The sequence below is a fragment of the Microcebus murinus genome, chromosome 5 (assembly GCF_040939455.1).
Source record: "Microcebus murinus isolate Inina chromosome 5, M.murinus_Inina_mat1.0, whole genome shotgun sequence".
Lineage (NCBI taxonomy): Eukaryota > Metazoa > Chordata > Mammalia > Primates > Cheirogaleidae > Microcebus > Microcebus murinus.
This window is the reverse complement of record NC_134108.1, coordinates 91,215,397-91,359,575: the sequence shown is the minus strand read 5'-3', so window position 1 is coordinate 91,359,575 and position 144,179 is coordinate 91,215,397. Positions and strand designations below refer to the sequence as shown.

Below are 144,179 nucleotides of genomic sequence, written 5' to 3'. Positions count from 1 at the left end.
ATATTTTTACCTATTTTCTTTGTCCTGCTTTATAGAGTTCTTATGTGAAATTATGTAATTGTGTCATTAACATGAATGTAGATACTTTTATTAAAGACAAGGAGTAAAAGCGGCTGAGGTGAGATGAAAGAAGTTGGGAAGACAAGGAAGGAGCTGAAGAGGGTGCCACCTGTGCCTTTTGGTTTGGATAACTAGATGGATAGTGATGTTACTAAGAGAAAGAAAAAAATCCTAGGAGAAAGAGCAGATTTGGGGTGGAGTGGTGTGGAAAGATAGAAAAACAGCCAGTGCAGCATGTCCACTGAGATATAGTATGGTGTGATGGCTAAGACACAGGCACTGGAGCCTTATTGTTTTCATGGAAATCTTGGCTCCCACCTTTTCTATTTGTGTGCTGTAGAAGACACTATTAAGTACCTCTGTGCTGCAGCTGTGTCTCCTATAACCTGGAAATAGTAATTGTACCTATTGGAGCTGTTGTCAGAAATAAATAACTGAATTCATTTAGAGTGATTAAGAAGAATACTGGGGAAGACCAAGCACTTAAGAACAGCAGTGGACCCTGAAAATCTTCTCTAAATTTGGGTTTAGAAGTAAAGAGAAAGTGAACATGGAAAATATAAGCAAAAACTGCAGCATTGCAGGCAGTAAAATTGCCTGAGGAGAGAGTGTCCCTCAGGACAAGATTTTGCTTCAAATGACACTTTCAGGAGTTACTTTATATTTTAATCTTAAATGCTTTTTAAATCAGATTGAACGGCTACACAGGAAGGGATGGAAAGAGGTCACATAACATTTATAAAAGCAGAAGAAAAAGCAGTTAGAAACTTTCTGGAGAATGTGGAAAATCATTTGGTTTTATCCTTCAGGACAGTAAGCAGAGCCCACTGCATTGACAATGGTAACGGCAATTTCTTCCCACTACAACAGTGAAGGAACCCAGAGTTGAGCAGAGAAAAAAAATGAACAGTCTATGAGACTCTTATAATGGAATTGATGCCTGTGACACAAAAATAGCTGCAGAAGGTTTGATACCAGGTGCTGCTACAAGTCACTAGAGCATTACAAAAATCCATGAAGTCAAGGAGAAATTATTCTATTCAAATTTTGGAGCAGAAAACAGATTCAATTAAATATGCAGAATTTTCCACTTTCAGATTGGCTACATCCTTCTTGAGCCTCAAATATCATTTGGATATTAAGCACTTGCATTAAGCCTTGAAGATTTAAATAATTTCTCTCATAGAAACAGAGAGTAGAATGATGGTTACCAGAGGCTGGGAAGTGTAGTGAGGATGTGGGAAAATAGTGAGGATGGGTAAATGGTGTAAAGATATAGTTAGATAGATAGAATGGACAATATTTGATAGCACAACAAAGTGACTATGGTCAATAATAAGTTATATTTTTAAATAACCTAAAAAGTGGAATTAGGATTCTCCTAAAATTGAATTGTTCTTTTCCTGGATTTTGCATATTAAAGATAATTAATACATGTTGGAAAAATTATACTTCTCTTACCCAGATCCTAGAAATAGCCTCCAATTACTCTCTCTGCCTCCAATTTTTTCCTTTCTTTATACAACTGCTAGTTATTTTTCTACAATATGAATATGATCTTGCCACTTATCTGTGTAACAATCAACTACCACATTCCATTCCTGGGCTCTAGAAGGGTTATGAAACTCCCTGAAATTTTGTGTCAAATTGTGTGAAGTTATGCATTTTTTTTCTGGGTCTCTAGCTTCATTGAATTCCTTAGCAGAGCAAATATGTGCTTTTATACTCTGCTCCAATTTATGTTTCTAGACTTATCTATGATGTATACCACACACAATATACTACACATCTTATAAATCAGAGCTTTTCAAACTTTAATGTGCTTATAAATCACCTGGTTGGGGTCAGAGAGAGTGGGGATCTTGTTAAAAATGACAATTCTGATTCAGTAGGTCTGGGGTGTGCATGTTTCACAATGTCCCAAGGGATAATGATGATTTTGGTCCCAGAGGTCCAAGGATCATATGTTGAGAAGCAAAACTATATAGTTACTCATGCCTCAAACACAAAGATACAACCACATATAACACACATACACACACACAAATGTTCTTATTCCTAAGAAATTATCACCTATGCAAAGCACATAATCCATCCATGTTCTTGTAACTTTACGCAAGCTATTTCCTTTTGTCCTCTGGGCTAATAACCTTTCTCTTCCTTGTCAACTGATAGATTCCTGCCCCAACATACTTTGTGCTAGTTCATTTGAATAATAAACACTGAATCATAATAGACTCTGAAGCAGGGGTGGGGACTTTTTATTTTTATTCTCATTGCCTAAGCACTTTTGTTTAATGAATATAAGATGAGATGCTGCCCCAGGGGGCTCCCATCTATGTAGAAAGACAAGGTTAATTGTCATACTATACAGTGACAATAAGAAACAGTATTGTAGGAACCCTTAAAATTTTATGCTTAAGGTAATAGTTTTACATGCATAAAATTAAATACACAGAATTCAATGGTTCTATGTTCATAGACTCCAAGTTAAAAACCCAAATGTCTTGTCAAGAAAGAATAGAAAGTAATGGGGGGCAATATAGTCCAAACATATTCCCATGAAATTCAGAATGGTAGTGGTGAAAGGACAGAGAGGACTCTTCTTAAGCACAGTAAAAGAGGGCAGAGAGAGCATGAGCAATAGACTAAAGACAATAATGGACATTGGCCACCACTCATCTATGTATGTGAAATGAGGAATGAAGAATAAAAGGAGAATGGCCTGACCAAAATGGAGGCACGGTGTTGGAGATACCAGCTGGAAAAGTTGGATGGGCCTCAAAATGATGGATCCACAGTGCAATGTTTTTTTTTGAGGAGAAAGCAAGATATTTTCTGAGCAAGAGAAGTGCTCAAGAAGAATTCATATTAATAAAACAAAGTTTAATAGCATAGCGCATGAATCAGATTTCAGTGTGGCATGGTCTGCTCACAAAAATCATTACTTCAATATATGTCATGAAATATTTGAATAAAAGGTGTGACATTTTGGTTTACCTTTCCTATTATGATAGTAAGTGACCCAGCCACATTTATTCAAAATTCATGATTATAAAAAAAACAAAATTAGATCTTTATTATTTCTTTCATGTGTAAAACTAGTTCCTAATTTCAAAATGCTTCAGGGAAGGGAGTGGATTGTAGTACATTTAGGATACTGAAGCAAGTCCAGACTCTGTACTTGAGGAGTCACAGATTTTTTTAAAAAGTACACAAAATAAGAAGGGTTTTAACTAGAAGATAATAAAACAGTTCCAGGATGATTTATAATTATTCATTCTCATTCTTCATATATTTAACATACAAAGGGGATATGATACCATTCCCATTGGGTAAAAATACTATAATGTGAGATCAATGTCCATAAAAAGAGCAATATATGTTACCTATAGTACTCTTATGTTTATGTCTTTAAAATATGTTTGTAGAGTACATTTAACAGTCACACTGAAACAAGAAGTCATCAAAGAAATCAAATAAGGAAAAACAGAACTGAAAAATAGTTTACGTTTTATTCAATGATTCACCTTTATTTTAGTTTAAACACTTCCTCCTGATTAGGTGCCCCAAGTTCCTTTTATATGAATGTTGGTTCCCATCAATTTGGAGCCAGAAAACTAAGTAACAAGAAATGAAAGACATTTTAAGCCTGGGCGTAGTGGCTCACACCTGTAATCCCAGCACTTTGGGATGCTGAGGCAGGAGGATTGCTTAAGCCCAGGAATTTGAGACCAGCCTAGGTAACACAGTGAGACCCTGTTTCTACAAAAATTTTTAAAAATTATCTGGGTGTGGTGGAATGCAACTGTAGTCTGAGCTACTCCGGAGGCTAAGGCAGGAGGATTGCTTGAGACCAGGAGTTGAGGTTACAGTGAGCTGTGATCATGCCACTGCAATCTAATCTGGGCAACAAAGCAAGACCCTGTTTCAAAAAAAATACCATTTAATATAAGAAATTAGATTATGTTGGGCCTACTATTTACATTTTATTTAGCTTTGGCTTAAAATCTCACACATTTCTGCCTGCCATATACAATTATAAATTCTTTCACCAGTATTAATTTAATCAATATTAATCTTCAAAATATGCTTATTATGGTATTAAATGTAGTGTGAGCATACAGAATATTTTTAGTTCTTAAATTATACCCCAGTTTATTTCATATTATTAACTTGGAGGCAGTATGTAAATAGAGTAATTTGACTGAATTCAAACCTCATTATCACTAAAAATGCAGTAGTATTTATATCTTCCATAATATTGAACAGCCAACTCTTAAACTGAAAAATTTATGTAAGAAAACTCTCTTCCTTCTCTAAGTAAAGCTGGGAAATAAATATATTTACTTCAAGGTTTTCCAAATCTTTACATAGCAAATGGTATCGAATATGAATTCTTCCTGAGCATATAACCCTTTTTATTTATGCCATATAATACACTTACTAGTTATGCAAGGGTCAATGACATGAGCTATGATAAAAGCATAAAAAGTATTGTTTCTTGTGGATACTATGTCTTTATTTTGATTTATATGAAAAATAGGTATTATTATTTCAGTGTAGACTAAGAATATAAATGATTTAAATTAAATGGTTTAAATATCTTTGAACACATAATGGCAGATATCAAAATGTTATTAAGTATTTACTTGTTATCTTGGTTTAAAAATTGACCCTCAAACTGCTAACAAGTTAGATTGAGCAAGTATATGTTGATTTAATGCAAAAGCAGTCAACAACAGAGTTTAAAAACTAAGTCTTATCATGGCACCATTACTTGCTAGCTGGGTGTACTTGGTCAAGTTCCATAACCTCTTTAAACCATAGCTTCCTCAATTCTAAAACATTCTTACAAAAAATAATCATCTAAGATTACTAAAATTCATATGGAACCACAAAGAACTCTGAATAGCCAAGGTAATCTTGAGCAAAAAACACAAAACTGGAACTATTATACTACCTGATTTCAAAATATACCTCATAGCTATATAATCAAAACTACATGGTACTGGCATAAAAACAAACACATAGACCAATGGAATAGATAGCAAGCCCAGAAATAAACCCTAATTTTTGTGGTCAAATGATTTTTCAACAAAGATGCTAAGAACATACAATGGGGAAAGGCAGTCACGTCAATAAATGGTGTTGGAAAAACTAAATGTTCACATGAAGAAGAACAAAATGGGACCCTTATATCACACCAGGTACAAAAAATCAACTCAACATAGATTAAAGACTTAAATGTAAGGCCTGACACTATAAAACTGCTAGAAGAAAACATAAGAAGATAGCTCTATCAATTTGGACAATAATTTTTTTTAATATGACACAGAAAGCACAGGCAACAAAAGCAAAAATAGACAAATAGCTTTACCTCAAACTAAAAATCTTCTTCACAGCAAAGGAAACAATCAATGGAGTAAAAAAACAACCTACAGAAGGGGAGAAAGTACTTGCTAACCACACATCTCAAATGGGGTTAATATCCAAAATACATAAGAAACTCAAGCAACTCAATAGCAAGAAAACAAATAGCTCAAATTTAAAAAATGGGCAAAGGACTTGAAGTGATATTTCTTAAAAGAAGACATACAAATGGCCAACACGTATATGAAAAGTTTTTCAACATCACTATTTATCAGGGAAATGCAAATTAAAATCCCAAGGAGGTATTACCTTGTACCTCTTAGAATGGATATTACCAGAAAGACAAAAGATAGGTGTTGACAAAGATATGGAGAAAAGAGAATTCTTGTATAGTTGGTAGTAATGTAAATTAGTACGGCTATCATAGAGAATAGTATTGAGTTTTAAAAAGTCCACAATGAAATATTATTCAGCCTTAAAAAAGAAGGAAATCCTGTCATTTGCCACAACATGGGTCAACTTGGAGGATCTTATAACAATTGAAATAAGCCATGCACAGAAAGACAAATACTGCTGATCTCACTTACATGTGGAAATTTGATCACTGAGAAGCAGAAAGTAGAATGGCGATTACCAGGGGCTTGCTAGGAGCAAGAAGTACGTGAGGCTGGTCAAATAATCCAAATTTTCAGTTAGATAGGATTACTAAGTTTGAGAGCCCTGTTGTACAACATGGTGACTATGATTAATATCAATATATTGTAAAATCATCAAAAGTAGATTTTGTTCTCACCACAAAATATAAGTATGTGAAGTAGTGCATTTGTTGGTTAGCCAGACTTAGCCATTCCACAATATATACATCTTTTAAAGTATACATCTTTTAAAATATCATGTTCTATAGGACAAATACAAAAAAGTTTTGTCAATTTTAAAACAATTTTTAGTATGTATGCTATTGAAGCAAGCACAAAAAACTTAATTAATTTAAAAAAGTATAATTACAAAAAAAGTATTAATGACATGGAGGAAATGGTTATGGTTATGCTAAAATAAGTGAAAAAAAACACTATATGTAATACGGTCTATATTAGTAAAACTGTTTCTAAAATCTAAAAATATACAACATACACTGCAATTAAAATCATACTGTAAATTTGCATGGTTGAAAATAGAGTGGGCAGAGCAAGATGGCTGAAAAGAAACCTTCAGCAATCTTCCCTCTGCACGAGCACCAAATTCAACAACTATCCATGCAAGGAAGCATCTTCAAAAGAACCAAAAATCAGATGAGTAATCACAGTACCTTGTTGCAACAATATGTCAAAGAAAGAGGCACTGAAGTGGGCAGAAAAGAGTTTGCATTGCCTATGCTTCTCATCCCCCATATCCTGGGAGTGCCATGCCAATACATCACAAACAGTGCAGCCCTCTAGCAAGTCTTGTGGCTGTGCTGGCTGTGAACCAGTGTACTTGGGGTGCCTGTGACCCAGTGAGACACCAGTGGTGGTGGCCAAGCCAGTAACTGTATCATCTCTTTCCTAAACCCAGGCATTGCATATCAAGGGAGAGTTTTGCTTGGAGAAAGGAAAGGGAAGAGTTCAGAGGACTTTGTTTTGCAACTTGGATACTAGCTAAGCTACAGTTAAATAAAGTACCAAGCAGAATCCTGAAGCCCCTGATTCCAAGCCTTAGTTCCAGGCATTTGTAGACTCACCCTGGGCCAGAAAGGAACTCACTGCCCTGAAAGGAAGGACCCAGTCCTGGTAGAATTAACTACTTGAAGACTAAAGAGCCCTTTGGCTTTGAATAACCATCAGAAGAAGCCAGAAAACAGTCACCATGGGCCTTGAGTGAGACTGCACTTGCTTAAGATGTGACTTGACAAAGTCCCAGGTGTGGTGGCCATGAGGGAGTGCTCACATCACTCCTCACCCAATTCCAACAGCACAGCACAGAGAGTGAGGGAAGAGAGTAACAAATTTTGCCTGGTAATCCAAGGAATTTTCCCATTTCTTCCTAAGTCCACCAAGGCAATACCATCAAGAGTCTGCAAGAATCACAGCATTACTGGGCTTGGGATGCCTCCAGTGCTGATATGGCTGTAGTCACCAAAGACTTAGATCACAACAGTTAATTCTCTTTGAATACCTGAAAAACCTTCTCAAGAATTATGGTGTCAAACAAATCCAAACTGTGAAGACTAGAAAAAATACCTAACTCTTCAATGCCCAGATACTGACAAATATCATCATGCACCAGAAACATTCAGGAAAACATGACCTCACAAAATGAAGCAAATAAGGTATGAGTGACCAATCTTGAAGTGATGGAAATATGTAAACTTTCAGACAAAGAATTCAAAATAGCTGTTTTGATGAAGCTCAGTAAACTTTAATACAACACAGAGAAGGAGTTCAAAAGCTTATCAGAGAAATTTAACAAAGAGATTGAAATAATTAAAAAGTCAAGCAGAAATTCTGGAGCTGAAAAATTCACTTGACAAACTGACAAATATCTGAGTCTTTTAACAACAGAATCAATCAAGGAAAAGAAGAAATTAGTGAGCATAAAGATAGGCTATTTGAAAATACACAGTCAGAAAAGAACAAAGAAAAACAAATATAAAAGAATTAAGCATACCTATAAAATCTAGTAAATAGACTCAAATAGGCAAATCTAAGAATTATTGTCCTTAAAGAGAAGGCAGAAAGAGGGTATGCCACACAGAGACTGAAAATAAAATGCTGGAAAAAGATATTCCATGCAAATAGAAATCAAAAAAGAGGAATAGCTATACTTCTATCAGATAAAATAGATGTCAAGACAAAAACTGTAAGAAGAGAAAAAGGATTTCATTATGTAATGATAAAGTAGTCAAATCAGCAAGGCTATAACAATTCTAAATATGTATACACCCAACATCGGAGTGCCTAGATATATAAAGCAGATATTATCAGAGCTAAAGAGAGAGATAGACCCTAATATGATAATAGTTGGAGACCTCAACACATTGCCTTCAGCATTGGACAGATCATCCAGACAGAAAATCAAGAAACATAGAATTGAATCTGCACTATAGACCAAATGAATCTAATAGATATTTACAGAATGTTTCATCCAACAATTGCAGAATACACATTCTTCCCTTCAGCTCATGGATCATTCTCAAGGATAGACCGTATGTTAGGCCACAAAACAAATCCTAAAAACTTAAAAAGGGAAAGGAAATAATATCAAGTATTTTCTCTGACCACAATGGAATAAAAGCAGTAATCAATAATAAGAGGAACATTGGAAACTATACAAACATATAAAAAGTAACCAATATGTTCCCGAATGACTAGTGGGTCTGAAGAGATTAACAAGGAAATTAAAAAATTTCTTGATACAAATGAAAATAAAAGCACAACATATGGAAAACCTATGAAACACAGTAAAAGCAGTACTAACAGGAAAATTTAGTACTACAAGAAGTGTCTGCATCAAAAAAGTAGAAAAGTTTCAAATAAACAACCTAATGGATGCATCTCAAAGAGCTTGGAAACAAAGAGAACAGAGCAAACTCAAAATTGGTGGAAGAAAAGAAATAATAAAGATCAGAACAGAAATATATAAATTTAAAACCAAGTAGAAAACATACAAAAGATCAACAAAACAAAAAGTTGGTTTTTGAAAAGATAAAAAATTTACACACCTTTAGCCAGGCTAAGGAAAAAAGAGAAAATCCAAATAAATAAAATCAGAGATGAAAAAGGAGACATTACATCTGATAACTGTAGAAATTCAACAGATAATTAGAGACTACTATAAATAACTATATGCCAATAAATTGGAATATCTATAATAAATGAATAAATTCCTATACACATACAATGTACCATGATCGAACCAGAAAGAAATCCAAAACCTGAATAAATCAATAAGAAGTAACACGACAGAAGCAATAATAAAAAGTCTCCCATCAACAAAAAGCCCAGGACCCAATGGCTTTACTGCTGAAGTCTACTAAACATTCAAAGAATAATACCAATCCTACTTAAACTATTCCAGAAAGTCAAGGAGGAAGGAATACGCCCAAACTTATTCTACAAGGCCTGTATCACCCTGATACAAAAACCAAACAGAGACATAACAAAAATATCAATATTATAGGCTGATATCTCTTATGAACATAAATGCAAAAATCCTCAACAAAATACTAGCAAACCAAATTCAACAGCACATTAAAGAGATACTTCATCATGATCCAGGGATGCAAGGATGGTTCTACATATGCAAATGAAAATCAATTTGATGCATCATATCAAAAGAACAAAGGACACAAAACTATATGATCACTTCAATTGATGCTGAAAACAATTAGATAAAATTCAACATCCCTTCATAATAAAACCTCTCAAAAACTTGGTATAGAAGGAACCTACCTCAACATGATAAAAGCCATATATGACAGAACAAGGCTAATATCATACTGAATGGGGAGCAACTGAAAGTCTTTCCTTTAAGGAAAGGTATGCCCTTTAAGGAAAATATGCCCACTTTCACCACTGTTATTCTACATAATACTAGAAGTTCTAGCTAGTGTAATCAGACAAGGGAAAGAAATAAAAGGCATTCGGATTAGGAAGTGAGAAGTCAGATTATCTTTGTTTGCAGATGATATGATCTTGTACATAGAGAAACCTAAAGAGTCCACTGAAAAACTGTTAGAACTGATGAACAAATTCAGCAAAGTTGCAGGATACAAAATAAACATACAAAACAAAAACAGCATTTCTATATGTCAGCAGTAAACAGTCTGAAAAAGAAACCAGGAGATTAATGTCATAAAAACTACAAAATATTGAAGAAAGAGATTAACGAAGACACACGAAAAAATGGAAAGCTATTCCATGCTCATAAGTTAGAAGAATCAATATTGTTTAAATGCCTATACTATCCATAGAAACCTACAGATTCAATGCAGTCTCCATCAAAATACCAGAGCAAAAAGAATAAATCTGGAGGAATCGCATTACCTCACTTTAAATTATACTACAGAGCTGTAGTATCTCTGTGATATACATTGTACTGGCATAAAAACAGATAGATAGACCAATGGAACAGAATAGAGAACGCAGAACTAAATCCACACATCTACAGTGAACTTTTCTTCAGTAAAGGCACCAAGAACATGCAGTAGGGAAATGTCAGTTCTTCAATAAATTGTGCTTGGAAAATTGGATATCCATATGCAGAAGAATGAAACCAGACCCTTATCTCTTGCTATGTACAAAAATTAATTCAAAATGGATTGAAGATTTAAATCTAAGACCTGAAGGTATGAAGTTTCTGAAAGAAAACATGGGAAACACTTCAGAATATTTGTCTGGGCAAAGACTTCTTGAGTCATAGCCCCAAAACACAGGCAACCAAAGCAAAATTGGACACCTGAGATCACATCAAGCTAAAAATCTTCTGTACAGCAAAGGAAACCATCAACAAAGTGAAGAGACAACCCACAGAATGGGAGAAAATATTTGCAAACTATCCATCTGACAGGGGGCTAATAACTAGAATGTAGAAGGAGCTCAAACAACTCCATAGGAAAAAAATCAAATAATTTGATATAAAAATGGGAAAATATCTGAAGACACACCTCTCAAAAGAAGACATACAATCCTTTGGGAATGTAATAGTTTTTTTAAAAAGGACATATAAATGGCCACCAGGTATGTTTAAAAATGATGAACATCATTATTCATCAGAGAAATGCAAATATAAACTACAATGAGATATCATCTCACCCCAGTTAAAATAGCTTTTATGAAAAAGACAGTCGATAATGAATCCTGGCCAGGATGTGGAAAAAGGGGAACTCTCATACACTGTAAAACTCTGCTTAATGTCTATGCCTAAATGTAATTTCATTTGTCAGATCAGTGTTTTGTACAAACCTTAAGTTTAACAATTATTTCACTGTATTCATTTATTTACTTGACACTGTTGATGAGAATGTAGATTAGTGTCACCACTACGGGGAATAGTATGGAGGTTCCTCAAAAAACTAAAAATAGAATTACCATATGCCCCAGGAATCCCACTGCTAGGGATATATCCAAAAGAAAGGGAATCAAGTATATTCAAAAGATACCTGAACTTCCATGTTTATGGCAATACTATTCATAATAGCTATTTGGAATCAATCTAAGTGTCCCTCAGTGGATCAATGGATAAAGCAAATGTCGTACATATACACAATGGAATACTATTCAGCCATAAAAAGGAATGAAATCTTGTCATTTGCAATAACATACATGGAATTGGAGAACATTATGTTAAGTAAAATAAGCCAAGCACAGAAAGACAAATCTCATATGTTCTCACTCATATGGGGGAATCAAACATTAAACAATTTATCTCATGGAGACGGAATAGAATGATGGTTACTACAGGATGGGAAGGATAGCAGAGGGGCGGATAAAGTGGGGATGTTTAATGGGTGCAAAAATATGGATAGATAGAATGAATAATATTTGATAGCACAACAAAGTGACTATAGTCAACAATAAGTTATAGTGTACTTTAACTAAAAAAGTGGAATTGGAATGTTCCTAACACAATGCTTGAAGTGATGAATACCCCAATTACTCTGATTTGTTAATATGCATTGTATACCTATATCCAAACATCACATGTACCCTATAAAATATATAACAATTATGTACCCATAATAATTAAAAATAAAAAAGATAGAAAATTAAAAAAGAAAATAACTGAAGTACTAGGAAACACCTATTGGTTAATAGATTAAATGTTGCATAATATTTTAATTTAAAATTGCCCCTTTGTGTTTTGTGGTGATACAGTAATAAATAAATTCTGGGTAGCTGAAAATAAGAGTGAGAAATTGGCCCTCTCCAAAAGAATAACTATCATATACTTCATATATTTATTTAAAGAAAATAATTAATGTGTAATAATACAGTCATTAATTAATGATGCAGTAAAATATATTTCAATTGAGAAAGAGTAGCAGTCCTATCACTACCAATTCAAAATTATTTTCAGTGAATCTCCATCATACACAGCAGTTCCCTACAGTTTACACATCATAAAACCCTTAGAAAATTATATTTTGTGCCACATAAGAGTAAGTGGAGAATTACAGCCTTAGACAACCAGCCATTCTCCTCCAAAAACCCTAATTCCCTCCCACCCACCTCAAGGGCTGAAGAGATCAATATCTTAACACACTTGTGATTTTGCATAGCCCTTGAAAAGTTCTGATACAGGGTGAAGTGAAAACTCATTATTTTCTTCCTGGTTGGGAAGCTCTCTAGGATCTGTTGTCTTCCTACAAGTCTAGCTGTGCCTCCTTCCATTTTATGCTTCACACTGGCAGCTTCAATAATAAGAATTTCAGGCAGTTCTCCAAACACACCAAGCCTGTTGAGTTCTCTCTATTTCCACACTTATTAATTCCTCTGCCTGGAAGGCTCCCCACACCTAGTCCATCTAGCACATGCCTTTCATCCCTGTGCTAATGGGATGATTAAAAGAGTAAAAGTCTGCTTAATGTCGATGCCTAAAAGTAATTTCATTCCTCAGATCAGTGTTTTGTACAAACCTCAAGTTTAACAATTATTTCACTGTATTGCTTTATTTACTTGACAGCATCCTGACTGGACTGCAACATCCTTGGATTCAAGATATACATAATTTTAATCTTTTTTATTTTTAGAGTTAGTAAGGTACAATAGAGTAAGTAGCATCTTTATTACATTTTTTTGTGTAATATGTAGAATTCTTCATTACTGAATGAGAGTTATAAATAGCCTCCCCATAAAAAATCATTATAATTAAAAATTTTCACACAATAACTTTATTCACACATTCTTCTTTTTACCATGTAAGGACCACCTGCTGTCTAAGACTATGGACTGTACACAGGAGTCCAAGATCTCCTAAAATGGAAGCTGATTTTCATTCTGTTGAGCAAACTACTAGTATTATTTAATATTTACAGGTATTTTTATCATGCACTCATACTAGACAGAATGTACTAAACAAAAAAAACTGTCAGAATTTAGTGTTTATTTTGCACTTAACATGTGAAGATAACATTGAACAAAATTATGTACTATGTGCTAAGAAAAAAGTCAATAAATATTTAATAAAGGTATTTCATATTCTGAAATAACCCAAGATATATTTTGAATGTGCAAACAATCAAAATATTATGTCAAGGTTACTTCTTATGTCTTAGACTGATTTTGACTCATTCTTAATGTTCCAAATATTTTATTTTCAATATACTGAAAAAAAGATAGTATACAATTATTATTCATTTTAGTAATGACATATGTCATGAGCCGAATATAAAAAGACATTTTAAGAATTACTAGAAAATATTACAAAAGTAATTTGAACATCATTCAAATTTATTTCTACTTTTCAAAATGTCAAAGGCCCAATTGTAACTATCTCATTATCTCTTAATATTTACGGGGCAATTGTGAATAAATTCCAATTCTCCACCTATAGTAGTAAGAAACTTCAGATAAAGATTTTCTTTTTCTGAATAGTTATTTGTTAGATTTTTTTATTAGTAGATTTTATCTTTAGAGTAGTTTTAGGTTTGCAGAATAATTTAATGGAAGTACGGAGCATCCATACGCCCTGCTCCCGCCAGCTTTCCCTTCTTGCATGGTTTCCCCTATTACTAACAATTTGTATTAATGTGCTACATTTGGTATAATTGATGATCCAATGTTGATAGATAGTTATTAACTAAAATCTGTAGTTTATATTAGGGTTTATTGCTTATTCATGGGTTTTAACAAATGTATGGCAGGTATTCACCATTACAGTATTATACAGAATAGTTTCACTGCCCTAGAAACCCTTTATGCTTCACCTATTAATCCCCTCTTTCCTTCCACCCGAGGCCCTAGCATCCACTGATCTTTTTACTGTTTCCATAGTTTTGCCTTTCCATAATGTCATATAGTTGTGATCATATAGTATGTAGCCTTTTTGAATTGACTTCTTTAAATTAGTAATATGATTTTATGGTTTCTACATGTCTTTTCATGGCTTAATGGCTCATTTATATCCACTGCTGAATAATATTTCATTGTATGGATGTACCATAGTTTGTTATCCATTCACCTATTGAAGGACAATTTGGTTTAGCAATTACAAATAAAGCTACTACAAACATGCATGTACAGATATTCATATAAACATATGTTTTCATTCAACTCCATTGAATAAATATCAAGGAACATGATTGCTGGATTGTATGGTAAAAGTATGTTCAGTTTGGTAAGAAACTGCCAAACTGTCTTCCCAGTGACTACACCATTTTGCATTACCCCAGCAATAAGTGAGAGTTCTTGTTGCTCCACATCCTGGTCAGTATTTGCTGTTACCAGTGTTTTGGATTTTTGCTATTGTGATAGGTGTGTAGTGGTATCTCATTAGTGTTTTACTTTGTAATTCCTTGATGACATATGATGTAGAACATCTTTTCACATGCTTATTTCCTATCTCTATATATTCTTTGGTGAGGTATCTGTGAATATCTTTGGCACATTTTTTAATTGGGGTGTTTGTTTTTGAACTCATTACTGAGTTCTTTGTACATTTTGAATCATAGTCCTTTTCAGATGTATTTTGCAAATATTATCTCCCAATCTATGACTTGCCTTTTTCATTCGCTTGACAGTATCTTTCACAGAGCACAAGTTTGAAATTTTCATAAATTTCATCTTTTAATTTGTCTTTCATTGATAGTGCATTCATTTAGTGTTGTGTCTAAAAAGTCATTGCTAAATGCAAAAATATCTGTATGTTCTCCTATATTATTGTCTAAGAGTTTTATGGATTTGCATTTTACTTTTAGGTCCATGAACCATTTTGAGTTAATTTTTGTGAAAAAGTATAGGGTGTGTGTCTAGATTTATTCTTTTGCATGTGGTTATCCAGTTGTTCCAGAGTCATTTATTGAAAATATTTTCTACTGAATTATCAGTGCTCCTTTGTCAAGGATCAGTTGACTATATTTTTGTGGGACTATGTCTGGGCTTTCTCTTCTACTCTATAGGTCTATTTGTCTATTATTTCACCCATACCACATTCTTTTGATTTTTCTCGCTTTATAATAAGTCTTGAAGTCTGGCAGTGTTAGCCCTCTGACTTTGTTCTTCTCCTTCAATGTTGTGTTAGTTGTTCTGGGTCTTCTGTCTTTCCCTATAAACTGCAGAATCAGTTTGGTGGTATCCACAAAATAACTTGCTGTGATTTGTTCATTAGATTTTTGGTATATTTTGATCCCTTGGATTTTATTCTATTTTTAAAAATGTCTTCAATTTGAAGCTATCAGTATCAAAAGTCCAAATTATTTTCTCCAATACAGGATTAATCTTAAACCTTTAAGTAGTTCATTGTATGTATTGAGGCGACAACATGTTTTAAATATTAATTAAATATACTGTATAATAATTTATCCTCTATTACCTGCAGCCCAAATAAAAAATGAAGTTTGTGTGTGTGTGTGTGTGTGTGTGTGTGTGTGTTTTAGGAGTTTCAGTATTGAAAGAGGACCTGACTTGAAAAATAGGATTCTCTCTCTCCCCCTCTTTCTCTCACACACATAAACACACATACAAACAACAAAACACCTCACAGCAGAAAACAGGAAAATAGCAGAGATGAAAGCAGACATTTAAAAATCCTTGCAGTTCTTAAGATTTATTTGAATTTAATTTATTTTAGTAGACACCGATTAATTTATATACAAATGTTAAAACATTTTATTAATTAGAACATAAAACCTAGATTATAAAATGAAACTAGTAGCATTCATATTATCATTTCGGTTAATTAGGTACTTATCCACCATGGTGTCAGATTAATTATGGGAAGGTCTACAAAAATATTTTACAGGGTTGTGAAAAATTTATACAAACTAATAAACTTAATATAACTATAAATTTTTGGCTTAGATATGCTGTTTAAGACTAATGAAGGAAAAATTTATCATGTGTATGTTTTGTGTGTGGGTTAGTATCAATCTTAGATCAGTTTTGCAATAAAAGTCACCTTTTAAAAATCTGTTTCAAGTCATTTATTCCAAGCAATATTTGATCAGCAAACTTCTAATATTTTTATAGCCTTTGGATTGCTTCGGGAATTCATATGCAGAACATTTTACCTGTACTGGAGCACTAGAAATCACTTTACTTCAGTCAACTCACTTCTTTTTTTTTTGAAACAGAGTCTCACTCTGTCGCCAGTCTAGAGTGCAGTGGCGTCAGCCTAATTCACAGCAACCTCAAAACTCCTGGGCTCAAGCAATCCAACTGCCTCAGCCTCCCAAGTAGCTGGGATTACAGGCATGCACCACCATGTCCGGCTAACTTTTTATATATATGTTTAGTTGTCCAGCTAAATTCTTTCTATTGTTTTAGTAGAGACTGGGTCTCATGCTTGCTCAGGCTGGTCTCGAACTCCTGAGCTCAAAAGATCCACCGGCCTGCCTTGGCCTCCCAGAGTGCTAGGATTACAGGCATGAGCCTCCACTCACAGCCCGCTCACTTCTAAAATACATACTTACTATCTTTTTTCTGAGGTTGATAATAACAATAATATACAATGACAGTAGGCTCAGTACCCTTTCCTTCCATTACCTTATTTAATTCTCCCAACATTCACATGTAGTCGGTGGTGCGAATGGTGTCATGCCTACTTCACACATGAAGAAATGAAAGAGTAGCAACCTTAAATAACTTGCCGAAGTTTAGACTAGACAGTAGTTACCAGAGTCAAATCCAACTAAATGTGATTTCAAGTAGAATATTTTTCCATGATACTATCTCCAGAGATGAAAGACCAATGAAAACTCTGCAGGCTAAATTTGAAAGCAGGCTTCTCACAATTTTTATTTATCTATAAATCAGAAAATTTCTAGCATATATCTGACAATGTATTTACTATGATTACTCTTCATTTATACACCAATGCATAAACATTTAAATAGACTACAAATAGTATCAGGAACTAATTAATACTCTTCTTTTCTCAGCTGTGTGGAAATTCAAAAAGGTAATATTCTGCTTTGGTGGTAGCCAGATATATCTTTGTGGATATTTATTTATTCTAGAGACATTCTCTATAGAGGATTTGCTACTGTCATATGATCAGCTGGACATTCATTTTCAAGTGCAATGTCTGGTAGATAGATGCCATTGGAAAAGATCAATTTGTTTTTGAGAAACATGCTCCAATGTCATACGAATATGTCAACACCTTTTGTGACAAATTCCCACATTATTAAGAAGATGCCATTATATACACATAAAATCTTCTGAAAAGTCAAACTTGTTGAATCTAACTTACCCCCTTTCATGTCAAAGATACCACTTCATTGTGTGCCTAATTCAGAACGAAATTTCAAACCCCTAAATTTTTCATGTAATCAATCAGCTGTTCTCTGGATTGAGTACCTTAAAGAGCTATGTTCTTTAGGAGCTACATGGTGTTCTGTCAGTGTTGGTACCTGTCTATTCTCATCCCATAAAGTATAGGATACATTTCTTCCATATGCTACAATTCTGCAAGGGTTCTGCAAGATCATTTTACTTTTCTTGTGATTCTTATATATAAAAGATATTAATAACATACTGCTAAGAGTTTAAATGAAAGCAGAATGAACCCCTGATAAACCTGAGCTTATTATGCTCAGGAGAGAATAGATTAGTCTTTTCTTTTTAATCTTCTGATAGGATAGAGAGAAAATTCTAATGGTGGTTATTGATTAGCCTTACTAATAAACAAGGAGCAGCCGCGTTCCCACTGGACTCACTGCCCAGTGGCAGCAGTCTACAAGCAGCCCTCAAAACTGCCCTTCCCACATTCTCTCCCTTCATGTCTATCCCGCCAGTCACAGACCTGGATCATCCCAACTTTGTTTCCTCCACTTCTACCCTGGCCCTTGAACAGCATTAGACCAAATGCAGAAATGACTGGCTTCCCCCAGACAAATCGTGTAGCTATTTGGTGATGGGTTCTTCTTCCGGGTGGAAGAAAGGACTTCTGCTCCATGTATGAATAAGATTCTAAGCAAATAATACAGAGGTGACTGAAAGATGGCATTACAGTGAACCAATAAAGCTACATATGTGTTTAAGTCTTTAATTATAAAATTGCAATCCAATAAATATCATAACATTGTTTTATTAGCCTTTTGCTTATCATTTGCTGATAGCATTTAGAACACAGAATTAAAAAAATGATTTATGAGCACTCAATGTACATCTGACAAAGACAAAAATACATAAAAAAATTAAGAAATAATATTTGCATGCTGCCGGGGATCAGAGAGTTTATCATCGGAGTCAATAAGTCTCTTTATCTTTAGGAACAGAACTAGTATAATATTCAGGTTCACAGATAGATGCAATATATATAATAGATTATCCAAAGTGAGAAACTTTTGTGGGTAAAAGTGACAAAAGGTGTAAACAGAACTTGTCCTGTAAAAATTGCCACATAGCTTAGAGCATTTGTCCTATAAAATGAAGTGAACTGGGCAGGCTCTCCAAACGTTGGACCCTGTTGATATTTTCATCACCTCCAACTAAAAATTTAAAAATAAAATATTCATGCATACAAATAATATTGGTAACTAAGTTCTAATACTTACTAGTCAGTTTCTAGCATGTAGTAAACCATAGAGACCTTAATAGTTGAAAAACTTGGAATGGACAACTTTCCTTTTCTGCCAACATGGGCCTTGTTAGTGAGGCTATTCACAGTTACGAAGAATATATTTTTCTGCCAAGTGTATATTTTAAAATATTTGCTGTATGGCAGACATTGAGCTATACCCTAGAGATACAGTCAAATAAGATTTACAATGGAGATGATTATGAGACAGGACATTCTGTTTCAGACTTAAGCACTAATATATAAATTTACATTTAGAAAACCATCTTACATTTAGAAAACCATCTCTAAATTTACATTTAGAAAACGTTTCAGATTATTCATATCATCATTTCTCACCACTGGTGCAGAAAATTGAGCAAAGAGATTGAGAAAGGAAGAAAGATGTAAAGCCAGATTTTATTAGATACTACTTAAAATTATTAAAATATTAATTCATTCATCATTTAAAATATCTGTCTTTTCAGAAAATCCAGTCTTGTACTGTAAACAAAGGAATTGACTCAACCTGTCAGTTGATTGCACTCAACTGAATGAGAACATATGGCAAATGCATCACCATGCACATCAATCAATTAACCAACTGAAAAGTATTTGTGGAATATATATAATGTGGGCAAAATATTGACACTCTTTTTCCATTGGCGTCACTGGAGGTATTTGAATTTTCCAAATGGAAAGTTATTAATATATAACTTTTTGTTGGAATGTGTCATCTGTCATAAACCAAAAACAGTGTAAGGGATAGAAAGACCATACCACGATTTACCATAATTTTCATATCTTGAAGGTAAAATGATAGTTTCTTCAGCATTGAATTATTACCTTACATGACTTACGCTGAGCAGATTCAAATCATCAATAACATATTTCATATGCCCCCAGACTTTTGATGAAAGCCTATTACCACTGATGCCAAATCCACTCTACCTGGAAAACATTAATCATGAAATTAAGAGTTTAAGCAGTTACGTCTGCCAGCATTGTCATGTGATATCATGATGTCACATACCTGTAACTGAGCTTTGTTACTTATGACTCACATTAGCAATTCATAATGAATCAGGCAGGCAGGGCTATTTGTGAGTCATTTAGTCAAAAGAGTTCTTTCTTCCTTGTTGAATGTTCCTGAAGAATATGCATCTCATATATACTGTGCATAGTTCACATTAATAAGTTCACCGTTTTAAAACCTGTGTTGTTAAGAGGAATCTGATATTAATCAATGGTTGGTTGGACTTGAGGGACTGTTTTTTTTTCCTTTTAAATATATACAATAAATGAAAGCAATAATATTAGTCCCAGGAAAATTGTTATCCCTCCCTTCAAATTGTGGATAACAATTGAAGTAAACCTGGATTATAAGAAGATGTAAAGGTAAATCTAAACTAGAATGTGTCAATTATATTCTGGGAATATATTATTCTGGAAGATAAAGTCAATGAATCATTATAGCAACCTATAATAGCCAAATTAATACTTGGCAATACTACTTCATTCAAGCACTTCTTTGACCTCACATGAATGAGGTAAATTCTCTTTTAAGTATAACTCACCCCGGTTTAGTGATAGATTTAGATCTATTATTTATTCAAAGAAAACTTCATAGCTACAATGATTACATCTAATTACTCTAATTCTACTGTTCTCTATGGTCTTTCTGTAGGAGTAAAGGATAAGTCAACAAAGTCTCTCTTTGGTAAAATGAGGTTAATAATATGGCACTGCCTAATAGAAATGGTTGGGGATTAGCTAATTACTTGCCTTAAAATGAATATAATATTTTACATAGAAAAAGGCTACCACCTTAGTATAATTTAGAAACTATAGCAAAAGTACCAGGCACATATATATATTATTTATATATAAAATTAACATCACTACCTTTTACCGTGTCCTACTTGACAAGGGTAAAGGGAGAAGAAAAATTTGATCCCAACATACAATTAGCATGGTATTAGATTGAGAAAATTCTAACACTTGAGCCAACTCTATCCTTGGCGCTATTTTACTGCTTTCTTCACATATTGGAGTACCGCTGAGATATGCTCTTTTCTTTCTGTGTTTACTTTCAAAAGCCATGAGTCTGAGCCATTGCAGTAGGACCCTTGGTAGGGGCTGAATATGTTGTTTGAAAAGTCCTGCTGTCAGAAATACCTTTACAGGGCCAGAAATGCCAGCATCCAGGTCACCCCTTTGAATTAAGCACTCTCTCCAACTGCCTTCTAGTAAATGCATGCAAGTTGCCATGGTGAAAATGAGGGGCCTGGGGGGAAAAAAGCTCTTGTCAGCACACACCTTAATCACATCTTTGAAAAAAGAGCAGAGCCCTTGCTGCACATAACACGGGAGAGCTACAGTTGAATGGCCTGTACTTAGAGCACTACCTGGGGAAGGCAGGACAGATGGCACAGTGGAATTTCGCCATGGGCAAGCATGAAGGTAGCCTGGAGACCACAGCGAAGAGTAGGAGCCAAGCCATTCAGAAGGCCCCGAGGAAGAACTCCTTAGGAAGTTGCCTGGACAATTGTGGCCACACATACCTCACATCTATGTCAAGTTTTCACCTTCCAAAGGGTGTAGAGCTCACCTGGTGCAATCCCTTAATTAGAATGTATGTAATTAAATGCCGACAAAGGGAGACACCAGTTGACTAGGAATAGGTGTGAATTGACTTTAGGTAGCAAATGTCACAGCATCCTTAGGATTCTTTCAGGCTTTAAAAAATAGTCTTGGCCGGGCACAGTGGCTCACGCCTGTAATCCTAGCACTCTGGGAGGCCGAGGTGGGGGGATTGCTCGAGGTCAGGAGTTCAAAACCAGCCTGGGCAAGAGCGAGAGACCCTGTCTCTACTATAAATAGAAAGAAATTAATTGGCTAACTAATATATACAGAAAAAATTAGCCAGGTATAGTGGCACATGCCTGTAGTGCCAGCTTCTCGGGAGGCTGAGGCAGGAGGATCGCTTGATTCCAGGAGTTTGAGGTTGCTGTGAGCGAGGCTGACGCCACGGCCCTCACTCTAGCCTGGGCAACAAAGCGAGACTCTGTCTCAAAAAAGAAAAAAATAATCTTGAGTTTTATATAGTTAAATTAATATATAAATATTAAGATAAAGCAAATTTGGTGTACATTAAAAGTAAACTACATCAAACATAGAAAAATTAAATAGTGACAGAAGTGGATGAATTCAGGACCGAATAGGTCATAGAAATTAAGGTAGAGAGAAGATGGCCTGGTACTACAGAGTCAGGCAGACTAGAAATAGAATCCTAGCTTTATTTCTCACTAGCTTTGGCATATTGGGCAAGTAGCTGAGCCTATTTGAATCTTAGTCTCCTCATCTGGAACACAGGTAAAATAAGATCTACCCCAGAGTTAAAGACATATGTGAATTGGTCATCAGGGTGCTCATTAAAATAGTAACCATTATTAGACAATTATTATTATTGTTGTTGCTGTCACTGCTACCACATAGACAATGAAGGCAACAGGTATACAAAGAAAGTATAAGGTTCGGTGAACTTTAGTACTCTGGGGAAGTCTCATGGAAGAGACAGCACTTGTGCTGGTGTTTGAATTGAATGTTGAGTAGATTAGATAAGCAAAGAGGATTCTACCAGTGAGAGGAGACTTCATTCTGCAAAAGAGGAAATGGTATAGGAGGTGTGCAGGCAGAAATATTCCTGACATGATTTAAAGAGACAGTAAATATACTGATCTAATAAGAAGTCAATTTTAGGGAGACACAGCTAATAAAGGAGAAAAGGTAGATGATTGTGAATATCTGCCAGCCCTTAGGCTTTTCTCTGTGGATAATTGATAATGGGTTGTACTGTGATTTATAGACCAGTGTTAAGCAGAAGAGAGCCGTGTGGTCATAGTTTGCTGGGCTGTTCTCAACGCTGACATTTTAAATATATTATCAAAGACTTGGCCTACATAAATAGTCAGAGACTCTCTCCAGAGCCAGAGAACTGAGCGTCAGTCCCATTCTAGTCTTCGCTGAGCAGACCACACTTGAAGTAAGAAACGTGTCCACAAAAAAACTGAACATGATAATTAGGAAACTAGAAACCTTGTCATCGAAAAGTCAGTGGGAAGGGCTGGATATTGTCAAAGAAAAGGCTCATGGACATTTTTTGATAGCTGACTGAAGAGTTTTTTTTTTCCACTTATGATCATATAGAAAATTGCAACAGAATTCAGATTTCAGAATAACCAGTAAAATAACCCAAAATAAAGAGAGGAGTATTTACAGCCTTTATACTATAAAATACAGCATAAGTCTTATATCTTGCATTTACTATAACTTTATAGTAGAGTATATCATAGTACTTCTACTCTGTATTTATACTTAATGATTTAAAGTAAAAAATTCCAATTGGAATGCATTTCAGTCATTTTGATCTAGGCCAGGCTTTTCTGTGTTTGATAAGAAGAAAAAGGAATTTTCTGGTTTGTAGCATGCTCCCAAGTTATCAGAGTTTGTTTGTAAACCTTGTCGTCCAGGAATGTAAGGCATTTAACGATGTAAGTCCTTCCAAGTTGTGGAATGTGACAGGTTCAGTGTCCAACCAGGCATTGGCTAAAATGATAGCAAAACATCCTTTTTTCTTTCTTTCCTTCCTTCCTTTCTTTCTTTCTTTCTTTCTTTCTTTCTTTCTTTCTTTCTTTCTTTCTGTCTGTCTGTCTGTCTGTCTGTCTGTCTTTCTTTCTTTCTTTCTTTTCTTTCTTTCTTTCTTTCTCTTTTCTTTCTTCTTTTCTTTTCTTTTTTTTCTTTTTCTCTTTCTTTCTTTTTTTAATTCTATATGTTTACCTTGCAGAGTGAATGCTCAGGAGGCCCATGATAGCAAATGTTCAAGTAATCAACAGACTTTCATGTGGAAAAGGATAGACATGTTCTTTGTAGTGTTACAGGATAGAACTAATTCTGTGGGTAAAAGACACAGAAAGGCCAATTTTAGTTTTGCATAAGAACATATTTTGTATACTTGGCTGAAGACAGTTTAGCCTGCTGCACGAAGATAGAAATATTAAAGCTGAATGCACATGATCAGTTGTTTGTGAGACATTTAACTTATTCAGTAATTTTCATGCTGTTTGCATAGTAGCATCACCTGAGAGTTTTTTAAAGCTACACTGACACCAGGGTCCTAACTCAAATCAATTCGGCAGAACCTCGGGTGGTAAAGTCAATAGGCATTGAAGTTGTTATTAAGCGGCAGAGTTGTGAATCAAGACGTTGGCTACAGTCCCACAGCATCTACCTTATCTATAACATTAAGCAGGAGAATACCACAAAGAATTGCAGTTACAGCTCAATCATAAAATGCTATGCAGAATGGATTGGGAGTAACTGTGTTTAAAGACAACTGAGACCAGGCAGGTGGCTGCTGTGAGTCTGGCTCCCAGATAATGAAGACTTTTATAATGAATATTAATTGCTTTGTAACCCAAAAAATAAGTTATTTTAAATTACCAGTAAATATTAAGAAAAATAAAATGAACATTTGAGAGTATTCTAGCTTCATCTTCCGTACCACTCCTGTTCTCCCCACACGCACTTATGTTCTGGTTACAATTGCTGCATCAAGATTCTGGGAACATTTTAAAATGTGTCACACCTCTGTGATTTCAGTCATTAAAATCAGTCTCCTAAGGGTAATTTTCCTGCCTTCTCTGCCAGCTGAAATCATATTTATCTCTAAGGTTTTGTTCAACCATCACCTACTCTGAAGTTTTCTTTGATTTATTCAGGAAAAAAAAATAATCATTTACTTTATTTTCATAATGCTCCAAACATACTCCAAGAATTGTATTTACCACATCATATTTTAGTCACTTTGATTCATGGTTGTCTCCCTAGATTTTCTGTTAGCTCCTCTGAGTAGCAAGGTAGAGGGAGAAATCAAAGAAAACACAGGTTTTCTTTGGAGGATTATAAAATCACTGATGGGATCACAGAAGTTATTAATAATAACTAATAATTTAAGTTTGAGGTGATGATTGGACACTCATTTGAACATGTCCTATAAATGTTTGGAAACCCATTTCTGAATCTTTTGAGAGAGATCAGGGCCAGAGACCTAGTTTCAAGATTTATGCACATAGATAAAACATAGTTCATTCATTTATTCACGCGACAGTTTTATCTAGTGTTTACTATGTGCAAAGGCACAGTGCTAGGTGACTTTGGACAAATATGACTAGATATTTCTCTCTAATTGGAACTTACATTCTAGTGGGTGAAAGGGTGAAAATGAATTCTCTGAGGCAGAGTGTGTATAGAGAAAATAGCAGATGGCTAATATATGAACACTAGGAAATGCTCAATTTAAAAGTAGAAGGAGGAAAAATAATTTGTTTACAAGATAGAGGAAGAATTAAAGATGTTAAAAAGTAATACTGGAAACCATTAGAAAAATTTTAAAATACCATAGTTTGAAAGTAGTTATTTTAGACTAGGGACTGATAGAAATACTGCAGATTTTTCAAAGTAGGAATTCTTCTATGTAATTTAGTTGTAATTACCATTTCTCTCTCAACTTCTTCCTTCAAATTTCTTCATTTCTCCACAATCAAATTTTCTTTGTTCTATTTTTGGGTCTATAGTAATTCCCTGAACCCACTTCCACATGTGTTTGCAAAGGCCCTCAATTCAGATATTTAAGCTCGCAACTTTTCCATGAACATGGAAATTCTTTCTAAAGATTCCTTAGCTATGGATGCATTTGGTACTTTACTTAACCAGTAACTTAAAAGAGCTGCAATCCAAGACTCCTACACTGAATTCACTGCCACTAGATAGAAGACTGGCTATATAATTTGTGGGTCTCAAAATGCAAAAGTTGATCCTCTTGTTCAAAACTGATTAAGAATTTCAAGATGGTGACAGCAAGACATTTAACAAGTTTAGGCCCTTGCATGACTATACAGATCACACATCATGATTAAAAGTTCACCAAAAACTCAGTCTGAAGCAATAATTTTTATCGAGGCTGCTGTGAAGGCCATTCAGTCCATAACTCATTCCTTCAACATTCTAGTATTTTTCTCTGGATTAAACCTGGCCAATTGAGAACTTTGTGCCAAGTGTGGTTGCTAGACAAAATATTGCAAGCCCAGTTAATTCAAACTTCAGATAAACATAATTAATTTTTTTTAGTATAACTATATCCCATGCAATATTTGGAACATACTTATATTAAAAATCATTTGTTTTTTTATCTGAAATTCAAATTTAACTAGAAATCCTATATTTTTATTTGCTAAATTTGCCAACTATCATTCCAATACCACATCATTTGATTCTTTGTGAAGTATGTGTAGTACATTTTTCTTTATAATACCCCCCCTATATTGAGGTACTGAGCAAGAAAAAGTCCTAGTAAATTTGATGCAGTAATGTTTATAAGGTTGTTGTTAAACACATTGTTCCCTCCACTAAAAAATGTTATCTTAAAAAGAATCCATACGAGAAAATTCTCTCAGGTCTCATTTCTACATATACTTATGTCTTACCAGTATATTTGAATCTTTTAGACATCATCATATATCTGATGCTATCTTTCTCTTTGCATTGGCATCTTGGAAACTTGGATAAAATTGTGCAATGCATTGCCTGCAAGATTATATATAAAACCATTTGGGCAACTTTCTTCCTGGTTTTTATTATCTCTCCTAGGTTCATTTTACCTGCTTCCTAATATTCTCATATATATGGTTTTTTTTTTACTTTATCCCATCATTTTAACTTTTGTGAGCAATCTTTTTTTATTTTTTTGCAAAGCAGGTAGTAATTAAAAAATTAAATACTGAATAAATAAATGAAGAAATTTCCTGGAAGATTTACATACTGTTGGTAATGTTAAATTTCTTACTAACTCTAATGTTACATGAATATTTCATAACTTAAATATATGCCTGTTAGAAGTAAACTTACAAAACCTGTTGTTGACTCATCAAATTGCAATTAAAAAAATACTTAAAACAAGATGTTAGGTGAACTTTATAAAAGCATTCACCACAAACAGTTTCAATGAATGGGAAAATCAAGCTCAGCAATATTGTTTAAAAGAGGATGTTAATTTGAAGCCTAGATATCAGAATGGTATTTTAAACTCATAAAAAATTGTACTTTTATATGTTTACTATTCAGCAAATATTTATTATTGATTTTATTTTAAAAGCTTGAAGTTGATAAGACTATCAAATACATTATGTAATTAAGAGAAAGGCATTCTCTAATATAACTATTTTTTATCATATTTTTGTCTAAACATAAAAGCATTGGCTCATTTGCTCCTTTAGAAGTAAAAATAGCTGTTTGGGCCAAATGATTTATTCCCTTGCTCTAATAAGATTAGTTCAAATTATTAACTTTTTAATGGAGCCTTTCCTTTATTTGACTCTTTATCCAAGTCAAATATTGGTAAGTCATATATATTGGCCCCTTATTCACTGAATAACATTCAGTGAATTTTTATTCATCAGGCAGATTTCTGCCACAGTTTTCAATACACAATTTTTGTTAATTTTATTACTAAAGAATCTTATCTGAGAGAAAAATGGTTGTAGTCCTTCAACTATAAGACTAAATCTCCTACTTGAATTCATAAAGACGGGAAGATAGATGAATTTCTGTAAACTTGTAATATAAAAATCTCGATATAATACTATTAATTATATGAATGCACACGATCTTTACCTATTAATATTTATTACATTCACATGTGCTAAAGGTATTCTTTTTTTAGGAGAGAGCAGTACACACGAGCGATACTTTGTTAAAATGCAGATGTTTTTGTACATTCGGCCCTATATTTCAATAAGCCCAAATCACTTGGCTTACAGTCATTCTCTTTGTGACTGTCAGATTACCTTTGAGATACAAAGCTTTATAATATGAACTATGTCTGTAAAACATCTTCAGTATAGAAGTCAGTATGTGAAAGCAATTTAATTAGGAAACGTTGATAATCCTTTTTAAATAAGATGTTTTTTTTTACCAACTACAGTATATTTATAATATTCTTAAAGATAATTTTAATAGAGGTAAAATATATTTACAATTTTTGGTAATGTCCAATTTCTTACATTATTCTGCAGCAATATGTTTTTTTGTTTGTTTGTTTTTGTTCCTTTCCACCCTAATTAGGGTAGGGGTCATACTTACAATTTATGGTAACAAATAAACTTTTATAACTCAGATAAAAATCCAGAAAGATAGAAAGGCTACTTTATGATAAAGTAATTGGGTGAGAGGCTTCACTCTCACTGAGATAAAAGGTCTGATTATCTTGATGCTTCACTGTAAGGGCTACTTTAAATTGTACTGACTGACAGTCACCTGATACATCACACTCCTTCTGCCTCCAGGGGGTAAAATTTGAAAAAAATGAGTGGTTGACAATCCAAGTGAAAGGTCTGAACTGAAGGCAGAAAACGGCATGTGTGCGGAAGCAAACAGGGTCATTTATGTGAAGAGAGAAGAGGTGACATTACAGAATGGTTTCCGACAAGATCTAGAGAGGGGCGCAGGGAAAGGAACAACAAAGGCTATTGGTGGGCTGAGCTGAATGGCGCATAACAGTCACTTCTGAGTCCCATTCAAGATGCACTCTTCATAGACCACAATGATGGTTTTAAACTTGAGATAAAGGATGATTCAGCCCAGCTGGGCTTCATCTTGGTGCTTGGTCACCTAAGGGATTTTTTTTTCCCACCAATGGAAAAAAAATATATGATTTGGGCACATATATTAAGGAACTAGCAAAGGGATAAAGCTTCTTTTCAGGAGATACTGATTACCTAGCTTTTTAATTTAAGATCATATAACAAAGATAGTAATAGTAAATTGAGTAGTATTAATACTACTAAACTATTAATACTCTTTTGAGTAATAATTTTAAATTGTTAATTTCCAATTAAGGATCTGTTATTTATTTGTCATTAAATGCATCATATTATATCCAATTACATTCAAATCAAGCATTTACACTTCCTAGATGGAAGAACATTATAACATTATGTAATATGAAGTCATAGATTCTATACTAGATTCCAAGCCTCTACCCTAATTAGCTGTGTGATTTTTGGAAGACAGTTAACATGTCTTGCTATTTTGTTCCCCTATCTATAAAAAATAATATCTCTTTGTTCATTATGCTTATATCACTAAGATATAAAATCATTTATGTGAAAATGCTTTGTGAACTATAGAATTCTGCAAATGTAACTTATTTCTATGGTCATAGTGAGTAATATAAACTTTGTATAAAAATATCGAAATGTTTCTCTTACCTATTTTTAAATAACCAGTTATTCTAAGAAAGCTTTTATCTTTTAACATGAAAAAGACAAAAGTTTACATTCTGATAAAAGCCTGGGGGGAGTTGAACTTTCAGGGATAGCTTTATTTGTTGGATCAACCAGTTTGTTTAGTAATCATAAATGCTTCATACGCTGATCAGGTAACAATCTGAGAATGAGTGTCTAGCATCACTGATCTTGTAATTCAGGATTTGTTCTCTTTCTGAGCATACAAGATTAAATATACTTCTAGAAAAATAAGCTTTATATACTTTATATACTCTGATACAACTTTTACACTATTACAATATTTTACTTGTTATTCTTAAACAGGCCCCTAAGTTTTACTACATCTACTCCATTCTCTATCAAATATCCTCTCCATTTCTGCTTGTCAAAAGTTGTGTAAGTTTAATCCCAGTGTTATTTGTTATATTAATATGCTTAAAAAACATAGGTGTCCATTACAGAGACTATCAATAATAGTCCACTATTTGTTTTCCACATTTTACTTGAAAATAGAAGCCGTTATTTTTAGCTGTGTCTTAGTTACCTGAAATAAAGGCCACTTTTCCCAGACTCTCTCTTGCAGCTATTTGTCACCTTGTGACTGAGTTTTACCCTTTGGATGTAAACAAAAATATTTTGTGCAACTTGTGGAAAATGTCCAGCCTCCTGAAGCTTGAGGAAAAGATAGTCAGGGTCTGGGATTCTATATCCTGTGGCATCATACCAGCCCAGAACTTATTTTATGCATGTAAGAAAGAAACTATATCTCGTTTTATTCACTCTTGGTTTCCTCCCACTTGCGGCCCAACCTAAAACTAAAAAATACGGCTTCCCACTTAAGAAAACAGATTTAAAAAGATAGTCCATTAAGTTATATTTTAAAACATGACACCCATGCTTCAAGGCTCATTTCACTGAGACATTAAAATGATGTAACCAAATGGAAAGATGATTGCAATCTATTGAGTGCAAAAATCAGATTACAAAATATTATCATTCATAGTATGATATTTTTATAAAACACATTATCTGAAAGTATAGAAAATACTGTATTAGCTATTAATGAAATTATCCTGTATAATAAACCACCCCAAAACTCAGTGGATTAAAACAATAATGATTTATTCTCAGTCACATGCTGTTTGTTGTCTGGGGATTGACTAATCTAGTTAGACTCTGCTGGACTTGGCTCCAAACTGTCACTTGGGTACAGGTCTTCTTTGTAAATTCTTATCCATTTTGGACTAACAGTCAGCTTATTTTTTTCGTGGCAATGAGAGAAATTGAAGAGGACAGACACGTTTCAAGCCACTGCTTGTGTCACATCTGTGAATATCTCACTGGCCAAAGCAAGGCACATGGATAATTTGGAAATCAAGACACAGGGAAGTATACACAAACTTTGGTGGAAGGAAATGTATGTCACATGACAAACACTATAAATATGCAGAAGGGATATGACATTGGGACCAGTAAGTCAATCCTCCACAATCACAAAATTAATATTGACTGGCAGACTTATAGATTATTGCCTTCCATTTGAAGCTTATTACTTTTAATTTGTAGAAAATAAGCAGACTTATTTATAGAATAGATTCATAAAATTATATTTTAAGACATGACACCCATGCTTCAAGGCTCATTTCAATGAGACTTTTTTCTCTTTAAAGCCTTCTTGTAGACCCTGGAGAGCATTAATATTTTCTTCTTTTGAATTATGAAATATTTGTTTATATTTATATATCTTATATAGAATTTCTCATATATTGCTTTTCTTTTAATTATCATTATCAGTATTTATTTTCCATTAGACTACAGAGCAGAGATTACACCTTGTTCCAAAATGTATCTAGGCTGGGTGTGGTGACTCAAACCTGTAATCCTAGCACTCTGAGAGGCTGAGATGGGAGAATCACTTGAGCTCAGGAGTTCGAGACCAGTCTGAGCAAGAGAAGTAACTGGGTGTGGTGACACACGCCTATAGTCCTAGCTACTTGGCAAGCTGAGGCAGGAGGATCCCTTGAGCCCAGCAGTTAAAGATTACAATGAGCAAGAATGATGCCAATACACTCTAGCTAGGGCGACAGAGTGAGACTCTGTCAAAAAGAAAAAAAAGAAAAGAAAAATCTACTTAGCCCAAATTTTGCACATAGAAGTTACTGAAGAAACATTTATGAAAGTGAGTTAGTTGGTAAAGTACAACAACATTTTTAAAATATAGGAAACTTCACATATGAAAATATTTACAAAATAATCACAAAACAGACGTAGACAGGTCATATACATAAAAAATATGACACTCATGCAAAAATAGTATTCATTAGGACAGACTCCGATGAGAGGTGCTGTTTACCTGGTTTGTCCACTCTGATGACCTGAATCTTGCCTCTACAGACAAATGGGAGCACATTCATTTGGGGCAGCTATTTCTCTCCCTTGGTATCTTATGAATACCACAAAAAATATTCAGTAAAAATGACTGAGCAGAATATTAGCACTCCTCTGGGAACTCCCATGAATTACTAATACTTTAAGAGATGTAAACTGTGGGATTGAGATCTTGCTCTCATGAAAATGAGGAAGACAATATTTTAAAAATGATATTAATATGCTTTTATTATTTCTGCTGGCTAGGAAGAAGTTTACATATACAGTCAAATCTACTAAATATGGAGAGGGTTATGTTATCATTCTCTGGTGCTTCCTGATAGAACTTGAGAAAAGCCTTGTCTGAGGAAATAGTTGTATCTGGTCCGATTCCCTCTTTCAGATATCCCATGTAATTCTTTCTCTGTGCCAGTTGGTCTGTTCAATGTGTATCAGCTCTTTCTTTTCACACCCTTACATCTACATTTTTAATGGACTTTTTCAAAGTGCCAGTACTCCCCAACAGGTTTCTTCAGAAGTGTTTCCATCTCTCCTAAATGGTGCTAAGCATGACCATGGGTGCTACAGCTCTCTGTCTCTCTGAGAAGAGGACTCTTAAAACCCTTTGCACTCACTTGCTTTTATCTCCATTCCTTTATTCTACTCGGGGTTTAATTTTTTAAATACTCCAGATTTTTACAAAAACTGGAGTTTCTTTGCATACAAACTTATTTATTTGGATTTTTTTTTATATTTCAAATTATTGATACATTCAAAGAGTAATTTTGATCTCTATAATTTTTCATGGTGTGAACTGCTTACCGATGCTAACTGTGTCGAGTCACACTCGACATCCAAGTGCAAAGGGTTAAGTAGTTGTGTTCTACAATGCAGGATGAGGAAGATGAACTGCAAAAGAAAGTTTACTCTCTCTTTGGCTGCCAATTCACTTGCTGGTAGAAACGCTACCTGAAAACAAACGTGTCATCATACAAGACCAAGAAGTCATAGACACCATATAAGACTGTTAGAACACAGTGATTAATTGAGAATTTAACATAGTGAGTTCATCATTAGCTTGATTTTGCTTCTCATTGCTATGAGCCCTTTTAGAAGAAATGAGAGTTATTCTCCTTTAGCTTCACAAAAGGGTAGCCAATTCTTAATTTGTAAAGTATGAATTTTCCTTCCTAGGGTGAGGATGTCTGGGGAAAAAGAAAATAGTCCTTTTGTGTTTTAGGTCTAGAAAGAAATTGCAGGTATGGATGAAAATCCTGATGGTACTCTTTATAATGTTTCAGGCAAGTAAAGTATCCAGAAGGAAAAGAAATGGCAGCTTTGTACATGGTGTTGAGGCGTATAGGTGAGGAAGGGCATAGGAATAGAGAACTCCCAGGGACAGGGAAGAACGCCAAAAAAGCATATTTTCAGTATCTTTACCAGGAGTCAAGATATCAGAAAAAAGAAAAAGCACAACTTCCTAGATGCCTATGAGCACTGGGGGCCCTAAGTAAACTTCATGACTTGAGAACCCATGCAAGGGTCCCCTAAGACAGAACTTGGGTCTGAGGGACAGAAGTCACAAGTTGAACGAGTTCTACTAGTTTTGGTAGAAAGCTGGGAAAGACCCCAGGTTAGAAGCAACTTCCCCATTGAAAAGGGCCAATAGAATAGAGCCTATCAAGATAGTCTGCATCTACTAGGAACTGAGGTTGCTATGGAAACCAACCAACTAAACACATGGGCCTATATGATTGTACAAATTCAGCAATAGAGAAGTTCCAAGAAATAGATTGATAGAGATAGCTCCAGCTGCATTAAACTTAATTTGGGCGATCCGAAACCCATGACACCACTTTTTATTTTTTTAATTGTGGTCAGAACACTTAATATGACAAACTTTTTAATTGTCTTAACAAACTTTTAAATTGTACAATGCAGTATTGTTAACTCTAGGCACAATATTGTAGAGCAGATATCTAGCACTTATCTTGTATAACAAACTGTACACTTGTTGACTAGCAACTCTCCATTTTCCCTTCCCCACAACTCCTGGTAACTGCCATTCTAATCTCTGCTTCTATAGATTTGACTCTTTTATGTGCCTCATATAAGTGATATCACAAAGTACTTACCCTTTCGTTATTGGCTTATCTCACTTCACAGAATGTTCTCCTGGTCATCCAGTTGTCTCATATGGCAGGATTTCCTTTTTTAAGGCTAAATAATATTCCATTGTATGTCAATACCATGTTTTATTTATCTATTTATCCCTTGATGAACATTTAAATTGTTTCCACATCTTCACTGTTGTGAATAATGCTCCAATGAATATGGGAGTGCAAATATCCCTTTGAGATCCTGATTTCAATTCTTTTGGATATCAGAAATCAGATTGCTAGATTATATGATATCTCTACATTTTATTTCTACTTTTTTACCTCTATATCCTAATTTTCTGTGACTGCATAGCCCACATTCCTCTGCCCGCCCACCCATGGAGTCCAGTGCCCAGAAAACCTCTTGGGGCTCCCATGAGTGAAGGTTGGCACAGGCTGACCAACTCACACAGAACCCTAAGTATTGTATTCTTTGTGATACTATTGTAAATAAAATTGTTTTGTTAATTTATTTTTCAGGTAGTTTGTTGTTAGAGTATAGATTTGCAACTGATTTTTGTGTATGGATTTGTATCCTGCAATTTGACTGAATTTGTTTATTTGTTTTAATGTTCTAATAGTTCTGGGGTCTTTTGGTAGAGTGTTTGGGGTTTTCTACATATATGGTCGTGTCATCTGCAATCAGAGATGATTTTACTTCTTGCTTTACGATTTTGATGCCTTTTATTTATTTTTATAAACTGATTTAGCAAACTGAATTCAATAGCATAGTAAAATGATCATATACCATGTCCTAGTGGAATTTATTCCTGGGGCACAAGGTAGTTCCACATATGAAAGTCAATAATTGTGATATGCCACATTAACAGAACGAAGGATTAAAACCATATGATCATCTCAACAGATGCAGAAAAAAAATGACAAAATTCTGCACTATTCATGATAAAACTCTCAACAAACTAGAAATAGAAGGAAATTACCTTAACATAATAAAGGTCATATGTGAAAAGCTTACAGCTAACATACCCAATGGTGAAAAAAATGAAAGCTTTTGTTGTATGATCAAGAATAAGGCAACGGTGCCTACTTTTGCTACTTCTATTCAATGTAGTATTGGAAGGTCTAGCCAGAGCAATTTGACAAGAAAAAGAAATAGAATTTAAAACACTTTTGTATCCTGTGCATGCTATGGGGGAGCAAACGAAACCTATTACACTAAAAATATTGCTATATCAATAACAATTTGGGATATTTCTATTTAATTATTTTGTCCAAAAATGGATGGGTTAAACTTTTATTTTAAAATGAGTTCCTAGTGAGTTTGATGTATGTAAAAATAACATAACAAATAATTAAGTTATGGTATAAACATTTTAGCAATTCAGTTTGAAAATGTGTATTACCCCATTAGTTTTCTAAAGTGCATTGGAATAGGGTCCCTGAGGTTTTTTACATGTTAGAAATATATTGTTTAAGTTCAGGTTGTATCAAAAACATTCTTATCACAATGAACTAACTCCTAATTTGCCTTATATGGACATATTACAAAGTGATTGGCAATAGGATAGAAGTATAGATATATGTGCCTCACTGCATACATTTTTAAATATTTTTTCAAGTTTTATTAGTCTGGAAAATTTTATTAGGTTCTCCCATTTATTAGTCCTGATGTTGTAATATAGTTATATTGCCCCCTTGACTCACACCAAATATACTAAGACAGATTCTCCTTAATTAAAATATATATATATATATATACACGCATATACATATATATACACACACACATATATAAATCAAAACTTGGTCCCTCTTTGCAGTTAAGTAGTTGTACCACATATCTGTCTGAGACTCTATTGACTTAATTGACAATTTGACCTAGGAACAGCTTTATGCAATAGGTAAAAGTCTCTTAAATTAATTATTGGAAGTTTTTAGATGGAAGCTTAATTACTGTACATAATCTATGCATTGTCTACTGAGAGCTTTCCATCATTTCAGTGAAGCTAATGTGACTAATGACACAAATATTTAAAGCTCTTTTCTCCTTATAATATGCTTAGGTCAGAGATCAACAAGCGTGGAAATGACCAGAGGAGATAAGTAAGCCTCTTTACATCATTGTGAACATAGGCTAGGCTCTCTTCAGCATTTCCTATGAGTTTTAGGGCTTGGAATGTTATTGATTCTATTGGTAATGCCTAGGTATAAAACAGCAGATAGACAAAAGTACAGCAAAAACAGCCCTGAGAGACTGCTACCACCAATAGGTAATTTATGGCTTTTTCTAACCTAGTAAATTCATTCTGCCTTTTTTTTTTCCCTTGTAAAATTGAGATAATTATGCTTAGCAATGTTTTATAGACTGTGGTTTGGGATACTCATTTGAAATACATTATTAGATGTATAGAATATTTTGCAGACATAATCTAATTAACAAGACATAATCTGGTTTGCAGACATAATCTAATTAACTTCACTTCTTGGGTTAAGTGTCTCTAATTATTTTTATGTGATCATGGAATCTAAGAAATGATTGGGTTAAATGATATGCTGAGAGTAATTTCGTAAATTAGGGACAGTGCTAGAAATATAGGCCGATGACGATAAAACTTACTGGTATGGATACAAATAGATTCAAAGAAATTCACTGGCTATTTGTTTTAGGTAGCTTTTTGACTGGTTTGGTAAGTTTTAATAAGAAAGCCATTATAATGTAAAAAAAAAAATAGTATTGTAGAACATATTCTTCTGAAGTTCTTATATTTTATATTTATTGATATTATAGTTGTGCCAATCTGTGAAAATTCTAGAGATAGCATGAACTACTGGTCTGAGGATGAAGTTAAAATGAAAATGCTTTCGGAGCTAATCTGAGCAGTGAGATCTTTTGATGGGAGATATTATGAATTTTATAAATCCTGAATCAAAGCCATTTGTTCTCCATCTTTTTCATCTCCTGAACTTTCCAAGGGTCCAAAACTACTTCTCAAACTTTACTGTGTACATGTTTTGCAACAATATCTTTTACATATTATAATAATTTTCTACTGCTGCTGTGACAAATTATCACAAATTTAGTGACTTAAAACAACACAAATCTATTATCTTATAGTTCTAGAGCTCAGGAGTCTAAAACAGATCTCATGGGCTAAAATCAAAGTGTCAACAGAACTGTGTTCCTTCTGGAGGCTTCAAGGGAGAATTTGTTTTCTTGCTTTTCTAGCTTCTAGAAGCTGCCCGTATTCTTTGGTTTCTGTTTCTCTTCTGTCTTCAAATCCAGCAATGGCCCATCTAGTCTTTTTCATGTTGTCATTGCTCTGGTTCTCCCTCTTTCCCTTCCCTCTTATATTTATATAAACCTTTGTGATTACATCTCTCCCCCCCTAATAATCCGGGATAAACTCCCATCTCCAGGTCAAATTATTGACAATCTTAATTTCCTCCGCTACCTTATAAGTTTCTTTTCCATGTAAGGTAACATAATCCCAGGTTCTGGGAATTATTAATAGGCCCATTATTCTGCTGACTGCATAAGTCAAGAAATAAGGGCACTCAGATGAAAAGTAGACACACAGGTATATGTTGCCAACATAACCTTGTTAATTTCAAAAGTCCTAACCTTCTGTAGTATGTTAAATACCATTTTAATTAGACAATATATTTTAAAAATCAAAGCTTTTGTACCTTAAATTTTTTTTCTTATCATTAATAAAGATGAAAGTATTCTTGGCTGATAATTATTTGAAGGCATACAATAAATTAAATTACATAATTAAATGTGACCAGTAATAATATCATTCAGGCAGCACAAATACACAGAATTTATAAATCTGCATGATTATAGAAATAAAAACTCAAGTTAGGAGAAATTATTTTGGGCATTTTGAACAGAAAACACAACCTTATTATACTTGAAAGTGATCACATACAGTTTGTGCTTGCTTGAGGGTTTTCTTTTTAACAATAAGCTGCATTAAAGTCAGAGAGGAAAACTCTGTTACAAGTAGAATAATTTTAAATTATAAATATAATTTTTATCATATGGTTTTCTTAAAAAGTTGATTGAAAGAAATATATTTTCAAAGGAATTGGCCAAATTAAACTTTTAAATATAAGGATTCTTTTCAACTTCTTCAATATTAAGAACACAATTATTCTCCTAGTTACCCAGCATTATAATTTATGCTATTATTTCCTTCATTCAGGTATCAAATTTTGTTATTCTTTTGAAATGATATTCTGTTGCCTACTATAAATCCTAAACAATGAATACCAAAATTACTATAGGAACATACTTTAAGGATTAGTCTACATTGATTTGTTTATTTGAAAGTTAATGAGAAAAAAAAAAATCAACTCACATGTATTGAATAACTTACCATGTCCTAAGCAACATTCCAAATACTTTAAAACTTTAATCTTCACCTTGATCCTATGAGTTAAGTACTGTTATTAACCTAGCTTCACAGATGAAACAACAGACATGGAGAGGTTAAATAATTTCCCCTAGGGTGAAGAAACATAAGCGGTGAAGCCAGGATTCAAATCCACCATGGTCTGGGGTGAGCATTTACATGAAACTGCTCAGTGTGCTGCCTGAACAATTTCATGAGAAGCAAATCAACTCATTTGTGTCTTTTGGGGTTTGTGTGACCCATCATCCTAATTCTAATTATGTTCTCCCCCTGATGGATTCCACAGGGAAATGGAGGACATATTTAGTAGAGAACAGGAACTCCTGGGTGTGAGGAGGAGCAAGTCTTACCACCCTCTTATAGAAACTAGCAGAATCCTGTTTCCTTAGTCTTGCCTTGTCATCCTTCTTTCAGTCCAGCCAAACAAAGCCGCCAGGTAATTTGTCGACTAGCACCTCCTACATCATGTTATTCCACTACCTAAGAACTAAAGTGACTTTTGTGATGCTTGCAGGAGCAAGTCCAAACTATTCCATCTGGCACTGAATGTTCTTTTTACTCAGCTCCATTGTATTTATCTAATCTCCCACTTCTTCCAAACACAAATCTTCTATTCCAAAACCTTCGGGTCACCCTTGAGTCCTCTCTTTATCTGACATCTTACAGCCAATCTGTCAGCAAATCCCACTGACTAACTTTAAAACATATCCCAAATCCAACCATTTCTGGACACCTTTGCAGCGACCGCCCTAGACCATGTAACTATTATCCCTCTTTTGGACCATTGACATAGCTGCCTAACTGGTTCAACTGCTTCCACCCTTACTCTCCTACAGAAACTTCCAAACACTGCAGTCAAAGCATTGTTTTAATATAAATTACTCCTCTGCTAAAATCCTTCTAGTATCTCTCTATCTCATGCAGGATAAAAGTCCAAAGGCTTTATCAGAGCCTACAAAGCATTACATCATTTGGCCCCAGCAATCTCTCTGATTTTATCTCTTTCCACTCTCCCACTGGATCACTTTTTCTAGCCACATTGGTAGATAGTAATCTTAGTAGTTTTTTATTTAGGAGTCATTTCCAAAAATATAGATAGTTTCCATGTATCACTCCCTGGAGCATTAAGATAGATTAAAATGGAAAACCTGGGCTTTATATAAAAATATTGGTTGAAATTCCTGTGGGTAAAAACAATGGTCTTTATAGTTGAAATGTAGTTTTTGGAGAAATACAGTTTTTTATATACTTCCGTACTTGGGAAAAAGAACAGAGATTATAGGTCACCCTTCAATTCTCTTAAAGGTTTTGAAAAAACTCATTTAAACTAGACAAAATGTACCACTGATAAAAACATAACATCAGAAACATTAATAAATTGACATTTTCTAAAAAGAGGGAGCTTATGAATATGAAAATCTAACCCTGAATTATCTCTTAGTAAGATTATTTAATTTGAGTTTTGGTAATATCTAGTAAAAATTGAACCTGAGAGGTAGCCCATCCTTTTTCTTTCTTGAAATAAAATCACTGTTAAAACTAATAAAAGTGGATTTTACTTTATCTTCTGTTTAAATATATACCTCATAAAAGTCAACATGATGGAGGGTGTGTTTTTTTTTTTTTTTGAGCCTTTTAAAAAGAAATTCCATCTTAAGGTTAAACTATTATAAACAGAGCAGATAAATGTCTTTATGTAAATTTATTTAACATTGGCCTGGTTCTTGCAACTGACCAATGAATCTAATATTAAAATTTTTAAAATGAAACTATAAAAGTACTAGATGATATCTTGGGACAATTTTTTTAATTTAGGTAAAATATACATAAAATTTACGATTGTAACCATTTTTAAGTATATAATTCAGTGACACTAAAGCACTTTTACATTGTTGTACAACCATTACCACTGTTCTTCTTCAAAACTTTTCCATTATCTCAAACTGAAACTCTGTACCAAACAAACAATAACTCCCCATTTCCCTCTCCCCTACCCACTGATAAGCAATATTTTGCTTTCTTTTCTATAAATTTGACTATTCAAGTTTCTTCATTTAAGTGGAATCATACAATATTTATTCTTTTGTGCCTGGCTTATTTCAGTAAGGATAATGTTCATCAAGGTTCATCCATGTTGTAACATGTATCAGAATTTCATTCCTTTTTAATGCTTAATAATATTCCATTTTGTGCATGTACTACATTTTGTGTATCCATGCATCTGCCATCTGAATTATTTCTACTTTTTGATTATTGTGAATAATTCTGCTATGAACATTGGTGTACAAATATCAGTTTAAGTCCCTGCTTTCAGTTCCTTTGTGTATATATTTAAAAGTGGAATTACTGGATCATAAAGTGATTCTATGTTTAATTTTTTTATTTTTTTGAGAAAGGGTCTCACTCTGTTACTCAGGCTAGAGTGAGTGAAAATAGTTTATCCAAAAGACTGAACAAGATTTTTTTAGGATTTATATTTGGTTATTGGAATGTTGGGATATTTTCTTTTGATTTCTTCAGTTTTTCAGTAAAATAATAGACCAAGTCATCAGCTGAGAGTACAAGGATGGGGATGTTAGAGCATTGAGGACAGATGAGAAGATGGGAAATAGAAAAAAAACAGTGGGAAGAGTGAATTGAACAAGGGAAATGTAGTAGGTGGGTTGTCCTAAGGGTTGCTAGAAGTTAATAATTATAAATGTAAACTGGGGCTGGTGAGCATTGTGGTGAGTTTTTCTCCAGCTATTTTCTCCCCTTAAGTGTAGGTGCAGAACAGGTGGAGGGTTATATTCACCCAAGATTGGAAACTTGGCCTAAGGAACACAACGGAGGGAAAGAACAGGGAGGGAATTGCAATATATATAAGGGAATGATTATAATGATAGACCATAGAATATAAACCAGGTAGGAGAGAAGTAAGGAATGAGGGAGACCAAGAGGAGTAAAAAAATGTTAGAGTCAATGAATTGAAGGTCTACTGGAGTTGAGGTTTTAGCTGTTGGATATTTATTAGGGACAAACAAGAATGAAAGTGGTGGTCAGTATGTGTAATGTTGAGAACTAATATTATAGAGAATATTGTTATTGGTAATGGCAAAGACCAGTATATGACTATGATGTGGTTACCTGAGGTAGGTTGACTGCTAAGATTATTGGAAAGTGGTGAAGACCTAGTGGTTAGGGTATTGGAAAGCTGATTTATATGGATATTGCATTCACCAAGAATTAGAGGCTGAGCCATATGCTAGAATCTTCAAGGGATTAGAGGGAGTGATGTAGAAGTCTGTAGATGACAGCAACAAGGACAGATAATAGATGGCCAAACTCTTCATGACTCTTTAAAATTGAACTGGCTTACATATGTGAATGCACCGGAACCTTGAAATGATTCTGTGTCTGATATACTATTGGTTCACTTTATCTGTTTGTATCAAGTGCTAACAATGGACTAGGCACCAAAGCAGGAAAAGGAAATCAGTCTAACAAAGGTAGCAAACATGAACATAAATCATAATTCAGCGAAAATACAATTTGTGGAACATTAACAAGACATGATGTCAGTGATGAATTGTTGAAATGAAAGCCTTCTGGATCACATACAAGTTGTCCCTGGATGCAGTTCAAAATTGAATCCAGCTTACATTGATTTTCTCAAAAATATATAGTGCATGCTACATAATGGTGTACAAAGTGTGGTGGAAGATAAAATGATGTATTAGATTCTAACCCTGTCTTCATATTGAATTATATTATCATAGGTCATGGCATAGGTAAGAATCCCTGTGGTTAATTTTTTTCCAGACATTTTATTTAGACAGCACATGAGTTCTGTTCAGCTAGGGGCAAAGTTGTTCTTTCATGTTACATCAAATTGTCTGAGTCATGTAAGCATTTGTTTAAAGTTTAAAGTCAGAGCTTCAGCTAAGAAAAATATCAGGGGAAAACAAAACTGCATACTGAAGATGGAGTGTACTATTATCCCTCTGTACATAGTCACAAGATTTTCTCTGAGAACTTAAAACAGGCTCAGTATCAGTAGGATATTGGAATTTTTCTTTTTTGTTTTTGGTTTTGGGAGAATTGTTTTGATCAGGTAGTAGTAGTATCTGTCAGAGTGACTCATAATGCCACCTGATGGCTGGAGTTTACCCCTCAATAACAGTCATACTGTGCTAGTGAATAATCAATACCAAGAAGAGAACTTGCTGCCTTCCTAGAATTATTTCTCACCTTTTTGGTGGGAAGTTTATTATAGTATCATAGTTTATTTAAAGGGACTCAATATCTATTGATATAACACATGCATAACAACAAAATACTCAACTACTTCATACCTGGAGGAACCTGAAACTGTTATGGTCATCGGCCTGCCTGGAGCCAATCGCTCCCTTTAAGAAAAATGGGGTTCTTTCTGTGGCCAGTCCAGTGCCGTGTGTTTACCTCTGAGGATGGGGCATATAGATGGGAGAAAGGATGTGATCTATGATTAAAAGCCCCACCGGGACCACATAAATGGGGAAAGAATGGCTCTGCAAGTAGAAGTGCTGATAAAATATTGTCCGATCCATTGGTACATTCCAACCCCAGCTGCTTAGCATCCACATTATTAGCAATTATTAAATATCTCCACTTAACAAACTATAATAATCCCCAAAACACCAATGTACACTCAGTTCCTCTCCAAATGGCTATAAATCAATAGCATCTCAAGGCGACGCATATGCTGATGTTCATTCCCTTGATCAAGTCCAGAATGGGTTCTCTGTGATGTATTTAACCACTCTAACACTTAAATCCACCAGGAGGGTAAGTGAGGCATGTGTGTGGGGGAGGGAATAACCACAATAAACCTGTTATTTGTGAAAAGGTAGAGAAGGAAAAATAAGAAATAACTGTCACTAAACCTTAGCATAAATCTTAATTATAGGAAGGGATAGTAAGGACCATCACCTTGGCCATGGAATAAATTCCTGGTCACATATCCGTTTCCCTTTGCTCTGACTGCCAGAGGATTTCCAAAGTGCATTTTCTTCCATCGCCGTGTTTGAAAGGAGCATATGGTAAGATTTTCTCTGTACGACTATAATTGATTAGTCCACCCATTTTCTGTGGATATGGTTATAGTGAACTGGGTACTGAATTAATGGTTGACTGAAAACAGATCCCTGTTTTATAGGCTCGGGGGTTCTCTGACAAGTATATTTTGTAAATTCCTACGTTTTTGCTTACTAATTTATTTCTGAAATCCCCGCAGGATAATAATCAGCACTATAATCTTGGATCAAAAACCCTGAACTTAATCCTACTGGTATTTCTCCCAATAACTGCTTTATGTGCTCTGCTGGTCTGTTGAGATCACTGGCATGAGGCTTACTGGCTTCCACTGAGCCCTCAGCTGATGGTGATAAGAGCGAACTCATCTCTTCCCTGGTCTGTTGCATCCCAGTAAAGAGTGCTTCATGGTATCTACCACCTAGAGAGAGAATTACTGCTGTCAGTCTGGGAGCAAACATCAAGAGATGCTTGGAAGATAAAAATCTATGACTTAAGCTACTCCTGGGTACCAATCTTATTTTCTCACCTCATCCTTTTTGCCCACTCTAACTTTTGCTTTGGAACAATTTTTTTTTTCTTTTAAAATTCACAAAGCACTGGATTTTGGACTGTCAGCCATCTCAGATTCTTGTGTTGTGCTTTATTAACAAAGCTAAATGCTGTTTCCTTTCTGCTTGCAGATAATTGGCGTAACAACCTGAGCATGTCCCTTTCTTGCAGGATCTTACTGTAGGCTGCCGAAAGTGAGTGTTTGCTGACATTCTCATCTATTTCTCTTTGGTCCCCCAAAGTTACACCTGAGGAAGGCAAAGGATTTGAATTCTGGGTTACACCAGAGACATAACAAGCACTTCCAACTTCCTGTCCAGAGACACGGAGGTCATTGCTGCTTGCAATGACATCTGGACTCAGATAATTTCCCACTTCAGGATTTTGTTACCTGCAGTGTTGCTTTTCAAGATATCAATTTATATATCAGCACTCTTTTGGTTTAGGGAAAAAACCCAACTCAGATTAAGTTTAAAATGAGAACTGGGTTGATGGTTTTAGGCTTGACTGTATCCAGGATTCAATCAATTTAGTACAATTTCTTCCTTATTTTTCTTCATAAGCTGGCTTCATTTCCTGCTCCATTATATATTATTCCTCCATGCAATTAGGAAAGATGGAAGCCAACGTTCTGGTCTACTCACCCCAGTTTAACAATCTAAAGAGAAAACTTCTAACTTCTCTAATTATACTATGATATATTGATATATTTTTAAAATTTTTTAATTTACAAATTATGGGGTACAAGTTGATGTCTTCATGCAAATACTACATGATCTCACTTATGTGTAATCTAAAAAAAAAAAAAAAAACTGATATCATAGAAACAGAGTAGAACAGTAGTTACCAGAGACTGAGGAGGAAAGGGGAGAGGGGAAGATGGAGAGAGGTTGGTCAATGGGTACAAAGTTATAATTAGGTAGTAGGAATAAATTCTGGAGTTCTATTACAGACTAGAGTGACTATGGTTAAGCAGTAAAATATTAATATAGTTCTGAACTCTACCAAATAATCCTATATATCACTTAGGGATGCATATGTATATATAAAAAAGTATCAGGACAGACATGAGAATGATAGACACGAAATTAGGGAGAGTGCTTACCTCTGCAGGACCACAAGAGAGTGAGCTGCAGCGGGGTAGATGTGAACTTTAGCTGCATTGGTAATATTTTATGTCTTAAATTAGTTGGTCCTTATATGCATCCTTGTTAAACATTTTAACTTGGCCAAAATATTTTATAAGTTTAAAAAAGAATTTGGATACCAGAAACAACCTCTCATTGCCCCTATTTGGCTGATTGGAGCATCCTGGTCCCTTAGTTGTCCCAGTAAAACGTGGATGGCTGGGTCAGGTGCTGATGTCTGCGGCTGTGGGGCAGGTAGGCAGATACTGTGGTTCCCAGTTCCATTACACCCAAAAGGAATAGGAAAACTATGACTCTCCAGAGAAAAGGACATTGGCCAGACAAAAACAACTGAGGACCATTTTAGTCTGGGTTAATTTTTTCTAAGTGAAGCTCATTCTTTTCTCTAGTTCATTCTCAATCTGTTCAGGTATGGATTCTCATCATCTTACATACTGTGCCTAAAAATTATAAATTTAACCATGGCCAACACACCTGATAAGCAATGGCGGAGGGAAAAAGAAGTATGTTTTTATTAAATAAATCTTAGTCTTTTCCTTATGTGGTGCTTGTTCAAAGCCACCCTGAGAGGAGCACGAGGAAGTCTCCTCTCTGAGCAGGCATGTGAGCTTGCACACATGCATAGGTATGCAAACACCACTGACTTCCTACTGGTGGTTAAATTTGGATCTGAGATGATCTACGTAGCTAACACACTCCCCATTATTTGTTATCATGGGTCACTGTTCCTCAGAATTTCAAATCATCTTAATACTCCTGGGCTGCCTTTTGAGTCAGCTGCTAAAAGAAAAGAAACAATCAAACAAACAAACAAAAAAAACCCATTTCCTTATGACACTCTATAGAGACACTCCCCAAACCCTATTCTACCATGAAAGCTCCCTGCCTGTGATGAGCTATCATTTCTCTGCTGAATGAACTCAGCCACAAACCACTAATGGGTAACAATGATCACGGTTTAACAGTGGGATGAAGAAGGAGGCTTTCTAACCCTAACCTCACCCTGCCCCTTCCTCCTGACAATGTAGTGATGAGATGAGCTTTAAAATGTAATGCAGAGATCATTATTACTATTTGGAACAAATGTTAGAGGACTGTTTTAAAGACCCTGGGGTTAGAGGAAGGGAAGATGGTCAGGTTATTCTATATACATATCCAATATTAGGATTCTGTAGTTTTTCGATCAGCTCATTATTATCCGTAGTTCCTATTGAATGTTTCTACTGCAATTTATTTAAGTCATGATTGATTTTTTTGGGGGGGGTGGACCTCAAATATTTTAAACCAGTAATCCAGCTTTTCTTTTTATACTTACAATTGAGCACAGTATTGGAGCACGTTTTGGGCTAAACCTAAAAATCTCAAGGCACAAACAGCACACTCCAACATCTGCAGTTATTTGCTACTATTTACGCTAAAGTTTCATCATTGGTAAGCACTCAGCCTAAGTCTCAAGAGCCAAGTGACAATACCTTAACCAAAAACTTCATGATGGTATGATATAGACTACTAATTTCTCCCTCTGGGTCAGGAAAACTCTCTCTGGACCTGAACCTTACTGACTTAGCCTGTTCCAGATTCTCAGCCCTTTATCTGATGCTAAAATCAGTTATTAGTTAGAATTCTTTAGATTATGAGTACCAGAAACCTGCCTGTGTTTACAAATGTAGGAATGGGAAATGTGATATAAAGAAGTATGCATATCTCCCAAACTCTAAGGACAGGATCATATTCAAGCCCCCAAAAGAACCTCAACCTAGGAAGTGGAAAACAATCAGGACTCAGTTTCATCTTTTATCTTTACTTCACCCTACGCCTTTGTGTCATTTTCCTCTTTGCAGACAGTTTTTTTTTTCTTTTTTCTGCAATTATATATGGCTATTCAACAGGCTGATTTTATAGCTCCAGTCACATGCTGAATTTGTCTCTGCATTCCAAGAGAAAATCTGATTGGCTTAATTTAAGACAAAGCCTTCCCCTAGTCCATAGGTTGTGCTAGGTGAAAATTTAATTGGGGGGGGGTAATTTTGAAATATCAGCTGGCCTATTTAGAGCATGATCGTTCAAGATAAATCATCAGAATGGAATTTTTGCCACTTCGCAAGTTAAGACTGTGTTTCTGTTCTAATTCATCTTAGAGCTTTGATGTCTGAAATAGGTGTGGAATGTCTGCAGTAATGATAACTGTAGTAATACTGGACTTTTGTGTGATAATTGCAGGTTTTATAAGCTACCTAACATCTCTTTGAGGTTGGTCAGTATTATTATAATTATGCCAGATTTAGGGATATGGAGATGGAGACACAGGAATTTAAGTGGCTGTGCTAAGGGGTCATGACAAATCCAGAATCAAACCAGGATTTGAATTAAAATCAACTAGCTGTAAAACTTGGGCCTAGACTTACTAATGGCATTGGATTTTAAGTTCTGTTCCATCTGGATTTTTATTTTCTTCTCAGCGTTTCTTATTTCAGATGTTCTAATGGCCCAACAACTTTTCATAACAGATTTTTAACTAAAAGATAGTCTGTTCTTTATACAATAACAAATAGCAAAGCAATCTGTGCATAACAATGGTATCCTATACATTTTTGTAAATTTTTCATTTGGTTATATATACTCCCTTAATTCCCTTTTTCAAATAATAATTATAGTGATCATGGATTTTATTTTGCATACAATTGTGAGCAGGAACTAAAGACTTAAGAAACATCTACTTAAATGAAGTTAGAAATATACTTTTAATTGGAATATGGGGGGTAGTGAAGACAGAAAAGAGCGTTATTCAAAAGAGTATCTGTTTGTGATTTAAATATGAGTAATTTCACACTGAAATATAAATAATTTCACTCAAATGCGTAGACCAGTGATTAAGAGATAAATTTGCATACTGGAAGTTTAATATTGAGGAATGTAGATGCCGAATCCTTTGAGGCTCAGTTTTTTTCATTTATCTTTTTCAACACTACATCCATTCTCAATTCTCAGACGGAAAAGAGTAAATGTCAGCTGTAAGAGTTGCTAAGAAAATAGAGAGTATGAAATCATTATTTGCAAGCATTAGAGACGATGAGCTCAGTGATAATGCTTTATGAATTCATTCACTTCATTCATCCCTTCATTCATTCTTTGAATATTTAATGAGCCTCTACCATGTATCTACTTTGCACTAAGGGTACAGTGGTGAACAGAAACAGATATATGCTTGTTCCCTGGGAACTACAGCAGTCCTCTGAGAACCGGAGGAGTTGATCTTTGGCAAAAATAAATTTATAATTATGATATTTTTTTAAAAATAAGAAGTACATGGAACCTTAAAAACCTAGAACTTACCTGGTCTGAGATGCCAGAAGGCTTTCCTGTAAAAGGGAGTGTGGAGTTGAACTCTGAAGGAGGAGTTCATAGTAAATTATTTTTCTTAAACACACAAGGACATAGATTGCAACATTGTGAATAGCAGGAAAAAATCTGGATATAAAATTCTAATCAATAAGGGAATGTCACATATATATCAGAAGTATATTATGTACCCATTAAAAGAACAAATTAAAGCTCTGTTTTTTGACACGGAGGGATTTCAGTGAAGTCATACTGAATGAGAAAAGAAGCATATATTTTAAAAACTACAGGGATAGTTCCAGAGAGAGGTTTCCTCAAAAAAAAAGAGAGGAGAATGAGCGTAGATATATAAAGATGAGTTAGCTCTCTAGGCATAAGGAACAGCATATGTAAATGCCCCATGAAAGAAGAGAGCCTGGTGAAACAGATGCACTGAGAGGAGGTTGATGGAGCTGGAGCTCAGAAAGTGAGGTCATGGGCTGTAGGATGAGGGGAGGTGGGAGGGATACCAGGTGAAGTAGAGAAGTAGACAGGTTAGAACATGCAAGAGAAGGTCACATTAAGGACTTTGTTGTCCTTCAGTAAATGATTTATACTTTAAACTATTTCTTCTTCCATTACTTAATGATTGCAAGTCATCACTGGGCTAGCCCTGCAGAGCATTCAGTGTATATTAGAATTTAATACTTTGTGCCTGGTACAAAGGAAATACCATAATCTCAGTTTTTCACTTCACTTTCTCCTTGTTTCCAGTATTTTTTCTCCTGTGAATGGATATAATCTGGTCCCGTAGTTCTCAACTCTCAGATTCATTGCCTCTTCTTGGTTTTAAACAAATATTTTGCAATGTCCTCTTATTATACTGAAACATAAAGACATTTATGGATAATGTAATTTAACCTACACACATAATTTTAAACAGTAATATTATGTCCTAATTGTAATATAAATCCATTTATAAAAAATTCTATTTGTTATAGTAGTCAAATGTCCATATACAAATATACCAGAAGACAAGAAGTCATCAGATGCTTGACCTATGGACGCCAAAGGAGACTGATGAGTTTTATTGTACCTCTGGAGCAGTTGTGTTAGGGCTGTGATCTACAAAATGATGAATAATTTTTAGCAAATGTATAAATTAAGCAAAACATATTGTAATTGGATTCCTGTAATTCAATGCATATTAAAACTGTGCCAAAATATTTCTTGTATTGGTATGTAAAACAGAGAGAAGTTCTAGACTTAAGTAGTTATAAATGGGTTTTTCCCCTTCATTGTGTCTGGTAGCACTGCTGTTATTTGCTCAGGACATTAGATAATTTTTCTAATTGTGCAGGACATGTTATAGAACATTGTCATTTTCTGCCCACCAAATATCAGTAGAGCCCACAATCATTATAATATTTTCCAAATATCGTCTATGGGTTGATCCACCGAGAACCACTGATCTGATTGGAAGATGAGACATTGGAAATGTTGAATTATACCAGAAGATTTCATTAACAGCCCATAAAAACAATAAAAGGAAGATTATAAAGTCACATATCATTGGCAGAGACATAGTAAAGGGCTTAAGTCTTAGGCATTTTGCAGAGTCCACACTAGTCAAAACTGGAATAGGAAAATGTACAAATAGAGATGGCTCTCGAAAAATGGCCAACCTGAAGAAAGAGAGGAACAAGGGAGGCATAGCAGGCTGGAGATCCACTGAGCAGAGGTGGGCAAACATGTGATTTGCAAAATAAATATGATATATCTAGGAGCCAGTGACACAGAATCACAGACATCCCCAAATTAAGCCTTCCAGAAAAGGCAGTTGGAGTGGCAGTTTACTACCGCTCCTCCCCTCCTGCTCCCCCACCCCCGTTTTCCTCTCTCTGTCTTAATTATAAAAGTACAAGTTATATCCCAGATCTCAGCTGACTTCTGTGAAATCCAGTTCAGGCAGTAAGTGACTCTAAGGACACCAAGAATGATCACTATTTATGTATTTCTACATAATTCATAGAACATAGAGTAGCAATGGATTTCTATGATTATGTTAACAATGCCAGTGATAATGACCTTTACATATTGCTATGCTAAAATACCTTTTAAAATGTCTTTTTGTATTCATCTATAACAATAAATAGCTAATGACTTTAGAAGTTAGATTTAATATTTTAAAAGATGTTTAAAATGTACAATTTTCATGTGTCTTAACAAATACTGGTAACAAAAGACTAATGGATATTTTTTAAATTGAATAATTAAAATAATTATTACTTTACATCAAATATCTTCTATTAGTTCACTCTGTGTTCTTTCTGTACTTCCACGTAATGACATGATTATGCAACTTACCAGTAAATACCAGCAAGATTTTTAAAGTTATTTATATGTATTATAAAAATGTAAGAACTCTAATATTTTCATGTGCTTGATCTGCACAAGAGAAAGAGAAGAGGAAATGCATCATAAAAGGACAGGATCTAGTGAATTTAGCTATTTAAAAATAAAAGACCATGATTTTCTGCTGCTTTAATTAAGTCATTTTATTTCTCTTTATCTCATTCCCTAAAATAATTTGTTACAATTACCTAACCTTTTACAGATGCTTGCAGGTTAAAAAAAATTAGTACCCAGTACACCATCATAATTTTGAAGAATGAAGGAAGCACACAGTAGAATAATGTGCTTCTCATCCTATTCTGCAGAAATTTAGTGATGGAAAAAAAAAATTATAATCTACCTAATTTCAATTAATGACATTTGTTTCTACACTGCTTTTTTACAAATGCTTGTATTTAATTTGTTTTGTCTTTACATATATGAACACACACATACAAGTCAAAGAAATCATATAAACACAGGATAACTAGTTACATTATCTGCTATGCTTTATTAATCTTTCCAACCTCTGCCCCAACCAGTGCCTGGCGTAATGCCTTTCCTATAGAAAACTCTCAATAAATGTGCTGAATTAATGACACTTACATAATGTTTTATGTAACAATTTAAACATGTGATTATGAAGTTCATTTCAATAATTTTCACAGTAGTCTTATATGAAATGTCATAAGACTATTAAACTAATGTGATGATTCATCTAGCAGTAGGTTTTGCCAACACTAACAGGAATTTTGCTTGTTAACTTCCCCAAAGCACTAGGAGAAAATGTTTTTGATAAGCATATCTATTTTCTTATTGTTAGATGTGAATTCTTTGTGTATTAATGGCTTTATTTGCCTGGAAGCCATTGCCCTGTACTGCATTAAAATATATATATTCTAAAGCTCTTGAAGGAATTAGAATCCTAGTGCTTCTTCTGTGTGCAAATAATGACCAAAACCTGATAACCAGTTGGAACAGCTACTTATCATAGTTTTAAGAATTTTTGAAGGAACATGTTTATTAAAAGCAAAATAGCAATTAAAAAAGAAAAAAAAATGTCCTCTAGATTATAATTTCCTTCTTTCTCAATAAACTGTAGCTGCTTTCTTCTATGATTTCTGTCTTTTTATTTTTATCTATATTTTTATGTGTGTGTATATTATTCTTTGGATTACTCTAATTCATATATATTTTACCTTTTCAATTAAATTATAAGTACTTTGAGGGCAGAAATAAAATACCTGATTATTGCTTTTGAACTCCCTTGTGTACTTGAACTCAATGTGGGAGGAAAATAAAGATCTTTTGAATGTAAATTAAATTTCCCTAATTTGTTCTTAGACTTCAAACTAAATTTTGTAGAATGGGATAAAAGTGTAATGAAGATTGATCCATTTTGCCTATACATATTGTCTTAAGAGCCTCTTAACCATGAGTACAATCTTCTCACTCATCCTGTTAGTTACTTTTAATTGTAAAATCCTAGTTTTAGGTCTTGTCTTCAATATAACCTATCCATTATTATTTTTTTTAACCATAGAGTTGTGAATTTATTAGGCATAGTTTTCAAATGGAGAGACTGAGGTTTTCTCCCTTCCCAAACCATCTGAGCCTTGTTCATTGCCCACTATTCTTTCTTTCCTCTATTTCCTTTCCAAAGTCTTTTTCTGAGTACCTATAGCTATAGAGACATCCCTAACATCTAGAAAATAACCTTTCACATGATCCTGCTTTTGCCTCTTTCTACTTTTCACATACATGGCTATTTTATAATATTTCTTTCCTCCGTTCCCCATGACTTTTAGCAGCTTAAAAACCCAATTATTGCTTTTTCTCTAACTTCCACATCCAATTTGACTCAAACCATATTGTTTTCCAATCTTACTGACTCTCAGATTGGTCGTCACCTTTTCATTTCCACTACTCTCACCCTTGTCATACTTTCATACCACAGCTAGGCATAACTGCTCTTCCTGACTCCCTAGAATTTATACCGAAAGACACTGTTAGATTAGTCATCGTATTCCCATCAATGGACACCACTTCATATTTTTCAGCTTGCAATCAGGGTTCCTCACAATCTGACACTCAATATAATAGCAGTGGCCACTTACAGGGCTTAACACGTATCAGAAGTCGAGAAGCTTCAGATAGACTATTTCTAATTCATAATTCTCACAACAATCTTAGATGTAAATAACACTGTCTCCATTCTGCAAGTGATAAAATTACTCCCAACTTTACTTCTCAACTTATTTTTCACCACAACCATGCCATCCATGGTCATGACCAAATCTGGTAATTGATTTGTATGGTCCAGGATTTGTTTTAACATTCTGCCTATAGCCTTTACTCTGCTCTTTCAGCATCTAATCGCTTATCAGTGAGGACCCAACTCAAATTCCAACAGTTCTATGAATTCTGTGAGCATTCCTCACCTGCCTTCTAGGCTCCTTAAGAGTGTGATCAATTTTATATATCTTCCCATCCCAGTAAGAATGGAAAGTTCTTACATAGCATAGTGCCTTTGACGCATTCTCCCTCTCCACTTAAATTTTCTCTCTTTTATTTGCTTTTAATAATTAGCATCTAGTAGATATCCTTCTTGGTGATTTCATTTGACCTATATATGAATGCATATCTTAATAAATTTATACTTCCTGTGGGCCTATTTCCATTTCTTCAGTGTAAATATTCTTGAACTCAATGCTTTAAAGAAGGATAAGTATCTATTTACAAATATAGTCTCAGAATATGCATGAATGTTTCACTTTTAAGAAACATCCAGAAGTATTTTCAAAGGGTGTAGAAGCATACTAGTGCATGAAGTACCACATAGAGAATATGAATTGAGTTGAACTACCTGCATGTCAAAAATAAAGACCAGAATTGGTAAAATATTAAAAAGTGAGACATGGAAATTAGTAGGAATAGAAGGAAGTAATTCAGTATGTAAAAGAAGACAATTCTCTATTCTTTTGCAGAAAAGAAACTACAGAGCACAGGTACCATGTTGGAAGATTAGCTTTGTACTACCCTGGAACTTGCTTTTACTTTCCTGCCTTTGGCCTTTGCTTTGAGGTTTCAGTATCCAGCGTATGTAAATTTCATTCTCCAGTCTCCATCAGCTCACCAGTCAGGGCCTAATTCAAATCCCAACGGTTTAGCGTTTTCCCAAACTGTGTTTTATTTGGGGCAAAAATAGCCATAAAAGTCATTTTTTAACAGTCAATTCCATTTTATGATAATTTACGTATCATGCCAGAAGCTTAAAATATGCTATTATTATCCTAAATTTCATTCTTCCCGTATTGGGCTGCATTTTAAACATTTGCTGCAAGCGACTATATCTTGGAGACTACGTGATTATACAAGTTATTATAAATACTCATTAACAGATTAACCGAGATATAGGCAAGGAAATAAAAAAAATGAATTTTATTAATTGCCGTATGTTGTTAAAACTAAGTCATAATTTCTCTTGTTCCATAACATTGCTCCACAGTATCCCAACTAGAGGGACCTGCTTTTCACCCATATATCCCTGTTTTGAACATTGTCCTTTCATCCCAAATCAGTAACTAGGACAGTTGAAAGTCGGTACTAAGCCTTTGGTGATATTTAAAATTCTTTTATACAAAAAGGTAAATGCACAAGCACTTTTCTTTCACTTTTCCACCGCCTAGTCTTTTCCAAGCCTGGAAACGTTTCATGCGGTGGAGTAGGGTCCGCATTGCGGGCTGCTGACTGGAATTCCCTACTGTGGGCTGAATCCGCCCCAAACTCTTGAGGGTGGTACAACCCTTGCTCTCACCCTGCGGCCCCCAGGCCTCCCCTCCAGGCATTCCGGAGCCCAGGAGGACGGCGGCTGGGACCACAGTCCCTCTCCGCCGAGATCCACCTTCTTCCCAGGTGAGCGTCGCCGTCCTCCCGCGTTTCTGCTTGCGTCTGCCCAGGTGTTGGGACTTGTAATTGCCCCACGGCCCCGGGGGCGGGCAGGAGAGAAAGGCTTTTTTTTTTTTATACTGCGCTGGTAGAGGGTTGGGTGTTTGAGTTCAGACAGGTTCCGAGGCGCTTCCTGGCTGCGCGGGGTTTGGTGTGACACCCCTCAGGACTTGTTGCAACTCGTCCCCACACACACCCGCCCTTTCTCAGCTCTGCACCCAGTCAGCCCTCAGGAGGTGCGGTCCCGGCCGGAATGCGCTTCCCTCCGCCGACCTGACGCCCGGCAGGTAAGTCCCCTCCCCTCCGCGAGCTCCCGCTTCCTGGGAGGCAGACCTTCGGCGGCGGGCGCGGCTGCGCGGGGCTCGGCGCGCTCCTGGCCGTAAGTGGGGCCCGGCTGCCCTCCCGGGCCTCGGCGGGCGGGGAACGCGGGGGCGCGGGGGGCGCGCGGGGTGCGGGGCGCCACGCGGGCCGGCGCGCGGAGGGCAGGGCAAGGGCCTCCGCGCGCGCGCGGGATTGGAACTTGCCCGGGGTGCAGAGTTTCAGTGTCCCCTGCCTTTCCTACTTTTTCATTATGGTGTAGGTGCAAGTGAGTTGAGAAGTCTGAAAAGTTAGGTCTGGGGCGGAGGAGGGCTCGGGGTCCCCGGGGCCAGGCGCCGCCCGCCGTGGAGCTGCGTTCGCTTCCTCTTCGCTCGCCCCGGGAGTCCGCGGGGGACCCCGGGAGAGGGAGCGGGAGGGGCGCGCGGCGGGGAAGGGCCCGTGGGAGGAAGTGGAGGCTGGGGGCGGAGGGGCGTGGGGGCCACGGGGGAAAGGCGGGAGAGCTCAGGCTGCAGGGGGGTCGTGGGTGTCCTGTAGATCCCGAGTGGGGAGCAGAACTTGAGAAGGAAGACGTAGTTTCTCCACACCAATCTCTTACTCCCGTAGGGATCCCGTTTCTTGTCTGCTGATTGGTGGAAACCTGTGTTTTCCTAACTTGGGTCGGCCTGAGTCAGGGTGTTGTGTGTGTCCTCTGTTAGCTCTCCAGGGGCTTGTGGGACCTACCAGAGTTTGAGAACCACCGCTGTAGATTGAGGAGAGTGGGGTGAGAGGAGATTGCTCCCTGGTGTGGTACTTGGAGACCTTAGGCCTGTTCTGTGGGATGTGGTGAGGGACTCCTTCCCAGTGAGCGAGGAAGCAGAGAATGTGCCTGTGTTCTTTGCAGGAATGGTGGGTAGGTAAAGAGACAATGCGCTTTATAGGGAGGAGAGTGGGAGGTTATGGAAACACAGGATAGCGTGTTGGCCCGTGCCCAGAGTGATGAAGTTATAAGATCTAGCTCTGACCTAGAAGAGGAGATGAGAGCTAAGAAGCAGAACATTCAAAAAAGGCATGCTGGTGGTAAGCAGTCAGGGATGGATTTTAATGCCCAACAGCTCATGTACAAATTCTCCCTTGCTAAACACCTTGCCAGGTTCCCGGCAGGCACCTCCCTTTTTTCTCTTTCTCATCCCAACAAGTGCCAGAGTCAGGAGGAAATCCATGACTGAGGCTGAATCAGTGCTGACAAGCAACAGGAAAGGGGACTGTGATGAAAGGGACTTAGAAGAGAGAGCTGGGTGTTGTGTTTTTTTTTTTTTTTCTTAATGGTTATTCAAAATAACTAATGAATGAGAATGACATGAGGAACCAGGGTGAGATGACAGGAGTGGGAATAGTAGGTCTTTGTTTTGTTTGTTTCTCCTTATCTTCCTACTGTTTCTGGAATGGCAGAAGTCCCCACACCTTCCAACTGCATATTCCAGCCCCTTTTGCTTTGGGACCCCACTCCCCTTGCTTTTGGGACTCTGGCACACGTGGTGTGCACACCTATGGAGGGTGCTGGCTTCACCCTGTGGAGCCTGCCCGAGGGACTGGGAGGATCCTGCCTTTAAAGCTGGCAGGCTCTTGACCACAGATGGCTGAGGATTTATTGTGGGAAGCATCACCAATTGAACAGTTGCTGAAAGAGATTGCATAGATGGAGACAAACCACACCTCTGGTGCTGATTCAGTGATATCTTTTATGATTATACTTTTGCATTTATGATTTAAACTATAACTGACTAAACTCTTTGGGAATCAATGGATTTGATTATTCCTTCTATTTTTTTTCTCTTCTTGCTAACACCTCTCCTTACAGTTTCCGTTGGAGGTTCCTTCATTGAGTACTTTCTTGACCGTAACTTGGCTCACCTTGTAGCGACTCACCTAAGTTTCCCGTTCAGTTATAATACATTATACAAAACCCGAGTTGCCAAAAATGTGACATTGTTATACTTTTAAGTTTGCAAGATCTTGTGGTGAAACTGTAATCCCAGTAAAGCAGGCCTCTTTTAAAACATAAACCTGGTTGGAGGAGGCCTTTTGGTAAGGCCCCACTTAGCTTAATTTAACTAATTAGTGGTAAAGTTACAAGTTGCCCTTGTTCAGCTAGTTAGGTAAGTTTGCTTGTCTGTCCCTTCGTAAATTGCAAAATGTGAGTGTCCCAGGCTTGTTTCACAATTCGGAGTCTGTTAAGAACAATGCTGTTGTGAATTTTGAAATGTACTCTTGTTCATTTAATTTCTGATCTGGGACTGGGATGTATTTTAGAACTTTGTTGTTGAATTTATCATCTGAAAATTGGAATACACAGTGACCCCACGCCCATGGAAACAATTCTAAATCGTGATTATTCACAGCCCAGTGTTAAGGATGCCATGGGTAAAATTTTGTGCAAATAGCACTTAAATTTCACTTAAAGCCACCAACATTTCTCTGAGAAAGTATGTCAGAGCCCTCAGAGCGAGTTTTCTTCCTACTGGGGGGCGGGGCAGTGGGCACCAGCACTGTCTTGAGGGGTCCCAGCCTACTAGGGCAGAGCAAGCTTCCTAGGGAGATTGGCACTGCCAGTTGTTGGCAGATGGAGTGCTGAGGGCTGCTGAGATGGGAGGGGGAAATGGTGCACTCTAGTGGAAAGGGTATGTGTGGAGGTGAAGTAGAGTGGGGGCAAGTTGGCTCTAGATTGGGGATGAGGGTGCATTAAAGAGCAGGGATGTTGGGGGTTGAGGAAGCAAGGAATGTTTTCACTGACTATGAAGCTGTGGGAAAGATGAACCTGGGTGGAGAGATGATCCAAGTATAAGGAATATTCATTGGGCACATCTATATTGGGAAATGGTTGAATCACATGATCATGAATGATGGGAGGAAAGTTTCCCTCTGGGGACATCTTAATTGTCACCTAGTTTGTCTTTTATTTTTACACTGTCCTTAGGAGGAGGGCCAGATGTCCCCTGAAGGCACCTGACCCTTATCTTTTGAGCAGTTTGTCAAGTACTTCGCATACTACTCATCCTTGGGAAATGAGCAGTCTCCTTTGAATAATGGCATAGGGTCACGTATGATCTCCAGGTTACTGACAGGTTAATTTGAAGAGTTTATTAAAACTTATGCAGTGAAGATGATATGTAACAACTATAACTTTGTGCTCTTCTACACTCTCCATTCAGTAAACATATATTTATTGACTATTATGTGTCATTTTGTTCCCCTAAGGAGATAGGAAAGTAACAAAATAATCCTGGATCTTAGGAAGCTCGCAGTTTAGCAACCTGGTAATAATTACAAATACATGCAGAAATAATGGATCAGGTCCATTGATTTAGTATTTCCTTCATAGCCTTTGAAGGTCCCAGCAGATATTGTTTCTGTTCATTAATCATTTGTGAAATTAAACATTAGCAGACCTGAGTTAGTCATTATTTTGGATAAAGTATTTAAATTCTTTTGGCCTTTCAGTTTTTTCACTGGTGGTGTGAAAGCTTTGGACTGTGTGATCATTCCTGTGTCCCACTCTGCTCAGAAATTCTCTGTGATGAGTTCTTTATTGAGGGTACCATAAAATAATGTTAGCTAAGATCTCCCCAAAGTAAAACTAGGAAGTTCATTATTGTCACTTCTATTGTCAAATTTTCATTTCAAAGGGTTTTAGTTCTCTATTTAACATCAGGTTGCCTCTCTGATTGCATAAACATTATTCCCTTGGGGAAGAAAAAGCAGTTTTCAAAGCACTAAAAAGTCAAAAAATCTCATCTTCCACCTCAATGGTGGTAATAGAATCATTCAACATGGAATGTTTGTCTGGGCCGTCATTTATATACATGCATAAGCAATGATGGCTTTAATTCTTAACAGCCCGTTGCTCCAAATAGTCTCATCTGAGTCATTCAACAACTGTTTCCTGATGTTTTATAATAATTGCATTTTCCTCAAATAAATATAACTTCACAATTATTTATTAGAGAAGGGTGCAACACAAGTAAGTTGTTTTTAGAGTAACTACTGACAATGGCCCCCATGATTCTTTTCTTTAGATTCAACCCTTCCTTTCTGTTTCCATCTTTATTGTCCTTTTCATCTTTCTGGTCTCATCTCATCCTTTCCAGCCCTCTTTTATTCAATTTTGTTCCTTCTCTTTCTTTTCCTTTTTTTTCTTCTTTATGTTTCTTTCCCCTCTTTTCCTTTCTCATCACTTCCCTTCCTTTTTTTCCCTTCTTACTCCTTCTCTTATTTTCTCTTTCTACCTCATCTTTCATGTTTCTTTTTCTTTCTCTCCTACTCCCTTCTTCTATTTGTCTATTTCTCCATCTGCTTACCTACCTATTATAGTTCTTTATTTCTGTCATCTCTATCAACGCAGTTCTCCACATTGGTACATTGTATGTTTCTAAACATTTATAAAAGTCAAATTATAGGCAAACTTCATTTTATTGTGTTTCACTTCATTGAACATCACAGATATTATATTTTCACAAATGGAAGATTCGCAACACCTCTGCATTGACCAAGTCTATTGGAGCCATTTTTTCCAATAATATGTGCTCATTTCTTGTCTCTGTGTCACATTTTGGTAATTCTCATAATAATTGAAACTTTTTCATCATTATTGTATCCATTATAGTGATCCATGATTAGTGATCTTTGATGTTGTTATGGTAATTGCTTTGGGGCACCACCAGCACTGCCATATAAGATGGCCAACTTAATCAATAAATGTTGTGTGTGTTCTGACTGCACCACTAACCAGCCTTTCCCCCCTCTCTCTCTCTCCCTTTTCTTGGACTTCCCTATTTCTTGAGACACAATAAGATTGAAATTAGGCTAATTAATAACCCTACAATGGCCTCCAAGTGTTCAAGTGAAAGGAAGAGTCCCATATCTCTCACTTTAAATCAAAAGCCAGAAGCTTAGTGAGGTTAAGCTTAGTGGGGAAAACATGTTGAAAGCCCAAGATAGGTCAAAACCTAGGCTTGTTATGCCGAACAGCCATATTGTGAATACAAAGGAAAAGTTCTTGAAGAAAATTAAAGTCACCACTCTAGTGAATCCACAAATGATAAGAAAATGAACAAGCCTTATTGCTGATAGGGAGAAAATTTTACTGGTCTGGATAGAAGATCTAACCAACAACAACATTTGCTTATGCTAAAGCCCTAACTCTTCAAATCTATGAAGGTTGAGAGAGGTGAGAAACTGCAGAAGAAATGTTAGACACTAGCAGAGGTTGGTTCATGATGTTTAATGTAAGAAGCCATTTCTATAACATAAAAGTGCAAGGTGAAGCAGTGAGTCATGATGGAGAAGCTGCAGCAAGTTGCCAGAAGATTGAGCTAAGATCATTGATGAAGTTGGCTACACTAAACAACAGATTTTCAGTGTAAATGAAACAGCCTTAGATTTACAAAAGATGCCATCTAGTACATTCACAGCTAGAGAGAAGTCAATACCTGGCTTCAAATCTTCAAAGGACAGGCTGATCCTTGTTAGGGGCTGATGAAGCTGGTGACTAAGTTGAAGCCAGTGCTCTTTTGCTATTCTGAAAATCCTAGGGCCCTTAAGACTTTGTTAAATCTACTCTGATTATGCTCTATATATGGAGCAACAAAGCCTGGATAACAACACATCTGTTTACAACATGGTTTATTGAATATTTTAAGCCCACTCTTGAGATCTGCTCTGAAAATTTGATTCCATCCAAATATTGCTGCTTATTGACAATTCACTTAGTCGCCCAAGATCTCTAATGGAAGATATACGAGGTGAGTAATGCCTAACACAGAATTCATTCTGCAGCCCTTGGATCAAGAAGTTATTTTGACTTTCAAGTCTTTTTATTTAAGAAATACATTTCATAAGGCTGTAGCTGCTATAGATAGTGATTTCTCTGAGGGATCTGGGCAAAGTAAATTGTAAACCTTTAGGAAAGGATTTACCATTCTAGATATCATTAAGAATAGTCAAAATTCATGGCAGGAGGTCAAAATATCAACATTAACCAGGATTTTGGAAAAAGTTGACACCAACTCTCATGGATGACTTTGAGGGTTTCAAGAATGCAGTGGAGGAAGTATCTGTAGATGTGGTTGAAATAGTAGGAGAATTAGAAGTGGAGCCTGAATTGCTGCAATCTCATTTTAAAACTGGAACAGACGAGGACTTGCTTCTTATGGATGAGCAAAGAAAAGTGGTTTCTTGAGATAGAATCTACTCCTGGTGAAGATGTTGTGAACCTTGTTGAAATGACAACAAATGATTGAGAATATTGCATAAACTTAATTAATAATGCAGTAGCAGAGTTTGAGACTCCAATTTTGAAAGAATTCTCCTGTGGGTAAAATGATAGCATCACATACTACAAAGAAATCTTTCATGAAAGGAAAAGTCAGTTGATGTGGCAAACTTCATTGCTGTGTTATTTGAAGAAATTGCCCTGACCACCCCAACCGTTGGCAACCACCACCTCAATCAGTTAGTAGCTGGGCAAGACCCTCGACCAGCAAAAGATTAAGACTTGCTGAAGGCTCAGATGATTGTTAGCATTCCTTAGTAGTAAAGTATTTTTTAATTAAGATGCATACCTTTTTTAAGACATAATGCTATAGCATACATAATAGACTACAGTATAGTATAAACATAACTTTTATGGGCATTGGGATACAAAAAAATCATGAGACTAGTTTTACTGCCATATTCACTTTATTGTAATGGTCTGAACTGAACTTACAATATCTCTGAGGTATGCCTATATATTATACAAAAGTCAAGTAGTCAAAGTACATTACAAAGGGAATTTTATTCCCTATTAGCTAAATATAGATTATAAATGAAATTGACAATTATACTTTGAAGGTTATATACACTAATCAACCATACATTTCTAGCATTTTATACATTTTAAAAATAATTGTTCTCTTTCTTTCCAATGGAATATATGTACAGTGATCATCTGATCAAAACCAAAGTTTTGCTTCTTCTGGTATGTCCAAATATTTCTACCTTTGCTTCAGTTATCTTTGACTCACGAGGTAAACATCTTATCGCTAACATCAGGACTTTCATTTTTACAATTTTCAAAAACATATGAGTTCAAGTCATAGTAAAATATTCAAGTAAGTATGCAAATAAGATAGTAAAGTGAAGAAATATGTAGTTATTGAAAATACAGATAGGCATGCTGACAGCTCCACTGTACAGTAAGTTGAAATATTTGGTAATTGATGGATTAAAGACTGGAATTATCAAAGGAAAGTTATTTTCAGTGTCATTGTCTGATGTTGAAAAGTTCAGCTTTTCAAAGATCAGAACTAAGTGGAAGACCACTTGTACTTATGATTGAACTTTTGTTTTAAAATATCTCAATAGGAAAATATTACTGAAGAAAATTAAAATTATAGCATATGTCTACAATTTGTCTTAATGTTAGGCAAAAAACAGTCCATATACCGTGAAAGTAATGTAGAAAGTGCTTTATTGCAAAAGTACTCATTTGTGCAATACTAGGCCAATTCATGTACCCTCATATATATAAATATACTCTGTGAAATTAGTCACCTTTTGTTTATACTCAAAACTATGACTCAATGCCCTGTTGTTATTGTAGGGTCTTCAAACTATATGAAATTCCATATTTTGTTTACAGAGTAGATTTATTCCTATTTAGCATGTTAAATCTTACATGTAGAAGAATTAGAATAGGAAATGTTAAAGGAAAAGAGAACAAAACCTCCTCAAGATCTTTGGGTCCAAAATGTGATTCCTTAGAAAGCCAGTGCAGATCCAAGATACGATTCACCAGAGAGTTGGGACAGAAGCCTTTGACTCTCCTAAGTAGGAGTATGAATTTATCACACATAGAATAAATGGCTTTATAAAATCATTAATTAGTTAAACTAATCATCACCTTTGACTTTAATATAATAGCAGAGCGATGCCATTGTCCCCCGAACAATTCAGCTTATTTTGTATAAATAATTTTCTTGATCTGTATAGAGGATGGTTGAAACTGAGGCAACGAGAAGGTCGTTTTAGATAAGGTAATGATGACATCATGGGAAGAGTGCTAAGGTCTTTTCACTTAAGAATATAGAGCTTATGGTTGATGGACACACTTAACAATGTTGACTCAAACTGTACAAAAGCAATTTATGTAACTAAACCGTTTGTACCCCCTTAATATTCTGAAATAAAATTAAAAAAAATAATATGTAGTGTTGCAGGAGTTGCTAAGTACTCCCTCAACACGACGTGAAAGCTTAACTAGGAGACTAAGAGAGGAGCCCTGACTTTGAAATCAGAACTTCGAGCCTCAAAAAATGTGGAAAAAGCTATATTTATGCACCTGCGCACACACATAGGTAAGTTTGCAGAGGAGACAATAACCAGTGAGGGTCACAGTACCATGTGGCCAGGCTGTAGCCTTCTCCCTCACTGTTAGGCTGGCATAGGCCCTAAGGACTAATGAAAGTGAAACAAAGCAGCTGCCAGGTGCATTGTCTGGTTCAGGTGTGGTTTAAGCAACTGTGACTAGAGTTGTATAAACATCAGCTTTGTCTCAGTGTGACAGTCTCCCAGTGTTAGTCTCACTGTCAGGAATCGAGCACAACTTTGCAGAGAGATAGCAGGGAACCCAGGTTACTGTTCATGTGAAATCCCAAAGACCTAGAAATTCAGCAGCATTTTACACATTTGAAGGTGTATTTCTTTATCCCTATTCATTAATCCCTGTTTATAGAGAATTTCTGTGTGCAAGTGCTCTATAAACAAGTGAGAGGGGTCAACGAGGAAGGTTATATAGAAAAGAATTAAAAGTCTGAACTAGAGTCAGCTAGTTTTCAGATCAGATTTTGTTGGGTGTTTCTGGGGAAGATAAAAAGAAAAGCACTTTATTTCACTCATAGTATAGCTATCTAGGCAGGTTTGATTCTAAGTGAATTCTAAGGGAAATGACTAATAAGGAATTGGTAGGATTGGGATTATTTTAGACATTGTATGGCTGTTTACCCAAGTTAAAACTAAAATCTTTCCAAGGTAGATTTAATTAACATTTAATTTTTGTGTGTGTGTGTGGGTGTGTTTTAAATAAATTTGTGTCCACGTACACAATATCCACAAAATTCTTTCTGATTTTAAAGCTCTACTTTCTAACAGTCTGAGATTGCTTTTCTGCTGCTAAATATATATAACACTTTTACTTTTGATAGCTATTCCTAAAATAACTAAGCAAAATACATTTTCTTAAGACATCTTATTTACTGACTTCCACTTTTCATAGATGAGGCACACTGCTCTTGTTAAATGTATTCGGGAAGCCATTTTAAGAGTTCATATTGGAGCTTGTGTTTATTATATTTTCCTGCAGCATTTACTCTGTAAATGTCAGCAGGGACCAAGAGTGACTTTTTTTTTTTTTTTTTTGTCTTAAATAGACCCAAGAGGTGGGACAAGAGTGCATATGACACATGTTCAACATTTCACTCCATGGGGCTCTTGCTGCCCGTGGTAATTTTGTCTAAAAATATCTGCTATAAATTATACTGAGGTTTCGAAACTGAGGTTGAAAGAGCCTGGACCCTACTTCCTGTGGTATTTAGGGAGTTAGGGAGTTAGAGATGGATGTTGTGAAGTGAGGAGGAGCAGAGACAAGGCAAACAAGTAAGGGGATAGTTAGATAGATCCCTAGTTATTTCTCCTTTGTAATTGCACAGCAAGGCCAGAACTGAACACACTGGGACTGGAAGAAGATAGGCCTTGTCCAAGACAGTGGTGATACTCAAAATATGGAGCCAACATGATGGAACACTGATAAAGTAGAATGTTCCAACTCTGTGGCCTTTAAGCAACTTCTGTTCTAGTGAGGGGTATACAGGCAATAGCAAGGGCATAAATACCTTAATTATTTCCTATAGTTAGTACAATGAATTACATAAAGCAGGGTGATAAGATTAAGTATGGTAGAGAGGGTGGGTTCTCTTTAAAATGAGTAGTCTGGAAGACCTCTCGAAGGTAACATGAATAAGATAGGAAAGGGAAAAAAAGGAGCATTCAGGCAAATGAACAACTGGAGCAAAGATTCTAAGGTGGGAATGAACTCAGAATGTTAAAGGAGGAGGAGGAAAGAAAACCTGCTTAGCTAGGGAAAGTATCCACAAACCAATAGGATATGTGAGTCTAGAGCTTAAGGGATCAGTTAAGTCTGGAGATTTGCAAGTCATCCGTGGATATAAGACTGGATCATCCTGGGAGAGTAATGAGAAAGAAGAGTGAAGAGACATGAGTAGACTCCCACATCCAAACCCTGACTGGCAATAGGAGAGTCAACAGCTTTGATGATGTTTGAGGGAAGTTCTTAGTCTTCTGTCCTAGAACCCAGCATTCAGGATCTCTTAGCAATGATTTTCAGATACCGTTGGAATTAACAATAGCCACTATTTAGTGTTTTGAAGAAAAAAAAGTTCCTCATCCTGTTGCAAGTTTTGCCTGCCTTTAGAGTTGAGAGATATACATTCTTCTTGAAGCCAGAATCTGGGTTCTTATCTGGATGATTTATTGGATGCACTTAAACTTTTCATTGCTCTGTTTTGTCAAGTTGGAAAATACAGATTTCAGCTTTCCAGGGGCTGCTCTAGAATATATAGTTTAGTCCAATTCACCTTAATTATATACCAAACATCTATAATCATAATTTATTTAAACTGTTAATCCAATTAATCCTTTCTTCCTGTTTAAATAAATTTATATAATTACAAAACATACCAGAACCACAGGAAAACTCAGTAATGCTTTGCAACTAATTTGTATCGCTACTGGTGTTAAAAGACAAAAGAATTATAAATAAAGAACTTTATTTCATTACAATTAAATGCCCAGAAACTGGAGAATGACTTTAACATAATTAAACAATGAAAAAAAATTTAGGGAGGATCTCCAAAAAATACATGATATCACCTCTATTCTTCTGACAATGTTCTCATTTGAAAGTAATATTTATGTTTTTGATATGGATCTGTCAATCTACCTAATTACTTTTATAGTACTCAATACATTTCTGATTATTCTTTCAGAAGCCCTTCACAAATGGGTAATATTTTATATTGCCAAAAAACTAACCTTCATTAAACATAAGCAAATATGTATTTAAATCTTAAAAAGTTCTGCAGGGGTATTATAATTGTTAAAAATTGAACCTTTAGCATTTTCTGGCTGTTGCTTTAATCAACTCTCATCTGGTTACCTTGAGTTATTAAGGCAGTATATTATTAGCTTATTATTTAACAATTATGTACTTACTGTGCATTTAGAATTGTGTTAACGAGACACAATCTCTGCCCTCACAGAGCTCATACTCGTGGAGAGGGTAGAGAATAATGCTTTTAAATAAAGCATGAGAAGTGATAGCATGTGCAGGGAATTGCTGTGAGAACTCCTTATGGTGCCTGTTGTACTACCCTGAGAGTTAGGGATGATATTGTGTGTTAATGAGCAGCTTACAAACCCCTAGGTAAGTCCATCCGGTTGTTATTATTGATTGATTGATTGAGACAAAGTCTTGCTCTGTTGCCCAGGCACCTTGGCATCAGTGTAGCTCACAGCAACCACAAACTCCTGGGCTCAAGCGATCCTTCTGCCTCAGCCTCCCTAGTAGCTGGGACTACAGCCATGGGCCACCATGCCTGGCTAATTTTTTCTATATATTTTTAGTTGTCCAGTTAATTTCTTTCTATTTTTAGTAGAAACGGGGTCTTGCTCTTGCTTAGACTGGTCTTGAACTCCTGAGCTCAAACAGTCCTCCTGCCTCGGCCTCCCAGAGTGCTAGGATTACAGGCCATCAGGTTATTTAATTTTTTTTTTTTCTTTATGGTTCCTGTACTCATACAGCCTCAGTTTCTGGATATTCTTTACTTGCTAGTCTGTTGCTCTTAAGAATTATTAAACTTTGATATACAGGGTTTTGAAGCACCAATTCCAGTCAACTCAGTACATGAATGAGAAAAGGGGTGGCTATTCTAAAGTCAAAAATAACTATTAAGGTACTTCTGTTTAAAAATTTCTTTTTCCTCATTGCAAAATGATGCATATTCATTGATAAGCATTTGTTAAATACAGAAAAGTGAAAAGAAGCTTCAAAAATGTTATTCTCATTTTGTGTGTGTATTTTCCTTTTGTTTTTGGATGAATGTTCTCCAATTATAAGTTTCCTCACCTACAGTTTTGTAACCTGCTTGTTATCTATATAGCATCATAACAAGCATTTTTGGATGCTGTTAAAACCATTAGAGGCAGCTTTAAGCATTCTTGGTTTGTCTTTGCATTTGGACATAGGTGTATATAATGTTGTTTAGTTAACTTAAAAAAAAAAAAAATGAAGCTGAAGCTTCCAGGATGGTGAACCCATTGACTTGCTGAGTGGGTGATGTGCTAGGAGAGGGCATGGAAGCTGCCCATTTCCCCCCACCCTCCCAGACCTTGCCCTGTGTAATGAAGCTGAACTTTGAAGACTGACTCGAGAAACTGACAAGAGCTGTACAGTTTTACACAGCTTTATTATGAAAGAGAACTCCTTCCCAGATTATTACCTAACAATTTTTTGAATCATTTTTTTATGGCAGATAACAGAGTTGAGGCCTTCATCTCATTTAGTCCCCATAGAAACCCTTTGAAGTTAGTACTGTTATTTTACCCATTTTCCTGGTTAGAAATATGAGGCTGAGAGCTGTAAATAACATGACTGAGGTTTTATAACTGAGAAGTGGCAGAGCAGAAGTCAAAACCTGTGCCATCTTAGCCACTGTGTCAGTGAGAAAAACCTGTGATGTTTGTCATTTGGTCCTTAAAATACTTCTGCTTGCCAACTTTGTATAATCAAAGACTTCTCTTATGTGTCTCTTTTAGGGTTCTTTTTGGACTATGCATTTGAATTTTCAACTGTTCTTCATGGACCTAAACCCTGTCCAATACTGTACTTGTCTAGTTAATTTTTGATGTAAATTTAAACTTGAGCTTAATATCATTCATGTTGATTTATTATTTCATCACCTTAACATCATTTTGATTGTTTATTCTGGCAACTAGCTTGTATACTATTGTTCACTTCTTCAGATTGTATCAGCATATTTCTGTTTATTTATCCAAATAATTGTTGTACTTACTGATCAGGGCCAGACCAAGAATGAAGTACTTTGGCACAGCACAAAATACAACTTCATCAGGATGGCCTTGTCCCATTCATAGGGCTTCTGGAATGCTGATATCATGATAGGATTCAATTCAGGAGTAGTTTAGGTATTGCTAAGATAATAATTTACCTTTGATTTACATTTTAAATGCATAAAGTAATGCATAAAGTAATCCTCTGGAATTTGAGCATTTAGTATACACTCATTCAGTAAATTATGAATTTCTCTACAGGAATTATGTAGTAAGTGCTTTTAAATGACAATGAATTATTATTTTTAATGTCATTGACATATATTGAGAAATATTTCCCCCCAATATCTGAAGTTTGTATAGTTTAGATCAGGGATGGCAAATATATTGAATAACAGCTAATGTAAACAAACCCTGGTGTTATATGGTGTGAAAGTGATATTGCTACCTCCACCCTTCAATTAAAAGAAATTAAGGAGATTAAGAAGTGAGTAGGTAATGCACAAATGGAATTTCCATTTGGGATTTATAAAATAAATTTGGGGGCATTAATGTTTGTCCTTTTTATGAGTTTGATGAGATGACTGATTCTACTGGTGATGTACATATGGAGATGTTTGTACCCAGCACCCTGTGACTGAGTGTTGCATGTGTTCATGTATTCCTTGGCCTGCTGAAAATCATGCTGTGTGGATGACTATAATATGTGGTCTTGGGCCATTTTATCATAAGGGTTATTATGAAGCTAGTTTAGAGTCTTTTAATGAGTTTGGATGCCAAAATTAGATATAAATTGCAGTTGACAGCTTGAGTATTATAGTGGATTTTTAATTTAATAGTAGATTCTTTAATGTTTTAATTGTCATCTTAAATTTCTGGTAATCAAATTCAAAGGCAAATACAATCTTGACAGCTACTCATTCGGAGAAAGAAGAGATATCTGACTTTGAACTGTTATGGAACATGGATTATGATTTTATAAGACAGATTTTCTGAAGCAATCCTTTATGAATCCTTACCTTCTATAGGCAGACATTTTTGTATACATTTTAAAGTCAGTTACCAAAGCATAAAAAAGACTGATTTGAGAATTTTTTTGTCAATATTTGAAAGATTGCAAAATGTTTCTTATGACATTTGCTTAACATTGAAGTTATATCAGAGAACTAGTTTCATTATATCACATAAACTACAAACCCCCCCATATTTCTAGATGTTAAATTTACTTTTTATTTATTAAGTTCTTTTATTTAAAAAGTTTGAAGTTAAAAATAATTTTTGTATGCATTTGTATTAGTTTCCTAGTGCTGTTGTGGCAAAGTACCACAAATATTGGCTTAAAACAACAGAATTTATTCCTCAGAGTTCTGAAGACTAAGTGTTTGAAGTCATGGTGTTGGCAGGGCCATGCTATCTTTGAAGGGCTCTGGGCGAGAGTCTGCTCCTTGCCTTTCTGTTATCTCCGGTGTTGCTGGCAATTCTTGGCATTCCAATCTCTGGCTCTGTGGTCAACTAGAGTTCTCCCCATGTGTCTGTCTTGTGTGTCTGTCTTTGTGTCTCCTTTCTCCTTATAAAGACACCAGTCATTTTGGATTAGAGTCTTCTTTGATACAATATGACCTCAATTTATCTTGATTATATCTGAAAAAGCTTTATTTCCAGATAAGGTCACATTCACTGGTATTACAGGTTAGATCTTCAATATATCTCGTTGGAGGATGCAAGGCAGCCCATAACAACATCCAACAATTGCAGAAAAATGGCTTTAGAAAGATGTTGAAAAAGGGACCACAGCAGTATTAGCACCTTTTAGATCCTTTTTCTATTTCTTTCTATCAAAGTCCTGACTTTGGGTCATCTGCTTGGATATTAGGTAATTATAGCCTCAAATTATTTATGATTTAAGAAAGTCGTAAATTTCCTTATGGAGCATTTTTCCACTGACCTATTATTTCAGAAGTCTTTTCAATGAATCTTCTAAGATCAGAAACCATAAACAAACTGACTGGGTTTGGTTGTTTGTCTTATACTGCCTGTGATTAAATAATTATAAATTATATGACATTGCTAATGGCATGACAGAAAACATTGTCTTTTCATTAATTTTAAAATGTCTTATGATCAAATTTATTTATATATTTATATCAATTATACTGTAATAGATTGTAAAAATGAAAAATAGTCATAATAACAAAAATAATAGTAATGTTAAAAGCTAAACACTTGAAGTGAATGACCTCATTTATTTCTTAGAATGACCCAGTAAGATAAAGATTGTTGTTATCCTTCTCTCTACATATGCCCAAACTGAGGCTTGTGGACATGTGAATCTTGTCCAAGAGCTTCATGGTAATTGTTGAAGCAGGGTTTAAACCTGGCAGTTTGACCCTGCAGACTAGCTCCCATTGTCTGTGCTACACGTTGTTTTTGATTTTTTTTTTATTTTTCTGTCCAAGACTTGTGACATTGCTCATCAGTATGATTTTTTAATTAAACTTTTTATTTTGAAATAATTGTAGATTCACAGGTAGTTGAGAAATAATACAAAGAGTTTCTTTGTATTCTTTACCCAGTTTCTCCTAGTGATACTATCTTGCAAACTTTAATATTGTTTCAAAACCAGCATGTTGACATTGATACTGGCAAGATACAGAATATTTTCATTACCACAAAAATCCCACTTGTTGCCCTTTTATAGCCATATCTACCTCTCCAACTCCCCATAATATCCCTCCCTCCCTCCATTGGCAACTACTAATCCAAACCATTTCTATAATTTTGTCATTTCAAGAGTGAAACATCTAACCAAATGGAATTCTGTAGCGTGTAACCTTTGGGGATTGGTGCTTTTTCACTCAGCATAATTCTCTGGAGATTTGTTCAGGTTGTTGCATGTATCAGTAGACCATTCAGTTTACAACTACTAAATAGTATGCCATAGTATGAGTGTACCACAATTTGGTATTTGCCTGGTGAAGGATGTTTGGGTTGCTTTCAGCTTTGAGCTATTACAGATGAAGTGGCTATAAACATTCATGTACAGGTTTTGTGTGAAGTTTTTGTTTTCTTGGATAAATCTTGAAAATGCAAGTGTTGTATTATATGTTAGTTGTATGTATTATATGTGAAACTGCCAAACAGTTTTCCAAAGCAGCCCATGAATTGAAATTGATTTTTTATTCCTTATTTTATAGCTGTGTATTTACAGAATTTACATTTGGAATTTCTTCTTGCTACAAATGATTCTTTATTCTTTAAAGAATATTCTTTATCAAATATTATTTATCACATAAATATTCTTTATCAAATATAATTTGCAGTGTTATTGAGGCATGGATTTATAAGGAGATTTTTTTTTTTTCTGGAATGAGTCAGTTAACTAGTAGATAAGCCTACTGGTCTGCTCAGTTTTTACATCATAGTGAGATTTTATTTTTCTCATTAACTCTACTTTGTATAATATAAAAAGTATACATACTAGGGGTTTTTAATAGTTCTTAATAAAATAATGGCTTACTTTTATATATTAAAAGGCACACCCAATTTTGTCCTGAAATGAAGCCCTCCAAATGTTCAGTGATTGAACTGTTAAGAGTGCTATATTGATTCTATAACTAAATACAGGTGATATTTTATTACAATACTCATTTATGCAAGTGTCATTACTTTGTTGTTCTCTGATAAAATTTGTTTGTAGATAATTCCTTTACAAGTGTCCCTTGTAAATAGCTCTTGTGATAAAGGAGGCTTAGAGTGGCTAAAGCATAATCTTTCTAGCAGGACAATATCAAGTGTATTTATCAGTCTTAACCTGTGCATTATATCTTAACTTCATTGTTCATAGCTGTTGTATTTTTCCTACAGTATGTTTTTCTGCATGGCATCTGGCATTACTACTTGATTAGTCCTATAGTATTTTACTTTTTTTAATTTCCAATTTTTTTCATAATTAATATTTCATTTATGTCTTCATGGTTTTATGTGCTTTCATGAGACTTTTGATCTCTATGATTTCTCAGTTTACATATAATTCAAAAATGAATCGTTCATAGTTGTATTTATTTGCAGATATAGTTCACAAATAAGTAATATTTGAATGTACTTTATGCATTTTAACTTCCAAATAGGTAACAGATGTTTAACGTCACATTATAGAAATTCTTAAGTTAAATTTTATAAATAAATAAATTCTCAGACGACTTAGATTATTTGTGAACAGCCAGTAGTTCCCTTGAATTTTAACAATTATGAATTATAGATGTGATTGATTTCTAATGTAGTCACCAGATGCTTGTCTCTTTATGGGCTGGAATTATCAAATGAAAGCCATACTTCACTAAACCTTGGGAAACAATAAGCATATGGATTAATTCTGTCAAGTGAATACAGACCTTATTTCTTTGTTAAAAATGAGCATAATGTGCAAAAGAGAACTTTAGTGAATGTTGTTGAAGGTTATTAATTAGTGGTGTTTCATACATATGAATGCAACTTGGTGGAGATTTCTCAACCTTGGCACTATTGACATATTGGTTTGGATTATTCCTTATTATGGGTGGCTGTCCTGTGCTTTGCATCATGTTTAGCAGCATCCCTGGTCTCCCTACACACAAGATGCCAGTAGCCCTCCTACAGGTGGTTGCATTTAAAAAATGTCTGCACATCTTATTACCCGGGGAGCAAATCTCTCCTGTTGAGACCACTGAACTTGAGTGAAAGGTGATTGGGAAGAAGATGGCATCTTCTTCTACAATGATTGAGAAGTTTAGGAAAGTTTCAGCATGTGTCCCTGGTACATATCAATAGATTATTAACTTTAATTAGATCATAAAATAAATTTATTTACTTTGGGCAAATGATTGAATGAATAACATTGTGTGGGCATTATGAAGAACGCGAAGTGTGAGCTTGGATAGACAGATTTTGATTTCTAAGGGAAATTCCCAAATTATCTTTGAGTCTTCAGTTTCTTCATCACACTATATGCTGCTGTCAAGTAACCAAATCTCAGAGGTTCTTTCTTGGACCTGTCTCTTGAGTAGTCTTGTCACTTCCTCACTGGGTATTTGAAAGCTGAAAGATTCTCCTAGCTACTTGTCTCTCCTTCAGTCCTTTGCTACTGCTAGGCTAATTGTTTTAAGCACAAGTTTTGCTGAATCACAAAAATCTCTTCTGTTCCTCCATACCTGGCTTTATCTTGTCTATTCAACTTTATCTCTAAATCCTAATAAAAGGAACCTGTTTTCCAGCATGCCAAGTTTTTTTTTTTTTTTTTCTTTCTGATTCCTGAATAAACTAAGGTCATATCTGTTCTATGCTTTTGCTTGTTTTTACCCTCGTATGGGATGAAAATATTTTTTCTTGGCCTGATCAGATTCTTACACATCACCACAGGCTCACTTGAAGCCCACCTCCAGCATAGGGCTGTCCAAAACTCATTTACTCCCTACTGGTCTCAGCTTGCTTTATTCTTAAAGCACTGAATTCAGGCATTACTCATTTTGGCTCTTCGCAATACATGGCTTTGTTCAAAGTAGTAACTAACAGTTTCGTGTGTACGATTTGTCTCTTCAACTGATTAATAAGTTCCTGGAAGACAAGTGTTTTGTGCATTTTACATTTCATCTAGCATATTATTATAGGTATAACGTGTACTCAGTAGAGATTTGTATAAATGGCTGGCTAGACATTGATTGTATTCTAATTCTGTTTTAATACCCAAATGGCTTATAGCAACTGATACCACCACATGCAGTCCCAGATTAAAGTTTAGAAAGACTTTCTGGATGTCAGAGAAAGAAGGTGTATTATCTTAGGTGAAAATTTGAGGGTAAAGACACCCTGGAAAAGGAAACTCAAACAGCAGTCTGTAAAGGAAATCTGTTTAGCTTATTTGTGTTGGATATGTGAAATTATGGTGCTATTAATGTCATTGTGGATATGAAATGTATGTCATTTTGAGCTTCTAGTAATGGAAGTAAATAGATGTAAAAGTAACAGTTGGCATGTATCTTAAAACATTTGGTTACAGAATTCTAACTGATCTTAATTTCCTTCTTTTCGAACACCAGATACATCTCACTACTGCACGAATGGACATTTGAAAGTGCCGTAGTCAAATGCTTGCAACCATGGAGACCTCATCGTTGCTCTCCTCACTGACTGATGAGTGTAAATCTGACAACTACATCGAGCCGCACTACAAGGAATGGTATCGAGTAGCCATTGATACTCTGATTGAATATGGGTTAGAAGCATATCAAGAATTTCTTGTCAAGGAACGAGTCTCAGACTTCCTCGCTGAGGAAGAAATTAATTACATTTTGAAAAATGTCCAGAAAGTTGCACAAAATACAGCACACGGTCCTGATAATGCCTGTGATGATACCTCCTCTTCAGGGACTTACTGGCCTATTGAGTCTGATGTGGAAGCTCCAAATCTCGACTTGGGCTGGCCATATGTGATGCCTGGACTCTTAGGGGGAACCCATATAGACCTCCTCTTTCATCCACCAAGAGCACACCTACTTACAATAAAGGAAACTATTCGGAAGATGATAAAAGAAGCCAGAAAGGTAATGACATTTCTATTTTGAAATGAAAAATTTGGAACATGTACAAAAATATGGAGCAGTATAATAGATATGTATATGAATACAATAATCTCTGTATGTGTAGCATAAATCTGAGAGGAGTGGTATTAGGTCCCTGTTAACGGTCTAGATTTCATTCCCTTCTTAATGTACCCAAAAGACCTTCCCTAGGAGGCTAAGGTATATAGGCTGGGTATAAGGTGCTTCGACACTTCCATAAATTTAAAACACCTACGTTTTTCTGACTCTCTGAAAGGAAAATATATTGGTGGATCTGGTGAAGTTTTCCTTGTTCTTAACAGGACTGAGTACTAATTCTTGTCCTGAATATGTTTTATGCTATTAACTACACCATAGGTTTACTAATCTATTTCTTGTGTGGAAATAGTATAAAATCAACTTGACATGGTAAGATTCTAAAGTAAGTTCCTGATATATTTAGTATTTTAAGGCCTTAGAGTTCTTTATCAAATATTTATATTGTCTTATACATCTCACAAATCCTATTTTAGAAGTCAAAACTATAGAAATTTTCTTTTAATCATTCAATAAAAGTTATAGAAAATTATCTCTGTTCTCAACACCATGTCAGGCACTTTGTAGAATGCAACAAATTCCCCAAGCTCAATCTAGAGTTTTAAAATGTTACGGACAAAAGGTTTTGATTTTTAGCTTTAATAAATTGTCTGGTTTTTTTTTTTTTTTAGCTACAAAGACTAGACAATAGAGAAATTTAGCTCTAAAAGGGACCTTAGGATGCACATAGATATGACATTGCTTTCTTCTGTGTCAACAAGACACAGAAATGCTTGAAAAAGCATGCTTTTATGAAGTACAGAAATGTAAGACCCTTGAAATTTGCAGTGACATGGTAGTTTGCAAGACAGGCAACTAAAAGCCTAGCAATCATGTTAGGGAGACACAATGTTCTGAGGCTAATGTCAAAGGTAGGCTTTATAAAAATAAAGTGATTTTTCCCCAAACCTTTTGAGCTGAAATAACCTGGCTTTTTATCTGTGTTAACTTCTTTAGCAGTATCATGTTAATAGATTACAATCTACTCCAATTGTTAAAAAAAAAATTAGCTATGGAATCTGGCACACAGTAAGTGGCCAAACTTTTATTGAATCAATTGAATGGTCAGTTCAATTTTCTAAATTGAACCATGAGTGTTTTTAAAACTATACTAATCTATGCTCTCTGAACAAATGATACAATTGTATTTTGTAAAACAACAGAACAAAGTTCAAGAATAAATATGAGTCCTTATAAGAGCAAAATAATAAAAGTCAAGTACTAACATTGGCTAATTTCTATTTGGGGACACAATATGCTTTTGAACCAAAATGTTAAAGGAAAATTGAAAAAAAGACATTACTGAAGATTAAGGTGATTATTGTAGTAACTTAGTAGTTATGCATTCATCAGCCTACACCATAGCTAGTTTCCTTTGGGGCATTGCATTTCTGTGATGTAAAATGTTCATTCAGGAGCTATCGTAAGTTTTTTGACTAGCACTCATTGGAAACTATTAGTTACGACTTTTTGATGTATCTTTCTTACTAATCTGGCAGCTATGTATTTAATGAGTGTCTACAGGTAAGTATCCTTTACCTGGTCATTGTCTGCTGGGAACTCCCCCTCGAATTAGCAAGCTGAAGAAATTAAAGTCTATACTGTAAGATGGAGATCTAGTGTTCTGCTTCTCTTCCGTAAAATCAAAGTGGCATACAATAATAAAGAATTTTACCTTTATTGGAGTTGTATACTACATATACCTAAGCTGAATTCAAAGAAATAATTTTGATCTTGTAAATTGAGTATATTATAATTGAATATATATCATAAGAGATAACTTAGTTGTTGGTTTTTAAAGCATTGGAGAATGTGCCAGTCACTCCTCAGATGCAATAAATATTGAGTTCAAACTGGCTATATATGCATGGAATGTATATTTCTCAAGTATTTTGGAAGTTTCTTCAGGCCACCATGTTTATTTAAAGGCTTTTGAAGGATCAAGTATTCTGGAAAAAAAAGTTATTGACCCCATTTTTAAAAAATTAATATTTTTTAAATCTTATAACTGGACAAGTTCCTATGATAACTTTTAACATGAGAAGAAATATTATGAAATAAAAACACATTGTCAGAACACATTGTTTTTTAAAGATTAAATATGGTTTTCATGACTATCATTTACTCAACAGATAAATCATATTATTATCCTTCAGAATCAATGGAAGCCTGGTAGTCATCGGCATAAACTTTGATTTTGAACCTTTTTCAGAGGATAACTTATCTTTATGGGTAGCTCAGTGAATTGTCACGGCATTATAAAGGGGATGATCTTTTTGTCATAAAGTGTCTGAAAAATATATATTTTAGTAGGAATAGAATAAAGTTTCTTGCTTCCACATTTCTCAAGGAGATTCTTTTGATAATCAACATTGTAAAACTCTGTGGAGATATGAGGCCAAACAAGCAGGGCTAGGAACCAGCAAAGCAGAACCCAGGAATTGATCTCAGATAAGAATTTAAATCCATTTTCTCAGTTCTATTTGCAATTGAGATAAGGTACTTATGAAAATAAATGCCATTTTGTGGAAAAATCTTAAATTAATGAAAAGACTCCAAAAGCAGTGTGCTTAGAGGTACAAACATTTGAAGTCTGATTATAAGCACCAACTTAACCTTCCAGTCCCTTGTGAAAGGTATTAAAAATGATACTATATGCCATCTGTCTTTACTGGAAATATTTGAAATACTTTGTGTTTAAATTTCACTAATTTATATGCTCTTATTTCTAACTTACGGTATATAGAATCTGGATCATTTTGTTTTTATAAGCAGAATGTGATCTTTATAGTATTTTAAAAGTCTGTTGGTTTTATCATTAATTTTATTTTTGCCAATTGTCACTCAGAAGTTGTGTAGAGGATTTTTTTTTTCCTTTCTTATTTTTGCTTATGTTTGCTTGTTTTGTTTGAGAATTTTCCTTTGGAAAAATCGAATTATAGATAATATCTTACTTGTGCCCTAAAGGGACATATTCTAAATTTACTGGCTCTTTTTTTGTTGTTGTTCCTACCCCTTTCTATTTTTCAGTGTGGTGGTGTTGACATAATTACATTTGGGTCAACTTTGTGAAGTCTGATAGTGTCTAGCAAGATTTTTCCCATGTAATTATTTGTCTCCTAAAAAGTGTTCCCAAGATGATATATGCATACATTCCTAATTACTGTGAGCTCTTCTTATGAAAACATCCCCTCTAATTACTTAAAAAAAAGTCATCTTTCATTACAGTAATTTATTTCCTAGCCACTCAGTGGTACATAAAGTTATAACTTCGGTTCTAAATGTTTCACCAGAATATTATTTGCATCTCTGTTTCTTAATTCTAGGCTAGCTTCTTTTGTGAGAAGTGAATCTTACTCTTGTGAAATATGGAATCAAGAAGATACATAAGCAAAAGTCTAGTGATAATTAGGGCAGAGTAATTCCTGAGGTGCTCTGTACCACGTCACCTGAGTTCAGGGCTTGGTTCCTCCATGAATCACTGTTCCTGGGTGTGTCTGTTATGGCTTTGGGAGTTATTAGTAATATAGAGAAATATTAACTGTCAGTTGGCCCCACAGATGCAAAGGGGAAGATGAACAGATGCTGGGGACTCTTTCTGGGAGTCAGCTGGTATTGTAAAAGCAGTCCTAGAGGCTTGGTCACCAGGACTCTATATTAACTGTGGCATTAAACAGGTCTTTGCACCTCCCCAGGCGTCTTCATTCATTTAGGGAAAGATACAAAGCAAAAGGTTTTTTTTTTAAATCTAGTGTCCCTATCCAAATCTCTAATATTGCTTACCAATTTAAGATTATTTTAATGTGTTATATGCCTTACTAAATTAGTTCTTGATGTGAATGATTCTTACTGTGTCATAGCATATTACTTCCATCTGAATTACTTTCACTTTGTAACCATATCCTGCCCAGCTAAGTGACATTTATATATTTATCAGTGCCTTCTTTAGATTAGAATTATCTGTCCTAATGTTCCCAATTTTTATTAACTGTTTCCTCTCCACCCTATCCCTGTTTCAACTCCCACTCTGAATCCTTTCATTCTTTGAATTTGAGTCAAAATGAATTTTTTTCCAGGAAATACATTTTGCTTAGTCAGATTTAATGACCTTACTATTCTGTGACCAAGTCGAACATCCTTGAATAAAATGTTACATGTTAATATATATTTAGGTTTGAGTGTGTATTTGTGAGAGAGAGTGAAGGAAGAAACGAGGGAGGGAGGAGAGGAAGGAAATATGGAGGGAGAGAGGAAGGGAAAGTTAGAGGGAAGAGGGAAGGTAGCAGAAAGGGAGAGTAAGGGAAGATGGGAGGGAGACAGGAAAGAAGGAAGGGAGGAAGGAAGAGAGATAGAGAGAGATCTTGTTAAAATTGCATTGACTTCACTATGCCAACTATTGCTGTGTCTGTATGGGAATATTTTGTTTATGCCAAGCTCCTGATGCTATATACAGAGAGATAATATATTCAATTTTTTTTTTTTTTGGTTCATTCATCTGCTTGCTTCCTGCACTATTACCAATAACCGTAATGATATTAAATATGCTATTTTTAATGCAGTTACTTAAAAGAATGGAGAGAGGAAAGAAGGTGCCATATAGGGACTTTTTTAACCTTATTGCAAGACAGTTTTATGCTTCCTTGATTGATTTGATAACTTTTATGGACAAAAAGCTATAGACTCTTTTTTCTTTTCTTTTAATTGCCCAAATGCTAGTCTTTTTCCTTTCTTTTTTTTTTTTTTTAAGAGGCATCATGGAATGCTGTGAAGACTCTGAATCTGAATCTCAGAGCCAAAAAGGGCTGGGTTGAATCCCAGCTCAACCAGCTCTTCATGTTAGACATGACAAATGCAGTCTCTCGGAGTTGTTTATCTTTTCCATCTGTGAAATAGAGATGCTAATATTTCATAGAATCCTTGTGAGAATTGAATGAAACAGCTGACACATCTAACATGACACCTACTGTGCTATTTAGCACCCTGTGAGTGGTACTGAGCTTCTTTCCCCTTCTCCTCCCTCATTTCTTCCTCCTCCCCTTTTACTTCCTTCCCCTTCTCCTACTTCTACTATATTATTCCAGAACTTAATTTTGTCAAAAAAAATCTGTCTGCTTATATTTTTCCATCACTGTGATTTGGCATTTGTTCTTTTAAAGTGAGAACAATCTCTGACCAAATTTAGTGTTTAATGAGACAGTATCTTACTAGAAATACCAACTAAGATTATAAGCTATTTTAAACATATTTCTCAATTATCATAATGATTATGTATACTTCATCAGTTGCAGAGCAACACTGTTTTCCAAATGTTATTGCTTAGAAGGTTCAAACTGGGAAAATATTGACTAAAGATAAATATGTTCAAAAATAAGATCTACTGTAAAGACAGTTCAGATTTATGAATTTTATGTCCAGAGTGGGCAAAAAGGTATCTTCCTTTATGGAAAACTACTAAATGTTGAAGAAAAAAATGCTAAACCATAGTTTCTTACCTGAAGATTTGGAAAGATACAGAGCTCTGGTAAAAAGCTAAAGCAGAGAGACATGTTCTATAGAGGAAGGGGAAAAATAAGATCATTTCTTCTTCATCTAGAATTTAAAAAGTTATTGTAGTGGATTTTTAAATAAAGACATTATGCAAGGGTTCCATGTTTATGTAAAAGAATAAGATTTTGTAAATTTTTAAAGTTCATATTCATTGTAGACTTCACATGTAGGTATCAAAAGTTGGCTGGGTAACTCTTAGGTATTATCATTTACTGAAATATTTCTGACATACTTCTAAAGGAATATTATTTAATGCCTACCATAATTAGTCCCTTTAGCTTAAAAATTTCTGTTTTAGTGATAGTGGTGTTATTGTATGCTTTGTGAAAGCAAAAATTCTAAAAAGTATGAAAACACGAAAATTTGTATGAGATCTTCAACTTGGTTGCAGACCAAAATCATCAGTAACTTATAAGTTTCAGATGTTTTACTCTATAGTATATTATCAGGTAAAATCTAAAGATCATCCGTGATTTTTATTTTTTAACAAATTTTCACTTAAAAATTGGCAAGGAGGAGTTTAGAATTAGGAAGGAGTTTAGCTTTAAAAAGAAAAAACAATACAGTCTTGCAGGTAACAGTAAATTTATCAGAGACTTTGGCTTCCTAATAATCACCTGTACCTCTATTAATAGTTGGGAAGAAACAATTTAAAATGTGAATAATGTAGAAGTGCATATGGTTTATTTGATTAAGAGAAATGTTTTAAGACCGTTTTCTCAAATCAATTTTTACTCTTTGATACTCTCAAATTCTCTTTTTTCCAAAATAAGCTCTGAGAAACAGTTCCAGTAGGGACTGCCATGGAGCATACAATCTTTCTACTGTACCTTGAGAGATTGTTATTGAGTGTGGCACAAGATTTAGTTCTGTGTACTCTGGGATCTCTGAAGTATGATGCTTATTTATTATGATTGTTTATGTTTACTCACATTCTCTCCTGCTGCATGTTTAAAATAAAAACCAAACATTTATTTAGTTCTTTAATACTTATTGATATGTGTGCTATTTTTCTAATGACACACCTTTCTTTAGTAGTTTGCTGAGTTGGCGAAACTAATTGGCATCATAAAACATTATCACAAAATACTGAGCTTTTCTAATGCGTAAATAACACCTAAATTCCAGAGGGATAGAAGTTAACAGTTTTACAAACTCAGATATTTTTAGGGATAAGCTGGGAAAATAGCTCTGGAAAGAGGAGTAGGTAGTATTCCAGTAGGGTGTTAAAAGAACATGGGCAAAGAAGAAGTAAGTTGACTTTAGGCATTCTTGTTCAAAATTATTGTAGAAGTGATAAGCTTAGGATCTTGGGTACACAGTGAAGCATCTTATCAAAAGTTAACTTTCATGAGAATAAGAGCATATTACTCCCATTGTCCTCTCAATGATATGTAAAATGTAATGGAGTTTGCTATGGGAGCCTTTTGAAATGATTAGGGTTCTAACACCAGACTGATATTTTGTATTTAAAGGATTCTGACTATTCTTCTATGGTTGCTGCAGATCCATCATGTGGTATATACTTTTATATCAGTTGTTGGTGTCTTTTAACAAGTCGCTCTTCAAATTATCTTTAAAAAATTGGTCGACTTTTATTATCAGGACCGGAGCTATCATCTGATTTTGAGTAATGGATTTATATTATATAATCTAGTAACAATAGCAGGTAGTACAGTTTGAGCACTTACGTGTCAGGCATGGTGCTAAGCCCTACACATGCATTATCTTAGGTTGACCTTCACAACAACCCTGTGAAATACGTACTTTCATTATCCACATTTTACTGATGAATAATCTGCTCTCTTATGATAGACATGACTTTAGTAAGTGGTAATGGAGTGTAATAATGATCGCAATTGGAAAGTAGTAATGACCTAACATTTCTAAATTGAAAAGACCTGATTGAAAGGGTGGAGATGTGGAAACATTGGTTTTCAAATAAACCACGTACAAGGACATCATTGGGTTGTTACTAGAAGTCTGAAGTAACTCACCTGGAACTGACAGGTTATGATAAGAAAATGAGATAGATGTATACGTGGAATGCAGACCAAGTCAGGAGGCACTGGAAGGAAATGAGTTCTCTGAGTTCAAATATTGGGGAAATTTGAAGCAGGAAGAACAGGGCAGTCAGATAATGCAGTTGTCCTTTGCTTTCTGCTGGGCTTGAGATCAGTAGGTCTTTCGCCAGCCTTATAGATGAAAAATATGGCAGTCCATTCATTCATTTAGCAAATATTTATTTAGTGCCTATTATATGTCAGGTACTGTTCTAAATTCTGGGAATATATATGAGAATACCAACGAAATTCTGCCTGTCCTTAAATGAAGCTTACATACAAACGGGAAGAGCACAATAAATAAGGAACACAAGGGAGGAAACAAACAAACAAAAACCCCGCAGATATAGTTGGTTAAAGGAAATTAGGAGTGGTGGTGGGAGGTAGTTTGCAATTTTAAATAGGGTGCTCAGTGTAGGCCTTAAGAAATTGAGATTTGAGAAAAGGAGGAGTAAGCCATGCATATATTTGTGGGTAGAACACCCCAGACATTAGTGGAAGCTTTAGACAGGGACATGGCTTCTTGTTTGTTAAAGGAACAGCAAAGAGGCCAGTTGCTAGGCCTGAAAGAGCAAAGGAAAGATGAGAAGAAGATGAATTCAGAGAGGGACACAAAAGCCAGACATTGGGGGTCCTCAAGGGCCATTATAAGGAACTTGGCTTATACTATTTGTAAGTTGGGGATCCACTAGAGAATTTTGAATAAAAGACAGGCATGATTAATTTCAAACATGTTATATCTTAAAAGGATACTTTTCATCTGACTGTGGTATTGAAAATTGGCCATAGGATCATAAGACTGAGCATATCAGAGACTATTAAAATAATTCAAGTGTGGAATGATGGTGTCTTAGCTGGTCAAGGTGGTGGCAGTAATGGCTAGGCTTTGGATATATTTTGAAGGTAGTTAAATGTGGGCTATGAAATAAGTAAAAGATTACAAGGTGACTTAAACATTTTTGGCCTGAACAGTTGGAATAATAGTGTTGTCATTTGAAGTTAGCATCAGCGACATCAAAGTTGGGATCAGGAAGCAGGCACAGAGACTGAGTTATAGGGGCCTTTAAGTTAACTTTCACTACAGCCTTGGGATGGTTAACCCATAACCCCGGGAGATCAGGCTACAGATTTGTCCAAGTGTCTCTACATTAGGGTTCATGCTAGAACTCAAACACAGTGACTGGACTTAGAGAACAGTCCTGACCCTGAGGGCCAAGGGGAGGAACAGAGTTGGAAGTAACTTGGATAAGATTCAGATGCAAAGGAGTGGGTAAATACAGAGTGTGAGATAAGAACAAGACTGATTAGATGCTAACCCAGGACCTAATAAAACTGAAGATTATCTACCCTGCTAAGCAGCAGAACCTCCCTACACTTAGTCTTTTCAAACAAACTTTACAGGCAGTTATGCAGTTTCCCTGTGCTGGGTCAGGTGAGTGAAAGATACAGAATAAGAAACTGGGAAAGTGACACATAGGTCAGTTTTTTAACAGGCCGTTTGGGGTGAATAAATTTTGAGCAGTAAGAGATGTATGGTGGAGAGCTTGGCATTTTCAGACGACAGGGAATGTGGGAGAAGTAGAATAGGGCAGGAAAAAAGGGAGGCACGGTTGTTGACAGGTGTTGATTGAAGCCCACTTGTAGAGGCCCACTGTGTAGAAGTGAATGGTGGGAAGTCATGAAGTGTTTTTGAGTAAGATAATGAAGTCATCAAACCTTATCCTGGACATACTAGTATCTTGTTTTGGTTATTTAAAACATGGAGAAAAATATAAAGCAGGTTGTAGCAGGTGTTGGGACAACAGTCAACAGCAAGCTAGCAGTAGGCTGAAGCTGACTAACATTGAATAGAAAACAAAATATCTTCTTGAAGTGAGAATATAGCTTCAATTTCCTGCTGGAATACAAAAAAGTATAACTACTTACTTAATCCTGTATCTTAAGGAAACTGGTTTTTTGTCTTAAAGCTATTTTAAGATGTCTTAATTATCTGGTTTTAAGTTAATAAAATTTATTTCTGTGTGCAAATTTTCAACTATATACACATTAGTTTGATTCTATACATGCTTATTGAGTCCTTGCTTGTATGCAAGGCACTCTGTTATATCATACAAATGGAAAAATGAACACTTCAAGTGATTTAGAGTCTAATATTTGAGGGATGTGATGAAAAATTTATGGGAAATAAATAGGTAAAATCCTGTGGGTCAATGGGCATCATCCCAATGACTTATGTATTATAAAGGGTCTGGATTTTTCTTTCCACCTTTTTACTCTATGGGCTATCAGAGGATTATAGAGATATTTTCTAAAATTTCAAAGTAGAAAAATTATGATCCAGATAAAATACTTAGAAAATATTTGCTAGCAAACACATGTTACTAGTCCAACAGATATATATTTAAGGACTGTTTTTTTTTTTTTTTCTTATCAGAGTACATACATTCTTCACAGAAAACAGGAGAAAATACAGAAAGGGTTAAGAAAATAAAATTCAATCATAATCTCCCAGTAGGGATAATCATTGCTACTAATGTTAGAAAATTTTCTTCCCTGTTAGATAAATAGATGAATAAAGAAATACATGTACACACATGTGCGTATATGTATTTTAATACCTTATTTAAATATCTGAAATAGAATATTCATATGCAATATAATTGATCATGTTACATATAATATATATAAAAAATGCCTCCTGTCTTTTTTTACTTAGAATTTTTCCCATAGTAAGATAATTAATTTCCTATTCTGAAATGCAATAGTGTAACAAAACAGGGGACAGCAAGAGCTGCCTTGTCTATAGGGGATTTGAAAACACTAATAAGATTGGCTAGAAGGCAGTCTGCTTTTTTTAGCGTGTGCTGGCAATTGTAAATATCAGTGATGATGTACTTCTCCTCATTCCCACTACCTCTACCAATCTCTTACTCCTCTCCCTACTCCTTGGTATGCCAGTGCTGATATGATGAAGTTCTCATGGTAGTAATCATTTAGAAATAAAGCCTCATAATTGTTTTTGTATAATTAGTACAAAAAAATTAGTAAGGGTACATTTTCTTTCAAAAGCAAAAACTTTCCTTTGGGTTATATATTAATTTCTTATTAATCACATTTTGATTTTTTTTACCCCATGAACTCAAACACAAGCAATATTTCAAACAAGTAAATAAACATAAAAGGCAAAAAAGCATTGACATTTGGCTAAATATCAATCCAATATGTGCTACTCAAAAATCCATAATCATGAAAAAAAATCAGTATGTGAGTCATAGTAGTCATATTTCAGCCTGCTGAAATCGTGGAGCAATTACTGGGAAAAAAAAAAAAATTGAGGTTTGTGACCACGTAGTCTTTTTACAAATGGGCCCTGGGTAAGTGAGAAAGTTCAAAAGTCTAAAGTTATTCAACTGATTAGTAACTATAAGGACTGATAGTATTTGGACATCTGGACTTCTAAGACTATTATAGCAAGCTGCTTTTCTAGTGGGAAGGAGAGACACAATTTATTTGTTAATGACACTAATAATATGTTTAGTGCTATGTCCCAGGCAGTGTTCTAATAAGCACATTATATGTACTAACCACATTTATCTTCACAATAGTTCTCTAAGATAGGTACTTCTTTTGCCCCCTTTCAGAAGTGACAAAGAAGTTAAATGATTTATTCTAGGCTATAAGATTTATTCTAGGTTATATGATTTATTTAGAAGTAAGAGGTGGAAGGTCTGGTGTATTTGAGCCCAGGTGGGGTTTTTAACCCTAGTAGTATAATTACCTCCGATAGACTACTCCAGGCTGGCATGATGCAAACCAACAGAATACTCATGACAACCCTTTTGTGCAGGTGCTGTTGCATTTGATTCCTGATTATCTGCCAGATGGAATCCAACTCATAAGCATGGCATATATGAGGCTTTTTGTGCTTAGAGTCCTTACCTTTTGCTTAATCTCCTTCTACCTCCCTCCACTCACTTCCACTCCAGTGCTACTGAACTGCCATGCTGTGAGCCTCCCATGGTAGAAGGCATTCTTCCCTAATTTTATACATGATTATTCCTCTACTTTGAGCATCCTTTCTCATTTGTGGCATTCCAATCATCTTTTAAAATCCATGTTAAATTTTACTTGTTTGGGGAAGCTTCAGTCAGTTCCCTTACCAGACTTTGATTACTAATCCTCTATATTATTGTCACCTTTGTGCTTGTCCTTTGATTTTAGATGAGCTATATTCTCCATTTGGTCATAGGACCCATAAATCTTCAGTAATATTTTTTTTCTTTTTTTCCTCCTAAGTTATTGTGTTTATAAATTGATATACAAGAATTTTTTATGCTGTGTATGAATTCTTTTTCAGACACACCTGTTACAAATATTTTCTATGACTTTTTCACTCCAATAATGGTATATATATATATATTTTTTTGATGAATAGAAGTTCTTAATTTTAATGTAGACCAATTTTTAAAACTTTTCTTTCAAGGTTAGCTATTTTTGAGTTTTGTTGGGAAAATATTTGCCTACCACAAGATCAAGAGAATATTCTCCTTTTTTGGCCTCTAGAAGTTTTACTTTATCTTTTATATGCAAGTTTCAAAGTCCTTTTGGTATTGATTTATGTGTATGATGTGAAGTCAGGGTCTATTTTAATTTTTGCATGAATTTGTTGACCCAGATTCATTTATTGAAAAAGTTATCTCTATCATGCTGTTTTGCAGTGTCACTCATGTCATGACTCACGTGACCACTTATATATGGGTATATTTCTGGACTCTATTCTGTCTCATTGATTTATTTGTCTATCCTTGTTGCAAGACCACAAGATAGCTTTATAGCAAGCCTCTCTGTTTGGTAGTATAAATCGTCCAGCATTATTGCTCTTCAGTGTTGCCTTGGATGTTCTAACTCCTTTGCTTTTCTATACGAGTTTTAGAATCATCTTGTACATTTTCAAAGAAAAAATAGTGCTGAGATTTTGATTTCTCTCTGTTAATAGCATCATTACAATTTTTGACATCAAAGCCTCAATACCTTGGAATCACATATGATTCTTTCCTCACTCATTACATACCCTTAATTTTGTCATCAGGCACTGGGTTTTAGACTTTCACCCTGACTATCTCCTCCTAATGTTCTCCATTGCTACCACCTGTTTTCTGCCATCTATTTTTCATGATAAACTGCAGCAATCCCTTTAACTTGTCTTGCTACACAACAACTCTGCTTTCTCCAGGATTCCTATAGTCAATTGCCTGTATGATCACTGACCGTGTCTTCTCAATTTGCCATGCTACTATTTCTGCTTCTGCTCTTTTCCTTTACTCTTCCCTATTCCAGAAATCTTCTTCTTCATCTCCACCTATTTATGTTATATGTATTTTTGAACACCAAATTTAACTGTTACATGTGATAATTTTAAATTATGCCCACAACTCGTCAGTAGTCCTTCCTCCAAAAGATAGAGCCGATTCCCTTCCCCTCGAGTGTGGACTGGGCTTCATGGCTCCCTTCTAATGAAAAGAACTTAGCAGAAGTGATGGCATGACTAGGTTACAAAGGTCTCATGCATCTCTCTTGCTCTCTTTTGGATTACCCACTCGGGGGAAGCCAGCTGATGTGTCATGAAGTCACTCAGCAGCTTATATGGAGGCCCTTGGGGTGAGGAGCTGAGGCCTCCTACCAACAACCATGTCAATGAACCATCTTGAGGACAGATATTCTTTCCCTGATGACTTTAGATGACTGCAGCCTTGATTCATAAGAGACTCTGAGTCAGCATCACCCAGCCAAGTTCCTCTCAAATTGCTCATCCACATAAACTGTGAGATAGTAAACATTTGTTGTTTTAAGCCATCAAGTTTTAGGGGTAATTTTTCTGCGGCAATGAATGACTACAACAGTGTATTTTCTGGGAGGTCTGATCTCTCCTAATGAGTTGATATTACATATCTTGAGAATTTTTGATTTACACCATTGACATGTTCCTCGTCACAGTCTATTCATGTTGTGGTTATGTGTTCATTACATGTTGTGATTTGGTGTGTATTAAGGCAAATATTTACAAGTCTATACTGTGTAATAAACCATGTACATACATAAAAGCCTAAGATAGGAGCCAAATTTCTGATATCTGTTCGATCTCTTAACACTCCATATTTTGGGAGATTCTTAGATGTGAAATGTTTATCATCACATGGTGGTTCTTAAAAGACATTCTTATCATCATGAATTTCACGTTTCTGATTATGATATATATCTGACACACATGAACTAATTAAAGCATTATGATTCTACTAAATCAAGTAACATACAGAGCCAGTGTCTAAATCAAATCCAAGGTCGAATACAGGATTCTTTTTTACGAGAACCTTTTAAAGTTTAGCGCCAAGGGGTCTTGTTTACTAATATTTATATTCAAATAAATATAAAGGGGGCCTCTAAAGAGTAATTTATAGTACACATATGTATATATGTGAGGCCTCAATATATTTAATATTATAGCCATCTTAGTTTTTTCTATTTTGGAACTGATTTGACATTCTAACCACTTTAAGTATTATAAGTGCTAAAAGATAAAAATTGGTTCCTTCTCACCTTATTTTAACCTGAGTCAGTATGTTTTATGGTAGTAAAAGAACAGTTATTATTTATTCCTCAAGTATGCTGTGTTCTTTACCATTTGGTCTTTTATGTTTTTCTGTAGAGGATTAATTTAAGGATGAAGAAGCAGCATTCTTTCAGGGCTTATATTTAACAGTGTGACTTTTGTGCTTTAATCACATAAATGCTGTATATATGTAGCCAGTGGCCTTCAGTAATTGCAGTGTCCATTGATTTAAGTGGCTCTCCAAGTGTTCCATATCTAAATCAGGAAACAATGAATCTGATAAGAATTTGCAAACTTAAGTCCTAGGATCTTTTTTTTTCCCTGATAGAATATAGTAAGGGTACATGTGATCCATTTAGATTCTGATCAATCTCTTGATTTTGTTTAGGATGACAGTCTCATAGGTACATTGGGAAAATATAATCTACTTTCTATAACTTAACGTATTTGTATAGTGTCTCCCAAGAAAATGCACACACATGCTATGCAAAATACAATTTAGTGTATGCAGGTGTGTTATACTTGAGAGAACATACTTGAAGAGATTTTAATTAAGAATATGTGTCATCTTAGGGAACCTAAGAAATAGAATTCTACGGGGGTTTGTCTCAACCATCTGGCATTTAAATTAACAAATTTTTATTTTTTTTACTGGAATAGAATACAAACCTTAAGCTTTTTTGCTTAGTAGATGACATATTGGGAAGGGTAACAGGCCCTCAGAATTTAGGATTCAAATACCAAATAGCTTGTTTGGCCCGAAAATTATTAGAAGAAAACACGGTCAAATCTGATAGTGTGTCTTTCAGAAAGAAACTTCAGAATGCACAGATGTCTGAGGCAGGTTAGCTTAGTGGTTGTGATCATAGACTCTGGATCCGGACTGCCTGACTTTGAATCTCAGCTTTGTTACTTAGTTTTCACTGTGCACCAGGTATTATGCTAAGAGAGTATTTTACTTGAATCTTAAAACCATTGTGGGGTACGTATTATTTTTTCATTTTTCAGACAAAGAGATTGAGATTTCAAGATGAATGTAGTGGATCCAAGACTGGAACCTAAGTCTCTGACTCCAAAGCCTAGGTCTTAACTCATTTATTACCAGGGCCTTTGAAAATACTTTGGTGTGTGGACTGTGTAACTCGGAAGGAATGTGGGAAAACAACAATGTCATCCAAAACCTGGATCAGTGAGAAAGAAGATTACAAAAAATTGTTGAAGGAATTATTACTATTGAGCATGAAGAGAACAAATTTGGTTTGCTGAATTTGGTTTGCAAATTTGGTTTGTTTAACTGAAACAACCATGTCCTTGGGAAGGTAGAAGGATAGATTCAATGCTATTTCAAGGGCCCTTTAATTTTTATTATTTTAACCTTGCATAAAATTCTATTGCACTTCCTTTAGACTCATACATTTCCTTTCATAAGATATGCATCTTTTTTTATATTCTCAAGTAGATTTGCCAATTTGGTCTGGCTTTTACTAGTTTTTGTTTGTTTTTTTTTTTACTTTTACAGGCAATATGTGTTCAAACACATTTGTTGCATCAGAGTACTTAAACATACACATATATCAAAGCATTATATATTCTTACAATAAACATGTGAAGTTCATGTTCATAGTTTTTCCTTTGTATATAGGGTGGTTATTTCTCTTGAGAGGGGCTTCAACTGAATTAGGGAAAAATGGGTTCTGAAACTAGTAACCAGTAACACAGCACATAACATAGGTAAAAACAAAAACAGGAAAACAACCATTGATTAAAATAACGTTATTAATTGTTTATATCAAAAGCATAATCCTAACATTCTACTTTTCTGGATTTGTCTGCCTTATTGTAGTGTCCATCTACCTAGAATGATGCAAGAACCAAGAAATAAATCATCTAGTCTAGAGCATCCAAAATAGTTGTGATGATAAACAAAAGCTTATTGGTAGAATGCCCTCCTGGTACTATGCCAGAGCCCTTTTACCATTATTTCATATACAATTCAAGTAAGCTCCTTGATCTTTCCAAGCCTAGATCAGATTACAAGCATCAAATTAAAACACAAGAATTTATACTGACAAGAAAAGAAAGTGTTAGCTTGACATCTAACAGAAAAACAAGAGAAAAGCCATGCGAAATATGCAGAAGAGTACTATAAGCACAGAAGCACAAGTCTCTAGAATATAGTGACTGCCACTCGCAGTAGCCTTTAAAGTTGTCATTGTCTTAGATTACATAACACCAAATTTAAGTTATGTTCTGTATACTATTTTTGAGAAGTCAGGAAAGAGTATTCTGTATTTAAGAATTTTTTTCCATTTAAAATTGAAAGAATGAAAACAACAAAAATATTTTGGCCCTTAAAGTCATATTTGTACAATCGTCAGGAAAACTTACTTGGTTTGAGCATTATACATGCTAGCCAAAATTTTTGGAAGGAACTTCTTTAATCAAAATCAATTATATTTGTTGAAGATTAAGCACAACTGGATATTATAGTCAAGTCTAGATTCTTAGAAGTCATACTGAAACAGCAAGAATACAAAACAATATAAAAATATATTTGGCACCATCCTTGTTAGTATTCAGCTAGAAGTTGTCTCTGTTTCCTTCACTAGAGTCTGCTGATGCTGCTGTTATTGTCACTGTTAACATTCTGCTCCTTGTCCTCTCTCTGGCTGGCGCCCTTTTAGTTACTGATTACTTTCCAATAAACCTGGGGATAGCTCTACCAGCTAATACTCTGCTATACTGGTATGGCAGTAACTCATGGTGTGACCTAAAAGAAAAAAAAAAAAATGAAAAAATACCATCTGGATAGCGAGGAAACCACAGATGGGAAACAGTCATGGGTACCATGATTAATCTAAACCATATTTATAATCTCCTTGCTGATAATGAAAGCCTTGATTGTATTGTTATGTATGCACAGCAGTTTGTTACGAACAGGAAAGCCCTTAAAAGAGATTAAAATTTCTGACATTTACTTATATTTTATTCTCTACAAATAGAATATAGGGACAGAGGGCTTGGAAAATTTTCTTAGAACTTTTGACAAGACGCCCCAATAACAATTCCCATCTGAAAAATTCTTCAGATGTCTAAAGAAAAAGCAAACCAATCCAAAAACCTCACTATTAAGTTAGCTGTCAAAGTCAGGTCAAAGTGTTTAATCTTTCATTTGGTAGATTTATATTCTGGAATTTCTTAGTCACACTTTCTTTTTATCTGAACTAGTAGGATAGTGATTCAGTAAAAGAAATGTAAGCAGCATTAGGATATCTAGCAGATGACGAATGAAACAGATCACGTGGCAGTTCACAACAGCAGTGCTTTTGGCAAACAGGTAGGAATTAAACGAGTATAAAATAGAAATAGTGCCTGAACTATTTTCTAATTAGCAGCCTTAAGACTTAAAAAATGTTGGTGTTATAATTACAGCATAATCAAGTAAAACAATCAATTATTTGAGGCAAAGAGAAGACCTGGTGAATAAGGAAAATATCTGAATTACTGGACATTTTAAACTAGTATTATCAAAAATTTCAAAGATACCATTTATACTCCTTGCTTGTAACACATTTCTTCCTCTATTCAGTTGGTCTTTGGGTGGCTGTTGATGTATTTTTCCTCCCCTTTTGGGTATTTGACTGAAATTTTTGGGCTAAATAGGGCTTTCAAGGATCCAACATAGCTTTCTCTGTATTTCCCCTTAGAATTAATTAATGCCTGAAAGGAACAAGGAGCTCTGGCATACTTGAACTTACTCGGTGCTGCTTTCTGATGCTCTTCTCCTCCCAATCTGTGTCTAGCTCAGAAAGGAATTCTGTGCCAGCCCCACAACAGTGCAGGAACAGCAGGATTCCTTGGAATACTTATTACTAGCCCTGTTCAGATGTGAAACAGGATCGGGTATGCTCTACACTTTTTTGGGGACTCAGAAGTGGAGATAATGGGTCTTTGTAGGTCATTTGTTACATGTTGAGAACTGAGACGAAGGTCAGAAAGTAGGAAGTGCTGCCTTTCATTGCCATTGCAGGACAATTGTCTTCTGAACATCCTGCCTGATTGTCCCATAGACCCCAAACTTAGTATGTCCCCAATTGAACTCATTGCTACTCTAAACTGAATATTGCATTTTTGTGTAAACACAAGGCACAATGTAAACCAAAGAATCAAGCTATTTTAAGATCACTGCCTTTCAGTGGGATGGAGTGACAAGAAAAAAAGTGAGGTCTTATCTCACCTTATGCCAAGATATCAAAACCCCTGGGAGGCCTTTTAAAGCTGCTCCTTCCCCTTGGCCCCTGTAGGAAGCACCAGGTGTAATGAGAGCTTTTACTTGAAGGGAGTGTGGCCATTCCTGGAGAATATTAAGGCAGAAAAAAGTGAGAATACTATTGGAGGAAAAAGTTAATACTTGATTTAACTTTTGTTTCATGGTTCAAAAATATCAAAAATAAAATGATATATTTTGAATCATTTGTATTTGTTTTTTTAAACATTCAAAACGAAGCATTTCATTTAACATAATTTTGGTACCACAGATTCAGTCTTTGCTGTTGTCAAATAAGTGTTGATGACACAGGGGTACAAAAAGGAGACCAGATGTGAGTTAAATATGTGTCAGTGACCACATGTACTTATTGTATGTAACATATATACAGAGGAAATTTAGTGCTTGACGTTGAAGGCTGAGCCGATTCTACAGCTTGCAGCTAAATGGCTGGATGCTTCGAACAAATAAATTCCTTTAACAAGAAAGTGAGAGATGCCCATACTGGTGGGTGTGATAGATCACCCCATTCTACTTAGTATGAAAGGCTAAGAACCACAAGAACTATATCCACATGTGTAACAAATACGTAATAGCTGGTGCTTATGGGCTCAACATTCTAAAATTCCATTAAAGCAACTATTATGTGTATTCAGACATTAAAGACCAGTCATCAATCAAAATTTAAAATTTTTCAATAGAACATGACTGACCTATGGCACTGTAAAACGTTGCTGAGTTGCTGACAACAAAAGCTATTGTTGACGCGTGGAAAGAGCTGGGAATCTATTTATCTAGCCCAAACAAGGAATCTTGAATAGTCTAAAAACAAAAAGCCTGGAGGTTAAAGATGACAGATGTCTCAGAATGCAATTGATATTGTTCCTGCTTGTCAGGCTTTTATCCTTGAGAACTGTTGTGCTCCTTTAATACATTTAGCATGTGTTTCTGGACTGCAAATACTTATGGGGCAGGGGAATTTGGTGACACCTAGCTCAACATGGAATACCTGTAAGTAAATTGTTATCAGGTTTACTGTGTTTTTCACAATTACAAAAAGTTGGATATTGTTTCCTTCTCGAACAAATGTAGTAAAAGCTGTTATAATAACACAAATAGAGGTGATTGTCTTATCCCTTGAAATCATCATATTAAAGAGTTTTCTGTCATATGAAAGGATACATAGCACATCCCATCTACTGAAAGACGCTTTTAAAAATATTGTGGAGATACAGCATTGTTATGATATAGAAAGTTAATAAAAACAACCTACATAGGTTCTTAGTAAAAATAGTATTGCTTCCTTTATTCATTCCTTTAATATTGAAACAAGGAAAAGAAACAACAGTTGCTGGTTAAAGTTTTTGCTGTCAAGGTACTAAGTTCTTTCTTGGAATAACCTTGAAGAGAATTTAATATTTTACATTCATATCATTTTTATTAAGCAAATTTATACAGAAGTAATTTAAGGTAATTAGGCACTTTAACTCTGACAGGTGGATGTTATTTGGCTGACAAATGTGTCATTTTTATGACAAATATGTTAACTTGAAGACTATACTTCCTTCCTGTAAGCCTTCTTTTCCCTCCTTTTCAATCCTTTAGTGGTCAGCTGTCTTCCCATCCATGTGTCCTTCTTTTTCAGGGATCATAAAGCCGACTTTATTGTCATTCATAATATGTGAAATTGCTACCATTTGCCTGAATCGCTTTCAGTGAAGTTATTTCTAATTTCATCTAACTCATAGCAAAGGGATTGACTTACTGGGTCAGACATTATTTCTTGCATCTTAGTATTTTGTTTCTGACATTGGCATCCAGGTGCATGTTTGAGATAGTAAAACAATTGTGTTATATCATGGTGACTCAAAAAAGTAAGCTTTGTCCCCAAATGCCCTCGAGTTCCATTTCAGAGGCATTTACAAATCTAGAAATTATGAATTTATTTTTAGTCATTTTGTATCATATTTTTGTTTGACTCTACCAACATTCACAGGCAGAACTTTTGTAGGTCTGATATCTTATATATGGAATTTCCTCATATCTGGGGGTACAATATTAGGAATTGTCCAGGTCTCATGTTTTCAATCTCCAATTCTATTGGGATCATAGTCTTTCTGAGAATTCTAATTTAGTTCGTCGTGGTTTTGAGGGAAGCTCAACCTTTAATTGTTGTTTTGGTTTTATTCAATTTTCTTAAATTTATCTCTATTAACTATGTTCTTAACACACACATTTTGGGCTTTAATAAGTTATATAACCGTTTTGAACTTTTTATTTTCTTGACAGTTTAATTTAGAAAATAATAAAGACTATTTCACACAAAAAAAGTTTCAGTTAGACAGGAGAAATAAATTTGTGAGCTCTATTGCATAGCACGTTCCTTGTAGTTAATAATTATTGCATTTCAAAATCACCAAGAGTAAATTTTAAAAGTTCTTACCCCAAAATACACTAAGAATGTGAGGTGATGGATGTGCTAATAATTAGCTTGATTTAATCATTCCACAATGTGTACATATGTTAAAACATCACATTGTACCCTACACATATATACAATTATTATTTGTCAAGTTTCAAATAAAAGCTCCAGGTTCTTAATGTAATCCTTTCAGCACAATCACACACACTGGTAGCTTCATGTTAGGGAGGGAACCAGCTTCCTGAGGAGAAGATTCCTGGCCCCTACTCAGTAGGAATTTCAGCCACGACCAGCATAATGGGAGCCAACAGTGGATCCAAACAGCAACTCAGTCTTACTTATATATATTTGTGAGCCCTTTTGGTTGGACATTCTTTCCTGCTTATAATGAAATTCATTCTGTTTTATGAATACTCATTTCTATTTTCTTCTATTATTATAATGTGTTCAGGGCGAACAGTACCATCAAATTTAAACCTCATTACAGTTATATGGAGGAAGCCTACTTTTTAATATGCACTATGCATACATTATTAGCCCGTGCCTTTTCTCAAATGCCAGTTAACTGCAAAATAAAACAAATGCTAGAAACATATTCCAGACTTATTGTTGTTTCTTTAGTGTAGAAAGGCCATTATCTAGATTAGTCTTATTATATTTTTAATTAAAATAAGATTATTCCTACCATCATTTTAGTCAATCAAATGATATTTAAGAATGTGTTATTTTTATTAGATAATTTTATTTACAGATCTCAATGGTTTGAAAATGTTATCATGGAAAATAACCAAACAACCATAAACCATTATTAAATGTTGCTAAAATACGAAAGTAAAAAAAAAAAAAGTTCAGTGTGGCTTTTTGAGTAACATTAGTAGCCATTCTCATGAGCCTAGCACTGCATGTCTTCAGTTCTTTATTCTCTTTGCTTCTGTTTGATCTTTACTTTCAACTTCTGTATTAAAAATCTCATTAGCTTTCAACATAAGGAGACTTCTGACAGTGTGAAACTGAGGAAGTAGAAAAGGGGTCTTGATAATTTTTTCACAGGGAATGTTTTATGGAGATTTTTTAAAAAAACAGAATCATAGACTCTCAGAGTTTGAAGGCACCTCAGAGGTCAAACTTGATCTAATTTATGTCTTTCTCAATGTATGAATTTCTTCTGTTTCATGCAGGGTTCCAGTTAAACACTATAGTATTGACTAGATTTTAAAGAATGTATTAAGATTTGAAGGAATATCAGTTGCTAGGGCTAATACATTTTGGGACGATACCTAATGCCATACATGTTATGAGAACATATTTAGCTTGAATAAGTTGCCATGTCATTTTTATCAAAGGAATGACATGAAGCAGATGTGATAGAGAACACTGTTATGAAACAAAGTCCAAACAAGGGACAAAAATGCACTATTATTTAAGGTTATCCTTGGCCAAAATCTAGAGAAAGAAAAAAATCAGGCTTGATACTTGCAAAATACTCATACAAGCAGCTGTTGCTACTTCATTTGTTGACCAAATGGAGATCTCTGCCTTGTTGGGATCACGTTAGGAGAAAGACAAAGGGCTAGCACATGCTCACAAGTGTTGTGTAAAGGATATCCATTCTACCAACAGGAGTTTTATTTAGTGATTTCGTTCACCCTCAGATTCCTTGTTCTCTTATCCCTCTTTCTTTTTTTCTCCAATTCTTTATTAGAAACTAATTTCTTTCATAAGCCATTGCATTTATACCGGTGGAATTCTGTTTCCTTAATAGGTGAAATTCTTCAATTTTAAAAATTATTCCCAAAGTATAATTCTACCACCAAAGAAAAGATCTACTTTAAACACTCTGAAATCTATCTTATTTAAATGTTCTATGTATTTTAACATAGATGAACATATGATTTATTCTGATTACTTAGTTTTTAAATTAATGAGATGGATTTTTCAAATAATAACTTTTTAGCTTTTTTTTTTCTTTGAAAAAAACCTAGCCATAATTTTTATATCTCATCATTTATGCATGTATTAGAAATCATCCATAATGAGTTTAGGTGCATAATGAGTTTAGGTGCATTTCGAATTGAGCCTCTCAGGCTAAGATTCTGTCTCAGACTGGCTTCATATACAGCTCACCATAGACTATACAGAAAAAGTAGAATTTACTCCTAGCTTCAGGCCAATGACATGTATTTCAGAAATGGATCTCTGCATCAAACTATTCCTTGCCTCTTATTATTAATAGAGCATTAACCATACATCTGGTATCAGTTTGGATTCTATCAAAAGAGATAGCCACCATATCCTGGAGCCCCCTCAGGTTATATGCATTTTCCCTTGATTCAGACATGGGGCTGGGGTTGTAATAGTAGAGAACTTATCTAGAAGAAAACTAGTCCTCATCATAGCTTCATCAGTCACTTTGTGATCTTAAATAAATATAAATATTGCTATGTTCTTTAGCTTTTTGTTGCTTTTGTTGTTAGTCTGTATCTGTATTAAGAAATAATACTACTTGTCTAACCCAACTCATATGTCTGTTTTGAGAAATTTGATTTTTATAACACCTTCCACAATGCAAGTATTATTATTCCAAACTTACTAGGATCCATGTTTTTTACATGTATTACTTGTGTGTGGATTTAAAATATATTTCGGATTATACTTCCTTTGCATATATGTCAAATGACCTTTAGGAGTATTCTGGCTATTTCCTACAGGTGTTAATGCATAAAATATTGCCTAGAAGCAGAAGATCAGTAAACAAAGTAAAAGTAATAGTTTGTATCTTCCAACCCAACTCCCTCCCAGAACTCTGTAGATTTCATATGAAAAATACCATGAAAGACTTCTGAGACATTGCTTAATTTAGAAAATCACTGGAATTTTCAGGAATTCAAAAGAAAAAAGTGGAAATATTCATTTATTTTAAAATATATATATACGTATTTGCTTTTTTACTCTTTGAAAATAACTGCACTTGATACATTGAAGAAACAACAATGAATAATTTAACAAATATGGAATTATATTGGTAAAGTGACTGGGTTACAAAAATGACTCCCACCCTCAAGTAGCTTATTACCCCCAAGAAAGTAATATGTACACACTACACTGAAGCTACAAATAAACTGTGGATGGAACATAAATTAAGATGCAATTAATTTAGGCTCAGGGAATTGGCAAAGGCTTTGTGAAGGGGCCTGCAAGTAGGCTATACTTTTAAAGATGAGTTGAACTTTCATAGAGAAAGAGAAACTGGGTATTTGAGACAAAAGGAACCATGCTAGCAGGATACTATGCCAATACAAAACCATCAGAGCAGAATGCATAGAATATGCAGTGACGTATGGCACTAAGAAGAAAAGTTAAATTGTGATAGACATTGAATACAATTGGAAAGAATAAAATTTGATTCCATCAATTATTTTTAAATACTTTATGTGAAAGATAGATTAGAAACTGGAGGCCAGGAGCCACCTTCTGAGTCCCAGTCCCTGGTAACCAGCTGGCTATAAGTTTCCACCTAGCTGTGTCATAGATGCTGAAACTCAACAAACCCAAAGCCAAACTCATTCTTTCCAACCTACAATCTGTCTATGCCTGTCATTGACAGCACCAATCACTTAGCCAATCCAGAAATCTGGAAGTGATCTGGAAATAGATTCCCCTCACATACCTCACAATCCAATTGACCCTGTCAGGTTTTATGTTTGCTGCCTAGGTTCCAAGTATCTGTGAAATCTCTAAGTCCTCTGTTCTGTACCCCTGAGCGTGTTCCTCTCTATCCCCACCCCTACCAGATTTAATTTCTACCCTTCTCTTGTCCTTCTTGGGTTTTCTGAGGCTAATTCCGTAGACTGCATAGCCTGGACTTCCCTGCCACCTGCCTTTCCGGTGGGGAGGTGGGGAGGCACCAGCCACAGAGTGGAGCACTGGAGAAAGAGAACTTCATTTTCTGTTTGCTTGTTTGTTTTTTCCCTTGCTCACTCCCCGCTCAAGTGCCAGAGATCTGTCTCCCTTGCTGGTTCCGTTAACCGTGCCCACACTTCTGTAAATAGTCTGTTCATAAATGTCTCATTTTCATAAATGTCAGCATTGAAAACTCTCAGGGAAATTGGGATTCCTGCCAGAACCCTGAATGATATAATCCCCTTTGCCGCCGGCGAGCAGCTTGTTTCTGGACTTGTAGCAGATTTCTCACTGGTCTATCTGTATGCAGACTGCATTCTTCAGAGTGCTTTGAAGAACTATTTTTTTTCCAAACATATAATGTAACCACAGTTTGTAATAATAGGAAAATATTTATTCTATCATGATAAATATACAACACACAACATTACATAAATAAGATGATCTCAGCTTTGTAAAAATGTGCATATACCAAGATGAAAGGAAAAGAATCGTTGTCTTTGGTTGTGAAATTATTGCTATTGTTCTTTTCTTGGTTTGTTTTCTATAATTTTTCCTTTGGGGGTAGAAAGAGTGAGAGCAAGAGAGGGAGAGAGAGGAAGACGGAGACTGTGCATGAGCATATGTGTTTGTATATTTGTGTGTGTAATAGAAAAATACTTTATAAATTTTTCATGTTATGAGAAAGTTTTCAGCCGCTTGTTTGCTTTTTTGCTTTCTGATCTAAATGCTAGAATTGAAAGAAATGCCCCTAAGTTTTACTTAGGAAGTTTGAGTTCAATGTACAAAAAAGAAAGGCAACCTGACATATCTAAAAATTCAGTGAGATGATCTTTTAACTGGATCATTAGTAGTAATGCCATCTTAAGTATTGTTGGGAGCCTTGTTTAAATGCTTATGAATTTTAGTTTAATGTAAAGCTAATTATGTTATTGAAAATGTTACATACTATCAGGTATTGAAATTGACAAGAGTATTTTTCATTATCTTTACTTCCCTCTTCTCAGAGGACAGATTACTTTGGGCCCCCTTATTAGTGCCAGGTTTTACTGCATTTGATCAGCTCAATACTAAAAGCTTAAGGGTTAGATTTTTTTTATTGAATTGTTTCACATGTTAATAATTTGGGTAACTTTTCCTCTGTCGTGACTATCTGAATGTTTTAGTGTCCATCTGATAAAATTTTCTCTTGCCATTCAATCTGTTTCTAAAAATGAAGTTGCAAGAAATGTAAATTACAGGCATATTTAAATTGTCTCAGAAGGTTTCATGTGAAATATTATAATTGAAATTCCAACTTGAATTTTGCTTGTCAGAATGGATGTATCTTTTAAAAATCGTTTGTGGCCGTATGTATGAAAAATGATCTTATTCAGGTTTTGGAAATACTTAAAGTTTAAATAAGTTTTAAAAAGCCATTTTATATTTTTGGTACAGAAACAAAATTTAATGTATTGCTCTAAGAGAATTTTTATAATGTTTATCTCCTCTATTTTGTCCTCCTCAGTTTGTTCTCTTCTTCCTCTTTAATCATTAACTTCCATTTCCTTTATGTTTATAGCTTAACTGACTGCTTGAGAATATTTTTATATGGATCACATTTTATTTTCAAATAACTTTTATTTAGAATATCAATCAAGGATGATACATAAGGACATGGAATTTCCTTAATTTTACAGATAAAACAATTTGGCTTAATCTAATGAAGATAGTTGGAATAAATGTGGTTATTTCAGCTTTTGATATAGACAATCTCATTTTTAATAAAATGCCAATTTTTAGATGTAAAATATATAACAAACAGAACTTTTCAATTCAGAACACTGACAAGTTCCTTTTTATGATCCGGCTTTAGAAAAGTAAATAAATTATATTTTATAATTTTCCTGGCAGAAATAATGAAGATTATGACAATGATAATCTTCATTTTAATTATATTCTTGAAGACATGAAAATAAAAGCTACTAATAAAATCTGAACTCTGTACCTTACAACCCAACTGAAAAACATTTGCTGTTTTGTATCTCTATATTATCTGTATAGAAAGACTATTTATTATTGGGTGTTCAAAATGCTTAACCTAAAATGTGAGTGGAGGAGATTATAATTATTTTCATAACTTATAAAAGCTAGTAGTGTAAATATAATCCAGGAAAGAAAAGTGGAATAGTAGAGTGAAATAAGCAAGAAATTAGATACATCTAAGTTGACTTTTGGGTACAGAGATCAGAAGGCATTACATTAAACATAAAACTGCTACTTTAATATTTCATGACTTTAATGTAACTTCTTTATATTACAGTTTCTTATTCAAGTGGAAATTACTATAGAATAAATAGGACTTGTATTTTTGCTGTGTAATGTTTGATTTTTTTTTTTTATGGCAGTCTAATTAATTGTTTACAGTTAATGTCAAAGTACAATTATCACCCGGGTTAAAGGATACAACCTCTTAAAACGGGAATAGAAAGTTTTGTTTTGTTTTGTTGTATTTATTATTTTAATTGTTAGACGAATATTTGATTAAAGTCAACATAAATTAAAAAAAATAATGGCTTGAGAAATGTGAAACACCTCACCCATCTTCTCTTTACATTTGGAGCTATAAAGTTCTACTCAAATATAACAGAACATCTATTCTTCAAGCTATGTTATCATCCCATGTTAATGATCCCTTACTATGTGCTTACTATCTTGATATTCATCATCTCAATTTTCCCAACAATCCCATGAGACAGGAGGTTATTTACTTGATTTTATAGATGAGAAAATTGAGGCTCAAAGATAATTTTCTTCTCTCCGTTCACCCAGTTGGAAAATGGTGGATTCTGGATTCAAATAGATATATAGAGACACATAGAAAAGTAACTTAGGCAGAAGGACAAAAAGAAAAAGGGGAACTTTAGCAAGTATGGTAAATTAGTTAAAAAGATAAAAATAGAAAAAAAATGAGAAGAAAGAATAAGGTGGATGGTATGAAAGTTAAAATAGTTCATTGAATACTTATTGTCTTATTATGGAAGTTTTCAAACATATGTAAAAGAAGAGAGAATAATATAATGTACCATCACCCAGTTTCAACAATTATCAACTTGTGGTCAATTTGATTTCCTCCATATCCCCCACCTCTGCTGAATTATCTTAAAGCAAATCTCATGCATTAGATCATTTTATTGCATCTGATTTGTTTCAATGTGATTGTCTTTTAAAAATAAGGACTTCTTAAAAACATAATCCCCACATATAATATAACTATCAAATCTAAAGAACGAAAAAATCATTAATCTTATTGCATATCCAGTCACTGTTGAAATTTCCCTGATAGTTACATAAATATCTTCTTTACAGTTTCATTGAAATCTAAACAAGGTCCAGTTCACACATTATATTTGTTTAATAGTCAAATTATATTTCAGTCTGTATGTTTCTTTCTCATTTTTTAAAATAGTGGTGGAGTATTTATTTATTGAACATTTTTTAGGTATCTGTTAAATAAAAGAAACCAACTGGTGTGTTCCTATTAACATCCACAAAGTTCTGTGAAAATTAGAATGTATTCATGCATTCTGTGAATTCTATGTGTGTCACATAATATTGCTGCTGGAAAGGACAAAACCTTAAGTTTACTTTACATATTAGAAAGACCAAGTTCTGTGACATAATAACAAATAGCCTATTTATTTATATCTTGAATCTAGCATGCACCTTCTGTCTCACTCATACAAGTCCCTTCTCATCAAACCCATTGTACTTGAATTTTGCCCTTGTTCTGATTTCTGGTCTCTACATGTTCTTATCAATTCATCAGTCTCTTTGATGGTTGTTTGGTCATATCAGACTCCTATCTCTCTATTACTCTGAAGAACTTCTAATCCTGAGTAAACCCCACCATCTCTTCCCTTTGCTTCCACTACAGGCTTGTTGAGCATTGCTTGAAAATGTCTCAAAAACTTGCTAAAATGTCAATTTCAGGCTTACATTTTTTATTAACCTCATCTGGGCTCTCACTGTTAACACTGCCAAACTTTAAAAATTTCTCATTAACTCTTACTATATTCCTCAGAGCAGCTATTCTCAATCTTTTTCACTCCCATGTAGGCTACAATCTGAGCTCTCACTGAGAATGCACCAAGAGGGAAACTAGATCTCCAACTGTAAAGTGTATTTTAAGGGCATCCAGTGACAACTGTTTCCCTTTCCTTCTCTCACTGTGTCCCACTCACCACCAAAATAGTTCTTCCCCTTATTACTTCCTCCCAGTAGTCTTAGCATATTTGTATAACTTAATTCCAAGCCAAACTCTTCCTCTTGTACTTATCCCATATCATTCTAAGACAAATGAGATTTTACACCATGAATTAAATCACCTCTTTCTAATTTTATTCTTTTGGTGTTTACCCCTCTGTTCCTGTATGCCTAAAAATACTGAAGTTTCAATAATTAAAAAAAAAAAATAGATTAATGACTGGGCAGATCAGGGGTCCTCAGACTTTTTAAACAGGGGGCCAGTTCACTGTCCCTCAGACCGTTGGAGGGCCAGACTATAGTTTAAAAAAAAACTATGAACAAATTCCTATGCATACTGCACATATCTTATACTGAAGTAAAATAACAAACAGGCAAAAACACCCGCATGTGGCCCGCAGGCGGTAGTTTGAGAACGCCTGAGGTAGATGGTTTGATAGGTAATTAGATAGGTAGATTTAAGAAAACACACACACACACACACACACACGCGCGCGCAGAACTTCACAACTTTTTATCACATTGTGTTGCCCTAATCTGGTGGCTTTTGTTATACACAAAAAAATGAATACTTCTTTTGAATTGTAAGTTTTTTTTTATAATGGTACAATATTTCTCCATGGAATTTAGGTCTCTAAACCCTAGAGATCCCTGTCCATCCTTTCTCTGTTGTCCAGCAGAAGCAATCAACTAATGTGTGTTATAAAATCAGCCGAGTCTTGTCAAATCATCCTTTACAAATTTATCTTCATCCCTTTTATTCCTGCTATTGCCATCCATATAAGGATCTTATGCTAGATTAGGACTTAAACTCCTTAACTCTTCTACCTACTTATAGATATTTCCTATTTCTAACTAATCCCATCTATACAAGCATATTATTCTTCTTAAGTATCATTTTAATCTCACAATTCTTTGGTAGTAAAGCTATAAGTGGTTCCCCATTGCGCCTCGTGGAATCCATAGTTAGCTTGACGTTCAAGGACTTCCTTCTACAATCTGGGCCAAATTTACCATTATAATCTTTCTAGCTTTATTACCAACCTCTCCTTAACAGAATTCCATTTCCCAACAAAATCAGGCCACTAGCTGTTCCTGCTGTAGTGTTGCTTGCTCTCTGAACCTTCCTAATGCTTCATCTCCTATTACCCAAACCTTTCCTCCTCTACATGCACTATTTTATAATTTTCTTGATACATTTGGGTTTCTTTTTCTTTTCCTCCCTCTCTTTCTGCCTGCAGTGCCCTACACTCTTCATGACAGACATCAGTTTGAATCACTCAAGTTCGAATAAGATAATAGCTATCCTAGGCCCGTGGATGATAATGTTATTGAGAACCAGCTGTCTCTCAAGAAGTCTCAAGAGAACAAAAAAATTAATCCATTTCCCCTGATCTAAAATAGATTCTGGACCTTAGACTTAAGAATTAAAAGCCTAACCCTTAAATTGACTGAGCTTGAAACACTCATGTTGCAAAAGAGAGCGTCATTTCACCAAGCCAGTTGTGAGTGCTGAGCGTCTTAACAGACTTGAGTTATGCAGCTGGCTCATTCTCTCTTTATGGCAATGTATACAGGAAGCCTGAGTATCCTTGATGGCCGTGAAATTAGAACAAGAGGAACTAATAAGATGTTTAAACTGTATCTGGCTCAGATGCCATCACTAAACCAACATACATAGATTATAGAACAGAAAGATCAAATCCATGCCTTTGGATACCCACGCTCCCTTCTGGACAGGACTAAGAAGAATATGGGCAGTATTTGTCTCTGTAACTTGAGTCTATCTGTGTGGCTTACCAACCAACTGCCATATTCTTCTACTGAAATATCTACTTTTGTCTATGTTATTATCATTTATTTGGCTATTATCACATCTTGCAGAGCTTACTCTCTGCTAAATGACTTTTTATGCCAGTGCTTTGATCCCCTATTTATTGACGTTGAATTCTTGGAAGGCAGTTTCATTTCCCGTATTAACAAGATCTAAGAGGATGCCTCACTCACTGTAGGCTCCAGGTACTGATGACACATAATTCGTAGTGAGAAACAATTGTTCCCTTAGAGTAGTTTGTTCATAATTTTATTGTAAATGTTACATTGAGTTATAGTTCTATGAATGAATCTCTCAAAACTCTACTTCTTGAGAACAGGCACCATGTAGACATGCATCCTAACAAAAATTTGTCGAATACCTGTTATATGTCAGTTATAAGTCCCTCAGAAACAAAGTATAACAGAGTAAATACACTTATGTTATATGGAGTTAATTATGCAAATATATAACTAACCCAATAATTACAAAACACATATTCAGAAAGATCAAATATGTTTTAGTCTAACCCAGAGGTTTTATTTAGAACTAAAGTTTTTACTTAACTCTAAAATGATTTCTTAAAATTTTATACTTTTAAATATTCCCTTCCTATATTTGGGAAAATGGCTTCTTCCTAGATTTAAATTAATTCATTAATCATTACTCATTTTAATGTCATGCTTATATTCATGATTGTTGAAAATTAAAAAGCCAGAGAAAATAAAAAATATAATAATTTACCCTTTGCTATATTTTTTCCTCCTTGGTCAGAATTTTCAGTAGTTTAACTTGGATCAAATTAGTAATTTAAAATAATTATTATTATAATACACTCATTTTCTCCATAATAAGTTTTCTTTTAAATAGCACCAGTGAAAATAACCAATTGCACATAACAATTCTGGTATGAAATTGAAAGGTTAATAGCAAGTTATTAGGAAATTAACTAGAGAAATGTTTATTACTTTTAACAAATGGCTTTTAGTCTCTTAAAAAAAAGTCTTTTATTTCATCAAGTTGCCTTATATATCTATGCTGAGCCCTGTTTCTAACCCCTCTTGAAAAATATAGCCATATAAAATCTATCTCAGCTATTACTGTGAATTTTGATCCCAAATCACATAATAAATATCTGTAAAATTAAATAAATTATGACAAAATTTTAACATTTTTAAGATATTGGTGATGGGCTATAGATATTCAGTGTATTATTCCTTCAGCTTCTCTGTAGGTTTGATAATCTTAATTAAAAATATTGAAGATGAAGTAAAAATGTCATACATAAATATAACATTTTTGATATTCATTTCTAGTAAAGTAATTCTACGATACATCTCTCTTCTCTGTACCTGTATACCTTGAAGTATGAGAGTACTATAGCATGTACTTTGTCTATGAAAAATTATGAATGCTTCATTGTTTCCTAGTGAAATCTATTACTTTCAAATGAATATGTAAACTTAACTTTCTCCTTCTATTCTTACAAATATCACCAGAATTTAATTAAAACTGATTCTCCAGTAGCAGCACTTCAGAAAACACTAGCATTTTTAGTTCTGTAATGACTCAGAACACATCTTTATTTTAAAGAGTGTCCCTCTGACATACCTAGAGTTGGACTGTGAACAAAGTGTGGGGCATTTTAATTGTTTTCTGGCTGAACAGAATCTGAAAATCTGCTGTGGTACTTCCTCCTCTATTTTGCAGCCTCACAAATTGTGTTACTCTCCACAAAACTTCCTCTTGGGCTCTATAAGGTAGACTCTGTGTGATCACGTAGCTGGATTATTCCAGTATTGGAGAGGCTGGGGAGTCCTGAGCTCATTTTTTTTCTATCACTAACTACTAACTGTCCAGACTAACTACTCTGTCCAGATTCTCTGGCTCCTTGGCTTTTGAGGGCCATACCAGACCAAGTATCAGGAAAAGTAACTTTTGAGGAAGTAGTGGGGAAATGAGAATATGAAAGATGATTGATTGAATTACTGAAATCAGTACCTTTACTGATGACTGTGACTCTTCTTTGTAGTTTCTTTTAGGCCTGCACCTCATTCTTTCTTTCCTCCTAATTTCTTATAGAGTTCCTACTAGAGGAATAGTTACTTTAAAAAGCAAAGATAGAATTGGGAGCAGTGGGTCATGCTTGTAATCCCAGCACTTTGGGAAGCTGAGGTGGGAGGATCACTTGAGCCCAGGAGTTCAAGAATAGCCTGGGCAACATAGTGAGACCATGTTTCTACAAACAAAACAAAACAAAACAAAACAAAACAAAAGAAAATATTAGCTGAGTATGGTGGCATAGCCTGTAGTCCCAACTACTGGAGAGGCTGAGGCAGGAAGATTACTTGAGCCCAGGAGTTCGAGGATGCAGTGAGATGTGATTGCACCACTGCACTCCATCTGAGGCCAAAGTGTGAGACCCTGTCCCTGGAATAAAAAAAAAAAAAAACACAAAAAGCACCATAAACAAAAATGTCTTCTTGCACAGAAATGACATAAAGGTTTGCTTAAACAAACAAGGACAAAGGTAAAAATATTCATTTTTGTGGTGATAAAGTATTTTCAATTATATAATATCATGCAAAGAATGTGGGAAATGATGTATGCAGATTTTCTTTTGCGTTGTTGTGTGTTAGTATTAGTTCTGTAAGTTAATACCATTGCAATAACAGAGCCTAAACATTCCCCTTTACATCTCCTATTGAATTTTATTACAATATCCTAGATTTTCTCCCCACTTTCACCAAGTTGTGGCTGGTGAGATTTTTGCAAGCTACGTACAATGTACCTTTTAATCCAATTGTTGAAGAATAGTGAGATCTCATTCTCTACATATCCTCCATAGTTAGGATTATAAGTATCAGTTTCCAAGACATCTACAGTGACTCAGTTCTCATGTTTTCATGTCTATAAATGAAACTCTCTGATACTCTTTTATGATAGTGCTTGAAACTATGTAATGTTATTTTAGCCCTCATAATCAGAAGTGAATCAACAGTTATTGCAACACAGAATTTTAGAATCTGGCACATATAAGATATTCTCTGGCATATTTATTTATAATATACAGAGGTCAGTGAGACTCAGAGTCATTTCTGTGACTTCACCAGGATCATTTAATTTATGGCAGATGAAACCAGTAGATATATAGATAACTGCTATGAGTACAGATACTTAAATATCTGCAAAAATTATTAATGTATTCAAAATGTAAAGCTGTAACTTGCTAAACAATACTATAGTGCACAGCCTGGGCAACATAGCAAGACCCCATCTATACCAAAAATTAAAAAAAAAACAACACACAAAACATAAGCTGGGAGTGGTGGTGTGCCCATGTAGTCCCAGCTACTGGAGAGGCTTAGATAGGAGGACTGCTTGATCTCATCAAAGTAGTGTCTTTACTGAGGATGCAGAAGGATTTAGGTCAAAGGCACTTCATTATCAGCCTCTCTGTTTTTCTGAAATCCATTTAGCACATTAATTCTGACAGATTTTACAGACTTAGAAATATGTGTACCTTAAGCGATCATTTCACTTTATTTCTATTACCTAATTCTTAAAAGTTTTTTCAGTTCTGTTGAATTTTATTATAAATACAGTTATTATACAGCTCCATTACTTCTTTTAAAAATTTGAACTCCATATTATTTTTTCTTCTGTTCAGAAAAAAAAAATAAATCTTCTTGTCTCTATTCAGACAATTACCAAGGAAGTCTGAATCTCTTCAAATGAAGCATAAAAGGTATAATATTCTGTCTTCAGGGTGATAATGAAAATTATGTGACTATAGAACATTAACCCAAGGTACACCTACATTTCATTAAGTATGTAGGTCTTACAAAAGCATATTGCTAATAGCTTTGTGTCCTAATAGATTACAAAGCAAAAGACAATATAGAGTTCAAGAATAAAATACTAATGATAGCAGAGCATATTTCTAAGGAAATGCAAGTATCCAGTGTCAACATTGCGACGAATAATTTTTATAAAATTTACCATTGATTTTAAGTTCTTTTTATTTTTCTTATCACACTTTTTCTTTTTGGTATTTCATTGCATTTGTAATATTACAATAAAAAATCATTAAGAAGGCTTCACAATCTTCTTCAGTCATATGACTCAGTAGAACTTAGATATATTTGGTATGGTTATTACTATCAGACACATTTTCCCAAGATGCTGTTTTGACCAGATATTCTCTTCAATAAGATTTATATTGCTTTCTAGATCAAATCTAAATAAATATGTACTAGATTTTCAAGATCTTCATAATCTGTATAAATCTTATCTAACTAAATTTTTTCTATATTTGTAAGCTTAGTAATCTTTGTGTTTAAGTTAATTAAATAAATATTGATTACAATATTTCTGTCATCTTCACTCTGGTCTTTTTCTCTGTGTCTTTGCAATGGAATCTTCTAGCTTGCATGCTTAAAAATATACTTTTTTTTTTTTTTTTTTTTTTTTTTTTTTTTTTTTTTAGGTAGGGTTTTCTCTGCCACCCAGGCTAAAGTGCAGTGGTATCATCATAGCTCACTGCAACCTCAAACTCCTCAAGCCATCCTCCTGCCTTTGCCTCCCAAAGTGCTAGAATTACAGGTGTGAGCCACTGTGTCTGGCCTAAAAATAATCTTTATTCATTATTTAAGGCTTATCTGTGAAGCCCTGTTGCCTATTTCCTTCTACTATGCATCCACCTGTACATATAGAGCAACTTTTTTTCTTTCTCTGAATTACTATTATAGTGTATTACTTAACACCTAATTATATACAATCCTGAATGGCCTTAAATTGTGCCATGCATTTGAATTTATCAAAATCCATTGTCTGTATTATTTTAATTTATTGTGACCTCCAGTGTCTGGGTCACTATAGTAAAATTTAGTACTGGAAGAAAGACAAATGAAAACCAATGCTCTTGACTCAGGTTCTTGGAAACAGATGTGAAGTTTCACTCAAAAACCCAGAATATCATTGTAACATTTTTTCTAAGTCTCATGCTTCTGATGAATGCATTTACTTATTTACTTTTTCAATTTATAATGCAAGAATTATGAATTTATGACAAGAATTAGTGAAGAAGAAAGAAAAAAATTTAAGTAACATATAATGTCATGGTAGTTTAATGAGTACCACTTAATATAACTGGTTTCTGCATTAACTTATATGAGTATAATCAATTGATATACCTTTTGAAAAGCCTTATACTAATCAGGCATATAATTTGTCTTTGATTATATATAGCTATTGTGCTCATATCTATAGCACGGTGTGATTTAGATAACTAACCGGCCATGTAATAATTTCAGATCAGGTTCGGCATACCTCATTTATAATTATTATTCCTTCCCAGGAATATAACTTTACCATTAAAAAAAGAACTATATTTATTATGCCCATTGTGCCACAAGCTGAAATTTTCTGTAGATTTTACATAATCTTTCAACATATCAAGTGTGAGGGTACAAGGACACAGAAGCCCTAAGAAGCAAGCTGACTTGGTTGACATCAGATAAACTTGTCAGAGAAGTATAATCTAGTCTGTTGGATCCTAATCCAATGTATTGTCTGTCATGCAAAAAAGACCATCATTTGTTCTACCTTTGGCAGGACAGAATCATCCACTGGCTGAATGACTTCAATTACTTTTTGCAAACAAAAACCTTTATGTGTCCTGGGAATGTGTTTTTGTTCATTTCCAAAGTCTAAAGTAATTTGTTATGTGAAACTATCTGGCAAGTTAAAAATAAATTTTTAGATATACTGATTAAAGAATACCACGTTGCATAATAATGTTTCTTGCTTGAAAATTTTTTTTCTAGTTAACATAATTGGTGCCAGACTGCACTAGGCATGTATTTTTTAAATTATTTTGCAAAATAAATTTATAACATGGACATTTTCTTTTCTTTATGTCAATGCCCATATATCGTTACACAACTCATTAATGCATAGGAAATGCATTAAGTTAATAGTTGTGGATACAATTTACCACGTTAACTGCCATGCAAATTGTATTTAACTCAAGCTCCTTTTGGGCCTGGGGCCTCGTGAAGCATATGTAACTCACACATCTCTTCATCTTGAGGGCTGTGAGAACTATTTTCAAGTTGCATAATAAAACTCACACATGGCAAAAAATAAAAAATAACAAATTTTTCATTAAATTAGAAAGGATCATTTTGTTTTCAAAGTTTTTATTCTGTTTTTGTAATAAAACACTGTAGCCCCAAGGAAAAATGTTTTTCTTATGTGGCAATCAATGTGTTCAAGATTTTTCATATATTTGATGTTATGAAAAGTATTCATAAACATGGGTGAGATTGTTATCATAAACTTCTCCCTTCACCTGGCACTTCATACCATTTATAAAGAAGAAAAAGAATGTTCAAGGCCACTGGAATGATTCAAGTTGTTCTTCCTAGAGAAAATCAGATTGGAGTATGTTTTGCAAGTAGTTTAAAGAATGTCCTCATTGATATAATTTGAGCATGGTACAATATTTTGTTTCAGCATCACATTACAGTAAATAAAAATGAGTTCATATATTGTCTACAAATTTGCTCATCTAACATATTCACAATATATTCATTGCATTTTCCTGGTGTTTTGCCACATGCTAATGCTCAGTTCATGCCATCCTCTTTCATTTCTTGACAATTTTTGTTCCCTAGTCTCTGTCACTCTTTCCAACACTACTCTTGTCTCAATTCCTTGTAATTTCAATATACATGTAAGAGTTCTTTCTAAAGACCAGTTTCTTGCCCTTATCTCCTCTCATGATCTTGTCTTAATATACTTTAGCCATTGACTCCCAATTATACCTTGAAAATGTCATAGCCTGTAACATACAGATTCTGCATAACCTAATCCATAAATCCCCGTGTGACTACTACCGTGTTTCCCCCCAAATAAGACCTACCCATAAAATAAGCCCTAGCAGGATTTCTAAGCATTTGCACAATATAAGCCCTTACTTGGAAAATAGTGATGGGCATGGCTTCCCAGCGTATCTGCACAACCCATGCATTTCATCGCAGAGTGGTAAAGAAGATGAGCAGCCCTTCTCATCTGCCCCATTGTGACAGCTATTATCCCAGAGGTGACAGGAAAGGTGTGGGCAGCCCCATCACAAGGTCGGCTCCCCTTGTCAGGTCCTGACCATCCTGTGTGTGCTGCAAGTTGAGGCTTTGAGGGGAAAATAACACATCTCCTGAAAATAAGCCCTGGGGTGTCTTCTGGAGGAAAAATAAATATAAGACCCTGTCTTATTTTCAGGGAAACACGGTATATTTCTGGCTTGCTACCTCTTGTATCTGCTACAATCAAATATTCACTTCTTTTTAATTTTTAAAAACTTTGTGTTATAGAAAATTTCAAAAGTAGGAAGAACAGAACTCTCATGTACAGTCAATCAGCTTCAAAAATTATCAAGTCATGGCCAATTTTGTTTCATTTATTATATTACGAAATAACTACAGGGCACAGTCTTTTCATCTGTGGCTATGTTAGCTATGTTAACATGTATATTTAAAAGATAAGATAGATATTAAACCTAAAATATTAGCAATACTTCCTTCATATCTAACTGTTCTTTAACCCCAGCAGAATCTCTCATTCCTTGATCATAGGCACATTTCACTGCCTTTCACATCCGTGACATCCTCTCTCATCTTTATATCCAGCTTAAAGCCCACAGTCAATCATTTCAGCCACTCCACCTTCAGTGCTCCTGCCCTCTCAGTTTGTTATACGCTCATGGCAGAACCACCGCCATGGTTAAATGATACTCCCTGCCTACTCTGTGCCTGCAGCCCTGCAGCTGAACAAGGTTGGAGAATAATTCACAACCACACTGGTCTTTAAAGTTCTTTAAGGCCAGTCCTAAAGCTAACTAGCAATCATACTACATTTCCTTAGTCTATTTCCTTTCTTGCCTTCCTAGGTGACTACTCAAAACCCTTGACCTCAAACCTCTAAAAGTGTCTTCTGGAATTCTCACTTGCAATTGAGAACCCTGATTCCCACTGCACTGAGCAAATCAAAGCATTCAGAAGAGAGCTTCCACAGCACCATTCTCACATCTGCTGCCCCACCAGCATCTGCACTTTTACCCTTGGCCTTCTGGCTTCATGTTATAGATGGTCAGATCATTTACTAGACTTTACTCTCTGTGCTACAATATAATTCCTTTACATTTGCCCTGGTAGATTCTACCTTTAATGCTCCAGAAATTCTCTCCTTCTCCACCTCACCCCTCACCTTCTCTTGCATCATTAATTTTTACTTTTTTACTGGAGCATTTCATTAGCATAAAGACACACTATTATATACCTTTAAATAAAACATTGTTAGATTCTACAGATGAGTGAGACCATGTGGTATTTGTCTTTCTGTGCCTGGCTTTATTTCATTTAACATAATGTCCTTCAGGTTCATTCATATTATCACAAATTGGAGGATTTTGTTCTTTTTATGGCTGAATAGTATTCCTGTGTGTGTGTGCGTGCAGATATATATACCACATTTTCTTTATCCATTCATCTGCTGGTGGATGCTTAGGTTGATTCCATATCTGAACATCATGTACATGACAAATATATACGATTTTATCTGCCAATTTAAGAAAAAATAGAAATAAATGTATAACTTCTCTACACCCAACTTTACCCACAGCTATGGCTTCATTTCTCTATTTCCTAGCATAGCCAAATTACACAAAAATAGTTGTTTGTACTTGTTATATCCAGTATCTGTTCCCTATTCTCACTTAAATACCTTCCAATCATGCTTTTGCTATTTCTACTCCACTAAAACCACACTTGGCCTCGCAGTCCGATTTGAGCCTCTTGAGTACATCGTGCTCCTTACAGATACACTGCCCTTGCTTGACATTCAGGATTCCACCTGCTCTTTTACTCAATCTCCTTTGCTGGTACCTCCTTTTATGTTAGACCTCTTCACTTGGGAGTGTCCCAGAGCTTGGTTCCTTGGTCATCTTTTTTTTCTTCTTCTTCTTCCAGCATTATTTCCCTCTCATTGTTCTCAGAGTCAATTATGGTTCTTTTTCCAGCAATCCAAAAGAACTCTTAACATTTTAAGGGCCTGTTCTTTAGGGCATTTTCCTCTGCATTTACTTTCTAAATACCTTTTTTATTCATTTTTTTTCTTTTGCTTATTCTGTCTGCTAAGCTAATTTTAGGCAGGTAGAGTTGGCCCTTGAAAAACATGGGTTTGAACTGTGTAGGTTGGCTTTTACTTGGATTTTTTTCAACCATCATGGATAGAAAATACACTTGCAGGATGCAAAACCCACTTATATGGAGGGCCTACCTTTTTTATATGTGGCTTTTGCAGAACCAATAGCCAGACTTGAGTATGTGTAGATTTGGGTATATGCGGGGGTCTTGGGACCAATCCCACACGTGTGCCACGGGATGACTTCATATTTAATTTTATGGTTTTCAAGTGTTCTTATACCCTTTCTCCACATTTTATCCTTTCCTAGATATATTTCTATTTCTAGAAGATATTTTGCTCTGTCCCAGTTTCTCAAGACCTTTATTCTTACCAACTAGTTCCAGAAATTTTACTTTACCCTGAAAATGACTCCAAAGAAAAACTGTAATACTGGTTGGCCACCTCCCCCTTCATCTGTTCTACAGGCAACCTTGCAACCCATGATTTGGATTCATGCTTCATTTAAAATCCTACTGAAATGCAGATTCCCTTGAACTTAAAGCTCATATGAAAATTACTTAGTGGTGGAAATCTGTATATAGTAATTTGCTTATTTTTAATGTAGTTTTATATTTAGAAAACTGTACAAATATTTATATGTATATTTATATCTTTAAATTTTGTTTTATTTTGCTGAAAGTTTACTGTTAATCTTTCTTTGTAAGTATCTAAAATTGTTTCATATTCTTATCTTTAACAGGTTATTGCTTTAGTAATGGATATATTTACAGATGTGGACATTTTCAAAGAAATAGTTGAGGCATCAACTCGAGGGATATCTGTATACATTCTGCTTGATGAGTCCAATTTTAATCATTTTCTAAATATGACTGAGAAACAGGGTTGTCAAGTTCAACGTCTCAGGGTAAGAATTCTGCTTTTTCTTAATTAAGTACTTTGCCTAACATTTTCATCTCAGTTAAATTTAATGCATACTAAGGTAGATTAATGCAAAAGAAAAAATGTACTATATATATATATATTTAAGGTGGTATATTGATTGATCACAGACAGTTCCCCTGTACCTTTTTTTTTCCTTTTACTTGAAGTCAATCAAGGAAATCTCCTGTACTTTTTAAAATGTGATTGAAAACACACATCTTCATGAGTGTTTTATAGTGTGCTTTTCTTGAAGGTGGGACACAAGTTTCTGAGTTAACTTTGCCACTATTCGTACTTCATACTTCAGTTTATATACACAACTTTGAAAGCACTGACTCAAATGCTTCTATGTTTCAGTAGGTATTACATATCAAAACAATTTGGCATAATATGTTCAGTCATGTTTGAGTTTTTAAAAGAAAGGTTTTAATTTTAGTTATTTTATCATTATGGTACTCTAACCCAAAAGGCTTTAATTATAATAAGATCCTAAGTGATTTATGAAACCATTCTGTATAAATGTAAAGTAATATCTCCTATTTAAGCTATGTTAATATATGTATTTTAAGTGATTATTTTTCTTAAGTATTTAATTTTTAGGATTTTTAAAAATTTTCTTTTTATTAAATTTTTTGTTTTTCAAAAATGTACTTCAGGTGATTTTGGGGGGGTATTGAGGTTTTATATTAATAAGCATTTTGCTTTTGAAAATATCCCCTTTCTAGCCATAATTTTTACTTCATATTTACATATAATTCTAGAATATCCGCGTGCGGACAGTTAAAGGCCAAAACTATGTTTCAAAAACAGGGGCAAAATTCCGTGGAAAAATGGAACAGAAATTTTTGTTAGTCGACTGCCAGAAAGTGATGTACGGTTCTTACAGGTAAGATCATTGTGTTTTCCATCAGTGTTATTAATCATTTAAATAATTTATTAGTTTCAAATATTAATATCATCGGTTTAGCTTTCTTGAAAATAAAAAAAGAACACTTGCATGGAAGCTTGGAGACCTAGGTTTGAGTTATGGCTCTGTCTCTGAACGACATTAAAACAGATTAGGTAAATCACATAACTTCTTCAGCTTCATGTTCTTCATCCAGAAAATGAGGAGGTTGACTAATATCTCAGAGAAAATAGCTCCCTACAGTTCCCTACAGCTCACCAACACGAAAAGTGGTTTTGCTCCTTATGAAAACACTTGTGCATAAAAATAGAAGCTGTTTGCCACTTTGAAAAACCTGTTGAATGGACTTTTCTTGTTTTGTATTATTAAGAGTCTGATCAAAGCAGAACTGGCTGACCAGTCCAGGTCAGGCTGGCTTCAGAGTGTAGGCACAGCACTAATACTCCCTTATAAATAAATCCCCAACATTAGTCCTAAATCAGATACATAATGAAGCTATATGAACAGGCAGATAAAAACACCAGCAAACCCTTGTCAACTGCTGGGTCACTAAGGCAGAATAAATTCATTATTAAAGACCAAGGGAAGACTCCAGGACAGCTGTGGATATAAACAGGACAGTGTAAGAGGAAACCTTTGTCTCTTCTCTTAATAACTTAAAAAGTCCATGAAAAGGAGGTAACACATTGAAATGGATTGCTTTGGATTGCCTTGAGCAAAATACTTTGATCGCTGCCCTTTAGTTTACTGAGCTGTAAAATGAGGATAATCATAGAATCTCCCACATGTCATTGTTGTAAGGATTAAATGAAGTTAATAGATCCAAACCCCTAATGTTAACTATTATGTTAGGACTTGTTTCAACTCTTACTTTCTGCTAACTTTTCCTTTAAGCTCAGGAACCTTTTTAAAAAACATGCTGTTTGGAGTTCCAAATGAACACTTGTTAAGAACAGAAATTACAGCTAGTGCTTGAAATCAGTGAGTCCTTTTAAAGACTCATTATATGTGGATATATTTGTTCAGACCCACTTGGTTTTAGAGGGTTTTGAATTGAAATTTTAATTAAAAATGAGTGTTCACTTGACTTATATAGAATGGTGTTTATTATTTAAGCTCATCATAATTAGTGTTAGTTTTGTTGTTTAATTTGACTGTTAGGATTATTTTCAACTGTAAATTCACCTCAATTTTGTTTTGTTACCAGTAGGTATTAATAGGTGCTATGTGTTGATATGCCTATAGCTGAGCTACTTTAGATTAATTTGGTGAAAATCAAACAGCAATGATAAAAAAAAAAATCTGTATCTATCTCTGTCCTAGGCCAGAGGCAGAATTTAAGTTACTATTATGTCAGTGATTATGGAATTCCTAGGACCGTAGATTATAAAAATTCATGAAGACTCTTATCTGACAACTCTATTCTCTTTGCTCTTTCAAGTTCATTTTAAATATATTATACTTCTTTAAAAAATTAATGGTCATCATCCATTGTCATTTTTATTTTCCTGACTAATTATCACGGACCTTTCCTTTTGTTAACAATATTGTAACAAGCTCTGGTGGAATAGTCATGAACTAGTTTGGTTAAAAATGTATTTCCTTTTAGTCAAAAACAGCCTTCTTCCCTCATATTCTAGTATTGCCATTGTTTTCCTCATGGGCAAGTTGAAAATGCCTTCGTTAATTCAGAGTTCTTTGCCATGGGATGTCACAGGGCTCTAAACTCCTACCATTCCTGGAGAGGCCTGGCATCCATGTTTGCCAAAGTCACACACTGTTTGATTGGTCACTCATTATGGTGACAGTTTTATTAGGAAAACACAAGAGGAGTTTTTTTTAATAACATGACACCAACATTGACAGGAGAAAACACATAGGTATGGGTTAATCGATGTGAATAAATAATGTTTTGAATTTGATAACCCCATTTGAAATTAAGTGAAAATATGGAATATATTTAGTAAAGCATTGTCTACAATTTGGACCGAGAGAATTTTATAAGCTCCTATTTTTTTGAATCTTATGATCTCTATAAAAGTTACTTTCAAACGATAAGTTTCACTGAAGCTGGTGCCTGTTAGGTGCCGAGTTTGATCAGACATGAAGATCTTCACAGTTGAGATCCATGCTACAACCAGTCGACTGTTTCTTCTTACACCCCACGAACTTTGCTTCTTAGTCCCCAGCCAGGAACTAAGAGTTCTCAAGCTACTTTTTCTGTGCGAATTTATAACCACACTCCCAACTTCATGACTAGTGTGTTAAAGTATATGTGTAGCGAGGGATGGGAGTCCTTTGTTAATTTTTTATGCACAAAAATATCTGTACATATGTGAAAAATCAAATGTTACTAAAATATGAGCAATAGAAAAACAGAAGTTTTTGTTCTCCATTCCTATCCACCCCTGGTCCTGACTACCAGATACAACTGCTCAATTATTTTAATTAATTCTTCTGATGCTTATTCTATTCTTTTAAATAATGTGATTATATTGTTCTTTCTTTGTTTTCTGAATTTCATATATTATCTCTTGGTTTTTTATTATAATTATTGAAGAATTAAATTTTCTACTCACCCACATCCACTTTCCCATTTTGGCCTCATTCTCCCAATATAGTTCTATCACAATTTTTGGTTAAGTAAGTCCAGGTTTAAATTACTAAACTGTGTCAAAATTGATCATTGATGAGCTATGGAGTGATTTATATGTTTCCTTTTTCATAGCAAAGTTAATAATGACCATTTTATTTTTATTCATTGTCTTTGTTTTCTGTATCTATTACAATTATTTTCCAGTTGACCACACCGATTTTGCAGCACATGAATGACTTTTCCAAATGCTCAGTAACTACCAACAATCTCTGATGTCTAATCTGGACTAGCAGGTCTTTAAACTGGGAGCACATCTGTAGTTCCTAGTATTTCTCATATTCCTGGATGGTTTGACCCATGATTTATCAATTCCCACTTTTTTTTTTCACTTTTGTTTCCAAGTCTCCTTTTTTCTCCCAAGTTTTAAGTCCAGAAATTCATAATTCTAGGTGATTTATGGCTTGACATGGGCTGGCACTCTAAACTGAATTGGTTATCCTCCTTATTGGGAAGGTATTGCTCTGTAATCAAAGTTGCTGTTTTCTCAGCAATTATTAGCAAGTAGAGATTGGACATTGATTCCAGAGATGAGGAAGAAGTCATCCCTGAAAATACAGATTTGGTACTTATTGGCATATAGATGATACAGATGACCTGGGATGACAGAGAAACACATGAACTCATTCCCAAACCCTGAAGAATGTCTCTAATTTCTCAGATTTACTTATTGAATATATTCAATTGAATTCTTCCCTATTACCTGAAATTTTATTACAATGTTATTTTCTGATTTACCATAGCAGGGAAACTTTTCCAATCGCCATACAGTCACCAGTACCACTAGCTTCTCAGTTTGCTACACTCAATACCCAGAGGTTATTTTAATTTCATAATCTATGGACATCTTTCATGACATGAAAGTCTTCTGATTCTTTCTTCTTTCTACTAGCTCAACATTTTTATTCATTATTCCAATTTCTACTTTGGTTTGAGCTCTTAATTCTAACTACTTTATTTTTCATAGTTAAATTCAATCCCTCATCTTTCAAGTGTACACAAATAGCTACTAGAAAAAATAATTCCTCAAACATCTCTTTCTATTATAATTTATCCAAATTTGGAAACACATCCTATGTAATAAAACTTTTTGCTTTTCTTTCACGATTTCCTCACCGATTCATAAATTTCTTACATAGCTTCTTTAATCCAGATAAATATAATCTATTTTCTATGTTCAACCAACCATGGCCATTATTGCTTCCTTCTCTTTTCCATATGTTTCTTCTTCCACGTAAATTGTCCTCTCATACCTTTTATCTCTGAACTTCTGGGTATCTAGTCTTCATTCTTCATCAAAATATTACAAAACTCCCACTTTCCCCCAGGGTGTCCTCATACTTGATAGCTGACTATTCATTCCATTACTTGATGTTCCAAAGATAATTTGTATTCATATCTTCAGTCAAATTGAAATTTTCTTTAGTCATTCATTTTTCTACCATTCCTTTTAAGTAAGCCTGGTGGCCCAAGTATGTTCACAGAAAGCATTTAGTAAATATCCTTCTCATACCATGCATTCAAAGGTATACTAGATAAAATTAAGCATATCAGAATAACATTCTTAAGTGGCACACTGCTGGTTTTGATATTTTATGTATTTATTTTAAATGATTATTCTGTGCATTCTTTTAATCTTTTTGTCTGCAAAAAGATTTCTTGTGTGCCCTATATAAATAGTAAAAACCTTCGATGTGGAGAATGTCTCTGTCTCCTTTTTCTTTTATATTTACTCTCTTGTGTCATATACCATTATTTGATGTGTAGTATATTAGCAATTCATCTAGATTTCAGTTCAGTGACTCTATCTATACACATCATCTAGGTTTTCAAAAATCAGATGTAAAATTTGATTTTAAATTTCAAAATAGTTATCACTTGTAAACTCTAGGAAAGGAATTGGGAGTTCCATAGAGTACTGCAAAGTCATACAAACTTTAATTTCCTAAAAGTTATATTCCATATTAAAAGATCCTAATTGTCATTTTGACTGGCATGGTTTCTGAGACGACATTTACTACTACTATGCACACTGAGTGCAGTGAAATCTGCCCTTTAATGATTGAGGTTGCTGCCCACAAATCCTGTTTACAGCTCCTGGTGTTCTAAATTATAACTACTGAGTAAGCCACTGGGATAATAGTCTGAAAACATTGAGCCTCTTAAAATACATGGATACCGCACAGATGTATCTTACATTGTATCATATTAGAACTATAAGGCATTGTACCTACTATGCTGACCATGTCCTCATTTTGGACATGAGGAAAGTTGAGGCCCAAACTCATGTGGCTACAACTCAACAAAAACCAGGTCTCTTAACTTTTCCACCAATACTGGCTTTCCTACATTCTGCCAGGATGTTATATATGAAACATAATTCATTTTTTACTCCATAAAATCTTACTAGGCATAGATGCAAAATCCAAGCTTTTCTTTGGACTTCTGGAAGGTAGATAAGAAATTATCAGTGGATTTGAACTTGAGTTGAATTATTATCTAAAATATGAATATGAAGATGGGGAGACACATGTATTGCACGCATGCAATGATTGAAAATATCCTAAATTATGGTAGTCAAGATAAACACAAAAAAACATTCTTTTGTCGACGTTAAATGCTACTTTTTTAGTAGAACTATATGTTAGTGCCAATCTTTTGACTTAGCAAAGTTGAAAATTTTCCATTTTTTGTTTTTTTTTCAGCTATATGTGGTCGTTTGAGAAAGCTCACCTCAGCATGGTGCAGATAATCACAGGACAACTTGTGGAGTCCTTTGATGAAGAATTTAGAACTCTGTATGCCAAATCCTCTGTCCCCAGTTCATTTGCTCAGGAAGAATCAGCAAGAGTGAAGCATGGCAAAGCACTCTGGGAAAACGGCACTTACCAGCATTCAATGTCTTCATTAGCTTCCATTTCCAGCCAAAGAAACCTTTTTGGTAGACAAGATAAAATTCATAAACTAGATTCTAGTTACTTCAAAAACAGAGGGATCTATGCTCAAAATGAACATGACAAATATAGCATCAGAAATCATGGCTACAAACCTCAGTTTGTTCCAAACTTTAATGGTCCCAATACAGTACGTCAGTTTCAACCTAGTCAGATAAATGAAAATTGGAAAAGGCATAGTTATGCTGGGGAACAGCCAGAAACGACGCCGTACCTCCTGCTTAACAGAGCTCTGAATAGAAGCAATAATCCACCTGGCAATTGGAAAAGGCCTTCAGATAGTCTCAGTGTGGCCTCCTCATCTCGGGGAGGCTGTGCAAGCCACAGGAACACACCTGCCCAGAGCTTTGCTGATCGGCTCGCCCAGCAGAAAACAAACCTTGCAGACAGGAATTCAAACGTGCGGAGGTCTTTTAATGGCACAGATAATCATATCCGCTTTTTGCAACAACGGATGCCAACCCTTGAGCATACCACAAGGTCATTCCTACGTAACTGGAGAATTGAATCCTACTTAAATGATCATTCTGAAGCTACACCTGACTCAAATGGATCAGCTTTAGCTGAACGATTTGAGGGCTGTGATAGTCTTGAGAATTTGAAAGCCAATGCCCTTTATACTCATTCCCGGCTTCGTTCCTCTTTTGTATTTAAACCAACTTTGCCTGAGCAACAGGAAGTTAGCAGTTGTACAACGGGCTCCTCCAATTCAACCATCATAGGTTCCCAGGGAAGTGACACACCTAAAGAGGTCCCAGACACCCCTACAAGTGTACAGCATTTGACAGACAAACCCGTGCCAGAAGCAATCCCCAAGCTCCCTGCGCAATTAGAAGCATCCAAAATGCACACCTTGCAGGTTCCCGAAAACCGGTCAGCAGTCTTAAACCAAACTACAAATGGCCACACAGAATCAAACAACTATATATATACAACCTTGTGTGTAAATAAGCCAACAGAAAATCTAAAGAGTCAACAAAATGAGCATCTGCTTAAAAGGCGAAGTTTCCCATTCTTTGACCACTCCAAAGCCAATTTAGATCATGGCAATAGTAAGCATTATGTATATAGTACACTTACCAGGAATCGAGTGAGACAACCAGATAAACCCAAAGAAGATTTGCTAAAAAGTGCCAAAAGCATGCACAATGTGACACATAGTGTGGAAGAGGAGGAAGAGGTTACCAAGAGAGAACCTCCAAGTGGCACCACTTCCAAATCAGTTTCCATCGCTGCTTTACTTGATGTGAATAAGGAGGAACCCAACAAAGAATTCACTTCCAAGAAGGAAGTTAAGGGCTCCCCAAGTTTTTTGAAAAAGGGATCTCAGAAGTTAAGGTCATTACTTAGCCTTACCCCAGAAAAGAAAGAAAATCTATCCAAAAATAAAGCACCTGCCTTTTATAAAATGTGTAGTAGCTCCGACACATTAGTTTCTGAGAGTGAAGAAAATCAAAAACCAAAGAAATCAGAACCCAAAGTCGATTCATCTCCTAGAAAAAAGCGTTCTTCCTCATCAAACTCCCAAGGCAGCATCCACAAGAGTAAGGAAGATGTGACAGTTAGCTCATCTCAGGGAATACATTCAGATGAAGGTAATAAAGTAATACCTTCCCCAAGTCCAGTTGAAAGTACTTCCTTGGAAAGGGCGGGAGATGCTTCTGCCCCAAGATTTAACACGGAACAGATCCAATACCGAGATACAAAAGAGATAAAAGCAGTTCTTGCTCCTGAAAGAAGACCGACTCCTTCTCCAAGGCTGAAGCCCAGTGAGCTTCTACGATCCCATTCAACCGACCGGCGAGTTTACAGTCGTTTTGAACCATTTTGTAAGATCGAGAGCTCTATTCAGCCAACAGGCAACATGCCAAATACCAGTATAAATCGCCCAGAAATAAAATCTACAACTATGGGCAACAGTTATGGCAGATCCAGTCCAATGCTTAATTACAACACTGGTGTTTACCACTCATATCAACCAAATGAAAACAAGTTTCGAGGATTTATGCAAAAGTTTGGGAACTTCATACACAAAAATAAATAACATACTGTAATTTCAAATAGCTATTAAGATACAAAAATGAATGAGGCTATAAATGTTTGTCCAAAGAATACTGTGGGCAGTTTTTTTTTTATGTGCCAATAGATATCTGTAAGAACAGAATTATAAGTATATGTACATGTTCACCAGGGTATTAATGTAAAGTTATTATTCTATGTGATAAAGTTAGTATCCACTATCAATGGACTTTCTCTGTAAACATACAGACTGAAGATCTTTTAAAGTCTTAATTAGAAACTTTTGTGGAGAGATGGTATGTGGATTTTAAGCATTCATTCTGAAGTCTTTTCTTTTAAAACGAGGATCATACTACTATCAATGACCCTCTATAACACATTTTTATGGTGTTTTCATATCTTGAAAAATATAAGAAAATGGGACAAAACTTTTTGTGTTTTTAATTAACTTTAAATTCTACAAGATTTGTTATATTTTATTAATGTTTTATTAATTTTCCTGTGTAGCATTGTACAATTGTTTGGGCAACAATAGTGCCATTTTTAAACTATATAACTCTGCACATTTTTGTTTGCAAATTGTCAGCTTCGTGTAGTACAATTACATTCACTGGAATTTATCTTTCTGAGCCTTTGAAAACTGTTCAGGGTGTGCTTCTTTCTATTCTGAACTCAGGGAGACTATATTCTACTTACCTATCAGCTGCTGATCTTTTACAGACATTTTTTTTACTTTAAATTTGTATCAAGCCAGTGGGAATTCAGAAAACCTGAACTATTCCCCCTCCTTTTTTTCGGTGTATAAATGCTTATAGAATTATAAACTTCTGCGTGATTTTTTTTATGTTAGATTAGCATGACAGTGCTGAGATGTTTTGCTTGCAACAATTTTTGCTCTTTTTTAAGTTGTGCCAAATATGGTATAACTGCATAGTGTGTTCATAAAAGTACTTTGCAGAAAATGAGAAATGGGGCCTGGCTTAGTTTTTTCATTATTTGATGATGATGTTCAGATCGTGAGACACCCTTCGCCTTTCTTAGGGTAATGAAATAAAAGCTCCATATCCACTCCAGAGACTTTAACTTGGCTTTACTTCTTTCACAAACGACAGAATTCAAGAAACAGTGCATCATGTGAGAAGTATGAAGTGTTTTTACATCACTTTAAACATTCTACGTAATATATTCTAAGTTGCTATGGGGGCAGTTTTAAAAATGCAAGTTTTAGTCAAATATGAATATGTGATGAAATAATTTTCGATAGTATTTAAAAGCCATGAAAAGAAACATGACAAGATAAAATACAATGGGGGCAAGAGGAACCTAACAAAGTCTAGAACACACAGGTAACTAAACTAGATGGATTTAATATTACCCATTTTTGGTTAGTATTGGGTGAGGAATCTTTCAGAGCTAAGAGGATAATGAACTATTAATAATTACCATTAGCCAGCTCTGAAATGGAAAGCCCTGAAATTTAGTGCAATGTAAGTTTAAAGCTGAAATTGTGTAAAGAAATTTAATTACGTTTAATTACAAGGAAAAGCCTGTTACCTTTTTGTACAGCAATTTCCTTAATTTCTGGAAACATAGCTTATAGAAAATATCCTTTTAAATAATTCCTAAGCTCATCCTCTGCAATGGAATTGGGAAGTGCATGATGCTTTATTTCATCCACCCATGACAGGAAACTTAGGCTTTTGCATAGCAGATTTATTGTCCCCTGCCTTTTTGCGTTGGCTATTTTCCCTCTATTTTTTTTCCTCCATAAACATTTGTATGTCAGAATCTGTACATAATAACTTTCTCAAGTTTCCATGACTGATAAACTCCCCACAGTTAAGACTGACCAAGAACACGATACTTCAAAAACTGTACTCAACATTTCAGTTTAAAACAGATACTATCACAGGTTGTGGATGTAATAGTTTCAAAATATATACTTCCTTTTTCTTCCCATATTAATGTTGAGGGAAAGATAATGTTACTTAGATGTACTTTCATATTAAAGTTTGATAATATAATTTTACTCTGCATAGTACTGTACATTAATACATAAGCAGAAACTCAAGAAAGTAGGTATGATTTCAAAGTAGTTCTCGGCAGATGGCTTCAGAATAGTGTAAGTGACCATATATCCTGAATACACTGATATCATCCCTCTATTATAATGATGGAGATTGGCCATGATTCTGACATGATGTGTTAAGGTATGGGTATATGTTGTCAGTCTATACTTGTGGAAGCAAATATCTGGTTTAGTCGAGATAATGTCTAGTGTGATCTAGATAAACAATGGAAAAAGATTTAAAAAAAATGAATTCTGTTTGTATTCAACTTGACTCAAGATCTCTCTAGTTATTCAAGTATTATCCCACAGATATTTCTGTGGTTTGTGAATAACTGTTGATTCTTAATGTGCCTATGCCTAAGGGATACAAAGTAGAATTGTTTTATATTGACTTATGTGTTGACTTATGTGATGCTGTTTAAAAAAAAAAAAAAACTTTATCATAATATTCAGGTAGGTTTTAGAATATTTAAGACAAAAAGGATGAAATGAAAACCAAAGAGTCAACTTGTCAGCTATTTTTTTTTCTTTTTTTAGAGATGGGGGTCTCCCTGTGTCACCAGGCTGGACTCTAATTCTTGGGCTCAAGTGATCCCCACCCCCATGGCCCAGCCTCACAAGTAGCTCAACTTTTTATATATATACAATGTTACAAAGAAATATTCTTCCAAATTCACTTTTGTTTTTAAATCAGCAAATAAATAATAAATAATTTTGTACAAACATCAATATATTGTAAGTTGTTTGTTGCTATTTTATCTTCACATCCTGGATCTCTTCATTCAAGCTCACTCTTTCAGTTAGTTCTTATAATCAGGAATTTAGATTTGTACACATTGTCAGAGATTTCTCTGTGAGTTTTGAAATCTTCTCTAAAACACTTATTTTGATTAGTAATTATACTGCATATAATAACTTACCCATATTTAATATCCAGGGACAATACACTTCCCTTAAACAGCAATAACATATACACTCATTCTCTTTATTTCTATTTTTTACTGGACTATAGTGGTTATTTTACATAATTTTTTACTTTAAAAAAATAGAAACTTTTATATTTGGTAGCTTTTGTATAACTTTGTAGCATTTGGTTTGAGTAAAACATTCTAAAGTTAACATTTGTATTAGATCAATGAGTGACATTAACCTATAGTCTGAAAGTTAGTGATTTAAAACTCAAAATTTCTTAGAAAAAAATATCCTTTATGTCACAGACTATGATGAAATGCTGTGTTGAAAATTAAAAGTAGTGTCCTTTTAAAGGCAAGTGTGATTTTTAGCTAGTTAAGGATAATGATACAACAGACTTATAAATGCCAATGTTTAAGAAAAACCTGATTCAATTAGGATAGGGAAATAGATAAGGACTCACTTTTGTGGCTATCATAAAGGAAAGTTATGAATAGGTTCAATTGGTTTAAGGAGTCAAAGACCCTGTTGAGATCATTGGACCTGAGAAAGATGGAAGGGGACTCAAGGGGATATGTGTGTATCCTGTCTGGAGAGCATCATACAAGGGGAGTTACTTGAGCTGAAAGCAGTGAGAAACAGATGCAAGAGATATATAGAAGAATATATCTGAGTTAATACAAGGGTAATATGTTGGCCACTTCTCCCATAATATTAATCTGTTTCAACAATCTGGCTCATTTATTTAACACTTATCCTGGGGACCTACTTTGTTCCAAGTATGTAGGTTACAGTAGACTTTTGATGTAAAAAAGAGGATATTGAGAGATTCAGAGACTGCCAGCAAATTTAAATCAGTGTTTTAGGACTAGCCCAAATGTAAAACAAAAGTCCATATGTTATTTGTGGTCTGTTTGTCCTAACTTGTGCCTTGATGTATTCTTAGTGCCTAGAAAGGGGTGCACATAAGAGAGCCTGATAAATATTTGCTGTGAAAATCCAGTCATTACTTGCAATTAGGAAAAGATATAGTCCTTAATATCCATACATTCCAATGGACATTTTGTAACTCCCTATATAGTCATTTGTGTTAAAAGGCATAGATGGTTTAATGCAGCAGGAATCCTAGTTTTCTAGTTTACATTTCAGCTGCATGAATGCTAGCATCTGGACCATCTTCCTAAGATATATTTTTGTGCAGGAAAGAAAATCCTGGAGGAACTCACCCTCAAGGAAAAGAGAGTAGAGCTGCATAAATTAAATTCAAAGGCTTTTGGCACATGAGGGAAAGGAGTGGTGATTTTATGGTAGTTAGATTGTCCACTAATATAGGCTGGTTGTGTGGGATTGCAACTGAAGAATAACTGCTCTAAAGTCTTCATAGTGCATGCAAAGTCTGATGTCAGGACTGTCAGCAAAGAGCACCTTCACTGTGGCCCTCAGAACACGTAGCTTCCTGCTTTCAACAGCAGCCTCTGCTCATATAAGGTTATAGCAACAACTGCAGACACACAATACACAAAATGTGACTTTGACAGAATTTCACTTTCATTAGAAAGAGGTAAATGAAAAAATAAGAGCCTCTTACCAGGCATTTATTACAAAAAGCAATATTCTATGTAAATCCTGATATTAGTATTTTTTGCCGTTAAGTTTCTTCTTTTCCTATCTGTAGGAATAAAGATTATACTAATCTTTATGTGATTCAATAATTAGGCAGATTCAATTAGATTCAACCTATATTTCAGAAAGAAACTTTGTATATTTTTGGTTTGGTTGGTTGATTGTTTTGCAAACTACGAAAATTTAATTTTAGTTAACTCTAAGGCTAAGTCAGATATTTATTAAAATAAACATTCTAGTTAATGACCTGCCATAAAGCTCAGAATTACATGTGTTATCCTAAAAGGGGAGATCTTACAATACTTGAAGTTTGATTTCTCATTTTTCTTATCTTTCAATCAAAATAGGTTGCTTTTTAAAGACAGAAGAAAATCCTGTTTACAGTTTTCTAATTCAAGTATAAAAAAATATTTAGCTTTGCAAAGCATTTTTGAAAGTGTATTTTATGGGGCACAAAATTAACCAGTGCTGGTTATGGCAAGCACTTGACAACAAGGAAAGGCCTGATTAAGTGCTGATGTCATTTGATTTCCAGAGGAAAAATTTTAGAGAGACATTTTGCATTCTAATCACGATAAGGTGAAAGACATTGTTTCAAAATAAAATTAGATAAAAACTGGAAGAAAGAGCACAGAGCAAGTGGAAGGCTACATGTTACTTCTATCTTCTGACAAAGCACTTTTTAACGCTAAACTTCTTTGTGCTTGGTTTCCTTCATGCTAAATAAAAGTAATAACATTGTACTTCAAAGGAGTATGCAGATATCAAAGACATCTACGTTGTAATTTCAGTCCCTTCGAAAGCAGGCACAAGGTAAATATTAGCTTAGTGAGATCATCTGCCTTGTATTAGTTCGTTGTTCTGTATTTAGGTGAAGGTAGTAATAACTTTTAAATTCTTAGTAGTTCTCTCCAGTGGAGTCAAAGTTTGACAAAAAGGTTGTTTTCCAGTTGCTGGGTATGGTATTAAAGCTTCGTATTTGAGAGTAAGATATTTTTTTTAAAATGTCATGTAGCTTCAAATGTTTTTGTATTAGCTCCAAGGCATATAAAACCAGAGGTCAGAGATTGGCTAGAATAGAGTGACTTGGGAGGCAGAGCATGCCGGTAGCAGGTGCCCTACAGCCACCCCAGCTGGCCTTATCCTGGTGCAACCGCCCTGTGACATGCTTGGAGTAACAACTACTCCATCAGTCAAAAATGACAGAACCCATTTCCTCTTATTAGAATCCCAGAGGCAATGCTGTGAAAGATTGTAAGGTTTCTTAATATTTATTGAATCCTGGAATTTATTTTTAAATTATCTTTATCTCATGTCAGAGAGTCATAAGAATGTTTGGGATTCTGACAGACCATCCACTGCAAAAGTAACACACTTCAGTTTGGTTAATGGCAAAACATGTGTTTAAAGTGTGGCAACCAGGCTTGATTATTATACACATTACAGTCTAGGTTTTAGATTAGTTACAAATTTTTCCATGTTAGGCTCCATATTGACTGATCCAAATACATACAGAGTGTTTTTTTTTTTTCATAATATTACTCAATGTGTAATTATTAAAAACTATTTATGGGTCAAGTTTTTAAAGTGCTTATTACCCAGTTATTTTCTTTTCTACATCTAGAAATCATCTTGTTCTTATGCCTTCCTATGCCAGAGTAATAAATTGAAGAGCTAGGATGATTTGGGATCTTAGTCCAATATAAATAACATTAAATTACCTAGCAGGCATCACCAAACATTGTGAAGAAGCTCAGGGAATTTCACCCCAAAGTATGACTCCTTAGTATAGAAAATATTTTTAACTAAAGGCCCCTAGAAATCAATAGGCATTCAAAGGAGCTTTCTCTCTATCTGTATAAAACCAGAGGGACCCATGAAAAAGAACAATTGTCTTTCATTCTCCTTCCTGTTATCTCCATATAGCTCAGGAAAGAAGATCAATAATGCCACCAGACTTGGCCTAACCCATTTTAAAGATAATACCTGTTTCTCAAGTTAATTTATTAATAATTTTTGAATAGAATTATTTACAAGTGAATCTATTTCTCTCCCCATCCATTCACTCTCCAAAGTATCTGTTCATCCTTCCTATATGCATTTATTACCACTCAATTGCCTATATTACTCATTTTTCCCTCCCCTCTAAAATGAGGCCATATACACTTCTGGACCCCATCAAGATATTGGGTGATCACTCTGTTATTCTCCCCATGTGTGTGGTAAATAAATTTGTAATCTCTTTCTCTTATTAATCTGCCTTATTATAAGTTGATCTTTTAGTGAACCTTCCAGAAGCAAAAGGAAAGTTTTCCTTCTCCCCCCATAACTGTCTTCAACATTGTGGGGTACTGAAGGCCTAAAAGACCTTAAAACACATCTGTGGAAATGATGTAACACATAAGAACAATTACTGAAAGGGAGAGACTGTAACACAATAAATAAGTTGATATATTCATTTTTATCAAGCCCTTTGATTTTTAAATATAGTAGTGTGGATATTGATTAGGTAATCAAAAACTGTTATGTGTCACTATTTAGATGTTTATATGGCTTATTAATATCAAGAATCTAGTGCCATTCAGTTTTTGATTTTTCAGTACATTTATGTGATCAATTAAAATAGGTTTGTGGCTCTAAGCTGGAGGTGATAATAAAAAAGGCAGTTCAGCAAGACTGCATAGTATTCAACATTATCATTGAGCTAAATGGTGCAATATAAAAAGTGTTTATTGTTTATATATGGCACATCCCTGGAGGCCTAGATTGTGCTATAGGAAATAAAATGACCTTGGTAAAGGGAAACATATTTAAAAACACAGAATGACATTGAATTAAAAAAAATAGGCGGTACAAATAAAAGCTAAGAAGTGACTTGGGATGCCTGGAAAAATCTATGAAATTGGAAGTTTCCATGTAGTTGCAATGCTAAAGGATAATCAGAATGTAATATTACAAAGACAAGTAAAATAAAGAGATTTGTAGATGATTATGCACAGAGCAGAACATAGGGGAAAGTGCACCTTCAGGAAGGCTCATTTTTTAATATTAAGGTCAAGTTTAAATAAAGGGTAAAACTTAATCATCTGGGATAACAATGTTTCATTCAAAGTAATGTTTCTTTTCAACTATATAGAGTCAGGAAAACAACTTTATGATGTCATATATTGTCCTTCCTAAAGGACAATTGGACACCAAAGTATAGCTTTGTCCATGGCCTGCCTTACCTTTCATCTTTTCCAATCCCAGAACACTTATGCAGCAGACTTTATGACAAGAACCATGTGACAAAGTTAGAGTGACATCAGAGAGATGTTTAAAAGTCTGGGAGCCTTATGAGAAGGTTAATGTTTAATATGGATTATGGAAAAATTTTAGAGTACGTAGTGGACAAAGGGGACACTAATACACACATGATGATTCCATTGTGTAGAATAGTGTTCGCCATAACCCTTTAGCAAAAACAAATAAATTTAGTATTTCATCACTAGATTTATTTAAAATAAGAAAAAATAGAAGAGAATAGAAAATATCAGAGTACATCACAAATAGGAAGAACAAGTCACTTTAATTGTTCATATTTATGTAGGCACTGGTCATGATGGAAAATATATTTCTTTTTGTAACTTTATTATATATAATTTCAAACACACAAAAGTGGACAGATATTTTAATGACTGCTCATTACCCATCATCACACGTTCTAACCACCCAGCAACCCATGGGTAAACCTCATCTGCACTTTGATTAGAAGATATGTCCCTGGTATTACACATGGAGAATTGACTTCATATTAGATATGGAAAATTTCTGACAAAATTTTTGAACTAGTTTTTGACAGAAATGTAAAATAGCAACATATGGTCTACATTAAACATAAAATCCACTTTTTCTTCCCACTGCAAGTAAATGAGAAGGAAAAAAATGGTGTATTTTCAGATGTTTAATCCATCCTCCAGTATGTGTATCATGAACAATTGACTACTCACTGATTTATCGACTTTATCCTATTACTAGGATTCTTATCTATGGGCATAATTACTATGCATGTTGCATTGTGTTTATGCATTTATTCATTCACTGGAATTAAATGTCTAGATATCTAAATATCTAGATAGCCATGGTTTACTCATAATTCCATCCCAAAGTGAGGCAAGCACAAAAATGAGGTTTATTGAGGAGAGAAAGATAGGATTATAGGGCAAGAGCAAGATCTAGGTTTAAAGAGCATGGTACCTACACCACTGATGACGACTGGACCTGTTGTTGCAGCAGGGCAATCAAAAGGAAGGGCAAAAAGAGAGATCGTGGCTATGGTCTGCGTCCTATTATCTAGTGCCCGGATACAGCCCTCCCTCGTGGTTCAGAGGTCACCATAGAACCACTTTGATTGGAGAGTTGGGAGTCACATGACATGAGCCTAACTACTCATGTGGGTTCTAGGTCACTTTCTGGACTTTATGGTACCCATGTTGCTTGGCCTGTGGGCTAGAGAGTCCTCTGCATTCTTTTGCAGCTGCCAAGTTCTGATTGGCAGATTCGTAGAGTATTCCCTCCTTCCCCAGGTAGGGAGAATTAGGGTGGAGCAGGACCAAGATGGGGCAACAGCACCCACTTTTGTCCCTAGGAGACCCAGAATCTCTTGCTATCTACCTAATGACTTCTCTGCTGAAAATGTGTTTATTTATTTTTATTATGTGTTGCGTGTTTTAAATAGCCAGAGACCCCTGGCTGAAATATTTATTTGGAAACCCTTAATTAAAATCCTGGCTGTGCATTTTAAATATTGCTTCCACACTTATAATGAAGGTATAAATGTGTATAAAAACATACCAAAATTTCCCAAGATGGCAACAACCATAACACTGCCTTAGACTAAAGGTAGCAATCAAAGAAGCTTTTGGAAGCTTTTTGTGGTTATTTTGTGTGTTCGGGGGGGAGGGAGTTTTACTCTGTTCCCTGGCTGGAGTGCTGTGGCATCAGCCTAGGTCACAGCAGCCTCAAACTACTCCTGGGCTCAAGTGATCCTCCTGACTCAGCCTCCCAAGTAGCTGGGACTATAGGCATGTGCCACCATGCCTGGCTAATTTTTTCTATTTTTAGTTGTCTGGCTAATTTCTTTCTATTTTTTAGTAGAGACAAGAGTCTCGCTCTTGCTCTGGCTGATCTTGAACTCCTGACCTCAAGCTATCCTCCCTCCTTGGCCTCCCAGAGTGCTAGGACTATAGGCGTGAACCACTGAACCTGACTTTGATCGTTTTCTATGTGTGTCATCTTATTGAATTTCTCTTTATCCAGTTGGTCTTTCACGGTGAAAACGCAAACTCAAAAGGTGCAACATTTTCCAAAGATCTCTTCTAGCCTGATAATATTTGTCAAGTAAAGTTATTATATTTCACAATAGGACCAGGCTTGGTCAGAGTAACTATAACAGAATTGTAAAGAAAAATCTAAGAGCTACAACGAAAATTAGACTAATTCCTAAAGGAGCTTGGGAAGAGTAAAGTTACTCTGGCTGGGATGATGAAAGGAAGGCAGGACTTACAATATCAGAAGTATAACAGGAGACCACAAGAGATGATCCAAAACAGAAATCAACATTTGGAAGCACCAACAAAAAGTAAGATAAGTCCCCCAAATTGGCAAATGGAGCATATAAACAGCTGGTCTATTTCAGAGTTGGCGTAGGGGAGTTATGGCAGACCACAAGGACCATTCTGTACACTATTCCTTCTGTCGTCTGGGATTCTCTGATAAGAAAGCACCTGATACACTGGCACCCATTCCTCACCACTTTCAAGGCTTAGCTGAGACAGGAAGTAGTGCTAAACATAGATCTGTCAAGCTGATGGATGCTTCCTACTGCAGTCCTGTCCCTCTCTGTCCCACATGTTTAGCCTCATGTACACACCTAGTATTCTTGCATACTGGTGAAGAAGGGCATAGTCAATGACTTAGTCTCTGACGAAGTTACTTAATAATTAATCTACCCTTGCAGAAAAATAGAGAGCAGCCAGAGGCACGTGCTTGGATGGGCATTCTATCTTCTGTGGTAAGAGACAGAAATATGAGAAAGGAGCATAAATGTTTCGCTCTTCTCCAGAAATAGGGACTTGATTAGATATAATAACTAGACAAAATAGAACTGGACACTATGGTGAGTCAGATTGGCAGTGAGTGTCACAACACGGAGCCTTGAAATTATTGATCTAGAGTTATTTTGAATGTGATCAAAATCATTTTTAGAGAACAAAATGAAATTGAGCTTGAATTTGTTAAAGGGCAAAAGTGGAACAGGTATGGCACGATATAAATCATTCTCTAATTTAGTCAAAGGAGCAAAATAGACAAGACCTGGAAGTATCTGGAAAATGCATCAGTGGCAAACCTCCTAGTTAGTTAATAATTTCATGTGTTTTCCCCTGGATTTCTTGGTAAACATGTCAAATTTCTCCTTTTTGTGAGGAATTGACTTAGACCAAAGGTCTCCAAACTTTGGGGTGCATCTAAATTGCTTGGAGAGCTCATTAAAGCACAGATTTCTTGATCCCACCCCTAGAGTTTCTGAATGGAGCCTGAGAATTTGCATTTCTCATAAATCCCTGAAATTGTACACTCTATAACATTGCAGATCATTAAATAAAATTTAATTTGCCATTTGAGAAGGGAATCTCTTTTTTTTTCTCTGAAGGTTTTACCATATTCAGTGACTAGGGAGCTAGTTGCCCCAGAGATCGATGGTTGCAATCATTTTGCTATGGATACCTTACAGAAAGAAAGACATTATCAAATGCCCTAGAATTCAAATGTGAATCATAGAATTTTAGAGAAACCTCTAGCATCCAATATAATTTTATTACATTTGAGTACCAGATAATAAGGTACTCTCCACAAGAGCTCCATTTTCATAAATAATAGCAGAATTATCTATTTTAGCCAATTAAACTACCCTTCCCTTCACTTCTTGAATCAATATCATATAATCAGAGTAAGAAGACAATCAGTGATTATGTTGACACCATTCTAATACTTAATACACTAGAACCATATTTTAAAAACATCCTATTGGTTTATATATTCTGTCCAGATTAAATTTAAGTAACTAACAAATTTTAAGGTATACTTGAATACATCTTACTATTTAGAATTACATCAAAAATTAAAATAAAAATTAAAAAATAATCAAAATTGGTGATTCTATGCTTTTTGAAGTGTGAAAAGAAAATACCAGGAACTCATGGGCTTGGGAGAATTCTCTTTTCAAAGCATCCAAAGTGCTTATTCACATCAACTAATAAATTCAATTACCAGTATTAATTATCCATTCAAAAATGTCTGCCCCCATAAGATAGGAGATTTAAAATAAGAAGGGCTACACAACAGATCAAGAATAAGTATAATAGTATTAATATGTAGTATTTACTGAGCACGTATAACATGCTAGCTATTTTCAGTGCATAATTGATCCTCATAGGAATTTCTCGGCTAAGTCCTACTAAAAAAATCTCGAGGTACCCAATGAAGAAAGTGAAGCTTAAAACACTTCCTTAATAGTCTCACAGGACAAGGAGCTAGTAAACCCAAATTTGAACAGAGTAGAACCCAAATTTCAACTGAGACAACTATCTTTAAAAGTCTGTATGAGGAAAAAAAAACATGTTTTAAAATAGACTCATCTTTCAATGGATTAATTGACTACGGTTCAAAACACATTACATGCCCACATAAATGTCTTAACCAAAAAGTCTATTCAGACCAGATTTATTATCATAAATTAGAATACAGAATCATATTTATCTACCTCACCAAAATTAATTTGAGGTGCTTAGAATATAAAATATAGGTATGGCTTCTAGCACAATGGCCTGTATATACTAAATGTTTAATAAGAATTAGAGACAGGGTAAAAGAGAGGAGGAATGTGCTTGGACACCATGATTATATTTGGAAGAAAGGTAATGCTGAAGACTGCACATGCTCTCCAATCTTCTTAATAGTTTATCTATTCCTTTCCTTGCTTTGGGAATTGCAAGTTCCTTTCATGTCTAGTTCTCTTACTTCTCTCTGAAATTCCCCTTCTTATCTTTTTCTAAATATTCTCCTCTCTGCTATATATTTATCTTCTCTTTGTCTTTGTAAATGATCAAAGCAAATCAAACATAAATGGACAGGTTTGTTTTAAATTAACACAAGAAACTATGTGGCACATCTGATTTCCCTGTCCTCTCAAACAAAAGCACATATTTTTCCTAATAATAGATATTTCCACAGTTAAATGTTTTATTCAATTCAAATTCAATCTTTCTCATTTGTCATCTATAGTTAGAAAGAAAAATACCTTTTGAAGATTTGATACCTGCCTTCAAAGAGTTTACAATACATAGGATTGTAAGCAAAAGGATTGAAGTAGGTAAATAGCTGTAATGAAAGACCAAAAATATAGTAAGAGACATGTGCATCAAATTTTAATACTAAGAGGACTCAGAGGAGGGAGAAAACATAACCTGATAAAAATTAACTTTTTTTATTTACTGTTTAAAAATGGCTTACTTTTGAGGCAAGCTCTGTTCAAAAAATGAGTCAAAGATAACCAAAAGTGAAAAAGTCTAGGAATACTTAATTTACTTTAATTTTTAAGCAAGAAATTTACCATGTACAATTTTCTAAAAAGTATCTCTCCTATTCTCATCTAAAACTAACTAACTAAATAAACCTCACTATCTTTTACTTTTCTACTTAAATACTAATCTAACAAAAGCAGTACTCTTCCAAGCTGTCCCATTTGCCTATATTGCCAAGTCACAAAAATAGATATCCTAAGATCCAACGTAGCAATATTTGAAGGACAAAGCTTTCCAGAACAGGCAGCCATGAAACAAATGAAGATCAAGTGTGTCAGTCCAGAGATCTTAATACCATTGACAAAGTAACTAGCATGCAATATTAAGGCACAAATTTGCTAATTTATAGGTCAATGCATAATCACAATACTAATTATTAGTTGGTTACTGTGCCCCAATCTATGCATTTCTGCAAAGATTTCAAAACAAATGTTCCTTAATCCTTCATGCTTCTGGTTTTGTACCCTAATATACTACATAATAGTACCCTTTAATATTATCACAATATCTTTCACTATACTGAAAAAGAACAAAAACAAGTTATATAATTCTTTCAAGCTATTATATCAAAAGTTAAAAGTTGTCAAGGTGCAAATTAAAATAATATTATAAATGCATTTAAAGGTGTATCCGAAAATGAATATTAGATATTAAAATGTTGTTCTCTGAGAAAGATTCTGACAATGTAATTTTTTTCATTTGTGTAATGGACTGAATCTTGTTGCCACTATTTCTGGCTTCTGAAACCAGGAAGGGATTATTTTTTTTTTCCTTTACTGGCAATTAACTGAATGTATAATTTTGAATAATCATCTGTAATTATTTCTTGGGCCTGGTCCCCATACCTTTTATCCAATTCCAAAAGCCTAGCATATGTGCTGTGCTTTTGAAGTTAGGTTAGAAGTGGAAGTGTTTATAACATGGGGTTGGCAATCATTCCATTGAAACAGGACCAGAACTTCACTGTGCCATGCAGATGTCAGCAAAACAAAACACGCTCCTTCCAAATTCAGCAGCACACCATTTTACAGAAGTGGTAGCAGTCACCTTCTGCCAAACTTTTCTGCAATGGTCAAGATAGAAAATATAACTAGAGTCACTGAAGTGTGATTTACTTTCCATGTGTGAGATTTACTGATTTCATAACAGCCTTCTGTTATGGAACTATGGAACTATCCGACAGTGTATAGTTGTTAAGAGTATGATCTCTAGGATCAATCAGACATGAATTTTATCTGTTTCACCATTTACTTTTAGGGTAGCCTTAGGTAAGTTACCGAATTCTCTGAGCTTCATCATCTGTAAATGGAGTCAGCAAAGTTTTCTATAAAGGGTCAGATAGAAAATATTTTAGGCTTTGTGGACTATGGGATCTCTCAACTCTACCTTGTAGAGCACAATCAGCCATAGAAAATATATTTAAAAATGATTGTGGCTGTGTACTAATAAAACTTCACTTTTGGATGCTGCAATTTGAATTGAATATAATTTTCACATGGCACAAAATTTTATTCTCCCTTTTATTTTGTTTCAACCACTTAAAAATGTGAGTGTACATAGATCATACAAAAACAGATGGCAGGACAGACCCATGGGTCATAGTTTGCCAAACATGGATCTATAAAAATGACCATAATAATATAACTCCCTTGCGGAGTTCTGATAAAGAGTAGGAGAGAAAACAGGTAAAATCCTTAGCATTATTTTGGCCTTTACAATTTATATTTATGTAAGTGTGGTTTTTACGAACTAGTCATCCTAGAAGCCAGTATATGTTTTTCAATCATGTTGTTATTGGAAACGGTTTTGTGTGCCTTTTTGGGAGTGGTTTAATAGACTGAATTAGACCCTCCTTCTTGCTGAGAACTTGGCAGCATGAGCCAGCAGCAAAAGGGAGCATGAATGTATCAGGGGAAATCAAATGATTTAGCTCTGTAGCCAGCCTCTCAGTGCCACAGGACTTGGGTAATTCAAGATTTCAGACGTGCCAACCACAACGCTGAAGGAAATCCAATTTAGTGGGTTGAACAAGGCAGCAGGGGTCACTCACTTCAAGAGATATTTAAGTCACTAAGTCACCAATACAATGTATCCTCCTGATGAATGCATTCAGAATTAGTCAAGTGAGCAGAGATTTACAGCATGTTTTTAAGCAAGTGGGATCTGACATGCTAAGCATGCTAAGTCCAAAAATGTGACATCAAACACAGAGAGCAGAGACTGACTGAGGCTTGGTACATATTTGAATTTCCAGTGCTCAATGGAGGCACCCTGCCTGCCAAGTTTACAGCATTACAACTTATTGCAGTTTATTTGTCTTGATTATTCGGGATGGTCAGGAGACACAGTAGCTATTTCACATTAAACATGCACAGACCAAGCGCTACGCTGCCATTTGCACATAACATATTTCATTTAATCTGTACTCAACAGTCCACAGTTTGTTTTACTCCAACTTTGTAAAAAATAGTAAGTGATAGAACCAGACATGATCTATCTGGACCCAGGCCCATTTTCTTTTATGGTATTAGGAGAGAGAAAAATTTTCTCCTTAATATCCCTATTGTCTCTTGCTTAACCTAACAGAAAGTTGGCTAGCAGGACTAAACTGGCTCAACGGAAGAACCCAAGGTCTCTAGGAGAAAGGCATTGTTGGTGTTCAGACTCACCTAGAGTCTGCACCTTCTAACAAGCCATTTCCCTGAGTAGGAAATTTCCACTGTTGCATAGTCCATGGGTTACTTGCCATCTCCTAATTTCTCTATAAATAGGTACAGTATTACAGCAAGAGGTAGCATATCAGGAAGGTAATATAGCATGATGAGGAGTGCATGTGGAGAAGTACTGGGACCATGGCATGGTGCCCAGCTTGGGCATTCAACTATGGTGGCCCTGGAGCTGAGAACAGGCCAATAGGCTACCATCTTTACCTCAAATAGTTAAATCAGTGCCCAATAGATTTCATCATTCATTGGGACCCATCTTTGCCCTAATGAAGACGGATCTGATTCAGAGTCTGTTCCATTGCTTCCTTTTCAGAGGTTACTATGACCAGGCTTCACAGCTATCTCATCCTCTGCACATCAATGACCTGGAAAGGGCTGCCATGGTTGAGGAGGCACCTGGTCAAGCTGAACCGGTTGCTGTCATTGTAATTCTCTGATGACCTGCCCCTCAGCAAGAAGCACTGTTTCAGCAGATGTGACATTATTAGGAAGAAATGTAAAACAGAAAAACACTTTTGAGTCAATAATTTTTGAAAGCACATTCAACTTTCTATCAAGCATTATAGAAGAGAGATTGACTATTAGAAAATTATGGAAATTTCTAGAAAATTATATTACAAAGTTGTTGTCATGAGAAGAGGCAGTCAGAGAGTATGCACCAAAAATTGTAGGAAATGAAGTATTTGATAAGTATATCAAGTTGCTAATTATAAAACCAACATGTTATTTTTATTCATTTTGTGATGCTTATACTTGGCTTAATTTTTTTAAATTTGCTGACATTTCTCACTCTTAATAAATAATACATTTTCATCCCTTATTTTTATTCATATTTTATAATCTTTTTCTTAAAGGGCAGGATCCCAAATTAAATATGCTGCAGGTACCACGAAACTTAAACCAGACTGAGTCCAAGATTGGGGTTTCTTTTTTGGCATGCAATGGCAGAAATTCAATGCCAAATTCAATCCTGCTTCTCTGATAAATAGAAAACTGGATGGGGGAAGGGGTCATATCTACTCTATTGCAAACTCTTTCCTTGTTATTTTTCCACAATAAGCCCTTTACACTCTGTGTTAGTAAAGGTATGTCTATGTCACTTATCCATGTATTCCTGCATTGGTCAAAGATGACTTGGAAATGGGCAACATCAAGCTTTTATGGAGAACATTTTACTAGCTGTGGCTATAGGTATGAGCTCTCTCAATATCTCGTTGAAAATTTATTATATGGGATAATAGTTCCCATTCTATAGAATTGTGTTGAGCATTAAAATTATGCAAATAAAAGGCTTAGGATAGTTTCTGGCTTACAGAAAATGTTTAGCAAAATGTTAGCTCATATTATGTATATGATTATCATTTTATTGAACAGGTGTGTGAAGGCAGGAACTATTTTGTTATTCTTTGAGTATTTACACTCAAATCTTAAAATGATAAAAATCTTCATCATGACGATAATCTTATGGAAAGTAACAATAAGAAAAACAATAAAAATAGTTTGGAACTGTGTTTGATGAAAGAGGAGTGTCCTCCTACAGTGATGTGTGGTATTAAAGTGGTCCATCACCTGTCTCTGAAGGCAATACCACCCTTCAACCAAGAAGACACAATATCTATTTGATACAGTGCCAGCTTCAGGAAATGTTTATCCTTCCAAAGTGACTGCTTTGACAAGATTCTACAAACACAAACCCATACATGGTTGCCTAAGTTTCATTCTGTAAATATGTAAATCAGACTTGTACGTAATTCTACTAGGTTCTGCTCAGTTCCCTTGATTGGAAGGCAGAAGGGTTAGTATTCATTCTGCCAGGCACATCTCAGTGCATAAAAGAACACAATAAAGATTGGCAGCCCGACAAGCATCTCATAAGAATAAATACAAGTAATTTTGTGTTCCTGGGAAGAAAACTACTTTATAAATGCAAGGAAGCTTTATATCTAACTCCTTTCCTGAGGTTTTGTCAAAATTGAGCTTGAAATGTAAAAGAACAAAGAAGCCCCTTTTTGCACTATATAGAGGAAGTCATATTCAATTATATTTTGCTTAATATTATGTGTCTAAATTCATGGTTAATGATAAAAAAATTTCACATAATCAGTATGGCAAAATATCCATACTGGGGGTAATACAAAGCAAAATCTTCATACCAGCAATCCTGCATTTATCATTTGTTTCAATGATTTTTTTTTCCTGTAGTATGCTAGCAGTTAAAAATGTATTCTAGTAACTTAAATGAACATATCCATCTTATTTAGAAGTTACATATCGCTTAGCAGTTACATTTTTTTGCCACACATTTTCTGCAGTAAATTAGAAAATGTATAGAGACATGGTTTTTATAGTTTTAATCACATAAATATGCACATACAAAAAGCAAACAAAAAACAGTATTCCAGCACTGGAGTACATTGAAAACATTGCACTTATTGGGCATTTTCACATTTATTTTTATAAAAATGCAGACATAATTGTTTCTTTGAAATATGAAATAATTTAAAATTATAAGACACCATTTAAAATCTTTTCTGTAATTTCTTACTGCACATAGTTTGCATTGGATATTCATAATTAGGTCTCTAAAAATCAATCGGGGAAACTATCCCACCTAAGGTAATTTTCTAAATTTAATAAATCTGCAATTCTCAAACCATGGTATAACTCAAAAGAGTGATTTCCAGGTGATTCTCATACAACTAATTTTGATAAACTTTTGTGCTAACTATGATAACTGTCAGGTTTGAGCAGGAACCCACTATGAGTTCTTCTTTTCTCTCATATTTTATTTGATGGTAAAGTATATCCACTTTTCCTGCACAGATTAACATCCACATCATGTCACTTATTTTATTGACGTCGTTCCAATGTTCCAGTGCTGGAATAGGATTACAAAGCAGGTACAATCTTCTAAGAGATAGCTGAATGAATATTATTTCAACATATATGTTAAAACCTTCATTCACATAAAATATGTTCCATGACAGTTGGCAGTTCTCTTTAAAACCACACCTGTGAAAGGATAAAAGGAAATCAAAACAATTTTGGTAAAAATGATTGCATATTGGCATAAGGAAGAGATGCATGAAATATGAGAACAGCATGAAATATGTAGGGGAATGTTTGAACCCTTCTCTTCTAACACAGTTAAAAGTGAAGATCCTGTCAAAACAGATACTACACTTTTAAGTCTGTGACAATCGGATTCCCCGGGGAGCTCAGAAAAGCATATGTTCTCTTAAGTTCTCTTCATGGTTCCAACAGGCTGTTCTCAGTGGGCTCAAGTTGTCCTGGAGCCCAAGGAAGAATCCCCAACCCTGCAATCTAACATGAGGCAGAAGGCAGAGAACTGGCAAGAGAAAGAATGGGACTGTGTTGAACTGGTCATGGGGCAGATAGTCTTTAACACTGAAGTCAGAAAACTGCAAGCTACCTCTACCCTTCCTGGCCAGATTTTCCCAATTTCTGTTATTCCCTTTTAATCTCCCTTTCTACTTCACAGACCGATTTCCCTACTAGGCGCAGCCCTTGCCTGATACTCGATGCAGCCCAAGCTCTATGTGCTGTCCCCTACGCAGAAATCACCACCAGGAGTCATAAAATAAGACAAATCAACAAAGTGCCCAGCATATGCATCATCTTAAACAATTTTCTATATTAGGGTTTGAATTGGTTGGCTTTAGTTGCCATATCAGGCCCCTTGAAGATGCATCTGCTTAAGTCTCAGTTCCTCCTTGACCTTCTGCATGCTGCAATTTTATTCCTA

The 144,179-nt window shown here is 35.0% G+C and overlaps 1 protein-coding gene across 1 annotated transcript; it reads left to right on the top strand.

Moving 5' to 3' along the window:
• The first annotated feature begins 55,088 nt into the window (after positions 1-55,088).
• Positions 55,089-127,258, top strand: FAM83B (family with sequence similarity 83 member B). The gene is made up of 5 exons (XM_012780780.2): positions 55,089-55,167; positions 74,339-74,842; positions 115,746-115,910; positions 116,689-116,813; positions 122,193-127,258. Exons 2-5 carry the CDS (start codon positions 74,387-74,389, stop codon positions 124,483-124,485), a joined length of 3,039 nt encoding a protein of 1,012 aa, XP_012636234.2. The 5' UTR covers positions 55,089-55,167; positions 74,339-74,386; the 3' UTR covers positions 124,486-127,258.
• Positions 127,259-144,179: the final 16,921 nt, after the last annotated feature.

Coding starts and splice junctions, on each gene's coding strand:
- FAM83B (XM_012780780.2), top strand. CDS start 74,387: ATGCTTGCAACCATGGAGACCTCATCGTTGCTCTCCTCACTGACTGAT. Junction 115,911..116,688: donor GTCAAGTTCAACGTCTCAGG/GTAAGAATTCTG, acceptor ATATAATTCTAG/AATATCCGCGTGCGGACAGT. Junction 116,814..122,192: donor GTGATGTACGGTTCTTACAG/GTAAGATCATTG, acceptor TTTTTTTTTCAG/CTATATGTGGTCGTTTGAGA.